This window comes from Pogona vitticeps, chromosome 5 (genome assembly GCF_051106095.1).
Source record: "Pogona vitticeps strain Pit_001003342236 chromosome 5, PviZW2.1, whole genome shotgun sequence".
NCBI classification, from domain to species: domain Eukaryota; kingdom Metazoa; phylum Chordata; class Lepidosauria; order Squamata; family Agamidae; genus Pogona; species Pogona vitticeps.
In genome coordinates, this window is record NC_135787.1 from 94,180,741 (window position 1) to 94,324,919 (window position 144,179).

The 144,179-nt window shown below is 41.5% G+C and overlaps 3 protein-coding genes across 16 annotated transcripts in view; 2 read left to right on the top strand and 1 right to left on the bottom strand.

The window, feature by feature from the left end:
- Positions 1-232: 232 nt before the first annotated feature.
- ACOX3 (acyl-CoA oxidase 3, pristanoyl) lies at positions 233-41,476 on the bottom strand. Of its 6 annotated transcripts, none has more exons than XM_020805769.3 (19): positions 41,358-41,466; positions 39,908-40,013; positions 39,566-39,803; positions 38,267-38,500; positions 36,495-36,569; positions 31,357-31,446; positions 30,894-31,037; positions 28,793-28,881; positions 23,104-23,200; positions 22,663-22,845; positions 21,578-21,700; positions 20,067-20,187; positions 18,570-18,692; positions 12,292-12,405; positions 9,458-9,573; positions 6,709-6,883; positions 5,430-5,497; positions 2,664-2,750; positions 233-1,555 (listed from the first exon to the last, which is right to left on the bottom strand). In XM_020805769.3, exons 3-19 carry the CDS (start codon positions 39,722-39,724, stop codon positions 1,436-1,438), a joined length of 2,118 nt encoding a protein of 705 aa, XP_020661428.2. In that variant the 5' UTR covers positions 39,725-39,803; positions 39,908-40,013; positions 41,358-41,466; the 3' UTR covers positions 233-1,435. The 6 variants fall into 6 exon arrangements, with proteins under 6 accessions (XP_020661428.2, XP_072857118.2, XP_020661425.2 ...); XM_073001017.2 differs by lacking the exon at positions 41,358-41,466 and adding an exon at positions 40,478-40,697; XM_020805766.3 differs by lacking the exon at positions 39,908-40,013 and having other exon boundaries at positions 41,358-41,476.
- Positions 41,477-42,016: 540 nt separating this feature from the next.
- Positions 42,017-71,835, top strand: TRMT44 (tRNA methyltransferase 44 homolog). 8 transcript variants are annotated; one of them, XM_020805773.3, is made up of 11 exons: positions 42,017-42,166; positions 46,313-46,430; positions 48,244-48,463; positions 50,148-50,216; positions 51,765-51,872; positions 52,299-52,370; positions 58,843-58,943; positions 62,105-62,288; positions 62,991-63,369; positions 67,010-67,126; positions 71,578-71,835. In XM_020805773.3, the coding sequence occupies exons 1-11, from the start codon at positions 42,145-42,147 to the stop codon at positions 71,817-71,819; spliced, it is 1,632 nt and encodes a 543-aa protein (XP_020661432.2). In that variant the 5' UTR covers positions 42,017-42,144; the 3' UTR covers positions 71,820-71,835. The 8 variants fall into 8 exon arrangements, with proteins under 8 accessions (XP_020661432.2, XP_078250222.1, XP_020661430.2 ...); XM_078394096.1 differs by having other exon boundaries at positions 42,027-42,166; positions 48,273-48,463; XM_020805771.3 differs by lacking the exon at positions 42,017-42,166 and adding an exon at positions 42,964-43,372.
- A 15,871-nt stretch (positions 71,836-87,706) lies between these two features.
- CPZ (carboxypeptidase Z) overlaps positions 87,707-144,179 on the top strand; it is a 69,289-nt gene continuing 12,816 nt past the window's right edge. The window contains exons 1-8 of one of the 2 annotated variants that reach the window (XM_020805774.3): positions 87,707-91,784; positions 92,194-92,463; positions 100,123-100,152; positions 115,521-115,895; positions 127,534-127,743; positions 131,400-131,596; positions 133,270-133,431; positions 133,769-133,927. In XM_020805774.3, the coding sequence (XP_020661433.3) occupies positions 91,742-91,784; positions 92,194-92,463; positions 100,123-100,152; positions 115,521-115,895; positions 127,534-127,743; positions 131,400-131,596; positions 133,270-133,431; positions 133,769-133,927 (1,446 nt within the window). In that variant the 5' untranslated portion in view covers positions 87,707-91,741. The remainder of the gene's footprint in view (positions 91,785-92,193; positions 92,464-100,122; positions 100,153-115,520; positions 115,896-127,533; positions 127,744-131,399; positions 131,597-133,269; positions 133,432-133,768; positions 133,928-144,179) is intronic. The other variant, XM_073001014.2, reaches the window with a different exon arrangement.

Here is a 144,179-nt window from a genome sequence, read left to right on the forward strand (position 1 = left end):
ATCCAGTGTGTTGACTGGTTGCCGTAATTGGGTATGGTGGAAACATGCTATACATGCTATACTATCATTGGCCAATAACACACAAAAGCCTTGGCTCTATGTTAAAACAAACACTCAGGACTGATACTCCACTTTATGCACACACAGGCGCATAATTGCATCAAACTCCTTAGCAGTCATTTTCTTTTACTTAAGGATGTTTTTATATATAAATGACAACAAAGAAAATATGTAGGATGCCTGAATGCCTTTTATTTTGGTCCACAATTCACATAAAAATTAGCCATTCTAATTTTTTTAATGGATGTTACAGATCTAGCCTATAATTTGCTCACTGCCACTGACTGCACTCCTGACATCTCCTGTTGATCCACCAAGAATACTTTGGACAGGGGAATGAGAAATTAAGTCAGAGAAGTCCTAAACCCTATTTAAATTACTTGGTTTGCTGAACATGCATAGAAGATCTATGCCCTCTTCCACCCATTGCTTTATTCACACAAAGGCCAAGAAGAGAGGTTCCTTCTTGCATGTAGGCTAGGTGCTGCCTTCTAATATTTTTATCTCACCTTCTTACAGAAAAGAAACAATGTCATGCTAAGTTAATTATACATATAAGCATTTTACAGATTTTAAAAACTATACTTAAAATGAACCTTTTTCGAATCAGTATCAATATTTATTCCATCATGTATGTCAGTAAACACATTTCCCAAATATGCCTAACACATGAACAAACATATATTACTATCTTCACATTTAAGATATATTAAGATAAAGGGCTGAAATCAGCCACCTTAGGCATCTGCTTCTAAAAACAGTTCTAAAAAGCACATTCATTAATATAAATTAAAATATAAATTAGATAATATTTGCATCAGAGATTTTTAAAAAATACAACAAAGTCAGAAACGTCTCACCTGCTATATACTGGAAGAATAGTAGAATTATATTAACAGTGACCCAGATATATTTGTCCAGCATTTTAACAGGAATCTGCAGTGACTTCATTTGAGCCAGGCACAACCATTTAAGTTTAAATCAACAGAATATCCAATTGACTTTGTACCAAAATAATTTTCTTTCAGTTTGTTGTACATTATTTCAGATTTGGAGTAACTGTTGCAAAAACTAAATAGCTTATCTTTAATTGACCCAGAATTCTAACTACCATTTCAAGCTTTAAGGAATTTCCCATTTAATTTGACTTCATTTGTATATGTCCTGACTCTATGATACAAGGTAATTGTGGACTGCACTGTCCTTGATTGTGCTAACATTCTTGAAAATTGGCTTAAATGCTATTGAAAGCCTTGTGTTTGTTAGCATTTCCTTCACAAAATTACATTTACCTAACATGATTGTTTATCTCATAAAGGAAGATTAGGATTAACTATCCAGGGCCTTCCTAGACTATTCCAAAATACTCTCCTATCTACATTCTTGACCTCAGTCGACCTACCACAGGTTTATTATTACAGAATTCTGACCACCAGGATGGCCTCTCCAACACCTTCTCCCCTTGAAGAACAGAGCTCCACAGATTTTTATACAGCTGGGGGGAAAATCAACAAAAGAGAATTAACAAAAATGGTCTCAGGACAATAGTTTTCAGCATTTTCAGACTCAGAGCCTATCTTTAACCCTAAAAACTAGGAGTCTCTTTTTTCCCTCTTTCTAATAACAATAACCATGTGCCGTCAAAGTCAATTTTGACTTATGGCAATATTTTTTTTGGGGGGGGGGTTCAGGTAGCAAATATTCAGAAATAGTTTACCATTCCCTTCTTTTAGGATCACCTTGGGACCGTTCAACTTGCCCAAGACCAGACAGGCTGGCTTTACTTGCAGGGGGCACAGTGGGGAAGTGAATGCTCAATCCTTGGTTCCACAGCCAATACCTAAACCACTGAGCTATCCAGCCAGCCTGTCCTCTTTTTAGGATAACCATACACATCAAAGACATAGGTCTGGCTGGTGCAACTGGTCATGCAAGAGGCTAAAATGCCAATCAAATTCCAAGTACAAGCTTTTGTGTGCTCTCACACACACTTGCATTTTGGGGCTTCTTATGCTTACCTTTCTTTCTTTCCTCGAAAAAACAAAAATTAAAAACTTATTAAAAAATAAAATGGTGACATTACTTGTGCAAACCTTGTCTCTGTTTACAATGTGACCAAAGTGGGTGAGAGCAAATACGTAGGCATGCATTCTCTTCAAAAGGACATTACAATAGCCAAGTTGCATTAGAAGTGCAGGAAGAAACCCTTTAAGAGTCTGATATTCTTTGAACTCATCTGTACGTTGCTTTCATCTGTAACCTTTGCCTACAGCTGAAGTGCTTCCATTTACTGTTTAAACAAGATAATTCTATTTATTAACGATTGGTGCAAATTTGAGACAAGATCTCTAAAAATCAAGTTTCTAGTTGTCTTCTCCAATCTGATCTAATCAGAAACAGCCATACACACTGCCAATCGGAAGTAACTGGAATTATTCCCACCAACAGAACAAGAAAAAATACGTTTACACTTGGACTGCTGCTAGAATGCAATTCTTCTGCCATCCCAGAGTAGCTAGCTGTGACATATAATGCTTGAAACATAGCATTCAAAAAGGAAATAGTAAACATATAACAGAGTTTTGCCAAAAAAAGTGCTTTACCTCTCCATCAGCCCTGCCAATTGGTGAGTTGAGAATGAAGTCAGGAGGAGCAATAACATCCACCAAAGCCACAGCCTCTTGCTTTAGCTGTGCAAAGAAATGAATACAAAGCAACCATTGTATCAACCCTTTGTACTACACAGCAGTAGCACGAATGTTATGAGAAAATCATCTAGTGACAAACAAGGAGTTCAGGTTTCTAATTTGGAAAGCTCAATGACCATATGAAATTTTGTTTTTATTTCAGGACAAGTGATATAAAATATCAAATTTATCACAATTTCACATGAAGCTCACATAGCCATCATGCATTCAAAATCTGGATAGGGTAAAAGTGGCTTTCTTTCAGGCAATTAGCACCCCAGGCCTTGGTAATTCACTGAGCATCTTAACAATATCAAAGGTTTTCAACTGTGAACAAAAGAATGCTGATGAGCAGTGTAGCTTCAGTGAAAGTCAGAAGTCAATTTGGCTAGGAAGAAGGTGTTTACTTAGGGTGCAGACAGAAGGGCAATGGAGCTTAACTGAACATAGGTCTGGGAGTTGGGCAGAAGTTGGACATGTAGAGGGCAGGTAAAGGCACAACGAAGCCATCTAACACAAAAAGGACTGAAAGACGACAAGAGGCAGCAAGTTGCGTGAAGGAGAATCCAAGGGGAATGTGAAAGAGAAATACAAAGCTGTTGAGAAGGGAAGCAGCACTGACAGACTGACGACTCAGAAGAGTAAGGGCAGAATGTTAAAATCTGATCTGCATAAGGTTTTTCATTGTAGATCTTTCAGTTTTCAGCTGTACTAAATAAACTGAACTCTCCTTTGATTCACCCTCTTCTTACTCAGTTGTTATTCAGGTGATATTGGCAATTAGATGTGAGTTTTATCTGCTTCATTTGGTTCATTGGTGTGGGTTTACTTGGAGAAAAGAAGACTTAGATTTTTATACTCATGTTGTATCCATACTAAACTATTTTAACACTATCTACCGTGTTTCCCGGAAAATAAGACAGGATCTTATATGAATTTTTGGTCCAAAAAACACATTAGGGCTTATTTTCAGGGGATGTGTTATTTTTTTCATGTACAACGATCTACATTTATTCAAATGCAGTCATGTCATCTTCTGGTTGCTTCACAATGGTGGAAGGCGGGGTTTCACTTAACTGGGGCTTATTTTTGGCGTAGGGCTTACATTACAAGCATCCTGAAAAATCATACTAGGGCTTATTTTCAGGTTAGCTCTTATTTTCAGTGAGACAGGGTATGTGGAGCTTTTCTTTAAAGATAGTTAAAAACTGAAACTGCTGGAAACAAGACAGGGAAAATGCATTTCTTGGAGCTACACATTTTGGATGCCGACCAACAGAGGAACCGACAACCACTCTCTCCTTTGCAACTCTTAGAAGATCTTTGAAAATGATTTTATTAAGGCACATGCTTGATGACCAGTCTTCTGCATCTTTACTCATTTCTAGGCCAGTTTCATCCTTTCGTTACTCTTTGATTACACAATTTTTTTGCGTAAGTATATATATGACTACTGAACTTAGTATTGTACCTCTCCTTTGCATACACTTTAGATGAAAAGCAGGACATAAATGGGGGAAAAACAAAGAATGAGAACATTTCTAGTGCTGTTTCTCTCTTCTAAAGATTCTGCAATTTCTTTTCTGCTCTGAAAGATGCATGTTAGATCACTATTCATTTTAGAAGCTGGACTGAATCCAAACTCAGACAGTTAGATTGACAACCCACTCAAGGACAGCACTAAAACATTTCTTCAAGTATCTTTAAGATGTTCATTTACACTGCAAACAACAAAATGTCCAAACCAGAGAACTAAGATAATTTCAACACAACAATCTGCCCAAGATGTTCACATGTAGGAATGCCATTCTGACTAATCTGGATCCGGTACTAAATGTGCAATAATATATGAGGGTTTCAGAACTGCAGGAATATTTTAAAATCTGTGTCTTTTTAGTGTCTTCATAGTCTCATGAAAATGGAAGTACGTGCTCATAGCAATGCTCTTAGTGTAGAGTATGAACATATCATCTTAAGTCCATAAATCAGAACATATTTTCATGTCCCTAAAAACAATTTTACACACAAAATGGAACCAGATGATAAAATGTGACACTGTTCCATTGGTGACCATGTCATTATTTCAAATACTCCAATATATATTTTAAAAACTACTTTGCATGTAATTAAACTAATGCATTACTAATATTTCAGAGACAAGCATTTAGAGTGGCTCTTTTCCTTTTGCACCAGTTTCTCTGTAGATAGGAACATATTTGTGAAGTCTAAAACCTTAAAAAAATTATTGCAATAGTATTATTGCATGTTAAGGACTTCAGGATGAAGTGGCACTTCATTAGAAATACATGGGTGTCATACTTTATATCATACTATACAAAATAAAATAGGTGCCTGGACATTTCTGAGCTGCAATATTGTTCTTCCAGTTGTTGGCCCCAGACACACATATACAGCCCCCACACCTCTTAAGTCTTCATCAGGTCAACAGCCTACTGCCTTTCAACAGGACGAAACTGGCTGTGGTCCCAAGATTTCCGAAAGTGGGACAGACAGCACAGGCAACCCTCTCTACCCAACCCTACTGTTTGCAATGAAGGAATGAGAACTATGTTCTGAGCTGCAGAAATATTCTAAACAGAGTCAAGTTGACCACACCAGAACATTTCCTTATAAAGATGTTGCGGCAAGTTTCTTAGCATCATGTTTAACTTCAGAACGTACCTTTGAACAGAGTTCTAGAATTGAATCTTGTACAAGTCTACCAGCATTGTCTCCTGAAATGTAGCCACCTGGAAGACATTCAGAGCGATAATGAAGCTAAAGAGCACAGTTTTACTCTATATGTTTGTTAAATATATGCAAAATTAGTTTCTGGATTAAATTAAAGGTATTGATTATTGAAAGTCAGAAGTAGCTTAGAGCTCAGATATTTCAGATTGCTACCTTTTTTGCAATTAACATGGGAGTGAGTCTCATTGATTCTGGGTCAGACACAAGTAGAGTTGCACTGTTGGAGACAAACTTTCTTGTGCATTAAGGACAAAATGGTAAAGATGAAGAAGTTATTATTTATATCATGTAGAGCAGTGGTTCCCAACCTTGGGTAACCTAGGTCACTGGTTCTTAACCTTGGGTTACTCAGGAGTTTTGGACTGCAACTCCCAGAAGCCTTCACCACCAGCTGTCCTGACTGGGGTTTCCTTGAGTTGCAGTTCAAAAGCATCCGAGTAACAAAGGTTAAGAACCACTGACCTAGGTGATCTTGGATTGCAACTCCCAGAAACCCCAGGCAGCACAGCTGGTAGTGAAGGCTTCTGTAAATTGCAGTCCAAGAACACCTGGGTTACCAAAGATTGGGAACGACTGGTATAGAGAATAGGATGGGTGGCACTGCTTAACCTTTATGGAGCATAAATCTGTAAAAGTTTTTAAAAGTTCTTGTAAAGCTGGGGTGGGCAAGAATATGCAATCTCTGGATTCCAGAAGTTATCCCCCAGATCACAATGAGATTTTCAGTCAAACAAATTGAGGGTGCATGTGGGTGTGTTGGTACTGAGAGGACTACATTAGTGGTCCCCAACCTTTTCTAAACCATGGACCAGTCGGGGGTGGGGTCCATGTGAGAGTAGGGGGCAGCCCCTGCTTGCGGGTGGGTGTGGTGAGCTTGTGTGCATGTGCGGGTGAGCGTAGCATGCTCGCGAGGTGCACTTGTGCAGGTGAGTGTGGTGCATTCACAGATGGGTATAGTGCACTTGCGTGCATGCACGGATGGGTGTGGAGAGCTCGTGGGGTGCGATCGCACACACATGCGGATGGGCATGCATGTGGGTGTGGGGGGACAGGAGATATGTCTCCATGGTCCAGTACTGCAAAGGCCACAGACCAGTAGCAGGCTATGGACCGGAGGTTGGGGACCCCTGGACTACAATGATGTCCACCTGTCTTCAAAAAAGGCTTACCAATTATACATTTTACTGTACAGGAAGAATGTCAATCTCACCTTGGTAGAGTACCACCATGTGCTTACTTAAAGACCATAGCCCATACAGTGAACAAATCGCTTTCAGCACTGGTTGAAGACTAGCTGGTGTGTTGGAACTGTGAACGTAGTCAAAGTACCTTTGCAACACAGTGTGTTCAATAAATGCTATAGCTAGAGAACGACAATAGTACACCTTGAAAAAAAGGAGAGTTCAAATCACAGAGTTAGAAAAACATTAATGTTGTCGTATTTAAATATTTCATTTATTTACCATTTGAAACTGTCTTTCAGCCTTCCAGATACGAAGATGCTGTACATGAATACAGTCAGTACCATCACACATTGCATCCAAAAATTACTGTTTTTAATACAATACTTTATATTTTTTTAATTTAAAAACATCCTCATAATAATAAAGCTAAAAAGGACAGATTAAAATGCTAAGCAAGCAAGCAAGCAAAACGTGTTGGTGGTAAATCACAGAATAATTGAGTTGGAGAGAGCCTATAAGGCCTTTAAGTCCAACCCCCTGCTTGACAGACGGCCATGTTGTCACAAGGGGAGTCTTCACGGGGAAGGTACTACACAACTGAGATGCAATGGCAAGGCTCTCTTCTTCTCTCTGGTGCTCAGGATACCTGAAGAAGGGCCTTACTGGGTGATTCTGACACACAAGCTGTCTAGATGGGGTGCTCTTCCAAATATTTAGGGATGTAAAGATAAGCACTAGCACCTCAGATTGGGCTCAGAAGTAAAAAGAAAGCCAGTGGATCTACTTCAGCACGTTTCATCTATCTTTATATGTTAACTATTTTAGCTACTGCATTTGGCCATAGCTGAAACTTAACAGAAGCAGAAGACATCAAGAAGAGGTGGCAAGAATACACAGAGGAATTATATCAGAAAGATTTGGATATCCCAGACAACCCAGACAATGTAGTTGCTGACCTTGAGCCAGACATCCTGGAGTGAAGTCAAATGGGCCTTAGAAAGCCTGGCTAACAACAAGGCCAGTGGAGGGGATGGCACTCCAGTTGAACTATTTAAAATCTTAAAAGATGATGCTGTTAAGGTGCTACATTCAATATGCCAGCAAGTTTGGAAAACTCAACAGTGGCCAGAGGACTGGAAAAGGTCAGTCTACATCCCAATCCTAAAGAAGGGCAGTGCCAAAGAATGCTCCAACTACCGTACAATTGCACTCATTTCACACGCCAGCAAGGTTATGCTCAAAATCCTACAAGGTAGGCTTCAGCAGTATGTGGACCGAGAACTCCCAGAAGTACAAGCTGGATTCCGAAGGGGCAGAGGAACTAGAGACCAAATTGCTAACATGCGCTGGATTATGGAGAAAGCCAGAGAGTTCCAGAAAAATATCTACTTCTGCTTCATTGACTATGCAAAAGCCTTTGACTGTGTGGGCCACAGCAAACTATGGCAAATCCTTAAAGAAATGGGAGTGCCTGACCACCTTATCTATCTACTGAGAAACCTATATGTGGGACAGGAAGCAACAGTTAGAACTGGATATGGAACAACTGATTGGTTCAAAATTGGGAAAGGAGTACGACAAGGCTGTATATTGTCCTCCGGCTTATTCAACTTATATGCAGAATACATCATGCGGAAGGCTGGAGTGGAGGAATCCCAAGCCGGAATTAAGACTGCCAGGAGAAATATCAACAACCTCCGATATGCAGATGATACCACTCTGATGACAGAAAGTGAGGAGGAATTAAAGAACCTTGCAATGAGGGTGAAAGAGGAGAGTGCAAAAAACGGCCTGAGACTCAACATCAAAAAAACTAAGATCATGGCCACTGGTCCCATCACCTCCTGGGAAATAGAAGGGGAAGATATGGAGGCAGTGACAGATTTTACTTTCTTGGGCTCCATGATCACTGCAGATGGAGACAGCAGCCACGAAATTAAAAGACGCCTGCTTCTTGGGAGGAAAGCGATGACAAACCTTGACAGCATCTTAAAAAGCAGAGACATAACATTGCCAACAAAAGTCCGAATAGTCAAAGCTATGGTTTTTCCTGTAGTGATATATGGAAGTGAGAGCTGGACCATAAAGAAAGCTGACCACCGAAGAATTGATGCCTTTGAATTGTGGTGCTGGAGGAGGCTCTTGAGAGTCCCTTGGACTGCAAGGAGAACAAACCTATCTATTCTAAAGGAAATCAAACCTGAGTGCTCGCTGGAAGGACAGATCCTGAATCTGAGGCTCTAGTACTTTGGCCATCTCATGAAAAGAGAAGACTCCCTGGAAAAGATCTTGATGTTAGGAAAGTGTGAAGGCAAGAGGAGAAGGGGACGACAGAGGATGAGATGGTTGGACAGTGTCTGCGAAGCAATCAACATGAAATTGACACGAATACGGGAGGCAGTGGAAGATAGGAAGGCCTGGCGTGCTCTGGTTCATGGGGTCACAAAGAGTCAGACACAACTAAACGATGACTAAACTTGTTTTGAAGGGCGACCTTGACATACAGTGTATTACTGTAATTCAACAGGGAGAATCCCCTGTGCAGCAAGCAAGGAGGACCCTTTCTGTAAAGTTGAGGTAAAATCGGGAGGGTTGCATCTTGTGGTTCTCAGCCATGAGATTTTCTTGGGAGAAAGTACTCTGTTGGCTCCAACCAGCCATCTTCCTCATATTGTACTTTTGTCACTTCTCCTTATACAGGGGTTACAGCAGAGCACTGAGTCTCCAATACATTTCAAATGCTTAGAACTGTCACTATAACCATGATGTGTTTACCTGGCTGTTGTTCTTTGCCTCAAATTCAGTACAACCACATTCCTTCAGGCTTCTTAGCTTTTCAATACTCTCTCCTAGCAGGTAACAAACCAGCCATTTGTATGCTTTTAATGATACTGAAAAATAAAAAATAAAAATAAAAAAGTTTGATATTTACAGTATATCCAAAGTAATGCAATTTGTAATAAAACAAACAGGAAAATATATTAATAGTTTCCAGGTGTGCTGTATGCATTCTACAGAAATAAGAATGAATCCTGCTGCATCTTGAAAGCTTGACAAAGTTAATTAGTGTAAACTTTCGTAAACTGCATCCAAAGAGATGCATTTGAAGAAGCAGGCTGCAGTCCACATCCATTTATGCCAAACAAAACTTGTCAGTCTAAAAGGTGCCTTAGGACTCTTGGTTAATTTTGCAACAAAATATTAATAAAGCCAACTTTTTGAATTTTCTTTTTCCTGCAGATGTAAGTTTTATATGTAGTCACAAAACTGCATAAAACCTTTTCTTGCAGAAGCTACCTGGTGCTTCCTCTCAGCAGCTCAGAGATTTGTTACTGAAAAACAGGATAGATAGGTTGCCATCATGCCAAATAGTATTGTGGCGACAGGTGCTGTGTTTTTTGACCTACAAACAAGATTCTCTCTAAGGTGCACTGCTGCGTGAGCACGTAGTGCTGCACCCCCCACCGCACTGCATCTCTCCTCCTCCACACATCTACAACAAGTATTTCCAGCCCCTTTGGTTCCAATGATGGCGGAACTCCATATAGGAGGGTGGAATCACGCACGCAAGAGGCACAGCACCATCCACAGGACTGAAAATTAGAGGAAACATTGCCTACAAGTGTCTTTTAAGGTGGATAAATGGAACAGCCAGAAGGCACAAAGTTGGGTCCACTCATCTGGTGAATTAATACAAGAGAATCTCAAAACTGTCATCATGCTACATGGAATACAGTGGACCCTTGACTTACAGACGGCTTGACTTACAGACTTTTTGAGTTACAGACTTCTCTGGCCGCAAAATTTAGGTTTGACTTGCAGCGTGAGAATTGACTTACAGACCAGAAAAAAACCAAAATGGAACAAAAACGGCCTGTTACGGGATTAATCAGTTTTCAATGCACTGTAGGTCAATGGAGACTTGACCTACAGACTTTTTGACTTGAGAACCACCTTCCAATACGGATTAAGTTCTCAAGTCAAGACCCCACTGTATGATATTTCACAGCCTTCCTTTCCTACTCAATGCATTCACTCTGCACACTACTCACAAATACTTCTTCCCATCAGTCCTTTTGGGGGCTAAGGACAGTGATTTAAGGATCATCAGAATGGCATTTGAGCCCTGAAATCGTTTAGGATTTATGTGCCAGAGCTTTCCTGCTGCCATGCTGCCTGCTGATTTCATTACTTAAAACCAGAAGTCAATGTTCTAGACCAGTGACTCCCAACCTTGGGTCCCCGACTGTTCGTGGACTGCAACTCCCAGAAATCCTGGCCAGCACAGTTGGTGGTAAAGGTTTCTGGGAGTTGTTGTCCAAGAACATCGGAGGACCCAAGGTTGGGAACTACTGGTCTAGAGGCAGCATACCTGGTGGAATGCCTCCTCCCACCCAAATCTACTCGTATCACTCGGTCTAGCCAGGAGGTGAGGCTGAGGAGCCTAACGCCGAGGGAGGCCTGGAAGGAAAAAAACAAGAAACCAGGCCTTCTCGGCAGTGGCTCCTCGCCTTTGGAATGGCCTCCCTTCTGAGATTCGTATGGCCCCTTCACTGGGCATTTTCAAATGCCAACTGACAACCTGGCTATTCAGGCAAGCCTTCCCTCCAGCCACCTCTTGATTTATTTTGTTCTCTCACCTTGAGTCTTTGTCTATTTGTACCATATTTTAAATGGTTTATTTTATATGCTGTTAGCCGCCCAGAGTAGTTGGTTGACTAAATGGGCGGGGTACAAATTCAATTAATAAAATAAATAATAAATATATGTGCATGTCACGTCTACTGAGGGAACATTGGGAGGGGAAAAACTGGGCCAGGCTTTAGAGGTTTTCACATATATTGACTGGTTGCCAAGACTGGTTGTTTTTATGGAATTTGAAACTAGAGATATAGCAGTGGCTTGGGCTAGAAAGAACCCACACCCTGCCTCCCATTTTTGTAGCATGCAAATCAGACAAATGGCCTGTTTGTGTCTGCCCCTCTCCCCACAAGAATGCCCCTCCTTGTCCTTCTCTCTAGCTATGAAGTGAAAGAAGACCATTCTGACTCTTGGACCATGTGAACGTGAAAAGTTAATGCAAAAAGCAAAAAGATCAAGTAAGGTCAGATGCAAGAAACACCACACCATCATGAGCGAGAGAGAGAGAGAGAACTCATGCCTCTGAAATGCTTTTTATGAACAGTAGCTAGAAACCAGATCTTTCTAAGTGAATATTAACTCAATTAACACCAATAACCTAAGCGTACCACAGGGTCTCAAACTGAGGCTTAATAACAATCTGCAAGAGGCTTCTGATTGCTACGTATGCTTTTGGAGGCTCACGTCTCCAGGGGAGCAAAGGATGGTACAGGAACAAACTGTAACTTCTTCAGAACTGCAGAGGAGGGTGGATACTTATACAGGGCCTAAGCCCCCACCTCTGAAAAGGTTAGAGTTGCCTTTTGCAGCTGTGTCAGCACTCCCTTTTGGCAGCACCACCTGAGAACTGAAGGAGAGAAAGCCCCCAGTTTGCACACTGCAAGCCCTGAAAGGAGACGGTTTGAGTGAAAAGAGACCACGTCTAAAACTAGTCAGTGGGAATAAATGAAATGTGATTACACACTTACCTGAAGAATCCGTGCAGTCTTGAACATTTGACACAGTGAATTTCTGACAAAGGATATGATCATAGTCTTCCAAAAAATTTACTGATCCCAGTGGTGACTTAATAGGACTTTTGTCTGAAATGCCAATGATATATCTAAATATCAAATCACAGTGCATTAAAATCTATGAACTAATGGCTGTGAAAGTCAGTCAAATGCAATCATCTCCTCATCTGTGCATTCACCGTAGCTAATCTTCTCTAAACTGTGGTCCTCCCTCCATTTTTCCTAGCCTCAACCATGCATTCTATGTATATATACATCAGTATTTGAGAATTTATCCTTTCGCCTCTGTAAACTTTTAATAAATCAATCTGCATTTTGTAAATTATGCACAACTGTGCTCTCTTTATTCTACCTGTGTTATGTTCTAGTTATGCTTTAGCAAGCATCCCAGAGATAACAAGAAAAACTACATCTCCCTCTCCACAACTGGAGAAAACTCACAGATTCTCTTTTTTGGTCCCAGCAATAAGATCCAAGATCATCACCCCTCTGAGTTCTCAGGTGTTCAACATGGGGAAAACTTTTACATCTGCTTTAGAGCTGGTGAGGCAAAGAACCTCCCTCCCACTAAAAGCAAACCATGACAGGAGAATAGTTTCAAAAATTAGGAGTGAATGCTACTCCCTCCTAACTTCTGGCCAAGTCACGGCAGCATCTTGGAGATGTTAATGCCTGGGTCTCAGCATGCCTAGTGAATGAATTCAATTAGTTAAGAGATTTCATTGCTTTCATTTGCTAGCCCAGAATAAAACCAACCATGTACTAGAGATTAAAAGAAGCCAGATGGCACCTCCTCCTGATAGTTGTAACTGTTCAATTAACACTCAGAATTTGTGTTAAAATCACATTTTTCATATGCAGAGACAACATACCTATTTTCAGTACTTAAGAGATGATGCTTTATTTAAGGGATGATTCACAGATTAAGCTGAGGGGGCAAGAGCATCCCTATTGCACATGTGGAAAAACTAACATCTAAAATGTAGGTGTGATGCAGCAGTATGAGTCAGGGAGCCCAGACACTCAGCTGTGAGAAAGCATCATTTGTGGACACTTTATCACAACCCTTACAGTGGTGCAGCAGCCACTGTATCAGGATGCAGGAAAAAGAAGGAGAAAGGAGAAGCAAACTTCTGGACCAGTTCTTTCGCAAAGCAATCAGGCTTTTTCAGTCCCTCAACTGCTATTTAGGAACACAGAGAAAGGGTCTATCATGCTTTCCCCTTTGTCAACTATTAGCCAGCGAAGGTAATTCTTTCAGGCAACTGTGAGGGAGAGAAAAGAAGCATGGTTACTCCATCACCGCTACTGAAAGACTCAATAGTATTTGGCTCTCCTTCTTGAACAGTTTCTATGCCAGCTGGTCATTATAATACATTTGCATTTGAGAACTGGTGCCTGCATTTCCTTCTCCTTCCATTTTCCAACCACTCCTCCCCCCCTGCTTTGTGTCTTCCTATCATAAGTTTAGTAAGACATTCTGGGAGCCTTCTTCAGATACAAAGCAGGAAAAAAGGCTTTAACAAAAAAAAAAAATCAAACAAATGAGCAAGAGTGAAATTCCTAGCCCGAAGCTGATTAACACTTCTGAACAACATTTCTTATGGGAAAAGACTGCAAAATGTCATTTCATAGAATCATAGAATCATGCAGTGGCCTATAAGGCCATAGAGTCCAACTCCCTGCTCAGTGCAGGAATACAAATCAAAGGATTCATCACCTCTTCACCATTGCTGTAGTGCTCTAACAGTTTGGAAGTTTTTCCTGATATTCAACTGAAATATGGTTTCCTGTAACTTGAGCTCATTGTTCCATGCCCTGCATTATGGGAAGATTGAGAACAGATCCTGCCCCTCCTCTGTATAAGAGCCTTTCAAGTATTTGAAAAGTGCTATCATACCTCAGCCTTCTTTTTTCAAGGCTAAACATGCCCAGTTCTTTCAGGCTTCCTTCCTAGGGCTTGGTTTCCAGCCTCCTAATCATCCTCGTTGCCCACCTTTAAACTTGTTCCAATTTATTGGCATCTTTCTTGAAGCGCTCAAGATTAGGCCTAACCAGTACCAAATACAGTGGTGCCTCGCAAGACGATTGCCTCGCGAGACGAAAAACCCGCAAGACAATGGGCTTTTGCGATCGCTGTGGTGCCTTGCAAGACGGTTTCTTCTATGGACAATTTTCGCAAGATGAATGGTTTTGACATTTGGGTCTATGACTCGCAAGACGATTGTTTTTAGGGATGCTTTTCGCAAGACGACTTTTTTGACATTTGGCTTGAGGGGTTTTTGTTGTAGTTGTTGTTTTGGTTCAAATCTCAACCATTAATACCCAGGATGCATTGTGTATTGTGCCGGGAAGGTTTAAAAAGCCTCCCCAATGCAGCCTGGGTTTACTTTTCCACGTGTAGTTCCAAGGTTGACTTCAAGAGGAGCAACTGTGGTCTGTGTTGTGGGGCATCCTGTGTTTGGTGTGGTCTGTGTTGTGGAGGTATCCTGTTTTTGGAGAAGTTGGTGTGGTCTTTGGTGAAATTAAAGGTTTTCAGAACTTTTGGGCCAGCAAAAGGTAGGTGTGCATTTGTTCTCCTTTGTTGGTGGTGGTGGGGTTTATGCCAAGTTTTTTAAAATTATTTTTGGTAAGTTGCAGAGGAAAGGTGGTGGGCTTAGCTTGTGCTGGGGGGGTGTTATGCCAAGTTTTATTTTTTTTTAAAAAAAAAATTAGTAAGTTGCAGAGGAAAGGGGATGGGCTTAGCTTGTGCTGGGGGGTGATATGCTACTTGTTTGTCCAGAGCAATTTTGGCCAGTGGCGGGAAGGTGTGTGGGAAGGAGAAGCGGATGTAAAGCACTGCCTTTTGTTTTAGTGAACGTAGCAGCTGCTGACATGGGTCCCAAGAAGCCTGCTTCTGCAGAGGCCGGGAAGATGATGAAGGAGAAGATTACACTTGAGATGAAGAAGGAGATTATCAGGAAGCATGACGGAGGCATGCGAATCGTAGACTCGCAAGGGAGTACGGAAAGGAATCCATCCACCATCAGGACCATTGTGAACATGAGGGAGAAGATCCTTGGCACAGATGTAGCCAAAGGAGTCACCAGGATTGTGAAGAACTGGCCAGCTGTTCTGGAGGAGGTGGAGAAGTTGCTGCTCATCTGGATGCAAGAGAAGCAGCGTGCAGGGGACACAGTGACTGAGGCTGTCATTTGTGAGAAGGCCAAGGCCTTGTATGCAGACCTCGTGCAGCAAGAGCTAGGAACCTCAGCCGAGCCAGAAGAATTCAAGGCAAGCAGAGGTTGGTTTGAATGCTTCAAAACCAGATCTGGAATCCACAGTGTGGTCAGGCATGGAGAGGCTGCCAGTTCCGATATTCCTGCAGCTGAGGACTTCGCCACAGAGTTCCTGGAGGTCGTGACAACACAGGGCTACCTTCCACAGCAGGTCTTCAACTGTGATGAGACAGGGCTATTTTGAAAGAGGATGCCCAAAAGGACCTTCCTCACTCAAGAGGAGAGCACGCTGCCTGGCCACAAGCCCATGAAGGACTGTCTGACCCTCCTCTTCTGTGCCAACGCCAGCGGGGACCTGAAGATAAAGCCCTTGCTGGTGTACCACTCGGAGAATCCATGGGCTTTCAAGAAGCACAAGGTGAACAAAGGCCAGCTGCGCATGCTGTGGTGATCCAATGCTAAGGCTTGGGTCACACACGTCCTGTTTGTGAACTGGGTCAATCTTGCTTTTGGCCCTGCTGTCAAGTGGTACCTGCTGGACAATGACCTGCCACTGAAGGCCCTGCACCTCATGGACAATGCTCCAGCTCATCCTCCAAGCCTTGAGGAAGATTTGTTGGAGGAGTTCAATTTCATTAAAATCATGTTTCTTCCAACTAACACCACCGTGGTACTCCAGCCAATGGATCAGTAGGTGATTGCAAATTTCAAGAGAAGGTACACCAAGGAGCTTTTCAGGCACTGCTTTGAGGTGACCGATTCCACCATCCTCACCCTGAGTGATTTCTGGGGGGAACATTTTGATATTGTAACCTTCTGAAGTTAATCACCATAGCCTGGGATGGGATCAGCCGGAGAAATCTTAATTCTGCTTGGCGCAACCTGTGGCCAGACTGTGTGGCAACAAGTGACTCTGGTGTTTCTGCGCCTCCACCAGAGTCAACAGTGATGGAGGACATTGTGGCCTTAGGGAGGAACATGGGCCTTGAGGTCACAGAGGAGGAGGACATCTGTGAACTAACTGGTGGAGGGCCATGACCAGGAGCTGTCCACCCAGGAGCTGGTTGAGCTGCAGGCAGAGGCTACGGAGGAGCAGGAAGAAGAGCCAGGGGAGGAACAGCTGCCCACCAGGGAACTGAAGGAGCTCTTAGATCAGTGGCAAAACGTGCAGACTGTAGCACAGCGATTCCATCCGGACAAGGATGTGGCACGTAACCTTGCTAACATGTTTGACGCAAGGGCCATATCCCCTTTCAGAGGGATGCTGAAAAGGCAGCAGAAGCAGCTGACTATAGAGAGGTTCCTCACAAAGAGGCCTAGACAGGAAGAGGAACCTGCTGCTTCTACCAACGGTTGCCTTCTTCCTCCTCCTCGTCCTCCTAGAAGACTGCTGCTGTGATGTGGGGACAGTTCTGTCTGCCTCCAGTTTCCTGAATTAAAACACTGGTCCTGGTGGTTTAGAGACTCACTTGTTCACTTTAAAATGTGAAATGTAAAAAGTTTCTGTAATGTTGGTTTCTGTATGTTTATGCACTTTCTGAAGAGTTTTGCACAATCCAATGACTGTTAGCGACTGTTTCTGTTCAGTTTCAATGAAAGCAGATGTGCCTGCCTCATGTTTGTTGATTTTTAAATGTTTTTCTATGATATTAATAAAATTAAAGTTTATTGATTGCAATTTTTGAAATCACCTGCACAGTATTTATGACTTTAAAGAGCACTTAATAAACCCTTTGTAACCCAAATTTGACTTTGTTCTGACTTTTTTTGCCCATAGGAACGCATTAATTAGATTTCAATGCATTCCTATGGGAAAATGCATTTTGCAAGACGATTTTTTTCGCAAGATGATGATTCTCGTGGAACGAAATTAAAATCGTCTTGCGAGCACCACTGTACAGTGGAACTAGTACCTCTCAGGATTTGGAAACTATACTTCTGTTACTGCGGCCTAAAATAGCTTTTTCTTTAAAGCCATATCACACTGTTGCCTCATTTTCAGCTTGTGATTTATGATGATTCCAAGATCCTTCTCACTTGCAGTATTGCTGAGCCAGGTATCCGTCATCTTTTTAACTGTGTGTTTGGTTTCTTTTTCCTAGGTGCAGTACTTTGTATTTATATCTGCTGAATTTCATTCTGTTTTCAGCTCACGCCCAAGCCTATCCAGATCATTCTGAATTTTGTTTCTGTCTTCCAGGGTACTAGCTATTCCACCCAATTTTGTGTCATTCGCAAATGTGATTAACATCTCATGTATCCCTTGATCCAGGTAATTAATAACAATGAACTGACTCCTAATGACACCCAACTCTATCTTTCGAGCTCAACAAATTTAAACAAAGAACTTAAGGAAAACCATTGTGACCCAAAACAACACCAAGAATTGTCAAAGACTTACAACTAAGCAACAGACAGCATCTTAGCAGAAACAATGACAAAGGAGAAACCTTGCAGCCTGGCCTGGTGTACCAATAATTTCTAGCATAATTAGGCTGTGACAGGGAGTTTGCTATAGCAAGATGCTACAGTTAAGACTGTTAAGTCCAGGACTGAATCACATAAGCCTTTATGAAGACATTTGTTTAGTCAAGAGTAGGGCAAAACTGGATCTAGAGATATGGGCAGGCATATAATGTGACTGCACAGCCATCACCACTCCAGACTGTTTTATGCTGAAAACAAAAGGTAGCACAAGGCTCCGAGAAACTCCCTTCATCAGAAACGGGACCTTACCAGGGTTGCAGATGACAGGAGCTCTATAAACATGTTCAACCAAACTATAGATTTACATGCATCTGAAGTGGTGCTGGCTGACATCTGGGGATGGAGCTTTTGTGTAATTCCCCACAAGTAGTTCTACCCTGCACATGGGGAAGTGAATGCCGCACAGGGTGAGAATTAACAGAAATTACAGAAAAGGATACACAGATGCTGAAAATCCAAACATATACCTTCTATCATGCCTAGTCCACCTTCCTTTAATCAGTGCAGACACAAGCTCCATACACTAACCTTGGTGTTTGCCATTCATCCATCCTAGTAAGTAGTTGCTTGTTTGCTGTAGCAGAACATTATTGTCTCCTTCGTAAGTACAGTTTGGGTCATTGTCATTACGGATATCACCCAGGCGATTCACTTAAAAAAAACACATACACATGTGGCAAAATGGTTTCATGCCAACAAGCTGTCCTTATGACTAAAGGATTTTATAAAATGTCTTAGGAAAATCTGTGAGAAGTAACCCTTTGACAGTATACAGTATACAATATACGATTTGCAAACAGTGGCCCTTAGTTTTGTGCTTGCATGTTATATAATCAATGCATCTCATATTACTAAACTGCTGCAGTAAGAATGTAAGAAACACAGAATCATAGACCTGTGAAGCTGCAATATCTCCAAGGATCACTGAGTCAGACATCAGTCCAGGCCAATACCAGGAATTTTCCTAGAGCAATTTATTAAAGGGTTGGTCTTTGAGCATGCAGAAAAGAATGGTGTGATTATTAAGAGCTAGCATGGGTACATTAGATGGATTTGTAGCTGACTGTTGGATTATATCCTGTGAGTGGTCACCAATGATTCTCATTGGCCTGAACAGGAATATAAAGTGGGTGCTACAGAGTTCTGTTCAATGTCATTGAGCATTTTTATAAATGACTTGGATGGAAGAGTAGAAGGGATGCTCATTACATCTATAAATACCAAACTGATAGGTGTAGGAAAATTTTTTCTGATGGAAAAAGCTGTTCAACAGTGGTAGTGGACCCTCTTCGGTTGACTTTTTAAAACAGAGGTTGGACTTTGGAATACTGTACCGGCAAGGAGTTGGTCTAGATGGCCACTGTGGTCCTCACCTCTACAGTTCTATGATATAGCTGGGATGGGCAATCTCTGCAATTTTTCTATTAAGACTGGTACTAATTGCATCTCACTGGGGATAAAGTTGCATAAACAGAGTGCTGTAACTGAGGAGACATTTTCATCAGACACAGCCTAGCTAATTTCTGCTTGTTAAGGTCACTCCCAAGCAAACTTTCTAATTATAATCTTAGCAGCTGGACAAGTTTCTCAATGGAACTTAGGAAAGAAAGACGGGCCTAATCATTAGTTGGATGAAAGCAACTGTCTCAGATGGCAGAGAACTGGCATGACAACAGAACTGATTTTCACTGTCTCCGCTCTCTTACTTGCCCTGACTACCTGCATGACTCAGCTGTTCTTCAGTTGATATGTGAACAATGCCTTGTCTCCAAGGGGCCTCAGGGCCACGGCATTATGGGAAGAAAGGACTCAAAAAGTCAAAACCATCCTCCTCCTCACTTCCTGTGAGCAGCAACATTTCCTTTTCCTGCCACAGGAGGTGGTGGAGTAGGCGCTGGCAGAGTAGGAATAAACAAAAAAGTCAAAGGCAAATAGGAAAGTCACCAGAATCAAAACACTTTCAGCTTTGATAGAACTAGACAAAGAGTTAATTTAGGCACACAGATGACTAAGTAATAAACTTACTGGCTAGATAGCCATGTCCCCCACAAGCTTCTCGACATTCTTGAGTTCCTTGTTGTGCAAGCCAAGAGGCCAGCGGCTTTCCTGAAGTAGATAAGGCATGTATCTCACGGCCAAGTTCAGCCTTGTGGGAAAGGAGGGATCAATGAGTAAAGAACACAACATTCAATAATCAGTAACATGCATTTTTTTAAAAAAAAAATCTGTCAAACCAGTAATCCCACACTGAAGGGAGAGTTCAGCATAAAGGAGTTCAGTTGCTATGAGTCAGCTGTGATTTGATGGCACATAACAACCACAACAGAAACCCCAGGCACACAGGAGCAAAGGAAATGAAATGTTTAGCACATTTGGAAGACATGCTTCCACAAGTGGCTGAAAAGTATCTTTTTTCATAGCAGACTCAGCAACTTGCACTCAATGTGCTTTATAGTCAGAGGAAGCTAATACCAGCTCAATTTGCAAATCTAATTACAAAGATACACATCACTGAAGAGATTCATGAGTTAATTGTAAGGATTACACATTCCTCCTAACATCCAGTTTGATTTGCAGTAGTTATATTTGCATAATTTAGTGTTTCACATTCTTAAAAAAGCTCTTCTGAAGTTGACTGTGAAACTAATATAAATGCAAAATTATATTTCTAGGTGCTGTAAATAATTTTTTTTAAATAACTGTTTTTAATGCTTATAATCTAAACATCTTTATGAAGAAAGAGAAGGCATATGGAAAAAGGAAGAAAAAAGAGGGGGTATCAGAATGTGCTAGGGCAGACAGGTGTACTTCAAGAGGATGCTCTACTATAAACTGAAACGGAAACACTCAAGTCTTGGGGTGGAAAGGCACTCCTGGGACAGGTATCTGCACGCCAATGTGGTGTAGTGCTCAGAGTATTGGACTAGAACCTGGGAGACCTGGTCTGAAATCCCCACACGGCCATGAAATTCACTGGCTGGCCTTCATCCAGTCACATGCTCCCAGTCTCACTTACCCCACAGACTTGTTGGTGCAAAGAGATGAGGAGAGTCCAGAGCACTGCCTTGAGCTCACAGGAGAAAAGGCAGAATAGAGGTACAGCAAAGAAATAAATAAAACAGATGCAGACAGGAAAGACAAAACAAAGCTTAGGACAAGCAAACGCTTGGTGCTGACAGACAAGCATACAGAGAAAGAGGGTCAGATGGCTATAGAAGGCCATGGAGATATTTGAACATAACAAGAAGAAGCTTATATATGAAGGGGGAAAATGAAGGGAAGTCAGTTAAAAGTTTTCCAAAAAATGTGGGGGGCAGAGCACCTGGGAAGATAGCCAATGCTTTCCTCTTTTGAAATTAGGAGCATGACCATTCCATATTCTGGGCTATGAAGGAGTTTAGGGGAATCCCATAAGTAAGAGCAGAATATGGGCACTTTTACATACAGCTACTCTTGGATCTTGCCAGTCCAAGGAGGAGGCCCACTCAAGCATCGTGCAATGGCTTATTACAGTGAGTTAGTGACGGGCTTCTCACCTGCTGTGGACTTTTGTCCTTCATGAGGACACCGATGTAGAACTCCATAGAGTTAATGAACAATGTCCTGGAGAAATGGTCTAATACATATGTGGCTGCTAAATAAGGAAGCAAGCGCCATTGCTGGAATTAAAAGAAAATGTGTATCAGCAAGAATTGATCCAGCTCAACTATATGTTCATTTTCTTAGAACATGAAAAGAGATGTTTCCTCATTCTTCAAAAAAGGGTAATTTTCAGAACCCTTCTTCCATGACGGCTCAAATTCTATATACAGTGGTGCCTCGTAAGACGAAAATAATTAGTTTCGTGAGTCCTGTCGTCTTGTGAAATTTTCGTTGTGTGAGGCGTGTTTTCCCATAAAAATGCACTGAAATTTAATTAATGCATTCCTATGGGAAAATGTACCTCGCAAGACTAAAATATCGTCTTGCAGGGCACCTAAAAACTTGCAAGACGCTTTCGTCTTGTGAGTTTTTTGTTGCCTGAGGCATTCGTCTTGCAAGGTACCACTGTAGTTGTTTTTCATTCTGGCCTCATCATTCCAAAACATGTATATTACCTTGCATATTTTAACCAACGTTAGCATAAGTCCCTGGTAACAAGTTACACAACAAAGGAGAAAGCAGGACAATAGTCTCCTGCTCATATCTATTTTAAACTTTTTAAAAGTGCTAAAACAAACAAACAAACAAAAACAACAATGTAGACATTCGCAATACAATTTCTGAGGGGGGAAAAGTCATCCCTCACTCTGATACTGGGAACTGTGTTCAGCTAAAACTCTTCCGCTCCTGCAATCCTGCCAGTTGTTGCTCTCACTTGTGCCATCCAGTTTCAGTAAATTGTTATATTTGCTCCTGAATGGGTTCAAAGATATTTCAAGAAATATTTCTAAAGTTTAGTTTACTAAAACAGCAATTAATATAGATAAATTTAATGGCATTTGAAATTAAACCACCATGAAAAGGAGTATTAAAAATGGAACAGCAACACAGGTCTGTAGTTCCAAATTAGATGCTACATTACATGTTTGACAAGTTATAATTTATTACTTTATAGCTTAACAGAGATCCACATTTTCACCTGCATTTGGTATTCCAGAACTGGTATTTCTTCATCATCTATTGGTCCAAATTGACGCCGGGTAGCTGAGAAACGAACAGCTATTGATATGGCAAGCTTCAAATTTACTACAGACATGGAAATAATCATAACTCTTCCATTGGACAAAGCACCAAGGGATGCTCCTAACCGCTGCTTGCGATCCTGGAGAAGTGAGACAGTAGAAATAAAACAGCTTTCATTTAACGCCTTTTAACAATATTTTATATGAAGAAGTTCTTGCTTGTACACCCAACTGTTTCATTCAGAGGATTTTGTTTCAGGTTTTTAATCTTCCTATACCACAATAACTGCTACTGAAAATTATCTGAAGGGAATGTGTGGAAGTGCTAAAAGGATTAATGACTCAAAGGAATCACGATTAAGCTTGTGTACAACACACACTACGCATGCAGCCAATACCTTGAATGTACTTGTGTAGGTCCCCGCAGCTGTGACATCTCCAGTTTGGTTCAGCAAGTTCTCCTTGGGGATCCTGACATGGTGAAACATGGCAAACCTGCCAAGTCAAAAGAATTGAACTCAAACATCTGCCATCTGCTGTACTGTTTAAAGCAAAGACTGCATCCATACACACAGTCATTCACTTCTCAGAGCCAGAAGAGCTATAATATTAAAGACATGAAGGTATGCCTGTTTTTCCTTTCCAAATAGTGACAGCAGTGCTCCACAATTACAACACATCATAATCAAAACACAGTTTTGATGAAAATCCCCCTCCCAGCTGCTCTTAACTCTCAGCGGGACGGGTACCAAAAGAAGTTTCCCTAGCAATGCTAACAGGAGTTTTAGAAATGGAACTACAGCACGGACAGAAAGGATTAGACATTTTGGTGTCAACAAAGGACTCAGGTGTTCCAAAAGCATTTAATCTTATTTGATTGTTATGTCTCCTCAGTAAAACTGTATTGAGCCACTTTTGCTATTGGGCAAAACCTTGCAGCTAAGCTCTTATTATGCAGTTCAGATCTAAATCCTGAAGTGCTTTTTGAAAAAAAAATGAATATACATAATTTTGCCACCTAAACTACTGAGCTATCCAGCAGTTCTACTATTGCAACAATTGATAAATGAAGATGTTATGGAGAGAATACATTGAATATATACTTTATCTTCCTATTACATAATCTTCACCTTACATGGAAACACACACTGTTGTACTGAAAGTATGTGCCTGCATATGCTGGGTAACAAATTCTCCCATGTTCCATTATCTTTTACGGGTTTTAGAAATTTTTAGAAGATCGATATTGACAGAACTAGAGATAAGGGTATTCATATTCGTGCACAAATACCCCCATGTCTAGATAGAACATTTACAGAAACTTTGTTCCTTATTAATGATGGGATTTATGATATCTTTGTATATTCTAAAACAATTCATGAGTTGTTGGAGGTCTTCAGCAAAGTGGGCAACAATGGCTGCATCATCGGCAAAGAGGAAGTCCCGCATGCATTTCAGTTGGACTTTAGTCCTCGCTTTCAATCTAGAGAGATTAAAGAGCTTTCTGTCTGATCTAGTCCAGAGATAGACACCTTCTGTTGCAGTTCCAAAGGCGTGCTTCAGCATGAAAGCAAAAAAGATCCCAATCAGAGTCAGCATGAGGACACAGCCCTGTTTCACTCCGCTTCGGATGTCAAAGGGATCTGATGTTGAGCCATCAAAAACTACAGTGCCCTTCATTTCCTCATGAAAGGACCTGATGATGTTAAGGAGTCGAGGTGGACATCCAATCTTGGAAAGTATTTTTAAAGGCCATCCCTGCTAACCAAATTGAAGGCCTTTGTGAGATCTATGAAGGCCACAAAGAGTGGCTGTTGTTGTTCCCTGCATTTCTCCTGCAACTGTCTGAGGGAGAATACCATGTCAGTGGTGGATCTATTACCTCAAAATCCACACTGTGATTCTGGATAGACTCTTTCTGCAATCACCTGGAGCATCTTCAGCACGACATGGGCAAGCAGCTTCCCTACAACACTGAGAAGAGAGATGCCATGGTATTTATTAAAGTTGCCCCTGTCTCCTTTGTTCTTCTACAATGTGACAATGTTTGCATCCTTCATGTCCTTTGGTACTCCGCCTTCCCTCCAGCAAAGACAAAAGACTTCATACAGTTCAGTGGTGATGATCTCTTTACAGCACTTCATTAGGGATGCTATCCTTTCCAGGTGCCTTGCTGGAGGCAAGGGAATGCAAAGCCGCTTTTATTTTTGCTAAGGTTGGTTCGCTGTCCAACTCTTCCAAGACAGGCAGGCACTCAATATTATTTAATGCTTCTTTGGTTACTACATTCTCTCTGGAATATAGCTCAGAGTAGTGCTGCACCCAGCGGTCCATCTGCTGTGCTTGGTCCTGGATGATCACGCCCCGTAGCAGATTTCAAGGGAGCATATTTCTTCTGTATTGGACTTAAAGCCTGCTTGATATCGTCATACATTCCTTTGATGTTACCTGTGTCCGCTGCTATCTGTATTTGAAAGCAGAGCTAAAGCCAATAATCGTTGGAACATCTCCTGGCAGCCTGTTGGACTTGGCTATGAGCAGCTCGAAGAGCTTGCAAGTTGTACTCACTAGGACAGGCTTTTTATGCTTCTAGAGCTCTCCTCTTGTCCTCGATGGTTGGCATCAACTCCTCTGAATGGGCTTCAAACCAGTCAGCCGTCTTTTTGGTCTTCTTGCCAAATGTGGACAAGGCGGTATTATACACAGCGTTCTTGAAATGTTCCCATCGTTCAGGTGCACTTGCATCAGCTGGGCCTGGAAGGGTTTCCTCAAGTGCTTAGGCAAATTCCTCCACTTTTCTTTGATCGTGAGTCTTGCTGATGTCAATACGTGGTCTTCCTTCCTTTTTCATGTGATACAATCTCTTTGTTCGCAGTTTTACTCTACTACACACCAGGGAGTGATCAATATCGCAATCAGCACTCTGATAACTGTGTGTGATTATAATACGAGGAAGGCTAGAACGTCTAGTGACGCCAATGTTTGGATCTTGGATGTCTCCAAGAAACTCTGTGTTGAAGCTTCATATTAAAAAACATGTTGCTGACACTAAGACTATAATAACAGCAAATCTCCAGCATGCATTGGCCATTTTTGATCATCTTTCCAATGCCAAAAGAGCCTAGACAAGTGGGCCAAGAATTGTGATCAGCACCAACTCTAGCATTAAAGTCTCCAAGAATGAACAGTGGCTGTCTTTCAAGGACTTTTTTGATAGTAGCTGCCAGATCGTCATAGAATTTCTCTTTCACTTCTGTAGTGGATGACAGTGTTGATGCATATGCAGTAATGAGGGTGACCAGTCCCACTGATGAGTGGAGCTGCAGAGACAGGATTCTTTCACTTCCCACAGTAGGTGGAACAATGGATCTCAGAAGAGTATTTCTGACTGCAAAGCCAACACCATATTCCCTGGACTCACCTCCCTCTATTACCATCTCCACACAAGAATTGGAGGTTGCTCATGACTTTGTGTACCTTGGCCCAATGATTTCTGACACTCTCTCCCTAGATGACGAGCTGGATAAACACATTGGCAAAGCAACTACCATGTTCTCTAGACTGACTAAGAGAGTATGGCTCAATAAGAAGCTGAGGACATATACCAAGATCCAGGTCTATAGAGCCTGTGTTCTGAGCACACTCCTGTACTGCTCTGAGTCCTGGACCCTTCATGCACGACAGGAGAGGAAGCTGAACACCTTCCATATGTGTTGCCTCCAACGCATTTTTGTTATCACCTGACAGGACAAAGTTACAAATAGAGTAGTCCTAGAACGAGCTGGAATTTTTAGCATGTATACATTACTGAAACAGCGAGGTCTACGTTGGCTTGGGCATGTCATGAGAATGGCTGATGGTTGGATTCCAAAAGATCTCCTGTATGGAGAATTAGTGCAGGGAAATCACCCCAGAGGAAGACCACAGCTGTGATACAAGGACATCTGCAAGCAGGATCTGAAGGCCTTAGGAATGGACCTCAACAGATGGGAAACCCTGACATCTGAGCATTCAGCCTGGAGGCAGGCGTTGCATCACGGCCTCTCCCAATTTGAAGAGACCCTTGTCCAGCAGGCCGAGGCAAAGAGGCAGTCCCAAAACCAGCAAAACCAGGGAGCTGGACAAGGGACAGATTGTGTTTGTTTTCAGTGCGGAAGGGATTGTCACTCTTGAATTGGCCTTCTCAGCCACACTAGATGCTTTTCCAAGTCCTCCATACAGAGCACGTTACCATAGTCTTTCAAGAGTGAAGGATGCCTAACTAACTGTATATTAAGGAATTCTTTACCCAGAAAGCGCTACCATTTTGAATATTATGTAACAAGTGAAAAATATTATTCAGACTATATATCAACATCAGTTTTAGATTTCTCTGCACTGCTTGTCATTTTCAAGATTTAATGCATTCATTTCAATGGAGTGTACCTGCTGTAAAACATGATTTCATTCAGGTTTATTCATGTTATGCAGAACTTACTATTATTGAGAGGCAGTGTGGTTTTGTGTATAGAGTGCCAGAGTAGGATTCAGAAAACCTGGGTTCAAATCCATGCTCAGCCATGGAAACATACTGGGGAATGTGGCAATTGACAGGTTTTGGGCAACCCGAGGAAATTATTGAATGCAATTCTATAAGTATTTAACAGGATCGGAGCAGCAGACACATGTATAATCAGAGCTAATACAGCTGGGCTGATTAGAACAGCTGAGAGAAGAATCTCTGGATTGGTAGATCTAGGAATAAAGCTGGCAGAGCCAGCACACACAATCTGTTGGTTGGTGGTGTGGGATGAAACGAACTCTAGCCAGATTTATATGGACCTTGACTGTGATTTGTGAACTGAATCCTGTAGAACTGCAGTGTATGACGTGTGTGTGTGTGTGTGTGTGTGTGTGTGTGTGTGTGTGTGTGTGTGTGTGTGTGTGTGTGTGTGTGTGTGTGTGTGTGTGTGTGTGTGTGTGTGTGTGTGTGTGTGTGTGTGTGTGTGTGTGTGTGTGTGTGTGTGTGAGAGAGAGAGAGAGTGAGATGTGATTTCATAGCACAAAACTTAGAACTAATCCTCTCATCACTTTCTGACTGATATTTTCCTTTATAGTGACACTTCCCCCCTCTACCCACAGGTTTGCATCTTTCTACGTCTTGAACTCTGCCATAATTCTTCTCCTCATATACAGACTGCCACTAACTGTATGAGCCACTCTCTCTCAGTGTACAATGAGGTAGCTGCTTCTCACCACAGTTGTCTTTGACTGTAGCATTTACTCTTCTAGACTGCAGGCTAGAAAAGCTGAAAAGACAGAGAGCTTATATTAACCTTTACCATTAAGGTAAGTAGCTTAATTTGCCAGTTCCCTGCTTGTTGGTTCTAAGTGAATTTGTAAAAGCTTTAAATGTCCTATTAACTTTTAACCCTAGGATTGTATTTATCCTACGATTTGCTCTTAGTCTTTCCATATGCAGAAGAATGAAACAGAGTTATTGACCTAATTGTGTTATTTTGAACATCTGTGCCCATTATTCTCCTTTTCTTCACAGTCCCATGCTATGCTTTTTTAACTTACTAATATGATGCAATAACTTCCTCTTATCCATACAGAAACAAAATATTTTAAAATAGAATATCCTCATTCATTTTTGTTGTATTTGCAAAACGAAAATAAAAGAAGTACTACTTTGAAGCTATCTCTAAGAGGGATGCAGTAGAAAAACAACAATCACACAGCTTTCTAAACAGTTCTCCCTACAGTGACTATGTACCAGGGAGGACAGCTGATTTCATAGTAATGGGGCCTTGAGGTGAGAAGAGAGACACACAATGTATATACATGGGTTTTATAATAATTCCTTGATAAAGAAAAGGGAGTGTGGTATCCTAAAAGTTTTTCTGCTCTTTCATGTAGTAGCAAATCATTTTCTAGCACTGCTGTTGAATCACTTTAGACTGGACTAGATTTGCCCCAAATGATCTTCTATTTTAATGTATGCAAACCAAGGATTTTTATTCTAGCAGCTGACAGAAGTGACCTATAACATCTAAACATTACTTTATGGGCTCCAGATCAGATGAGGCATTTTGGTGTACTCACCCATTATCCAGACCATTCTGTCCAAGTTTCCTGCCTATATCACCAACCAGCACTCCTGGCATTGGAAGAAGTGTTTTTTTATCTCGAATCTGTAATAAAAATTTTGAGGATTGCTTTAAAGAAATGTGGAATATGGCTATCAATGACAAATTAACATGTGAGTTCAAAGTTAGGAATATTGGAAGCAAATTATTTTGAAGATACAGTGGTGCCTCGACTTACGAAATTAATCCGTATTGGAACAGTGGCCGTAACGCAAAACTTTCATTAAGTCAAAGCACCATTTCCCATAAGAATGCATTCAAAACCATTTAATCTGTTCTGGCTGTTTTTCGTTCTTATGTAGAGGCACCATTCTTAAGTAAGTTGAAACATTAGTTCCCATAAGAACTAATGCAAAGCCAGTTAACCCATACTCGACCACTAGGGGCAGAATTTTTCTTCTGTTGACCTAAGATGAACTTAGGTCAAAAAAAGGGCAGGAAAGGAGGGAGGGGGAGAGGGAACACCTTCTAAACTAGGGGTCTCAAACACACGGCTCCCCGGCCAACTGTGGCCCGCCGGATGATAGTTTGTGTCCCCCACCTTGATATGCAAGTTTAAGGAGCGGTAGCAGCAGCGCAAAAAAAAAAAAAAGCGGCGTATGTGGGGGAGGGGAGGAGGAGTGCTGCTGCTTTGGCTCTGGCAACTCCCATTGTGGCCGCTACTGCAGCGGCACCCACGCCGGGCCCCTCGGCTGCCCAGGTGAAAGTTACAGTGGCAGGGCTGCCGTCAGCGAGGAAAGAGGCGAGCCCTGCCCGGAGGTGGCAGGAGGTCATGGCAGAGAGGCCAAGAGGCCCGCCCTCCCCTTCACGAGTGACAGGAGGGAAAGGGGCAACTTGGGGAGTTGGCGGGAGCCCTGCGCGCAGAGCCATACAAACACCCCCACAACACGACTTGTCCTGGCACCGGCCCCTGCCCTGCCACTGGCCAAGCGCCATAGCTCAAGCTGTTCCTTCCCCCTCACCCCAAGACACAGCCGCCGCCAGCGAGAGGCTCCAGCTTCCACTCCCCCATCTTGCAAGGTGCCTCTCAGTCCCTCCATGACTGTGTCTGACTTTTGTATCTCCACCCCCACCCCCTGCAGCCGAACAAGCCACCTCTCCCTGTTACTTCCCTGGCTGCGGCAGGGCACTTCATTATTTCAGAGATCAGAGATAAGCCAGCTCGATTGTTTAGGGCTTTAGAACAGCCCTGGGCAATCAATCTGGCTTGTGAATGATTGCTTCCGCTGGACCGAATAAGGCAGGACGGAAGGTGCAAGAGAGGAACCTGGAGGAAACGGAAATGAGTGGTCTGGAGTTAGTGCACTTGCTTGCTTGCCTCCACTGGAGGGGAGGCTGGTCCCGGGTTCTGGGGGCAGCGGTTCAGAGCCAGGGAAATGGGGCCGGGCCAGTCCCTCTTTCCTCCTAAAGCCGGGGAAGAGGAGGCACTTTTATTCCCCCCTTCTGCCCCGACCCCACAAAAACTGACTCTTACTATGACATGCTGTTATCAGGGATACACAACTCAATTACAGTGGTGCCTCGCATAACGAGCGCACCGTTTAACGACGAATCCGCATAGCGATGCGTTTTTGTGATCGCTAATGCGATCACACTGCGATGTTTTGAATGGGCAAAAATCGCATTGCGATGATCGGTAAGCGTTTCGCTTACCGATCTTCACATTGCAATGTCCAGAAAACAGCTGATCGACAGTTCCAAAATGGCCACCGGATCAGCAAAATGGCCACCTGCAGCGTTTTCGCGCCCTGCCCTCGCTTACCGGGCAGCGAAAATGGCGGCCAGATGGGGGAATCTTCACTTACCGGTGAGTTTTTCCCCCACAGGAATGCATTAAACAAAGTTTAATGCGTTCCTATGGGGTTTCCCCCTCCACATAGCGACGAATCCGGATAGCGACGTTAATCCTGGAACGGATTAACGTCGCTATGTGGGGCACCACTGTATATGGCATTTAACTACAATATTATGATATGCAATCACGTTAGAAATTTAATTTTAAAGGCATCTGCTTATCCTTGAATTCTAGCAAGTCAATAACACTGATCCATGCTCACCTGTACAATGAAAGAATGTAATCCATGGCACTGCCCATCTGGAGTGTACAACTGTGCATAGACAACTGCGTGTGTTGCCATTTTCCCCATGTTGCCAACCCAAAACTTGGCAGCTTCAAAATCAGGTGAGTGAATAACAAATTCCTACAACATTTGTAAGAGAAACACATAAGTCTTGTATAACACTACACATGCACTTTCAACATTCATGTTGATCATTTCTATGTTATACTGTCAACAAAACAGAATGAAAGAAAACAAATATATTCATAGAAGAATCTTCACAAATAATTCGCACATATTTTGAGAACCATTAAAGCCTGCCTGACTGTTAAGAACCAAAGGAACTGAACATTTCTGCAGGTGGGTGATACAAAAAAGATCAGAGTGTCTGGGACTCAAACTGCTATTTTAATAAAATGTGAACAAAATTATTAAACACCACATCTAGTTGAACATATACCTGTGTAGTTGGATCATATGTAGCAGTTGTCCGCATATTCTTGGTATTGCTGCCATGGCTTACTTCAGTCAGAGCAAAACATCCAAAGTTCTATGGGCAAAACACACAAAATGAAGTTTAGGATGAAGAAATCAAATTGCAGTGAGAAGTTTCTATTTTAAAACAGCTGTATAGTAGTGTGGCTCCAAATTATAACCTTCTAGCTGCTAATTTCTGAGCTCTGAATTCTAATGATACAAGACTTAAGAGTCCACTGATCATTCTGTAACTGGACAGAGGTAACTCACTGTCTATAGCTCCACTCTGTAGAAGTGGGTCCTGGAGAAGCATTTCTACACTGGCACCACAAACAAAGGCTGAGCATAGCTATGGCTGAAGTGACACCACTGAGCCCCGCAGATATATTGTGCAGCAGAGGCAGGTGATCTCGATGGGGCTGAGGGCCATCTCTCAGGTTTTCAGCAGCGTACACACCAGGCACACAAGAAGGTGAGGTGCATGGAACTACAGTGGTGCCCCGCATAGCGATGTTAATCCGTTCCGGATTAATCGTCGCTATGCAGAAACATCGCTAAACGGAATGGAAAAAGTCATAGGAACGCATTAAACTTTGTTTAATGCATTCCTATGGCTCCCAAACTCACCGTTCAGCGAAGTTCCTCTATAGCGCTGCCATTTTCGTGCCCTCGGTAAGCGAGGGCAGGGCGCGAAAACACTTGTGGTGGCCATTTTGGGCACCCGGCGGTCATTTTGGAACCGCCGATCAGCTGTTTAAAAAAACATCGCAATGCGAAGATCAGAACATCGCAATGTGATCACATTAGTGATCTAATTCAGAACATCGCAATGTGATCACATTAGCAATCTAAAAAAATAGATCGCTATGCAGATTCATCGTTAAACGGTGCGCTCGTTAAGTGAGGCACCACTGTAATTTGCATTCTTATCATTACTGTTACTATAATTACTATAATGCAGTGATCATGTACTCTAACAGTTACCACAATGGAGTTTTGTTAAGTGAAAAATGGGTTTAACATACAAAACAAATTAAACTGAAGGCCCCCCGTCATGCCCTTTGGTTGTTACTTGCCAATATGTCAAGCAGCATCTGACTTCTGTTAACGCTATGAATCAATGGCTTCCAAAAGATCCTACCATTGATGACTCTGCTTATAAACTCAAGGCCACAGCTTTCTTTACTGAAGCAATCTATTTCATATCCTTTTTCCCTGGTGCTTTCAACTTCTCCCAATATTACTGTGTTTTCCTGTGAGCTAGGTCTTATCAAGGTATGCTCAAAGTATGACAGCATCTGTTTATGCATTTTTGCTAGAGTTCACACTTGATTTACCACACACTTTTTTCTGGCAGTCCATTGTATATGTAAATCTCTCCACCAACACATTTCAATTGAATTCTTTTTATTTCTTTTGTCAGCTTTCTTCACTGTCCAGCTTTCATATCTGCACACAGCGATTGAGAACACTGGGCTTAGTCTCTAGTGACATATCACTACCCTTAAGCATTTTTTTCTAGCTGCCCCTCCCAGTCTCAGTCTTCTTCTGATTTTCTAGCTGCACTCTCTGTTTGGACTGATGATTGAACCAAGATATAGAAAATCTTTAGTGTGACTGGGTTCATTAGAAATTTGAAGCAGCTCCTCTCTTTTGGCAGGAAATGACAGCTGAGCCTCTTTTAAAATATTAACAGATGTATTTGGTTTAACATTTGGTGGTTCCACAACGATTTCTATAGGTTCATAAGAAGTGAGATCTGGCAACTGTCCAAAGTATGAAGACGAGGACTCCGTCTGTAAACTGGCAAGGTTCATTGAGGGGCTGGTCCCGAATTGTCCCAGTCGGTGGGTTTCCTCATTGGAGCACCCCAAGCCCTGCAAATTGTCCCGTAACAAGGGTGTCTGGCCCAATCTCCCTCCAGTGGTGGTTGGCTGAAAGATTGGTCTGGTCAGATTACCTTCCTCAAGTGACCTGGTCCCCACGGAAAAACGACAACTGTCCATTCTAGTGCCGCTGTCACTATTCCCTTTCCCTTTGACAAGTCAGGATCAGATAGTAATCCTCCTACCTTCAAATTAGGGAAATCTTCTAATAACCCACATACTCTTTCATATCTCTGTTCACCTTTTTCTCTCTCTCTGCTTTTTCCCCTCTTTCCCCTGAATATACTGAACTCTCCCCCTCTTCCCTGATCTTTTATATCCTCCCCCCACATTGGTAGAGTTAACTCCTCCTCCTTTTCCCCTCTTCCTTCCTCCACTAAACAGACTTCTACAGTGGACCCTCAACTTACAGACGGCTCGACTTACAGACTTTTCGAGTTACAGACTTCTCTGGATGCAAAATTTAGATTCGAATTGCAGCCGGAGAATCGACATACAGACCAGAAAAAAAACCAAAATGGAACAAAAATAGAATAAAAACCGCCGGTTATGGGATTAATCGGTTTTCAATGCATTGTAGGTCAATGGAGATTCGACCTACAGACTTTTCGACTTGCAGCCACCATTCCAATACGGATTAATTCCGTAAGTAGAAGGTCCACTGTATTTGAGGAGATGGCTCACTCTCATCTTTCTCTCTTTCTTATTTCACTTTCACATTTAGTAATTTTGATTTCTTCATAGCCAGCATTTAATTTATGTTATTCTTCTGTAGTTAACCACAGTAGTCTTCTCAAAGTTCTATTGCAGTCTTGCTTTGACACTTTCTTCTTTTACTTTCACCAGAGGTCATTTCAAGCATTGCCCTTTTCTGCTTGTATATCACCCTCTAGTGGCCAATATTTTTTTTAAAAAACCCATTTTACATTGGGGTCTCTAAGGATTCAGAATTGCTGAGAGCCTTCGAAAACATGGTGAAATTGCTCTGAAGGTTCCCTAGATGGCACAAGGCAATCCCCCCCTTTTTAAACAGATAAAAACAACTGAATTCTATGGGGACTTGATAGTGTGTCACTGTGATACCCACCCCTGTTGCAAAGCAATTAGGCCCCCTCCCATGCCTTTCTACATTCTCCTGGAAGTTGAAAAGAAAGATAAGAGCTGAGGTGACTTTTCAAAACAAATCCAAACTAACTGTTCACTATAGATTACTTGAATAAGAAACAAAGCCTTTGCCCTTCTTAATTAAGAGAAATAAGTAACTTAAGGTTAATAATGAAGGAAAAAAGGAGACAAATGTAGTAGTTATTCCTTAAGAACATAGACGTATATTGTCCAGAATCCTCTTTGTTGTTTTATGCTACTATCAATATAGGTAGCAAAGCATTAACCTAGTATCATAAAATGCCACTGCACTTACACTGGAGAAAATAACCCAAGAGGATTCTCCAAATGATTATGCACAGAACTCTTGAAAAACCCAGGATAATATTGCTCCAATCCCACTACTCAAAAGGTGACTCAATCCAGACTGCAGCTCCTGTATATGGATGCCTGAGTTATTTCACAATTTCTGAAAGGGAGCAGCCCACCCTTTTCACAGTGACCAGCATTTTATATGCTAAAAAATTCACTCTGGAAACACTTTAAGTGGAAAAAATGGTATCTTTACTTATAGTTCCTGTTTATAGTTAAAGTCAGTAGAAAAATAAGAAAAATGGAAGTCTCCACACATTGGAGCGACCCCTCCATGCTTCCTACATGTTCGGAGGTCAGGAAAGGGGAAGGAGAGAGACAAACAAACAAAGAGAGGAGGGACAAGCCAGAGGCGGGAAAATGAACTTTATCAATAGGTGAATCCCTTTAGGTCATAAAAGTCTCCCTGTCACTGATACCCAGTGTTGGAAAGCATGCAAGATTGTTATTATCTCAACAGTTAAGTGTTGACACACACTATGTTAAAGAAAAACTCCATCTCTGTGGAGATGTGAAGAACTGTAAACTTTTTTGAAGCACTGCCTTTTATCTCTCATATGACATCTATATGTTGATCCTCGCATCTGGAACAATCTACCTCCTGAGATTTGCGGGGCTCCCTCGCTGGGTATCTTTAAGAAACAATTAAAGACATGGATGTTGCGGCAGGCCTTCCCGTCAAATAATTCCTGACGCCTTTTCTTTCTTCTTTTCTTTTTACTTTTATTGTCTCTCTCACTCTGTGTATCGTTTTTTTTTTATTTAAATTGTTTATATACTTGCACTGTATTTTTATGACTGTTAGCCGCCTAGAGTGGTCCTGACCCAACCAGATAGGCGGGATATAAATGAAATAAATAAATAAATAAATATTGTTGTACAGTGGTGCCTCGCATAGCGACGATAATCCGTGCAGCAAAAATCGCTGCAAAGCGATTTTGTCGCTATGCGATTTTTAAAAGCCCATAGGAATGCATTGAAACCCCTTCAATGCGTTCCTATGGGCTTCAGACTCACCTTAAAGCGAAAATCCTCCATACGGCGGCCATTTTCGCTGCCCAGTATGCGAGGAATCCATCCCAAAACACAGCGGGTGGCCATTTTTTTTACCCGGTGGCCATTTTGGAACCGCCGATCAACTGTTCTAAAAACATCGCTATGCGATAATTGGTAACTGAAACAGGGTACCGATCATCGCAAAGCGATTTTTCCCTATAGGGAACATCGCAAAGCGATCACAAAAGCGATCGCAAATTCTTAATCGCTATGCAATTTCATTGTTAAACGGGGCGCCCGTTAAGCGAGGCACCACTGTATAATGTATTGTGTGCTGTTAAGCTGATTCCTACTTATGGCGACCCTTTCCAGTGTTTTCAAGGTAGAGAATACACATTCCTTTCTTCTAGAGGCATCCCCAGATTGTGCAGCTTATCCATGACTACACGGGCTGGCCCTTACTGCAAGAGGCAGTGGGGAATTGACCACCTAATCTCTGGCTCCATAGCCAGATACCTAAACCACTGAGCTTCTGTAATAGTCTATAATAATTTCTTAACAAATAAATATGAAAACTGAGTGCAAAAGAACATTAAATTAGAAATAATATATGTTTTTCAATAACATAGAACAGACCCAGGAAGTAAGAAAAAACTACTTCTGCATTCAACAAGAACTTTAAGTTACAGCAACAGCATTAATTTAAATTAGAGCTAAATTAATTATTTTAAATAAAATTAATAAAACCTTTTTTTATAAGTACCTCCATATTTTCATTCTGTTTAATAAATTCAGCATGCTTGTCAGAGCCTGCACTCTCAATTGCACCTTTGAATACCTGCAATCAAGAGAAGGAACTGATATGAATAAGTGACAAGAAAAAATGGACAGAGAAACAGAAAGGAGAGAAAAAAAGATTCAAAAGGAATGCACAATAATAAAAACCTCCAGACTAGTTCCTTATTCTCTGGACTGCTTTCAATCAATACCTGATTTCTTCTGTCAGCAGTATGTCAAGAGGGCAAGTAAACAATATATATAAAGGCAAAAAGCTCCCTCCTCCATGCAGAATATGTACTACATAACATATAAATATGACTTATATAATAAGAATCAAAAATAGAGCAACACAATAAAGTAATAAGTTACTTTTTAAAAGTAAAATTCATAGTTCTGGCCATACAGAATTCTACGTTATTTCTTTAGAATTACAGATGTGCACAAACCGTGGTTCTGCGGGCACTGCACACTTCCCTCCCCCACCTCCTCCACACCATCATCCACTCACTGGCAGCAGCAGGTTCCCTCCTCTGCACAATCATCCACTCACCAGCTGCACCATGGGCTTCCCTGCCCCCCCCCACTCATCTGAGTGGCCGGACACCAGAGGAGGTGGAGGAGGGAAGCATGTGCTGCTGTCAGTGAATGGGTGATCACATGGAGAAAGCGGTGGAGGAAAACATGGTTTGTGCTCATCTCTATTTAGAATATTTGCAGGTTATCTTTAATGGCAACCTCACCACCAGGTATATTACATTTTTTAAAAATTCAATAATAAAACAGAAATACCAACAAACACAAGCAGTAAAAACATTCAGTCCAGGATGCAACTGCAGTGAAAAACTAAGGCAAGCCAATAAAAATCTAATCAGACAAAAAAAGAAAAGAAGAAAAAAAGAAGATAAAAAACAAAAGATCCTCAAAACTTCCCAATAAGCTTGCATTGACAGGCCTGAAAGTAGAAGACCATTGTGTTATGGCAGAGTCATGGGGAAAGCCCTGTTTCTTATGCTCAAGCAAATACAGTGGTGCCTCGCTTAACGATTTTAATTGGTTCCAAAAAAAAAAACCACGCTATGGGAAAACATCGTTAAGGGAAACGCGTTTTCCCATAGAGATGCATTGAAAACCGGATAATCCGTTCCAATAGGAAGGGATTGCCGTCCTTAAGCGAAAATTGCCATAGGAAACATCTTTAAGTGAAACGCGGTTCCCCAATTGAAATGCATTGAAACCTATTCAATGCATTTCAATGGTGAAAAAAATTCACAAAAAATTTAAAAAGACTCAGAACAAAGCCAAATTAATTTAACGAAGGTTTTATTAGGTGCACTAACGATTCCAAGCATTTTAAACACTTTTTAAACATTTTAGAACATTTTAAAAATAGCAAAAAACGGGGCTGTCAAAAAAAAACGTTAAGCGAAACGGGGGACCTAAAACCAAAAACGTTAAGCGAAAATCGCTCATAGGGAAAATCGTTAAATGGAGCGCAAGATCACTCCGAAAAAGCCATTGTTAAGCGAATTTTTTGTTAAATGAAGCAATCGTTAAGCGAGGCACCACTGTAATATGGGTTTCCATTACTAATCTGAAACTGAAGCAGGCTGATATGGATAAAGTCATCCAAACCACATAGAGCTTTAAAATTTAAAACAACACTTAATTCTTACAATAAAACAAATTGACCCACTTTTGGTAGTGGTTTAAGGCTACAAAAATAGTTATAGCAAGGGTTACACCTTTATTTCATACCTGGGAATTGAGCAAATATTTGGCTCCAAGAGACCAATCATACATCCCAAGGCAAGTAATCAGCACCACGAGTTTTAATGGTTTCTCTATTATTTCTTCTAGCCTTAGAAAATCATATTCAAAGAGCCTTCTACAGCGAAGGAAGGTTAATTCACGATATTTCTCGAGTGATAATTCTTCTCCAGCAACACGAGCAAAAAGAGGATCATTTTCAAGAGCTGAGAATATTTTATTCTTTAAGGAAGACAAATATAAGAATTCGTGAACAAGTCAGGTCTGAGGCATACTTATTCTTCTTCTTCACATTTAAGAATTTGTAAACATTTCCCCCATGTGGCAAGCAAAGTACACGAACAAAATATTTAAAAATCAATTGTTAGAATCCTGTTGCACAGTTGCATAAATGGCACGACGTTTAGAGGCATATTGCCATAGTTTAAGAAACTGAAGCAGCTCTTATGAGCTGCATGCTGAGTACAGTATGTTTTGTGGCATTGTGAACTAATAACATGGTTTTAAGGAATAAAAACACTCAGTTTAAGAGAGAAGTGATCTAGCAAGGGTACTATGTAAGTCTCATCTCTAATACCAGGATAGTAAATTCCAACTTTGCCCATTCCATCTGAGACACCTGTACCTCACCTGTCACATAAATTTGATAATACCTAATACATGAGAGGACATGGTGGCGCTGCGGGCTAAACTGCAGAAGCCTGTGCTGCAGGGTCAGAAGACCAAGCAGTCGTAAGATCGAATCCACACGATGGAGTGAGCTCCCGTCGCTTGTCCCAGCTCCCGCCAACCTAGCGGTTCGAAAGCATGCAAATGCAAGTAGATAAATAGGGACCACCTCGGTGGGAAGGTAACAGCGTTCCGTGTCTAAGTCGCACTGGCCATGTGACCACGGAAGATTGTCTTCGGACAAAACGCTGGCTCTATGGCTTGGAAACGGGGATGAGCACCGTCCCCTAGAGTCGAACACGACTGGACAAAAATCGTCAAGGGGAACCTTTACCTTTAATACATGAGAGTCAACTTGTCCAGCCAGATGTATCTTTATCAAAACCGAAACGGCCAACATTTCCTGCTTCCTACTTAGCAGGCCTTCAACAACTGGCTGTTTGCTAAAAGAGGGATGGTGTTTCACCAGGTTGTTGCCGTATTTTCTTCACTAGTGTGTTTTCAAATTGAGCTTTAATTTGTTATACCCTTTTATATTTTTAATTGTACTTGGGTTATTAAACTGTAAGCCCCCTTAAGTTCTATTAGTGAGATAAATAAATAATAAATAAGTTGTACCTTAAATCTGATGAGATCATCCTCTTCTATAAACAGGGCCATCTCCTTCCAATTAAAAGATGCTTTTTTCCGGTAGGCACAGAGTGGTCCATTAGGTAGGTCTGGAAGCAATGATGTGTTCAGAGGGCAGGGCTTTTTCAGGTCAGAGGAAGAGGCCATTGTGACACACAATAATTGTTTTGGATCTCCAAACTATTACACTTGAATACACCAGTTTTGAAAGATTTAACAAACACTTCTGGAGAACAGAGGACAAAAACAATGGATGATTGCTTCAGCTGGCAAGAACCAGAGGTTAGAAGTATGTACATGTTAATAAAAAATACATTTCCTATACTGGACCTGCTATAGTGACAGTCCTTATTTAATGTTCATAAACTGGCTTCTGATCCAGTCCTTATGATACAAGAGCAAAGAAACACAGGTGCACCACAGTGTTATATGAGTCCTAGAAGAGACCAAGGTATCATGCGTTACTGTGGATCAAACACTACTGAAGATCAAGCAACTACAGCTCTTCTTTGTATCTAGTCCTTGCAGTTATCATCCGTTACCCCACATCTTTGGAGGATCCAATAATACTGTATGAGAATAACAGTTACCCATCACACACATGCTCAGGTGAAAGAAAGAAAAACAGTACCCTCTCCCTCTTCTGCTACACTACAAGAACTAGGAAGTGTTATTGGGAAACCTGAACTGAAACAAGTTGAAACTTCTACAAAAGTTCTACAAAAGTTCCAGGAGGTGTCAATAAACAATACAGAAGCGCAATGCTCTCTGAAGAGCTCTTATTAATTTCACCTTCTTCTCAGAATTAAACCAGCAATGTGAACACCATGAGACCCAAGATGCCACAGCACAGACTGGAGGAAGCTGACCACAAATAATAACAAGTATCATGGAACTAACCAAGCTAACTTATTATCCACACTGAAAGAAATCTCCAGCATATCAAGTACTGTAGATGTCTTCTTATCTCTTTAGTTGGAAATCCTTAATTTGAAGATCCTAATAATTAAACTTGAGATATCTGCATATAAATTATTTATAGGACCACTGTGATCAAGGAATCAGTATCTGCGGTTTCACTTATCCACATCCTGAAAATATTAAATGAAAAAATAAAAAACAGGAAATACATATGTCTAGAACTGGCCACTAGAGGGAACCAGAGATTATGCCATATACAGTATAGAAACAAAATTCTAATTAAGAGATTTAATACTGTACTACACACACTGTAGTCAGAATCTGGCAATCTGCTCCTTGCCCCCAGAAAGCTACAAAGGATGGTTAAGCAGAACAAAGTGCAGCCTCATGTTTACTCCCCAGACCGATTTTTCGACCTCCCTCCATCATCCTGATAACACCGACGGGCAGGAAACTCCAAAGTCGAGGTTCCTTATCTATTCTGAGTGACAACGCAATCAAGAACGTATTTGCTTAAAAGCAAACCCAGCTACATCCCACGTCTTCCTTCCAGGAAAGGGTTCCCAGAACTGCAAAATACGGCACCATATTGTTGCCTTCTAGTTCTGAGAGAAGGACACCCCCCCGTTGTCCCTGACTGACCCCGTCATACTTTGCCCGCCGAGACACAGATGACCCCAAGGAGCCCCGGGATTCTCCCGCCCCCCTGTGATCGGGGCAGGACACAGAAGGGAAGAAGCCTCCCCTCGCTCCCTCCTGGCAAAGGAGCAGCTCCCCCTCTCCCCCCCCCGCCCCCCCACCCCGCGCCCCCTTCGCAAGCCGCGCGCAGATTCCCGCCTCATTCCCGGCGCCCCGTCACCTGAGTCCTTCAGCGCGCGCCCTCCGCGTCTGCGCCGCCTCGCTTCCCCGCGCGAGCTCCTCGCGAGCGCCTCCCAGCTTCCGGGTCGGCCTCCGACTTCCCCGCTTCGACTCTCGAGCGGGGCCAAAGGGCGAGAGCGCGGCGGAGCCCTCTCCCGTGGCCGTTAAGTCGCGTGCAGGGCAGCCCCGGCTCGGAGAAGGCGAGGGCCGCGCCGGGGAGGGTTTCGGGTTCTCTCCGCCCCCGCTTCGTTTCACAGAGGTCCCGAAAGAAAGCCTGACGACGCAGGCGGCAGCTGGAGGCCGCGGGGTTGAAGGAGAAGCGTCCGCGCAAGCTTCCCTGGGCTCTTCGCGCGTCTCCAAACAGCTTGGGCCCCCGAGGTGGATCGGGAAGGGAAAGAGCCCTCCCCGCCTGCTCCCAGGGCGGAGGCGGCGAGGGATTGCCGTCCGCCCGGCCGTGCGGAATGAAGCAGCCCATTCCCAAGGAAGCACTGTTGAAAGAACACGACCAAGAATCATGGATGGTGCTTGAAAGGCTAACAAATGGCGCGCCCTTTCACAGGCTAGAGTCCCCCTCGCTCAGAGGCGTCCAGGAGCGCCCCGAGCTAGCGCCCTGGGGTTGGCCCAAGACATTGGAGGAGAGCCTGAAAGGGGAGGGGGTGAAAACGACGCAGAAAATCCTATAACCACCTCAACAGGAAAAATATAATAACAAAGTAAATAATTGAGAATTTTCTGCCCTGTTAGAACACCCAAAACCCTAGAGCCTTAAGGCGACGGACGACCTCGCTATGTCCAATGCCCCGTTGGCAGGTTTGTATCTACGGGGACATGAGGTGGGGTACAAGAGGAAGGCAATGCGATGCAAAAGGTGCTCGCTGTGGCAGTAGTACTATATGAACTCTGAAATGCACATAAATGGCCGTTCACCAAGCCATGCTGATAATGTGAATATCCTGGCATAGTTACATATCCATCAAGTGTGAGATGCTGGCTGAATAGAGAGCTTCAGAAGAGGCTAGTAAACCACCTGCGAGAAGTGTGACAATCGATTTGATGGCGTGTCATCAACAGTGTAAGAGAAGGCCCAGGTCCCTTGGTGAAGTTGACTCAAATCCACCAAAGTTTAAGCCATAATTGATTTTATTGATCTTTAAGACAGTCGGAAAATCTTTGGTGATTTTGCTCCATGCTACTGTTTGAGCAACTTATTTCAGTCGCGGTTTCTCACATAAATGTATGTCGTAGCAATCATTACCTGCTTGTTGAATATCCCCATTAGTTAGTTTGAATAAAACTTGCTTCAGAGCATCGTGGCTCTAGCAACTTGCCATCGAATTTGAATGACTCTGGAAGTAACAGCAAAGATCACTTCCAGGAAATATCTCGTTAAAAAGCAGAATAAGCGTCCTTCTTTCTTGCTTTGGACTTAAAAAGCTGTTACTCAGTCTAGTTACGTTAACGTATCCGCTTTTCCCTGTGAATTTCCGCAAGGGAAATAAATCGGTTTTCGACCGGAATCCCGGAAACACTGTACTGTATAGAGACAGTGAGATGCCTTTCTACTCTTTTTCGTAACTCTGGAAATTCTCGCGCTCCGAGTGTGACGTCATCCTTTCCCCGCCCGGTAGTCTGGGCTGCCCTCCATCATGGAGGTCTTAGGGAAAGCGGTTCTTAAAGACCCGCACCAGCTCCTTCCTGAGGGTTTCTGGGCGGCCGTCAGCGTGTGGCTGGAGAAGCCCCAGGTGGCAAACAAGCGGTTGTCCGGCGCTCGCTTGGAGGACTCCCGAGGAGTAGCCCGGCCTCGGCCTGGAGCCGGCGGAGAAGGGACTCCCGGACTCTCCCGGCAATCGGTGCTGGAGGCTGCTTGGGAAGCTTTCTGCTCCTCGGAGGGCTATAATGAGGTCCTCGGTCTCGAAGGTCCCGAGGAGCAGCAGCACCAGCAGCTGGAGGTGGTGCTCAGGACCCTTGTCCCCAAAGGCAGCCCCATCGCGCCTGAGGAGGAGTTGGTGATAAAAGGTGACTTCGCGAGGGGAAGCGTGGCAGGGCCGCCTCCTGCGAGGGAGTTCCCCAGACCTTGCCCTTTTGTGTGCCCGGAAGTGGAACTATGCCAGAGGTCCCTTTTTTGTTACATATTGTGGCTGGTAGCTTTCTATGACAGAACTGATTGTGGCAATCAGCAGCATGAGAGGATTATACAGTATTCACAGAGGTCAGTGCATGGATTGAAGCATGCTGATGTAGATAGAAAGTGCTACTGCCCCCTGTAGATGAAAGCTTCACCATCAGAATTTTAACTTCAGATTGTAAATCCCATATTCCAGTTTTTATGTAAGAAAAGGGTTTGAGCATCACGTGGCAAACACTATATTCCTGTTTTATGTAAATTGTTGCCATGTGTGAAGATAAGCCTATACAAAAATAGTTTGTAAGAACTGGTACTAAATTTCCCAGTCAGGTCCCAATGCAGAAGAAATAAGTGTATGTGTGTGACTGAAATACTGGAAACCTGTCTGGGGAGCCTGGTTATTTAGCGCTTAGAGAAATGTGGCCTTTTCCATGTTTCCTGAATTATTTTCAGAGCATGTCTGTGTAAATCAGTTATAGAAGACATACTCACTGTCATAGGATGAGTCCAACTTGCAGTGCTCTCCCTGATGCTTTCCTCAGCATGCAGTACTGCTTGTCTGGTGTCAGGAGTCCATGATGTTCAAGAACTCACAGTGTTTTTCAGTTGATGCCCTAGCTGGCCATTCTATGGTGTCTTACACAATTCAGAAAAAATCAGGAAAAGATTGTGTGGTCTCCAAAACAATACATATGCATTTGTTTTGTTCTCCTTAATGACATTTAATATTCCTTAATAATCAGGGCTTGAAAAATGCACTCGTTCACTCATCTGTGATGAGTGAAAAATGCTGCTGGATGATGACTCACAGCTCCCTCCCTCCCTGCCTCCTTCCCCTCCACCTGTCTCTCTCTCTAATCCTGCAGTCCTCCCCTCGCCTCTCCCATTGCAAAAGGAAAACAGCCCTCTTCTCACAAGAAGAGAGTTTGAGGCGCACATAGAGATTTAACTCTGCAGGAGAATGTAGAGTAGTCCCATGCTGGAGAATATGGAGATTCCCTGCTCCCAATTTCAACCGAACGAGGACACGTCCTGGGGTGGAAGGGAACCGTGGCTCCTCAAGACACTTTTGCTTTCAGTTTTATTTTTGCTGGAGACATTCAAAAGAAAGGCATTCAAAATACAGTGGTGCCTTGCAAGACGAATGCCTTGCGGCATGAAAAACCCGCTACATGCGCCTCGTGGCGCAGTGGTTAAAACGCTGTACTGCAGCTAAAACTGTGCTCACGACCTGGGGTTCGAATCCCAGGTAGCCGGCTCAAGGTTGACTCAGCCTTCCATCCTTCCGAGGTCGGTAAAATGAGTACCCAGCTTGCTGGGGGGGCAATGTGTAGCCTGTATAATTAAAAATTGTAAACCGCCCGGAGAGTGCTTGTAGCGCTATGGGGCGGTATATAAGTCCAATAAATAAATAAATAAATAAATAAATAAATAGGGTTTTGGTACCTCACAAGACTAATGTTCCTATGGCCCTGCTTCGCAAGATGGGCAGGGGAGAAAGCACAATTATTTATTTCCAGCTCTTTTTCGGTGCTGGGCAGGCCCAGGGGAGCTTCTAAGACCCAGCGCCGATCAGCTGTGAGGCGGGGAGGGAGCGGAGAAGAGCACAAAATGGCTGCTGCCTGCCTGCTGGGTCCAGGCTCTCAGTTGTTGGCACTCTTTTTCCGGCTTTTCGGGGGCTACCAAGGCACTGTGAGGAGCCGGGCTCAGTCTGTAGTACCTAGTAAGTGACTTTATTTTAATTTTTTGTTTGTTTCTGACTTTTCCCCCCATAGGAATGCATTAATTAAATTTCAGTGCATTCCTATTGGAAAACTCGCTTCACAAGACGAAATTTTCGCTAGACGGCATTAACCATGGAACAGATTAATTTCATATTGCGAGGCACCACTGTACAAGCTTCATGACCCTACAGGCATGCAGGTAATAAAGCAACCCAAGTCTGAGAGTATAAATCAGTGAGTCCCAATAAATTGCAAGGCCATAGTCCAGGCATGCTGACTGGTGAAATTTTTGACTGACTGGTGAGGCATTCTAAAATTTTTCAAGCCCTGTTAATAATATTTAATAAAAGCATATAATTTTGGACCTACCCACAAGAACGTGGTGCACAGCTGAAGAAGATGGGTTTTCACCCAAAACCAGCTGTTTGTTTTTGACACAAATCAGGCAGTTTGCTGTTGAACTGGTTTTCTTTCTTGTCCTGTCTTGTCTTCTTTAAATACGTTAGTTAAATGCCATTTTCCTCTTTCAACTTTAAAAACCAATAATAAGGAACATTACTGTCTTTCTTTATCTCAACATAATCTTAAATTGTCTCATTGGTATGATGTATATACACCTTATTGGAAGCCGCCCAGAGTGGTCGACCAGACCAGATGGGCGGGATATAAATCAAATAAATAAATAAATAAAAATATATGTTCAAAAGATTTTTGTTAGAATTATAGTACTAGGACAAAACTGTGAACCCCAGCTTTTGACATTTCTTTTTCCCTAATAATATAATGGTTTATAGGTGTCTCTCATGCTGTTTTTCAAATCAGTTTGCCACTATCTGTAAAGCTAGTAGCACATACTGTGAGACTGTGATCATTCAGTCTGTGGTATTACCATTGCTGTAAATTAATTTTGAGGGCTTCACTTCCTGTTGGTCTTGATTGTCATGTACAGTTGGGGTGGTGATACTAGCCTCCCCTGAAACGTTATTTTTATGGAGTACCAAAAGGACACAGTAATTAAAAGGATAAAAAAATCATAAGTATTATTTACTTTACTTTTCAACTATTGTTTGAGTAAATCAAATTATTACAGTTTATACATATTTACAGATATTGATAATGGGATTGTAACCTTTTTGCCATTGGAGCAAACCCATGAAGGCAAATACAAAGTCAAGATCTGTAATGTTTACCAAATTCGACTTCAGCATATACAAGACAAGGAATGGTGAGTGCTACAAACATTATTTTGTGTCTTGTTTAATTAGCAAATCTTGTGGAATTATTTCACTGTGTTTTCAGATCAGAAGAATTACGTAAACTATATGAGTAAAACTTTTTTTTTACATTTGTTGGATTTTACAGTTTGTGATTCAGTTATCCTGTGGTTCTCTGAAGCTTAAAACATATTTAAATACAAATTAGGAAGGTTGAAGTGGACATGGTGACACATATCTTAGTTATGTCTAGACTGTATTATTGCATTAATGTATTAATGTCTCTGGGAACTTCAGCTGCTGATAAGTGTGGCAGCAAGGCTTCTGGTGAGGGCTTGACCCCAGAGGATATATAGCCCATACAGCTATACTGGCTTCTAATTTGTTCCCCCCCCCCATTAACTAACACAGTGGTGAGGGCTTGTTATTAATTTTTAAAGCTCTTTATTGGGATGAGCAACTTGTAGCTTCTGTATGTGGTTGAACTGCATCCTTCTACTTTGGTCAGGTTCTTTTCGATAACACAACAGTGGTGAAGGCATGAATAATTGCAATGCCTGACAGTACTTTCTATGGCTCCATCCAAACTGTGCAATGTCCTTCCCCAAGTAATTTACTTATGCAAACCCAGCCTTCTCTCAAACATTTTTATTCCAACAGAAATTTTATTTGTCATGTTGAATAATTTTAACTAGAGATGGGAACAGACCTCTGGTTCCATAGTTTGTGCTGGTTCATCCATCGGTCCAACAGGTGTTTTGCAGTTCTCGGCCCTGCTTCCTCCAGCAGGCGCAGACTCAGAGGCAGCACTTGGAGGCGGCAGGGCAGAGAAGCCATGGCACTGCCTCGGAGTGCATGTCCGCTGCAGGAAGTGGAGCTTGGAACCTCAGAATACCTATTCAACTGACAGACAAACCAGCAAGAACTACTGAACTGGTGATTCATGCCCATCTTTGGTTTTAACAAATTATTTATTGCTACTACTCTGTTGTATTTAAAATGTAATTACTAGGGGTTTGTGCCTATTTTTAAGTTACTGTAAACTTCCTTCCATGTTGTGACTGCAGTGAAAGGGCAGAATGTACTTTATTTTTTAATCTTTTTTAGTATGAATAACAAATGTTGTGAGACAAAGTTATAACTGTCTGCAGCCAGAACAGACCCATCTGTCTCTTCTGAGAGGAACAAGTACTGTTCTGATTGAGGTAACTATGTCAAAATAAACTAGGCAATTTTCTAAATCAGTGGTTCCAGTCATATGTGGACCCCATTTTCTTAAACTGTACTCTTCATATCAGCAAATTTTTGTAATTTATATGTCTACTGGACTTAGGACTGACTGAGATGTCCACTTGTATATATATTAGTACTGGCATGATAGCACTCACATGTTCAAAAAGTGGAGAAGAATGAAAGCTGAGCCTGTGAGGGGCATGCTACTGAACGTGCACACAGTAGTGGCATGTTCACAACACATTTTTTAGGAAGGAACTCCCCATCATTTGCCAAAATAACAAAGTGAGGGAATGGGGCTGTCAGTCAAATAGGTTAAATAAGAAAGAAAAACCTGCTCTATGATTCATCATAACATTCAATTAATTTCACGACTTTTGACTTGTATTTTGTCTTACACTCTTGATGTATGTCCCTTTCCCACCATTATTCAGTTTTTTCGCATACCTCTAAATGTCCTGCTTCATAACCCATGTTGGGAATCCCTCTTCTAAATCCTTAAATTACACCAAATTGGTCTGCAGCATGAGACAAGAAAGAATGTTTTATCATCAAATTGTTCTGATATATATACTTTTTTTCTGGATGAAGGTCCATATCAATTTTACTGTCATCTCCAGAGAACTACATTTCAGATGGAATTTTATATCCTAAGACAACATGGCTTGGAAGTGAGCTGCTATCTAAATTAGCTAAATGGTCCACAGAGATTATGAAGCGCGAATTCAAGAGTACACTTTCTTTAATTTCTGTGGCAAGATACAGCAAAATTTATCAAGATCTAAAGGAAAAATACAAAAGGATTGTAAAGGTAAATAGCAAAGCAGTCAGACTTTCTTTCTAATACAGTGGTGCCCCGCAAGACGATGTTAATTTCTTCCGTGAAAATCGCTGTTTTGCAAAAGCATCGTCTTGCGAAATGCGGTTCCCCATTGGAATGCATTGAAATCCATTTAATGTGTTCCAATGGGGACAAATCGTCGTCATTTTGCGAAAATCGCCCATAGAGAAACCGTTTTGTAAAGCGCCGATCAGCTGTTGAAATTGCTGTCTTGCGAAAAACGGTCCTGAAAACACCTGTTTTGCGAGTTGCGGACTCAGCTGTCAAAATCATTGTCTTGCGAAAATCGGTACCAAAAAAAAACCCATCTTGCAAAGCACGGTCCGAAACATCGTATAGCAAAAATCGCCCATAGGAAACACTGTTTTGCGAAGCGCTATAGCGATCTCAAAAACTCATCGTCATGTGGATTCATCGATTTGTGAGGTAATCGTCTAGTGGGGCACCACTATATCTGTTTTGTTTTTAATTTAAGAGGAATGTGCGTCATGGAAACTACTTCCCTTTACCACCCCTAAAGTTAATTTAACTGGAACTTACTGTTTTTAATAGACCTCTGCTGCTGACCACATATACAAAATACTGGCCCAGCTCTGTTCTTATCAATGTAAAAGATGGATGCTTTGTAATTGCTGTATGTGTCTGATATAGCTAGTTTGTATAGCTGTCATAAGATTTATATGATCCGAGTAGACACCAGAATATTGTTTCTTGGCCTTTTGGCTAAGATTAAATGTAGTAATGTAACTTTCATACAGGTATAGAGTACATTGTGTAGTAGAGTAGTTGGTCATGAAGCACAGTAGAGAGTATGTGGCTCTGCATTTCTTAAGTGAAGCTGTCAGATCTGTTGTCGAACTGATTGGAAACAGTGGCCAGTCAGATTTGTAAGGAAGTAGACAATTCCCAAGAAAGATGAACACAACAACCTTTGACTGCAAAAATAGAAAGTTCTCAGCAACAGAAAAGTAAAAAGAAGTTGAAAAGGAAGGTGAAGAGGGCAGATCACTCCAGGATACTGAGGATTACAAAACCATAAGAACAGAATATATACTGTGGGATCAGGTGGTACCAGAGGGTCTGAGAGGGTTATCAGGATAGGTGACAAGCAGTTTAAAGGAAAACACTACAGAAAAGAAATCTTCCTTTGGAAAATGGAGTTCTTGGTCAAGCAAAAAGGAAATCAAGCTTGAAAAATAGAAATATAACCAGGTGCTGCTGGACATAAAAGGGAGTTCTTGAAGGGCATATGTCTAGAAACAAGGATTTTTAGTATTGTGGTAGACAGCTCAGTATAAATGTCAATTTAGTGTGTAGCAGTTGAGAAAATTGGCAGAAACTGCAGATGCAAACTGTCCTTAAAGGAAAGGTTAGGAATAATGCTCTCATACAAAATCCGCAAACCCCTGATTCTCAGTCATTTTTCTTCTCTTTACACTGTTATGTGATGGGCCAGTCTGAGTTCCATTAATAAAGAGATGGTAGACAACTCTGTAAGATTTGTGTGTTTGTTTTTGTAGAAACAAATCATGTATCTGTTTTCATGTGCATGTTTATTTTTTACACATTGATGTGTGTACTGGTTATTTAGAACAGTATATGGTGGTGAGGCTTTGCAGTTAGCTGCCTGGTCACTTTGTTTCTTTGTTTGCAGGTCTGGCCTGAAGTAACAAATCCTGAGAAGTTTGTATATGAAGATGTTGCTATAGCTGCATATTTGCTGGTATGTAGTGTTTAACAACCTGGTTGTCAAAATATATGCATGAGTTAATGTATCTTAAAAAATTTAAAAAATGCTTGTAAATGACTACATTGTTGAGGTCTTTGAGGGAGGCCTTAACTTATTTGTGACTCATGTGTGACTCATGGGTGACAGAGGAGGAAGAAAAAAAGTACTTTGAGCCCCCTGATAAGTAATTCTGTGCAGCTCATTCTGGGGAATGGACAGTAGTGGTTGCTAGTACAGTGGTGCCTCGCAAGACGATTATAATTCGTTCCGCGAAAATAAAAAAAAGTCTTGCGAAGCACGGTCATAGAAAAAATGTCATGCGAGGCACCATAGTGATCGCAAAAACCAGTCATCTTCCATGTTTTTCATCCCACGAGGCAATCATCTAGTGAGGCACCACTGTATAGAAAGCTGATCTGGATCTGAAGTAGAATTGATAGCATCTTCTGAGCCCCTTGTTGCAAAGTCTTCTGTGAGAGTGAGTCCCACTACGTCTCTCCTGGACCTCTTACCCTTCAGTCTAGACCTGATCTAGGCTACTACGCTTTTGGGGAGTGGCTAGATGGGACCATTACTCTTCCTTGTCTTTTGGGGCTGGTAGTCATATAGTGTGCTGGAGCTGGAGCCCTGGGATTCTTTACTCTTAATCCTAGAGCTTTAAGATCTCTCCTTCCCTTCCTATTTCTGGACAAGCTTTTAAAAAAGCAAGTGAAATACCCGAGCCTAAGCAGCACTGGGATACCCAATGTGGTATAGGGGATAGAGTAACAAACTAAGACTCAGGAAACCTGGGTTCAAATCCCTGCTCTGCCATGGAAACTCACTGGGGAAGTGGAACTGGTGAAACCACTCCTTCAATATCTCATTTACCTTGAAAAACCCTATCAGAGTCACTATACGTCAGTTCTGACTTCATGGCACATAACATAAGCAGCTTTTTCTAGTGTATTGTACCAGTGCCCCTAGATGTGATTAGGCAACAACTTCCAACAACCCAATCCAGTACTATGCAGCTAACTGTGAGGCATCATGGGAGTTGTAGTCCAACAACTATAGAGCTACAAGTAGCCTTCCACTTTACATTTTATGAAATACTATGGATTTTATGAAATTCTTCTTTGCTTCCTTCACCTCTACCTTGCATGAAACAGGAAAGTTCAATCACAAAGACCTTCAAGGTCATGCTTTGGGTGCTATCTTGAGATCATGTGGCTTCTTCCATTAGAATGGACATGTAAAGCAGGAAAGCCTTTGTCCGTAGACCTCTGTACATAGAGTCTTTCTCAGGTCTTGGGACCCCACCTGTGCAGAATTCCAGGATCCAGGCAGGCCCCAGGAGCAGGAAGTTCCCCTGCCTCTGGATGTCCATATCAATGCATTAGTAAGGCCATGAGGTGCTGCTCAGGGATGAAAAGGGATTCTGCCAAAGAAGAATGCAACCATAAATCTCAGTTGTAAATTCTATAGTATAATTTCTGATATCTGTAAATAGATACTAATATTTCTTGTAGGTTTTAAAACTTGTGTTTTGCCTGTTCTTAGATACTTTGGGAAGATGAGAGAGCTGAGAGAGGACTGTCCGAGAAACAATCTTTCATGGATCTTGGCTGTGGAAATGGCCTCCTAGTTCACATATTGAGCAATGAAGGGGTAAATAACTTGAACAGAGAAACTGTGCCAGGTTTCCATTGTTTCCTGCTCTGCTAAATGCAGTAGAATACACATCAATAAAAGATTAAGTGCCATTTTATTGATAGCATGTGGATGTGATTATTTTTAAAAGTATATGTTTTTTGTAATAGTGCAATATTCTGTATTGATATGCTTCTTTGGAAGCCACATGGCATAAATCAATTTACAAGTATCACTGCTTAATCCCTAATAATTTATGGTATCCCTGGAAAAAATATTTTTAAAACAGGCATGAATCTTATCACCACGTCTCAGTTTCAAAATCATGCACTGTGTGTTCACAGGGACTTCAGAAGGCACAGTGTTTCCATTGTTACTTTGAGGAAGAAGAATGTGTTTGCTAATATGAACATTTAACTAATAATTCATATATTACATTTCCAGCATTCAGGTAAAGGAATTGATGTAAGAAGAAGGAAAATATGGGACATGTATGGTCCACAAACATACTTAGAGGTATTGTGAAATTGTATGTTAAAATGTGTTTTCTTTACCATCAGTTTCTTCTTGAGATCTTCTTTAAAACACCCATTAGCCGCCTAGAGTGGTCCTCACCGACCAGATAGGCGGGGTATAAATTAAATAAATAAATAAATCATGAGATGTAGAATTTTAACCAAATGCAGTATGTTATGTTTACATCTACATCTTTGTACACAATTAGTTGTTGTTGCTTATCCTTCCCGAAAATTTATGACTCATATATGATGAGCTATGGGCCAGAATTCCTTTAGGAATTTACCTTGGTATAGGTGTAGTTGCATAAATTGCAGTGGCAAATTGCTGCTAATTTATGTGTTGCTTCTCATATTCCATGCTGTGTGCCAGTCATGCAGCTTGGCACACTACCAACAATGCAAATGGCAACTCGTTAATTAGCTGTTATTTGCCATTGCAGTTACACTCATGCCAGCATAAATCCTCTATATGTTTCTGATACGGTGTTGGATTCACTGCTGGGGTTGGATCCAAATTTGGTTTTCCTTAAACAGAAGAATTTAGACTATTGGGAGGAGGCAACTGTGACAAACCCAGACCTACTGGGACCTGTCACACAGTTACACTAAGCTGCCACCAACCATTCCCTATAATAAGTCACACAGACCAGGGATGGATTTTCAAACAATAAAAGAATAAGGTTTATTTTAAATACAAACAGGGTAAATAAAACAATTAGGTGAATAACATAAAGGAACGTGGCTTATTCTCACTCATACAAGCATACAGTTTGGTTCACCCAGAACCCTTAACTTAAAGCACAGACCCTGAACCTATCAGTTCTGGCTAACCAACAGACACCTGAACCTATCAGGTTGGTACTCTGACACACAGTAGTACCCTGTCTGACACACAGACTCCCACACCAACTCCTTCTTCCCAGCTGCTGCTTCGTCTGCTTAGCTTCTCCACACACGCATCACATATTTATACAGTACAGCCCCTCCTCCTGATGTCCCGCCTTCCACTCCCCATAGGATGGAACTTTCCCTCCAAACCCATGACAGACAGGTAACATCAGTGCTGTATGTAACACCTCCCCTCTTTAAAAGTTGTTTTGTAGGGGGAAAGCTAAGGTGCTTTTCACCAAAAAACAACCTGTATAAAATACACAAAAACAGTTATACATACCATATTATACTTACTCATACTTACACTCCAAGTTAACCATAGCAAATATGCATTTAAACATTTTACCATATACAGTACATCAATTTACCTTTATTCATACAAACCAGATTCAAAACCAGGTACATTTAACTTTTTATCAGCATTATATACACATAGTCCATGTTCTTTCGCCGTCTTCATTCTTCAGGTCTTCTTGATAAGGCGTCAGCAACACAGTTCACTGACCCTCTGACCACCTTCACTTCAAAGTCATAGTCCTGTAGGTTTAAAGCCCACCTCATAAGTTTGCTATTGTGGGTTTTCATTGTCTTTAACCATTGCAATGGTGAATGGTCAGTACACAGAATAAAATGTCTTCCCCAGATGTAAGGCTTGGCCTTCCGGATCGCGTAGACTATGGCCAAACACTCCTTCTCCACGGTTGCCAAATGTCTCTCACCTTTTTGAAGTTTCCTACTCAGGTAGGACACTGGATGCTGGTCACCATTCTCATCCTCCTGGCACAGAACTGCTCCTACCCCGCTGTTAGACGCATCGGTGTAGATGATGAACTCCCGGTCGAAGTCTGGAGCACGCAGGACAGGATAGTTGATTAACGCCTCCTTCAACCTCTGGAACGCCGCCTCACAGTCGCTGGTCCACGGGATGCGGTCATCAGCCTTCTTCCTCGTCAGATCGGTCAGCGGAGCCGCAATCTCGCTAAACCTCGGGATGAACTTTCTGTAGTAGCCCACCAACCCAAGAAATGATTTGACTTTTTTCTTGGTGTTGGGTCTAGGCCAATCACGAACAGCTTCTATTTTGGCCTCCAGGGGTTTTATCACTCCTCCCCCTACCATTTGACCCAAGTATTTTATTTCTGGGCTACCCAGCTGACACTTGCTGGCCTTTACTGTTAGCCCTGCTGCACTTAACCTCTGCAGCACTAACTCCAGGTGTAACAGGTGATCTTCCCAGGTATTACTGAAGATCCCTATGTCGTCAATGTAGGCCACTGTAAAGTCACTGAGCCCTGCCAAGGTCTGGTCCATCAGCCTTTGGAATGTGGCTGGTGCATTTCTGAGACCAAAGCTCAGGACTCGAAACTCATAGAGACCAAAAGGGCTGCAAAAGGCAGTCTTTTCTTGATCCCTGGGATCAATTCTTAATTGCCAATATCCCTTTACCAGGTCCAATGATGAGATGAACCGACAACCCCCTATGGTTTCAATCAGGTTGTCTAGCCTGGGCATTGGGTAGGCATCAGGAGTGGTTACACGGTTTAATTTCCTGTAATCAACACAAAACCTAATGCTCCCATCAGGCTTGTCCACAAGGACTATCGGAGAGGACCAAGGACTAGAAGAGGGGACGATTATGTTCTCCCTCAGCATTTCGTCCAGCTCCTTCCGCACCTTGTCCCTATAGGGTCCCGTTACTCGGTATGGGGATACTGCCTGCGGGGGTGCATCCCCTGTGTGGATCCGATGCATCACTCCCTTCACTATCCCCGGCTTGTTGGAAAACACCTGTTGATATTTACTAAGCAGCATCTTTAGTTCTTGCTGCTGGTCTTGGGTGAGTGCAGGACTGATCTTTACCTCCTCTGGGTTGTATTTTACTTCCCCTCTACCCTCCCAGAAGGGTAATTCAGCTTCCTCACTCTCAGCTGATTTTATCGCGAATAAAACCCTCTGTTCCCCTCGGTAGTAGGGTTTTAGGGCATTCACATGAACCACCCTCCTTGCTTGGTTCTCCTCCTGCTCTATTAGGTAGTTCAGGTCTGACATCTTGGAAATGACCCTATATGGTCCTGCCCATTTGAGCTGCAGTTTATTCTCTCTGCAGGGCCTAAGCCAAAGCACTTCCTCCCCTGGGTCAAAGTGCCTCTCTCTAGCTTTGTGGTCATACCATGTTTTCTGTCTGACCTTCTGAGCTTGCAGGTTTTCTGCTGCCAGCTCTAGATTTCTCCTTAGGTCATTCATCAAGGTGTCTATGTATGTCACAACGTCTTGTGGGTCATCCTGGGTGACCTGCTCCCAAATTTGTTTGATCAAATCAAGGGGCTCTTTCACCCCTAAGTGTGCAGCAAACATGTCAGAGTGACCCCTTTGTAAGATCATGGGGCGATACTTTTCAGGTACCACCAGCTGACTTCTGATCCCATCTCCCCCTTTTGAGATATTCCTCAGGGTTTCTCTGTATAAAATCCCCTTTTTCTCCAGAAATCTCACTGGGGTTTCAGGTGTTAGCTGGGCGTCAGTCACCTGTTCAAAACACTTTTGGAGAGTGGCGTCTGCCTTTTGCTCCTGTCCAAATCTGCTGTCTGTGGTTAAGGTTTCCACCACAGCTTCTGAACTCCCCTCTGCTTCCGTCTCTGGCTCATCATTACCCCCCTGAACTGTCCCTGTGGTGGCTTGTGAGCGTGTAATCACTAGCACCCGTTTCACATGTTCAGCCAGGTCATTTCCCACGAGCACGGCTGCTGGCAGAGTCGATGAAATCGCTAGCCTCCAAACTCCCCTCCAGTCTTGAAAGTTGACAGGTACCTCTGCTACTGGCAGAGAGATTACCTGCCCCTCAATCCCTGCCACCTTCATGCTCTCATTTGGGATTATAAATTCCCGAGGAATGATATCTGGATGGCACAGGGTTACCTGGGAACAAGTGTCCCGCAGCCCCCTATACTGATGGTCAAGTATTCCTACGTCCACCCCAGCTGTCTCAAACAACTGAGAATCTGTTTTTATCAGCAAGCAGCGCTTTACCTCCACAAGAGGACCCTTTTCCTCAGCCTGTTCGGCAGAGGTAGCTGTTCCAGACTGAGTAGCCATGGCAACAGGCTCCCTCTGTGACACTGAGCCTTGCTCTTTCTGGACACAGAACACAGCTTTTGGCTTGGTCCCACTAGAATTCTGAGGCACCATTCCTTTTAGCTGCTTCAATTTCTCACACTCTGAGATTAGATGACCCTTTCCCTGACAAAAATAGCATTTTCTGGTGTATTTTGATTCTCTCTCATCTTGTTTTGGTTTTCCCTCCAAAATCTGAGGTCTTTGTTTCATGTCTGAGGGCTTCCCTTCACCATGGGCCCCTCCCCCTTGCTGGCTTTTCCCTGGTCCCTGAGAGTACTTGCTGTAGGTTTCTTTGGGTTTACCTACAGATTTCCCCTCACCCAAGGGCTTCCTTATTTGGGAAATAAAATCTGCGATCTCAGCGGCTGCTGCCACAGATTTCGGTTTCCTTTCCCTCACCTGGAATTTCAATTCCCCATGCAGGACTGAATAGAACTGCTCCAGCGCTATCAAATCTTTAAGCTGCTCATAGGTCTCTGTTCCCTCCTGCGATAGCCATTTCTCAAGCAGCCTCACCAATTGGGCCCCCACTTGGGTAAAAGTCTGTTCTGGTTTTTTTGTGAGGGACCTGAATCTTTGTCTCAGCTGCTCTGCATTTATCCCATGTCTGGCAAACACCAGTTTTTTAAACTCTGCAAAATCTTTCATCAGTTCCTCAGGCATCTCGGCATAAACCTCAGCCAGGCTACCACTGATTAAAGATCGCATGATGGTCATCTTCTCAGTTTCCCTCACTGAGAAGTCCACAAACGCTCTTTCCACTAAGGAAAAGAACACCTCAGGACAATCTCCCTTGTGGTACACAGGGAATTTCTTCAGGTCAGCTTTAGACAGTTGGCCTCCCTCAGAATCCCTATTATTATTATTGTTCTGGTTCATCAGTTCCAGTTTCCTTAATTCAAACGCCATCCTTTCTTTTTCCAGAGCAATTTTCCCTCTCTCTCTCTCTAGTTCAAATTGCCGTTGTTTCTCCCTTTCCCTTTCTTCTCTTTCCCTTTCCTCCATTTCAAATTGCCTCATCCTCAGTTCATGCTGTTGGGCTATGAGCAATTTTCTAAGTTCTGGGTTCTGCTCTCCTGTGCTGTCACCCTGCACTGAGCCAAATTCATCCTCAGAACCTTGGTCAATCTGGGGGTCTTTCACTTCACTCATTTCGGCCATCTGGCTTCGAGTCAAGGGCATAATCCCCCCTCAGAACAGGCTGCTTTAAAAAGTCAAGCCTCAAAATAAAACGACCACTTTTTTCCTTCTTGCCTCAGAACCAGCTCTCCCTAGAGATTGCTGCTGTTCTTCAGCACTAACTTGCAACAGTATCGAGTCAGAGCCTACCCCCCTCTGCTGGGCCTCTCAGCTGGCAAGCTAGCTCACTGTTACTACGCAGTTTTGCCTCAGCTTTTTCCCGCCAAAACTAGGCTGCCTCGGAGCACCTTAATCTAAGTCTCCCCAGTTGGCACGTTCTTCTACTAGCGCACCTCCCCGTGAGGTACACCTAGAAGATTACCTACGCGCCTCAGACTGTCCCTGACTAGACCCCCCTTGCTCTGGGCACACTTGCCAAGGCTTTGCTGGACCGCTGGACAACTGGACCAGTCGTATCCCACACGCTGGACACCAATCAATGTGACAAACCCAGACCTACTGGGACCTGTCACACAGTTACACTAAGCTGCCACCAACCATTCCCTATAATAAGTCACACAGACCAGGGATGGATTTTCAAACAATAAAAGAATAAGGTTTATTTTAAATACAAACAGGGTAAATAAAACAATTAGGTGAATAACATAAAGGAACGTGGCTTATTCTCACTCATACAAGCATACAGTTTGGTTCACCCAGAACCCTTAACTTAAAGCACAGACCCTGAACCTATCAGTTCTGGCTAACCAACAGACACCTGAACCTATCAGGTTGGTACTCTGACACACAGTAGTACCCTGTCTGACACACAGACTCCCACACCAACTCCTTCTTCCCAGCTGCTGCTTCGTCTGCTTAGCTTCTCCACACACGCATCACATATTTATACAGTACAGCCCCTCCTCCTGATGTCCCGCCTTCCACTCCCCATAGGATGGAACTTTCCCTCCAAACCCATGACAGACAGGTAACATCAGTGCTGTATGTAACAGCAACTTCTGAGGTTGCTTAGCCTGATCACTGTGCTGTCTATGTGGGGCCTATGTGTGGAATTTTAAGCTTAAAGGGATCACCAACTGCTGTGTACTTTGTATGTGATCTCCCAAAGGGCCACTCATAATGTGAATGCTATAGCTAGTACTTTATATGCAGCATGATAAACCTCAGTATTGGTGTTCATTTTTAGTACAAAATGTTCCCCAAAAGCATGCCATGCCATTTCAGAGTGAAACTAACTGCAACATGAATTCTGATAGGTTACAACAGTAAATCATTTTTAGCCTTTTGAGGCATCCTGTGTAAACATTTCTGTTGTTTCCTTTTAGGAAAATGTAGTTAGTCCAAACAATCTGTATCCAGATGTTGACTGGTTAATTGGAAATCATTCTGATGAACTCACACCATGGATACCTGTAATTGCAGCCAGGTAACAAATTGCAATACTTCTGGCAAGAGGGGTGGAATTAGTTTGAAAATCGAGAGCTATCCTGGAGCTGTTTGTCTATGAATTGTCCTTCTAATATTGAACAAATAGCACTTAAAACAAAAGAACTAAGGATAATGTAAAAACCGATTGCACAAAAGTCTGGTGGTCAAAATCCTATTAGGAATTTACCCCAGCATAATGCAAACATAATAACTATTAGAGGCAAATCACTTCTAGTTAAGAAATAACCATAGACATTATCTGTTGTATGTTAAACCCTGTGACTGAGTACACAACAAATAATGTCTACAGTAGTTTCTAATTTGAGGTGATTTATCTCTAAAAGTTATGGCATATGTTCAAGGACATAACCAACAGGCTTCTGGCATATATACTTAAATGATACAGTGGGAAGCATACATCTGTGTTCATAAGCCTGGGTTGCCAAATGGGTGGCAAATAAATAAATAAATAAATAAATAAATAAATAAATAAATAAATAAATAAATAAATAAATAAATAAATAAATAAATAAATAAATAAATGTCTAGTAGAATGACAATAAATGCTTCAGTAAAACCAATAATTTGCAGAGGTTATCTCTGATTGGAATAAGCAAATGCTTGTGAAACCAAGAAAAGTTTTGGTTAATTAGAGTATAACCTAGAAAAAAAGAGTGGTGCTGTTTCTCAATTTGGACCTTGATTGGCTGGAATGCCCAAAGTGATTTTTTAAACTTGCTCTTGACCAAACATAAGCAGACATAAGGAGCAAACATATATTGTGGCGAGGAAAAACAGCTTGAGAAAGGAAAAATGGAGGAGGAAAATTAAAAGAGAATTGGTGTAAATCTGCCAGGTGGCCATCAGAGGACAGTAGCATTTTCCAGTGAAGTGCATCAGTTTAAGCACTAGTTTTCTTTCTGTGTTAGGTCTTGGTCACACAAGGGAAATCTTCTCTATTTCTTCAGATACTTTCCATTCCTCTATTGCAGTGGGTCCCAACCTTTTTGACACCAGGTACCGGTTTAGTTAAAGACCATTCTCCCAAGGACCGGGGATGGGTGGGTGGCGGGTGTCCGTGAGTGTGGGGGTGGGCGGGTGTGCGTGCAAGAAAGTGGGCGAGAGTGTGTGTGCTCCTTTAACCCTTGAAAATCTGTCTCGGTGGCCCAGTTTTTCCAAGTCTGTGGCCTGGGGGCTGGGGACCCCTGCTCTATTGTACTGAATCTTGGTCACGTGGTTTATATCCCAGGACAAATGTCCCAAGAACTTTTAGCGGTACTGACATATTTCTTCTTATTTGGATTGTTATGGCAAGCTAGACCTGCTATCAGTTTGTTTTCTCTCTTGCTTCAAGGGGTAATTTATCCCCTTGATTTATAGATATAGTATATTTTTAAAAAATAATATCGTGAGTGAGTTCAAGTTTGGGTGAGCTCCATCCTCCATTTTGTTCTCCAGAAACGGCAGAGGCTCATTTTACTGAATAACTTTTTTATTGTCTAACATTGGGGAACTGTGAACAATAACTTCTGTAGGACCAACAGGCCCTTCCATTTAACACAGCTATCTTTCAATTCTGGAGTAACAGAAGAATTCAGTATTGGGGGTTCACTCCAAACTGCTCTCGATCTGTTGGTTTTCTCATTGGGTTCCATATGTATAGGCATATGGTGCCGCAACAGGGATGCCAAGCCCACTCTCCTTCTGTAGGTGTCGTGGGTGGTGGATTGGTTGGATTCGATTGGGCTCCCCTCTTCCAGCGATCTCCTCCCTTTGGGGGGTTCTGCTTCTCCCAACTGAATTGCAAATCCTTCTGTCCCCTTTCTCTTATTTTCCCCTTTGCCTTTCTCTCTCTTTCCCTCAGGCAGGCTGACCCTCTGATACTGCTGTCTTCTCTTTATTTCTTCTATCAGCAACTTCATCTTAAGTCTCTCCCAACTCCAAGGATCTTCCATCCCCATCCTAAAGGAATAACCTCCTCTTTCTCTTCCCTCTTCTCCTTTTCCTCCCTTTCCACCACTGTCTGCTAATCCACCTCACCTCCTCCTTCCCCCTAACTCTCTACCACAGATCCTCCCTGTTTTCATACCCCCTCCTCTTTCCCGCTCTTGCCCCCCTGCTTCTAATTGGGCTATGGCTGGCAACAGTGTGTACACTGTCTCGTATCCCTCTGCGATTGGTGCTTGAGGGGACGGCTTGTCCTCCTCCTTCCTGGCTGGGACTTGTTCCTTTTCCCAAATATTAATACATTGATATATTGGAAGCAAGGTTTCCTCTGAGATGCATGACTGTGTGCAGCTCTGTCCCCTCCGTGCAGCTTTCCTCCTCCCGTGTGCACCCATAGCAATTGTTTCTGGCCCCTTCCATTCTGGTCAAATGAAACCCTGTGGGAGGGTGGGCTTGCATACGAGGGGATTGGTGCACCACCCAGTGGGGCTGAAAATTAGAGGGAACATTGATCAGGAAGGGGTTTCTATTTGGGAAAGTGTCCCTCAATGGCACTGGCTGCTCCTGCAGAAATACATTGCACACAATGGACATGGCATATCCACATAGCAGTACTACAAATCCCCCTCCCCCCTGGTAACTTTGGCATACCAACGGTTCAATGTATCTTCCCATAGATATATAAAAAATTATTACCCGCCAGTAATGTGATGGCAGCAGTAATGTATTGATGTATTGGGCACGAAAAATAAAAAAATATTAATATGCACACATCAATAATGGCGGCCACCTTCCTAGCTTCAATGCTAAAAAGAAGCAGAGCAAGTCATGCACAAAGGGAATCCTGGTAAGGATTGCACCAGTACATCAAAGGTATAAAATAACACAACTTGACGGGGAAAAAGAGATTTCTACATGTGTGAGTACCAGTGCCATTCCCCCATGAGCTTGCATAGTTGAGTGAGGATTCAGATCCAGGTCTCTTTGAGTTCTAGTCCATCATTCCATGACTTTTTGCTTATTTTATACATTAACATTAAAGACTGAATGGGGAGATAATTTGGAATAAATCAGATCTTGAGAAATCCTCATTTTCCATATTGCATAGATGAAATCAAAAGTGTGCAACCATTTATAGACTTACAGAAATGTATAGTGCCCATTTCAGTTCATACACCATCCTATATGTCTTGATCTATTGTCTTATTGCAGATCTTCCTATTCTTGTCGGTATTTTCTATTGCCCTGCTGCTTCTTTGATTTCCATGGAAAATATAACCGAAGGCAAAGTAAGAAAACCCAGTACAGAGAGTACATTGATTTTGTAACAGAAGTGGGACTTGTCTGTGGCTTTAAAGTGGAAGAAGATTGCCTGAGAATTCCTTCAACTAAAAGAGTAAATTTCATTTACCTTGTTCTTAAAACATCCCAAAATCTCATTGTCTTCCTTGTAAGACAGAGCTGCAGTCAATATTGTTTTTGAAAGCCAGGGTTGTGCCAGGGAATGCCACACTTCACATTCAAATCATTCAGATCAAATCAAATGTTTTCTCAGTAAAAATATTACTGATTGATATGTTTATCTGGAAATACTATGTTTCCCTTAAAATAAGACAGAGTCTTATATTAATTTTTGCTCCAAAAATGCATTAGGGCTTATTTTCAGGGGATGTTTTATTTTACTGTCATGTCATCTTCTGGTTGCTGCACAATGCTGCACAATGGTGGAAGGCGGGGTTTCACTTAACTAGGGCTTATTTTTGGGGTAGGGCTTATATGACGAGCATCCTGAAAAATCATACTAGGGCTTATTTTCAGGGAAGCAGGGTACAGAAATACAGGTGAGAATGCAAAGTTGTTCCAAATACAATAGGTCATGTAGTTTTAAACTATCCATGCTGTAGATCTGGCAGTTTACAATTGAGTAAAGATTGCCACTAGATTCAGGACAGAACAGACATCTGGTTGCTGCAAGCTCTGTAACTGCAATCACATGAAACTAAGACATCCTGCTGGAGAGGTAGAGTCTGTCTACATTCAGAGCAATTCATGTTGTGTTTCATTATTAGCATCTGAATAATAATCTTTTTGCTCATAGGTATGCTTAATTGGGAAATCTAGAACATATCCAGCAATACAAGATGCTGTACTTGATGACCAGCGAGCACACTATATCAACAGTCGCCAATCCTTCAACAAAACAGCATCAGATAAAAAGGACAGATTGTACCAAGTTGATAGCTTCTTGACAGCAGGTCACACCACAGCTCTTACAGGAGATGAAGAAGTGTTTCAAAATACCAATGTAGAAAATGTCTTAATGTCTGGTTTTCTGCCCAGGGGGAAAGAACAAATGAGAAACTGTACTGCTCTCCCTAAGGATTTTGTAGACAAAGTGGTTTTGAAGGTAGTACAGCTGTTGTTAAGTGAAAGCAAAGAAAGTCCACCTGGAAATACAACCACATGGAACAGAGGAGGTGAGATTTTTTACCCAGGATATATATATAAAAATGGGAATTTACAGGGATTCAAAATATTGCTTTAGCCATTATAATTCTTGAAGTCATCAGATCTCATCTGCTGCATGAGGTAAGAAAGCATTTAAAATTCATCTCCAAGCAGTGCCTTAAATTGCAGTTACAGTGGTGCCCCGCATAACGAGCGATTCATTTAACGACGAATCCGCATAGTGATGTGTTTTTGCGATCGCAAAAGCGATCGCATTGCGATGTTTTAAACAGTAAAATATCGCTTTGCGATGATGAGTAAGTGTTTCGCTTACCGATTTTCGCATAGCGAAGTTTTTAAAACAGCTGATCGGTGGTTCCAAAATGGCCGCTGGATAAACAAAATAGCCACCCGCTGTGTTTCATGCCCTTTCCTTGCTTACCGGGAAGCAAAAATGGCGGCCGGATGGAGGATTTTCACATAATGGTGAGTTTTAAGCCCATAGGAACGCATTAAACAGATTTTAATGCATTCCTATGGGCTTTTTGGTTCCGTATAGCGACGATTCCACATAGCGACAATTTTTCCGGAACGGATTATCGTCACTATGCGGGGCACCACTGTACATCCATAGTATCCTAATAACTCATATATAATGGAGTTGGTAAGAAACAACATTTATTGAATGGTCAAATCATAGTGAACACTTGCTGACCGTAAAAGTGAATGATCTCAAAAATGTCCTGTCCTCAACAGCCCTGCTCAGCTCTTGTAAACTCAACAATGTTATTTCCTTTGTAGAGTCGATCCATCTAATATTTGGTCTTCCTCTTTTTCTGCTGCCTTCCACCTTTCCCAGCATTATTGTCTTTTCTGGAGAAACTTGTCTTCTTATGGTGTGTCCAAAGTATGATAGTCTCAGTTTTGTCATTTTTGCCTCTAGAAATAGTTCAAGCTTGATTTGCAATAGGACTCAGAATAGTTTACCCAGGGATTCCCAGTGTGGTGGTGGTGGTAGAATGATGGACAAGGACTCTGGTGAACAGGGTTCAAATACCTGCTCAGCCATGGGAAGTCACTGGGGGAATAGAATTGGTGAAGCAACTTCTTAAATATCTCAGTTATGTTGAAGCCCTATTGGAGTCATTATAAGTTGGTTCCGACTTGACGGCACAGAACACACAGGTTTATCCAAAGAATTGAGAATGTGCTTGTTCAGTGAGTGTGAATCTGTCTGTCTGCAAACAAGAAAGAATAACTGGCAAACCAGGTTAGCATTTTGGTAAAGAAGGAATGGATTCTCTGTACATCATTCTGGCAAAGGTGCATTCTAGGAGGAGGGAAATTCTGGATAATATATACACATAGTCCTGGCCATTATGTCTCTAGTCCTGGATTGTTAATTGTAAATGTATGTAAATAGGCCATAGATTTCAGCAGTGAGAAAATACATTAGCCATGTGTTTATAGGCACTTACCCATTATGTATGCTAGTGTGTAGTTCTATTATCCAAAGCTTCAGGATTTGTCCCTGGTGGGCCCTCACACAAATAGGACTCTGATTAGGGTTCCAAACAACGGTTAAAAAGCAAAGTCGATAAAGGCAGCATTGTGTCACATCCCTTTCTAACAGAAATGGCTTAGACAGCATGCCTTGCTGAGCACACATGGTGGTGGTAGGGCATATAGAGCGTAATCATCCACTCCATAAATACAGATAGAACCGAAGAAGAGACATTTCCAGTATGCTTCAAGAATGGCTTTTCCACATCTAAAGAAAATACTATGCAAGACATTTCTTTTTTGTGCTACACTAAATCAGGTTTCCTTAGAGCCATGTATTTCCAGTGCCTTATTTGGTGTTGAATAAAGCTGACCTGTTTGGGATCCGTATTATCATAGAATCATGAAGTTGGAGGGGGCCTATAAGGCCTTTGTCCAACTCCCTGTTCAAAGCAGAAATATAAATCAAAGGATATCTGCCAGGTGGTTATCTAAATTTAAAACCCAATTAAAAACATGGCTGTTTATTCAGGCCTTCCCTCCAGCCAACTCTTGATTTTTTCTTACTTTTCCTTTTTATTTTTACTGCTGTTCTTGTTTGATTATTATGTATTTGTCTATGTTTTATTATTTGATTTTATATTTGGAAGCCGCCTAGAGTGGTCCGGTGGGCCAGATAGGCGGGATATAAATTAAATAAATAAATAAATAAATTTATTTTGAATGCCTTCAGTGTTGGAGCACTCACCACCTCTTGAGGTAATTGATTCCATTGCCATACTGCTCTAACAGTTAGGATGTTTTTCCTGATATTCAATCGAAATCTGGCTTCCAGTAACTTGAGCCCATAGCTGTGTGTCCTGCACTCTGGGATGATCAAGAACAGATCCTCCCCCTCCTCTGTATGACAGCCTTTCAAATATTTGAAAAGTGCTATTATATCTCCTCTCAGCCTTCTTTTCTCAAGGTTAAACATGCCTGGTTCTTTCAGTCTTTCCTCATAGGGCCTCCTCTGAACTTGTTCCAATTTGCTGGCATGCTTCTTGGAGTGCAGTGTCCAGAACTGGACGCAGGACTCAAGATGAAGCCTAACCAGTACTGAACAGAGGGGAGCTAGTACCTCATGGGATTTGGAGACTATACTTCTGTGAATGCATCCCAAAATAGCACATTATTCTTCAAATTTGTTTTAATCAATTTTTTCTGCAAGATGGAATCTTTTTGCCTACAAAAATTGATACATTTTGGTGACTATGTCACTAATGGGAAAAGTGACATCACATGGCTGGGCAAATGCTGCACCTTCTCTCTTTTTCATGGACATTACCTTTGCTCACATACAGTAAAAGGAGGAAATTGAGAGATAAGTTTGTAAGAGAATTTTTTTGTAGAAGAATTCATCTGGATACATGCTAGGCCTGTGTAATCTTAGTGGACCTGATTTCGCTGCATTTTTGCCAGCACTAGAGTATAGTCTCTTTCCAGACTGCCAAGTAGTTTTCCACAATAGCAAAATGCTATTGGTACATTGTACAAATGGGTACATTGTAATACCTTTTAGGGTTAGCACCCAAAGTGAGAACACTGAACATATCAGTTTTATCACGGAACTGTCCTTACTGCACACAGATTTTAAAATTTGTTTTAAAAAGTTGATCAGCCTTGATATCTATTATGATTAATGCCTAAAACATTCTGAAAAAATTAAAATTGTTATCCCTGACATTTGAAAAAGACATATTTTTCAGGAAATAGATTCCTTCAAGCTGCAGCCTCAGATATCATTGTTAATAACTATTTCTTATTTTCTCTTCAACTGTAACTTGATTCACAGATGGATAATATATAGTAAGACAAAACTTTTGTCAGAAGAGTAGAAGAGGAGCAGACATATTTATTAAGTGTGAAATATATCAGTTTTACACATCTCTTCTAGGTATCTTGCAAACCATTGTTTTGACATGGCTTCTTGTGGTGAGTGAAAAATAGTCATGTAGGGTATGTGTATATGTGTGTGTGTTTAGACAAATGGGTTATATGCAGTACAACAACAGAAAGGTTGTTCTACAGGACATTTAGAACAGCAGTTGACAGTTCTTAAAAACCCCAAGCTAGAAGTATTGCCAAGGGCTAAAGTTAATTCACAGAAATATATTATTTTTGTAGAGAGTCTTACATTGGGAGAAATTGCAGAACATTTAGACAAGAAGACTTTAAAAACTCTGAAAAATGAATATGGAGGCCTGCAGACCTTGCTGAGAAACAACCATCAAGTGTTTGAAGGTAAATACAAGTGATGCTTATTGGTTGTACGTTTTCTCTGTGTTAGTTTCAAAATCTGAGAGTTTAATGGTTCTGGAATTCTATCCAGTAGTATCCCTCTGCTCACAGGAGGTTCTTTGGTCCTGTGAAGGCTTCTGTGAGTGGCACTTGGGAGAGAGACAGTTTTCACACATTCCCCCATTCTTCTGCAGCCCCTTGCCCCATTTTCGATCCTGTCTCAAAGAGTCTCACAAAGCAAATAGTAGAAGGATGTTGAAGAATCCACATAAATGGTCTTCTCCCTTCCTCTATTTGTGGACGCCTCTGCTGGATTAAAGTGCTTTCTGTGATTATAATAGTTACTGTTTCTCTTTTGCAATAAGCAAACATGGATTGAAACTGCAGCTTTACCAAAGCTCAGTATAGCATATCAGAGCCAGTTGTAAATATCCTGTTTTATTAGATATTGGATTGTTAGAAACACTGCTGAACTGAAATCACTCTTTCACAAGCCCATGGAATAGGATTGCTTATTCAGTGCATGCACGAAAGAAATAGATAAAGTGTTGTGAAAATTTGGCTTTTTAATTCTAGTGTATCCTACTTAGCTTTGAGGTGGGGAACCAGGAGACTCCCACCCCACTCCATTCTTCCTAGGTTATCTTCTGGGGACAAATCATATCATGAGACAGGCATCTTCCTCGAAGCCCTGCTCCATGCCATCATTCACATCTATTTTTGATACATCAGTTGGAGGAGCCCTCTGTTGAGGAAACGGTTTCACTAAGGCTTTCCCTGGCCAAGTAGAAGTAGAAATGTAAAAGTTCTTGAAATTCTGAAGCCATGAGGGAAAAGATTTCCTCCATTTTATTTATTTTTTGTTTTTCTTGAAAAATAAAAACAAAACAAGTACAGACATTTAGGGGAAATAGCAACACTTATTTTCATATCAGAGTGCAAGTTATTTCACTCATAACTTTAGGTAGCGTTTAAAATTGAACTATTGCATATTTATGGAATTTTAAAATATAAAAACTTTAACAGCTTCTAAGTAAAATTATTTTTAATAAAGATAAAACTATGATCTACTGTACCTTTTGCTGCTTACTGTAAGTGTGCTTAATTTCAGCTATATGAAATGCAGGGGGAAAAGGCATGCAGAACCCACAAATATTTTTTTAAAAAGAAAGAAATGTACTATTTGGATGGAGGCAGTCTTGCTTCTACTGTGATTATTGCCATGTAACTAGAACAGAAGCCACCAGAAGAAAGAAAGCACTGATCTAGAAGTCTCTCTTGAGCTTCACATCTCCAGGCAGAGGGGACTAAGATGCCAGCTGGAGTTTTCATTGGTTAAAAATCCATTCCTGTCCTAAACAGCCCTGAGTTCTGAGGGATTCTTTTGTGTGCAGGACTGAGTGTTCACTTTTGAGAGCACAGGAGTTTTTCATCATTGATGCCTAAGAGCAAAATATTTTTCTAAATTGATGAATTGGTACAGTGGACCCTCTACTTAAGGAATTATTGGAATGGTGGCTGCAAGTCGAAAAGTCTGTAAGTCGAATCTCCATTGACCTACAATGCATTGAAAACCGATTAATCCCATAACCAGTGGTTTTTATTCTATTTTTATTCCATTTTGGTTTTTTTCTGGTCTGTAAGTCGATTCACTGGCTGCAAGTCGAATCTAAATTTTGCAGCCAGAGAAGTCTGTAACTCGAAAAGTCTGTAAGTCGAGCCGTCTGTAAGTCGAGGGTCCACTGTATGTGGATCATGATTAGGTCAAACCTCCCATCAGTCTGTAAGTCGAGGGTCCACTGTATGTGGGTTGATACCAAAAAATCATATAAAATGCATATGTATTTTTACCTTAAGGGCATCTCAAATTAGGTTGCAAACATTCCAAATATATTTTGGAATAATATCCCCTACCCTGAGAGAAAAGATCTTCATTTTAGAATTATGGAAGTCTTGTTAGCAGCACTACACTTTCCAAGTAATGATGAAGGGGTATTCTGTTTAAAATAAGACTTGTTGGTTCAGAAGACAGCTATTTATCCTGGGGAACAGTTGCTTCTAGCCGAGTTCTGCTGTTCTTGCTCTTTCTTCAGACCCATATACACTAGTTTCACATTTTTGCAAAGTTCTTTTCATGATACTGTACCTGGGCTGGATGGTGGACAGTCCTTTTTTACTTTCCTCAGCTTTTTTAAATCAATACATCAGGAAGCTGTTTACTATAATTAGAATTGGACAGAGAAAATGAAACAAAGAGAACCAAAGCTACGTTTATTTACAGTAGGACCCCCACTTCCACTGGGGATTGGTTCCATTTGTGTGTAGACAGATAGACAGCATGGTGAAGGGGGGGGGGGAATCAAATGCCTTACCAGAACAAGACACTAGAATGCGCCAGAGACCATGTTATGCATTCTTCACTAACATGTATTCATAGCCCAGTCTTTGCCTCCCTCTAGTGGTCCGTTCTGGCAATACAGGTGAAAATAGTTTTTCCTAGATTTTTTTCTTTTAATACAGTGGTGCCTCAACTTACGAAATTAATCCGTATTGGAACGGTGGCCGTAACTCAAACATTTCGTAACTCGAAGCACCATTTCCCATAGGAATGCACTGAAAACCATTCAGTCCGTTCCAGCCAAAGAAAAAATCACCAAAAAAAAAAAAAAAACACTGCAAGCCCCTGGGGCTGCTAAAAACAAAACAAATCCAAAAATTTGCTGTGGAGGCGTCCCAGGCTTCCAAAGCACCAACACCTGGTGTGGCAGTCGAGGCAGCTTTGGAAGCCCGGGAAGCCGGCACCCGGCACGGAGGTCGGGGCGGCTTTCGGCTTCCAAAGCCGCCCCCACCGCCCCCTGCCTCCCGTCCCCGCTCCCTCTGCTGCTACAGGAGACAGTGGGGATGGGAGGCAGAGGGCAGCAGGCATGGCTTTGGAAGCCCGAGAAGCCGGAAGCCACCCTGACCACCGCACCAGGTGCCAGCTTCCCAGGCTCCCAAAGCACCGGCACCCGGCATGGTGGTTGGGGCGGTGTTGGAAGCCCGGGAGGTTGAGCCTCCCTTTTCCTAACCATTGGGGTGAAGAAGCAGCTTCTTCACCATCAACGGTTTGAATTTCACGCCCTTTCCCCCTGCCTTTTTCTTTTCGTAAGTCGAAGCTCCGGCCACTAAAATTTTGCGGCCGGAGCTTTTCGTAACTCGAAATGTTCATAAGTAGGGATGTTCATAAGTTGAGGCCCCACTGTAATTTTAATATTTTCAGACCATATATCAGTTAAACTGCATATACTGATCCCACAGATACAGAGGATCTTATTGTACTTACTCTTGGTACTATTCTCAGAGTCTTGGACCCCTCCAATTTGCAATTCCCTCTTTTGGTCGCCATCAGACAAATACAATTAGTATGATTATCATTAAAATAGGAATAGATATTTGGGCAAAGTGCAACACACATATGCTATTCAGTATCCAGTGCTTGACTTATGTCAGTACCAGCAGTTTTGGTTCCAACGACCATTTTCTTCCTACCCATTCCACTGAACCACACTCCTTGGTAATCCAGGCAGCCATTGTTCATACCACTGAGACCAAGCCTTGAAGCAGTTTCCTCTTCATGAATGCTCTATTGCAGCTTGGGATTGATGTTCTAAATTGCTCCTGTAGTCTACCTGTAATTCTGCCAGTTGAGATCATCCTGTGAGTAACTTAACATGCAGCTTTTATCTTGGAAGATCTCATTCTTGTTTCCAATAACATCTACAAAATGACAAAAAAATTCTGTATACTTTTCAGTTTTCCACCATACTCAGAATGATGATTCTGAGACTGGTATCACCTTGTTTCTAATAGTAGTGTCCCTCACTCTCTCTCGGCCAAGGTGGTAGTCTTCTTGTGTTTTTTTTAATAATAATTTTTTATTTTCCAACATAGAATTTACAAATATACAAAGACATTATATATAAATAAAACAAACTATTTTTAGAGCTTAACCTACAAGCAATCTTATTCCCTATTAAATTTCTTCCATTTTGATCTTCTCCATATTGTTCATTTTAGTTCTATTTATTACATAACTTTTGCTTTCCACCAATCGTAAAAATGCATTCCAGCTTAAGTAATAAATTAATTTTTCTTGTCCTTTTAATCTCTTTGTTAATTTGTCCATTTCTGCACATTCTAATATTTTTTAATGATCATGTCATCCTTTGGTGGGTCTCCCTCCCTCCTGTGCCCATACTAATCTAGCTGATGTCAGAACATGTGGTGGTAGCCTTCTTGTGTTTGTCCCTAACCCTAGAGCTCTCATTAGGAGGTTGGACATTAATATGTATTTCATATGCAGATTTGACAAACACAATGAGATGAGATTCTTGTAGTTTTCATACTGCATTCTTATTCTAATATTCATATATGTAACATTGTATTAATATTTAGGTGTCTCTTTTTAATCTCAGTTCTAAATGGAAAAGTTCATATTCGTGACTGGAGAGAATGGAAGCCACCCAAGAAAAATAAGCGGAATGAGCATGTTAAACAAAGATTTCCTTCTAGAGCATTTAAAACTCGCCTGTGTTGGTTTTACATGCACCATCCTCAGGGCTGTCCTCTGACTTCAGAATTCTGTCATTATGCTCATGGGGCTGAGGAGCTGAAGCCTTCTCTGACTGTACCAAAGATGAATCATGTCAAACAATAAAGTGTTGCTACTTTGACTTACTCTACTCGGATGGATTTAATTTCATGAATAGAGCACATGTTGATTGTATGGTAATAAAATGTAATTTTTATTTCACTTCATGGAACAATGAGATACTGTGGTTTTATCATGTGTTTGAATAGGAGAGCAAAAAACCCTTGATGTGGCAATTCTCATTTTTTCAATGGTTGCTGTAATATCCAAGCACATTGTCCATGGTCGACTTATATATTTTCCTTTGTTTGCTCTAATGATGAGCTAGTGATAGCTGGTACATGTGGATCTAAACTCTGTTCCTTAAAATCTCCTTTCATATAAATGTTTCTCTGCATTATTCTAGTTTCTGTTTAAAACAAAAGCAGTAAAAAGTTGTAAAATCATTATCCTTCACACAGAGACTATAAAAGCACAGACTTGGTACACACAGTCATATCAAGACATCACAAATTGCACCTTTCACTTAGATTGTTGCATTTTTGGTGTAAATATATTTTTCCAAAATACTTGATGTACTTGTAGTCAGCTCTTAAAGCTTTCACATAATTCTGCATTGACATAATTAGCATTTTGCTTTGTGGCTTTTCAACTGTGTGCTAGGCTTTCTACCATGACTGCACAGTTATGTACAGAGGAAGACAGCAGTAGGAATGTTTGTCAGCATTCTTCAGACATAAACTCAAGCTTGATGTCTGACTATGTCCTAATATTGCATATACAGTTAGGTCCAAAAATAATTGTACACTGACACAAGTTTTATTATTTTGGTCATTTATCAAAATCGAACTTAAAATTACATAATGAATATGGGCTTAAAGTGCAGTCTCTCAGCTTTAATTTGAGGATATTCACATCCACATTGGAGCTTTTTAATCTGTAGCCCACTCTTTTTCAAGGAACCAAAAGAAATTGGACAATTGGCTCAAAAGTTGTTTCATGGACAGGTATGGATGATTCCTTTGTTATTTCGCATCAGTTAAGCAGGTAAAAGGTCCGGTATTAATTCCAGGTGTGTGGCATTTGCATTTGGAATGTGTTGTTGTGAACCCACATATGTTTAACGGAGCTCTCTATGCAAGTGAAACAGGCTGTCCTTAAACTGCAAAAGAAAAGAAAAAAGAAATCCATCAGAGAGGTAGCAGGAACTTTAGGAGCGGACAAATCAATAGTTTGGTACATTCTGAGGGAAAAAAAGAATGCACTGGTGAGCTCCTCAACACAAAAAGGCCTGGACGTCCACCAAAGACAACAGTAGAGGGTAATTGTAGGATCCTTTCCAAGATATAGAAAAATCCCTTCACAACTTCCAGCCAAGTAAAGAACATGCTCCAGAATGGAGACATATTATCAAAGTCTACCATAAACAGAAGACTTCACGAAAGCAAATACAAAGGATTCACAACAAGGTGCAAAACATTCATAAGCTTCAAGAATAGAAAGGCCATATTAGACTTTGCAAAAACAAAAAACAAAAAAAGTCTTAAAAAGCCAGCACGATTCTGGAACAGCATTCTTTGGACAGATGAAACTAAGATCAACCTGTACCAGAATGATGGGAAGAAGTAAGTACGGAGGAGGCTTGGAACAGCTCATGATCTAAAGCATACCACATCATCTGGAGTGGAGGCAGTGTGATGGCATAGGCATGCATGGCTTTCAGTAGCACTGATGGGTCAGAAGACAGAAGCAGTCAGATGAACTCTGAAGTGTACAGGGATATATTGTCTGCTCAAATTCAGCCAAACTCAATAAAGTCTACTCAGATTCAGCCAAACTCAGAGCACAGACAAGAGTTCTGATTCCTGTCCTCTGAAGATGCCGGCCACAGAGACTGGCGAAATGTTAGGAAGAACAACCTTCAGAACACGGCCAAAGAGCCCAAAAAAACCACAACAACCATTAGATCCCCGCCGTGAAAGCCTTCGAGAATACATTCAGTGAAGTTGTTTGGAAGGCACTGCACTTTACAGATGGACAATGACCTAAAACATAATGTGAAAGCAACCCAGGAGTCTTTTAAGGTAAAGAAATGGAATATTCTGCAATGGCTGAGACAATCGCCTGATCTCAACCCAGTCGAGCATGCATTTCACTTGCTGAAGACAAAACTAAAGGCAGAAAGACCCACTAACAAACAACAGTTGAAGAGAGCTGCAGTAAAGGCCTGGCAAAGCATCACAAAGGAGGAAACCCAGCATTTGATGATGTCTGTGTGTTCCAGACTTCAAACGGCCATTGCCTACAAAGGATTCTTGTTGGAGTCCGGCTCTGGCAATCCGTGGTGAAGGGAGAGATCTCTGAAAGGATCTGGGGTGGAGGGAGAGATCTCTGAAATGAAGGAGACTGCAGTCGAATTGTCAGGTTCAAAGAATACTCAGGGTAGTCAGCTGAAGTAAAGGAACACTGCCTCAGCGATGCCCGGCACCTCCTTTTATTGTACTGTAGGTTACATAACTAATGGCCTGAACCAATAGGGTGTCGAGTGTATTCTGCCCAGCAATAAACCACACAAGCGCATTAATGTGGTACATAAAGCAACATGAGTACATGATAACAAGCATATAAGTCATGGCGCATATACCCACATTCCCTCCGTTTTTAGTTTATAAGAAACTGGTAAAAAGAACATCAAACTACGTGTAAACATCTTCCAAGTATATATCAATATACAGTATTTGCCATCAATGGATGCCAGGTCCTAGGGATGAAGACCATCATAAGCGTCTACAAGGTTTTTTGTATCTGTCCGGGTCATTTTGACGACGATACTGTACATGTTAAAGCTTTTTAGGGATGAGCCCTGTACGAGGAGTGGAAGAGCTACGGCAGCACGAGGCAAAAGTATGCATAAGGGAAGGGATGCATTGAATACAAAAGCAGATTAAAATCAAACATGCAATAACAATAATTACATATTTTAATACATTGTAAAGCCAAGAGAGATTGGGCAGCCAAGACCATAGGCTATCCCAAAGGCCAATTGCTTCTGAGTCAAAAGGAGTCAAAGGGTCAGCCTTAAGAGAGTCTTCCATATGTGATATAGTAGCAGTAATATTTGGTGCATAATCAGAGATAAACATGCAACAATGAGTGAACAACAACACAAACCCCTCCTTCGGAGGCCAGCAACAAATCAACAGCGTAGCGTGTTTGTAGGACAAAGTCACGTATAGCGCTTTGTTCCTGTTTTAAGAAGGAGAGAGCCATGATCGTATCATTAAACATACTGATAGTCCAGTTGTTTAAGGCATGCAAGTCATAGTGATTCATCATAACACCCATAGGTGGAATAATTCCACGAGAGGTACCTGCCCACCAGGACCGAGAAAGAGGTGAAGACTGAGAAAAGGCATCCCTGGCATTGCGAATATGAGTAGGTAAAGAATCAGAAACAATGAGAGAAGGAGACAAAAGCCCAAACATACAAGTACTGGACCATCTCGGAAGAAGGCGACTATAAGCTTTTCTGCCACATAAAAGCCATAGATCATTACCAAGGATGTTATATGTGTCATTAGTAGAGGAAACACTCAGCTGGGCAAAAATGGCAATCATACTACATAGATAATTAGAGCCACCAGTCGCAGCTGAGGTATGGCAATCACCTTGCAAATGGGGGCAGGTACCATTTAAAAGAGCAGCACACCAGTGTTGCGCATTAACGTGGTACATAAAGCAACACAACATGAGTACGTGATAACAAGCATATAAGTCATGGTGCATATACCCACACATTTTATTTATGATTGTGTTAATTTGTCCAGTTACATTTAAGCCCCTGAAATAAGGGAACTGTGTATAAAAATGGTGGCAATTCCTAAGCATTTCATGCAATATTTTTGTTCAAACCCTTCAGTTAGAGATTAAAGTCTGCACTTCTATTCTCAGCTGTTTCCTTTAAGATCTGTTGTGGTGGCGTACAGAGCCAGAATTATGAAAATTGTCAGTGCCCAATTATTTCCGGACCTAACTATAGGAAAAAGTCCAGTTGAATGAGATATAAAGTATGTGCTTATGGCAGAGAGTGACATGATACATCTACTTCACAGATAAAAATACTATGTTGTCAAAATGCAGCCAAGTCCAAAAGGACCAGTACACTGAAGTAAGGTGATGGTTTCCCTGCTTTGGAAAGTAGACTGTAGCACCTATTTTGGATGGTGCCACAGTCCTCATCAAGATCTCTTTTAGACTTTAGGAATATTCCATCTGCCTTACTACTGGCAGCTCAGTTGGCTTCCGTGCCATAACACACATACCATATTTTTCTGTTTATAAAACTCCCCCATTTATAAGACACCCCACCACCACCACTTCTTTAACCCAAAAATTAAGAAAACTTAGCTTTGAGTATTCAGCCTCTGGGCTCAGAACGCTTGGACATTAGGAGTCCTTGTTGAATCTGAGTCTACAGGCTCCACCTCCAACAAGGTGCGTTCCAATTAGTTTGTTCAGCATCAGCTGACGTCAGTTCCGTAAGGCTTCTGATAGGAGGCAGCTAAGCCTCATGATTGAAGGAAGCCTGTGTCAGCAAACATGGGTTCCAAAACACACGTGTAAGCCTGGACAGAGAGCAATCAGGAGTTTGCACACGCTAAAGTGGGCTGAGTGAGTCCAAACTCAGCTAGCCATGCTACAACACTTCCTCTTACAAGTCTGCCCACATAAGATGCCCTTGTGCCCTTTCTCTATTACTGAAATAAAACCATGTGGGCTTTGTAGTCCTGAGACTTATCTTGCACCACAGGCAGGACTCTAAGTAAGCTAGGCCGAGGCAGCACTCTCAGATGACCCTATGACAAGTGTACTGTTCAGAAAACCAATTGAGTTTTATAATCTTTATTTTATTAAAGAATAAGCATGTTTCTAAGTATCAAAGCCAAATTAAACCAAAGCAAATAAACTAGCATTGTGCTGGTTATTTACAATTCTGTAGTGAGGCAAAGAAAACATGAAAAATAGAAAAGTGTTCAAAAACCTTACATGAATACAAAAAGCCATTAAAAAGAATAAAAACAGTTCCAGTCCAGTAATTCATTAGTAAAACAAAATAATCCAAGTAGGTTATAAAAGGCTATAGTCCTCAGTGATCCTGTAGAACAAAAATCCTATACTAAAAAGAAAAATTCAGTAAAAGTCCCATTATCCTTAGAAAAGTCCAAGAGTATAGTCCATATGAAGTATTTCAAGAAAAGAAGTTCATAAAGGATATTCCATAGGTAACAGTCCATAGGAAATAGTCCATGCATAGTCCTTAGGAAAAAGCCCATAAGTCCAAGGGTAATCCAGTATAGTAAAGGTTAGTCCCATGTGTCACGAATGAATGAAGAGTCAGTCTTGAATGACAATGTCCATAGGCAAAAAGTTCCTTTTTCAAGAGTAACTGGCAAGGGCTTATCGCACCTTCCCACGATGTCATCCAATCAGAGTTCGTTACTAGGCAAACAGTCCTGTCACACCACATGACTTCTTTCCCATACACACCAGATGTTATTTGGGTTTACTGTGGTTTCGCAAAGAGTCACAACAATTCCCATCTAATCACACCGAGTCCTTTTCTCAGGCTATCAGAATAACATTCTCTCTGCTCGCCTAGAAAACAATATGTTAGCATAGCAAAGATACTTTATACAAAGAAACAAGATGGAACCTCTCTTGCTCATTTCTTAATTACAAACCCCATATTCCTTACAAGACTTTAACTCAAAAACCCATCTCATCACAAGCCCCTGGAAGATTAACAAAGTTCTCAAACAATTTAAGTTTTAATTTTGATAACTGAATAAGATGAGATGCCATAATTAAACATCAACAAAATAGAGGAAGATATTAACTTGAACATAAAGTAATACATTTCAAATAAGCTTCTACAATAGCAAAACAATTGATACTTGAGAACTATTATAATTACAGTATTTACCATACATGAGAGAAAATTGCGTTAGACACTTCTACTAGTCTGAAAAACAGAAGAATAAACAAGTTAGCATAATTAATCAAATACATCACTCTGCATATGCTCAGATAACACTGCAGTCATTAAACAGTAAAATAGTGAAACAATGGTTAACATAACAATATCTTGGTAGACTAAAATACTGACATGAAATGATAATGGGTAAAACACTCTATGTATGCTCAGGAACATTGTCGTACAAAATATCAAGAAAATTAAACATCAGAGCTTTAACAATTCTAGCCATTTTCTCCCCTTGCATCTGCACTGAACATTCTAGATAAACAGTGAGCAATTAAGGCCTTCTTTCCAGGTAGATGTTCAATGTCAAAATCATATTTTTGCAATCTGAAATGCCACTGCATTAATATTGGACTTTGATGCCTCTGTTTCTCTAAGAATGTCAAAGTATTTTTGTCTGCTTGAATAACCACTTTTCGTGTACATCCATATATTCTGAAAACATGAAGAGCCCACAAAATTGAATAAGCATTTCCCTCCTGACAATTATACTTTCTCTCTCTCTCTTTTAATTTTCTGGCCACATGAGCTAAGGGGTGTAAAAACTTATTGTTATCTTCTTGCAATAAGGTAGCGCTCAGACCTCTTTCTGAAAAAGCAGTTTGAATTATCATGGGTTTAGCAAAATTAGCTGATTGCAAGATCGGTTCTGTTATAAGTAACATCTTTAAACACTCAAAAGATTGGTTGCATTCTTGTGTCCACTCCATTGCAACAGATCTTGCTTTTCTTATTAATTTCTTTAGAGGTGACACCAAATCACTGTAACCATTAATGCATCCTTGGAAACGGTCAACTCATCTTAAAAATACCAATATCTGTTCTCTTTCTGTAGGAACAGGCCAATCATTAATAGCTTTCACTCTGAAATACTCAGGTAGAGAACAATTATTTCCAATCCAATATTTTAGGTAAGACACCTTCCCATCAAACCAAACACAATGATCCATTTGCACTTTCAATCCTGCGCTCCTCAACTTGCGAAGTACCGTTTCTATATGTTTTACATGTAACATTGGATCAGGGCTGTGAATTACAATGTTGTCTACATAGCCAATCAGGTAGTATAAATCACCAAGCAACTCATCAACCAATTTCTGAAAAGTAACATAGGTATTTTTCATTCCAGGTGCTAATTTTCTGAGTTGGTAAATTCCCTTAGAGCAAGTAAATGACGTGTAAGGGCGATGTTCCTCTTTAATTAAAATCTGATAAAGACCTCCTTTTATTCCAACCACAGAAATTCATTCAGCGTTTGCAACAATTTCTACCAACGTGTCAACATTGATTGTAGGAATAGTCTCTGTCTCAGTGAACTTATTTAACTGGCTAAAATCTAATTCCACCTTGAGATCATCCTGTTCGCCTTGACACACTGAAATAGTATTGAATACAGCTGTTCTACATGGTTCAATCACTCCTTGTGAAATAAGACTTTCAACAGTTCCAGACACTAAATTGCCCTTAGTCCCTTCTAGGTCCATAGGAACCGAAACAGCAGTCAAACCATCTTTAACTATAATGGAATGTTTCACCACATTAGACTCTCCTGGTGAATTAGAGAAAACGTTTTGGTGATTAGCTAACACAGACTCCAATACCTGTTCTGGGCTAAATTGATCAATATCAAGAATTCCACTATCTTCCTCATCACCTTCTCCATCTTGCCCATCATTTTCTTGGTCTACCTCTGTTACCACAGGTACAATATTAGGAACATCTTGGTCCAGAAATGCCACACCCCTGAAAACCTGTATTGGTGAATTAGCTGTGCTATCAGGTTTGGTCACAAGAGGCTGCTGTTGCATCAAAGTTCCCTCGGGAGTACTCTGTATAGCCTCAGAAACAGTATCAGCATTCTCACCACTTCCTTGGAAAATAGGCTGTTGAAAATCAGTATGGTCCCAAACCTCTGCTTTTCTTTCTAAAGATCTTTCTGAGAAGATTAACTGTGGTACTGGGCCAAAGTTTCCAGATATGATTTCAGTCTCTGGAGAAACATCAGTACTTTGTAATCCCAAAAAGTTAGCGCTTCCCCCTTCATTGGTTGTGTTAGAAACAGTTCCATAACCCGACAGGTTTAAATGCAGTTTCTTATCTTAAACCAAGCTTACAGAATTAGCATCACATTCTCTTGTGCCATTAAAACTGTGTAAAAGTTCGTGCTGCAAGGTTTCTGTACAATTAACTCCTCCTGTAGCATTACTCAACGTCTCTGGTAAAGGTACTTTATCTCCTTCGGTCTGCTTTGATGTGTTCTCTCCTGCTCCAATTAGTTCCCCCTTATGGAGCATTGCTTCCCTGCTAAATTGCCAGGAAGTCCAAGGAATGCCCGCCAATCTCACAGTATCCAATTTCACTGTTCTCTCTGGGCTGAGAGAAGGGGGGTTGTTTGAGATCTGACATGCATCAAGATCTGCTGACACAAGTCCTAGCAAAGAATTAAGCTGAGTCTCCATTACATCATCCTGCTGGTATCTTTCCCCCACACAAGTTCCTTCAGATCTTACAGTTCCCAGTTGCTCAGGCAATTGAGGAACAGTAAGCTGTCTCTCCTGTTCTGACATAGTCACTAATGCTGGGCATTCTCTCAAGTCCGGGAGTGAACGAGATTCTGCCAATGCTTCGAAGCAAAGGCCTTCTGGCAGTACTTCCTCCCTCTTAGCAAGCAAACCCATAGTTCCAGAGTTTCTCACCTGTCCTGGGCTTTGAAGAAGGACTGAAGGGTGAGCCGAGCTGCATTCCAATGCACTGAAGTTCTCTGGAGCACTGCAGTTTTCCCTTGCGTCGTCCAATGCTAGTTCCTCCACAGAAACAGCTCGGTGAAGCGATGTCTCTTTCTCCTGCATTCCTTCCTCTGCACGCGACTCCGGGGCCTGTAAATCCTCTGTTTGGACGGATGATAAATCGCTGTCTCCTCTGGAATGCTCATTAGAATTCCACTGGGCCTCGTTAACTCTTTCGACGCAAGCATTTTGCATCTCAGGATCGCTCCCAATTGTCTGGAGCGTCCCGTTGCAGTAATCCTCAAATGAACCCTGCTGAGCTTGGAAAAACCTTTGCATCAAGCCAGGTTCTGTGCTTAAAAGACGATTTAAAAGTAAGTTTTAAATCTTTTTCCTCAATTTTCTGCTTGGCTTGTGTGAAAAATCCCGAAGCCACTTCCAAGATTCTGTCCACGGCTGCCGACTGTTCTTGCTCCCCCATGTTCTGCTGGCAATCTAACCTAAGCTAGGTCAGCAATAAAAACAAAACAAAACTCCAAGGAAAAAAAATTAAAAATCTCCTCTGCACCTTCGACCAACTGCTGTCACTCTGTGATCCTAAGATCAGCAAAGAGGACAGACAGCTACCAAAACCAAAATAAAATTAAAAATCTCTTCTGCACCTTTGACCAACTGCTGTCACTCTGCTATCCTAAGATATGTGAGAGGACAGACAGCTGCAAAACCAAAATACTGAAAAATCCAAAAGGAAGAGAAAAGAAAAACTGTGATCAACCTGTGAACCCTAAAGTTACAGAGATGATCAATGACTGAGCTGGGTGCAGATAGATACCACTAGGGCCAGGTCATCCCGACAGATGCTGAGATCATAGGGCATGACTCTAGGCCAGCTAGATGCAGCTAGGTACTCCTGACAGATCCTAAGATCGTAGTGGGAGATCCAGATCTAGGCTGGATACAAACAGGACCAGGTCCTCCGACAAATCCTAAGATTATAGGAGTACGCTGAGGCCAAAACAAGCTGGATGCAAGTCCCAAAACAAAGTAGCCAGAGTCATTCATGCAATCCTAAGATTATGAAATGACACTGCTCCACCTGGGTGCTATTAAAGACTGCAAAGGCAGGGTCATCCCTAACAGTTCCTAAAATCCTGGGCATGACCTGAGCCAGCACTCAATGCAAGCACTCCAAAAATAAAGGACATGCATCTTAGAATTACTTCACTACAACGTTGTAACAACCTGCACATGCCTATTGATTAAATCCAATTGTTTCCTAACAGTTTGCTTGTCCCACTGGGAATCTCTTTCTTAAAAAGAGCACCCCAGATTCTAACACACAATACCACAGCCTGAAGATTTAACACCTCTCACCACAGCCTTTAGATCTAATTGCTGGCAAACAGTGTTTCCTAGGAAGCTACTGTTCACACTCAGGGATGCACCTAGCTCCTTAAAGCATCAGTGTCCCACTGCAATCAAAACTTAGCTTGTGGATCAGAGTCACTCAAGCTGCCAGATAGAACAAAGATTGGTCATCCTGAGGTACTACAAAAACCAGCACGTGGTCCATCGCGCAGCTGCCACCATGTCAGCAAACACGGGTTCAAAAACACACGTGTAAGCCTGGACAGAGAGCAATCAGGAGTTTGCACACGCTAAAGTGGGCTGAGTGAGTCCAAACTCAGCTAGCCATGCTACAACACTCCCTCTTACAAGTCTGCCCACATAAGATGCCCTTGTGCCCTTTCTCTATTACTGAAATAAAACCATGTGGGCTTTGTAGTCCTAAGACTTATCTTGCACCACAGGCAGGACTCTAAGTAAGCTAGGCCGAGGCAGCACTCTCAGATGACCCTATGACAAGTGTACTGTTCAGAAAACCAATTGAGTTTTATAATCTTTATTTTATTAAAGAATAAGCATGTTTCTAAGTATCAAAGCCAAATTAAACCAAAGCAAATAAACTAGCATTGTGCTGGTTATTTACAACTCTGTAGTGAGGCAAAGAAAACATGAAAAATAGAAAAGTGTTCAAAAACCTTACAAGAATACAAAAAGCCATTAAAAAGAATAAAAACAGTTCCAGTCCAGTAATTCATTAGTAAAACAAAATAATCCAAGTAGGTTATAAAAGGCTATAGTCCTCAGTGATCCTGTAGAACAAAAATCCTACACTAAAAAGAAAAATTCAGTAAAAGTCCCATTATCCTTAGAAAAGTCCAAGAGTATAGTCCATATGAAGTATTTCAAGAAAAGAAGTTCATAAAGGATATTCCATAGGTAACAGTCCATAGGAAATAGTCCATGCATAGTCCTTAGGAAAAAGCCCATAAGTCCAAGGGTAATCCAGTATAGTAAAGGTTAGTCCCATGTGTCACGAATGAATGAAGAGTCAGTCTTGAATGACAATGTCCATAGGCAAAAAGTTCCTTTTTCAAGAGTAACTGGCAAGGGCTTATCGCACCTTCCCACGATGTCATCCAATCAGAGTTCGTTACTAGGCAAACAGTCCTGTCACACCACATGACTTCTTTCCCATACACACCAGATGTTATTTGGGTTTACTGTGGTTTCGCAAAGAGTCACAACAATTCCCATCTAATCACACCGAGTCCTTTTCTCAGGCTATCAGAATAACATTCTCTCTGCTCGCCTAGAAAACAATATGTTAGCATAGCAAAGATACTTTATACAAAGAAACAAGATGGAACCTCTCTCGCTCATTTCTTAATTACAAACCCCATATTCCTTACAAGACTTTAACTCAAAAACCCATCTCATCACTGTCGGGATCTGCAAGATGAGAGGAAGTAGGGATCTTGCAGATGAAGCCTCAGGGCAGGGATCTTTCTCCTCAACCAGCAAGGAGAAAGGAAAAGAGACACGAGACACTGAGAGTGTGGTTTTCAAGATGGGATCCGGATGAATACAGAACAGCCTGCCGTGAGGCACCTGTTCAGTGGGAGTTCTCTCTCCTTCTTTGCCGTGCCCCCTTTATTATTGTACTCTACTACCTTTGCACTAGTTAATCAATACAGAGGTAACTAATTTCTTGAATACACAACAGAATAACCAGAGTGCTGGTAAACAGAGACAGCTAATTTCCTTGAATACAAAGGCATCAGTAAACAGAGTGGTTGGTAAACAGACAGGCTGGTAAACAGACAGTTAATAGTAAACAGACACAGATAACTCCAAATATACAGACAATGTAAACATTCCTGAGGCAGACACTTTAACTACATTACGCAGAGACAATAGACAGCAGGTTAATGATCATCCTTACTGGAAACTGACCTGTGCCCAAAACAATGTCTTTCTATATACATTGTATAAGCATACAATTTCCCCACATCCCAACCGTTTTTTATTTATTTTGTTGAAGACAAAGGCTGTTGTAGACTCTTGAAAATTCTTAATCCAGGGGGTTCCGGTGCTGGTATGATTGCATGAAGACAGGCTCATCTTCAGCAGAGGGCGGAATAGTATCAAGAACATGATTTTACATGAAACAATTGCTTAGTGGTTAAAGATAGTTGAGGTACAGATTTACAGAAAAATGCGGAACACAGTAACTACATTTGAAATACACTGAATTGAATAGATACAACTTTAAAACATTGTTAAGATGAAATTAAACCTGGAATCTTGGCAAGAGAATTAGATGGCATATTCTGATGACATCAACATTACAGATATATAAGCACACTATACTGCTAAGAGGCAAAAGCAAAACATTTTAAGGTATACAGATTTTTTGCATAGAAATATGTGACACAGACAACTTCCCCACTGAAGACACACACACCATGAATTTCTTGTATGACACTTGACTGGAGAGATACATATAGAGCTTGGCAACAGAACAGAAACTTATTTTGAGGGATGAGTAGTAAAGAATGGTGCTTGTATGCATCTGCCTGGCTCTGGGGCAAAGTTCTTCTACTGTACAACTGACTGAATTAAAAAGTTGCCTGCTAGTGCCCTTGAATTTCCCCTGGACTGAAAATATGTTTCTACAGGCAAGCATGCCAGATGTATCAGCATCACAGTGTACAAAATTGCCTACTGTGGGGCCTACTTGTAGGGAATAATATGTTTCTCTGTCTCAGGGATAAACAGACAAAGTTTTCATATTACATTAGAAAATAATTTTCAAGGAAAACTGTGACATGTAAAAGAATAAACATGCAGTGTCTACAACAAAATTAGATTCATATTAGGAAAAACTCAAAGGCTAAAACTGCAGTTAATTCTGAGCATAAAACTAAGAATTGCTTCTCTAAAATTCGATATCTTTTATCCTTTAAGATCTGGCTAACAGAGGAAACACATGTCATGCACTCTTATCCTGCAGAAAGAAAAACAAACATTTTTGACAATTTACAGCATTTGGAACAAACATTTTCTCAGGGATGTGACACTGTTACTCCTGGAAGGCAGAGACAGGAATGCAGGCTTGTATGAAATCCCATATGCTCAGCTGCTCAGGAAACTCAGCAATGTAAGGTGTGATAGGATTTGTAGTTCTAAGAACATGGAACCTAGAGTGTGCAGGACATCATTTGGATCCTTACAAGTGGCTTGAGTGTAAACAATGCTTTCTCCAGATTGGAAGGTGATGGGGGAAAACTTTCTGGTTCGCCTCCTCCCGCCCCAATATGCAGCATTAGTCTCTCTACTGGCCAGGTGGAATGCATTCTTTGGTGATCTGTATAACTGCCATGTCCAGCTGAGTAGGATTTTTCACTCAAACAGGATGGAAAAAGCAGTTCAAAACAAGCTTCATGTTGGTGTGTAACAGTTACCCCCCTTAGATTCTCTTCTTCCTCCCCTTCTTTATATGATCCATCAAATGCTTGTAGAGCTGCTTTTGTACCCCAGTCCATGATATCAAAGAAATCTGGGCCTGGGTCCCAATTCGCTGGGACATAATGCAACTTTGGCTGAACCGGCGGAGATACTGAGGTAGCTGCTGATTCTTTCAGACCAGCAAGGAAGGGAGTCAGGCATGCAGTTTGATTTGCTGATTGGAATGCGTTTATAGATACTTCTGCTGCTTGAGTTAAAGCTGTTGTCATGAAGCTTTGCTGAACAGCAGTAGCAAATGCAGCTCCTCCCATAAACATTAGAGGACTATCAGGGGATGCACCAGCATTAATTTCCACTTGCTTAGGGCAAATGAGTCCTTCTGCTGGTGGAAAAAAATCTTCTATCAAGGCCTTGCAGTTGTTAGAGACAAGCCATTGGATGGATGAGAAGTCTGGGAGAGCCTCTGTCTCTATGTCTTTAAGACTGAGTTGCAGTTTGCAAATGCCTTGAGATGGGGGCATTTCAGATCCAACAGGAACTGCTATGGCAGATTCTTGCATGACAGCAGAAATTGCACAGCTAGTTGCTGGACAAGTTTCTGTTGTATCCATTGAAGGATGGTTATCAATCTCAGTTGCCTGAGATGGCAGTGCTTCATCCTGGGTTTCCCAGGAGATGTTCTCATGCTGCTCCAGGCAAGCCAAAGAGGCTGAAGGGAGCGGAGGCAGAATTTGAGGGAGTTGTTTGATTAGATTAGCCTCGAATTCTGGATCGAAAAAGATGTTTCGTGTGTCTAGAAGGCAAGTACACACTACAAATTGTTCCTGAAGATTTGATAAAGAAGTTTCCATGTTGCTAAAGGTGTAGGTTCTACGTGTCTTACTTGACAAATTCCACTCACCCGAGGGATCCTTGCGGATGATTGATGCGTCTTGGGGCCTGTGCCAGGCGAGATGAGTGCGAATTGTCGAAATTTGACCTCAGTCCTACTCATCAGGATCCAGAGGATGCGTGCGCGCGCCGTAGCCCTTCCACACCGGGCGTGATGAGTAGGTGGTCTTCAAGAGTGGACCTCAGAGAGGGCACCATTTTGTCGGGATCTGCAAGATGAGAGGAAGTAGGGATCTTGCAGATGAAGCCTCAGGGCAGGGATCTTTCTCCTCAACCAGCAAGGAGAAAGGAAAAGAGACACGAGACACTGAGAGTGTGGTTTTCAAGATGGGATCCGGATGAATACAGAACAGCCTGCCGTGAGGCACCTGTTCAGTGGGAGTTCTCTCTCCTTCTTTGCCGCGCCCCCTTTATTATTGTACTCTACTACCTTTGCACTAGTTAATCAATACAGAGGTAACTAATTTCTTGAATACACAACAGAATAACCAGAGTGCTGGTAAACAGAGACAGCTAATTTCCTTGAATACAAAGGCATCAGTAAACAGAGTGGTTGGTAAACAGACAGGCTGGTAAACAGACAGTTAATAGTAAACAGACACAGATAACTCCAAATATACAGACAATGTAAACATTCCTGAGGCAGACACTTTAACTACATTACGCAGAGACAATAGACAGCAGGTTAATGATCATCCTTACTGGAAACTGACCTGTGCCCAAAACAATGTCTTTCTATATACATTGTATAAGCATACAATTTCCCCACAATCACAGCCTGTTTACGGAGGCAAGGTACAGGCCATTCTCTCCGTGTTCTCAGCTTCCGTATATAAGATGCCCCTCAATTTTTAGTGTAATAATTTTAGGAAAAAGTAGTTTCTTATACACAGAAAAGTACGATAGCTAAGTCTGTGGTACCCAAAAATCGTAAACAGAAGGCTGGTTGCAGTTACCCATGCTCTGGTCATGTGTGGTTTAGACTACTGTATTATGTCTAGGCTGTCTTTGAGGGCAAGGCAGAAACTTCATTAAATACAAAATATAACAATTAGATTACTGCCTAGGGCTTGTTTAATGGGGCATACCATATTTTTCTGTTTATAAGATGACCCAATGTATAAGATGACCCCCCCCTTTTTCTAACCCCAAATTAGAAAAAGCATGGATCAAACGGCTCCCTTTTTGCTAAGCCCCGTGCCTTGGCAAAAGGCAAGGCAAGCAGCTGTCAAAGTGACTGCAGCTTTTCCTTGCCTTTTGAGAAGGCACTTGCCTTTTGAAAAGGCACGGAGCTTAGCAAAAAGGAAGGCAGCAACGACTTCCTTTTCTTTTTGCTAAGCCCAGCGCCCCATGCCTTTTGAGAAGACATGGAGCTAAGCAAAAAGGAAGAGAGCAACGCTTCCCCTTCCTTTTTATTAAGCCTCAGAATTCTGGCTGGCACAGCTAGTGGTGAAGGCTTCTAAGAGTTTTTGTCTAAGAACATCTGGGGCCCAATGTTGCAAACCACTGCTCTAAACTGTTGAAAATTATTACTGTTCTTGATAAATTTTGGCCTGATTGTTTTTATGGACTGAAAAGGAATTCTTCCCCACTTATCCTCTACTTATTCCACTTACCAGTTATGAACTATGTCACAGATTTCTTTATTCTAAGTGCAGGGATGAGCAACATATGACCATCCAGATGTTGTTTGACTGTAACTACCAGTCTGGTACATTGGCTATGCTGCTTAAGGATGATGGGAGTTGAAGACCAAAAACATCTGGAGGGCTACCTCCAGAGATATTACTAGTAATTTTGCATCCCTGGGCAAGCAGCACAAAATGAGCCATGATATCAACTTTTGTTCATTCATGATGTGACGATAATACAGTTAGTAACTATGGCACTTAACATCTTGCACACATCTTCCCTCCTCCAGAGAATGAATAGCACTATCAGCTAGAAAAACAAAAGCAAATCCACATCAATATATTGATTATATACTGTACTGTTGAACATACCAAATATGTTAATAAGCTGACTTTTTGTACTGATGGGAGGTTTGACCTAATCATGATCCACATACAGTGGACCCTCGACTTACAGACGGCTCGACTTACAGACTTTTCGAGTTACAGACTCCTCTGGCTGCAAAATTTAGATTCGACTTGCAGCCGGAGAATCGACTTAACAGATCAGAAAAAACCCAAAATGGAACAAAAATAGAATAAAAACCGCTGGTTATGGGATTAATCGGTTTTCAATGCATTGTAGGTCAATGGAGATTCGACCTACAGACTTTTCGACTTGCAGCCACCATTCCAATACAGATTAATTCCTTAAGTAGAGGGTCCACTGTAGATCAGCCATCCATAAGAACTGCTTTCTCCGCTTCTACCCATGGATTTTTGTAAAAATGTCCACTCTCTCAACAAGATCTGGTTTATTGGCTGCCTTTCTTCTGTTCCCTGCCAAACATCCAGCAGAAAATGAGCAGCCCTGGAAGCGTAGTCTACCATTGTCTCGTCCTAGTTCCCTCTGCATACACTTCAATTAAGGAAAGAGGCAAAACACAACTCTGCCTTATTATCACTTTTAAACCTACATGTGGGGTCTACAGGGGCTAGACATGTGCACTTAAATTGAGTATACACAGCCTCAACTGGGACTAGGACATTTGGGAATGTCTATTGGGAGGCAGTAATTTTTGTTGTTTTTGAGGTGCGAGTAAAGGCTTGCTTTCAAGAATGTGGAAGAAAGTTTGAAAATGAGCCCCTTACGTGTTAGTGTAATGATTTGATGGGCAATGTGGATGTTTGTTTTTGGTGCGATACTTGGAATTTCAGCTGGCTAAGTTTAGAGTTCAAAATCTGTTTCTACAATATCAAATACAATATTTTAATAAATGTTCGTTGTATATGTAGCATGTTGAAATGATTTGCCTATACATTATATTTCTTTAGGAAAAATGCCTTCCCATCAAAGCTAGAACAAAAATATGTGGCACCATTTAAACATACCAGTTGCTATTTAGGTTAACTAGTAGTAAACATCATTTGGGGGCTTCATTTTAAATGGACAAACATTTACCATTTAAAATGGATAAAATATAGCACAGATGATACAAACATAACAATTTTAAATCATATAAATTAACAGTTCTCAAACTAGCCCATAAGCTCCATTTATGGTTATGATTTGGGGGGAAAGTTGCAGAACAGTAATCAGTATCAGCTTAACCCTATGCTTGATTGCTTTTGTTTGTTCTAAATGTAATGATAACAGACCTGGGCTATTTCAAGATACATATAAAGATGGGAGGGATGGTGACTGATTGTTGATTGGAGCAATACTTAGAATACTTTCTTAAGCTGCTTCTGGAAAACAACATAAACAACAAGCCTGTGACATACTGAAGCTATGTGGCATGGTCCATCATGTAAACAAACAGGCAGAGCCAGTGAGAGAAAGTGTACAAAAGGTCTTCAAAAGTGAGAACAGTAATAGTTTTTCTGGAAATCTTAGGGTTCGGCTGTTTCACATAACAGAGGAAAAATAGTGTTCCAGAATTTAGCTCCTCCAAATAGTAAACACAGGTTGACTAGACCAGGAGTTTAATACTTCTGCTTGCTATTCAACATAGGTTTCTGGGTAAAGGAAAGAAATAACATGTTTTCTCATTCCCGTTTTCCAAAAATTTTCCCAACAGCTGCAGTATGAGAAGGAATGGTGGGGTCATGCAGTTAGAAACATGTTGATCTTTAAGGCACTACACAACTTAGTATAATACTTTAATATAATGATTTCTCACAAGGCTCTCTTGTGTGTATTTCTCCCTCTAAAAGTAAGTCCGGCTGTGCATTGTTTTCAGGTGAGTGTGCAAAAGTGAATGAAGTCAGTGGTATTTGTGTATTTCCAGCATGAGGCAAAAAGCCAGGAAGAATTAGTGGAGCAGAGTGGCACATTCACAGATCCCATGTTAAACACAGCATTCATGCATTGTGATTAGAAGTGGGGATAAAAAGGTAAAGGTAAAGGTTCCCCTTGACAATTTTTGCCCAATCGTGTTCGACTCTAGGGGGCGGTGCTCATCCCCGTTTCCAAGCCATAGAGCCAGCGTTTGTCCGAAGACAATCTTCCATGGTCACATGGCCAGTGAGACTTAGACACGGAACGCTGTTACCTTCCCGCCAAAGTGGTCCCTATTTATCTACTTGCATTTGCATGCTTTCGAACTGCTAGGTTGGCGGGAGCTGGGACAAGCGACGGGAGCTCACTCTGTTGCGTGGATTCGATCTTACAACTGCTTGGTCTTCTGACCCTGTAGCACAGGCTTCTGCGGTTTAGCCCGCAGCGCCACCATGTCCCTCTAGAAGTGGGGATAGAGAAGGAAAAACTCAGGAGGATGCTGAGTTTACAGCATAAGTGAAGAGTATGCTCATTGTCTTAGAAATGAATTTTCCATGACTTTACTGCTGTAAAATCATTGATTAAAGCATTTGGAGTTCTAGAGAGTTGAAAGTGCACAAATACTGGCATGGGTGGGCCCTGACAAGTATTGGGTTGGAGAGGTTTCGAAAGAGCAAAGGGAAGGGCAGGCATCAATCTGGGTGTCCCTATTTGGGCACAGAACAGTTCAGGTGGCCAATGTTTATTGCTACATATAACACTTGGCTCACAAGTCTCCTAAATTAGTACTGTAGAACTGGACTAACTGTTTAAACCATTCTTTCTTGGTTTTACCCTTTCCCAATCTTCGTTTTTATGCTTTGAGTTGGAGCGGATTACCTTTTCATCTTGCTTTCATTACTAAACGTGACTAATGGAATCATTCTTTGTATGTATTGCTTCAGGATTAAATACAATTTTGCTAAGATTTTGTATTATCAGCACTGTTTTACTAACAGGTGCTTTTTAAAAATACATAATAACTTTTTAAAAATTTTTTTTGAGAATAACATCAAATAAATAGTGAATGTTTTGTAAACATGAATGTTAAAAAATCCAAGTCTGTGATAATCAGTAAAAAGCAAGCAACTCAAGAAATGCAGTTAAATATCTAAAATAAAGATATGGGTCCTGTTGCCATAAAATTCAAATTTGGCTGAATTAATAGTGACGTAATAACCACATCAGTAAAATTAAGAGTAGCTTCCTTGAGATGAGGACTGTAATATGCAACAGAACCGTTGACTTTGCAAATGTAAATTGTTGCTTTGTATTGTAAGTTCTCATATAAACTGTGGATTCTAAAACAGGCAAGAATAACGAAGAGTGCTTGAAAATGTGGATTTATTGTGGGAAGCAAAGCATTTCTTGAATCAGTAGGGTGACCAAGAAAGAAGCATGAATGAATGAATAAAAACCAAGAAATCATAAAATCCATACATCGCTGAACGCTAGAATACGGGCCAGTCACGCAAGGAGTACAAAAAGTATGGGGCGTCACACCTGATCATGCAGGTAAAATAAACGAGGGGGTGGAGAGTTCTGGGAGGAAGCTTTAAAAAAAAACCCGGGGGAAGCTGGTTTGGATGCCGCCTGGCATCGTTGTTCAGAGCCTGCTGCCTTTTCAAGGTTCGTGGGGCCACGTGGGCGTCCCGCCGTCGGGTGGGAAAGGAAGAAGGGGGGGTCCGCCGCCCGGAGAGGAGCCGCGGTGGCCTTGGGCTGCGGGGGCGCCCTGCTAGCCTCCTGCAGGAAACCCAACACGGGTGTCCTTTTTTTGTGGTGCCTGAAGCGAGCCCGCCAAGCGTTTCTGGCCGCCTTCGAATTCAGCGCCCGCTCCTTCCCGGAGCTCTTCTAGGCCGCCTCTTCCCCGGCCGCGGCGGCCACGGTGCTTTGCTGGTGGGCCGGGGAGACCCGAGCGGGCGAGAGAGAGAGCGCGGGGCTGGCAGACGAAGGGAGCCGGCAAGGCGCCGCCGCCGCGCCTTGCAACCGGCAGGAAAGCTTCCTCGCCCAGGCTCTTAAAAGCCGTTTTTCTACCCAGGAATACCAGCAGTTGTAACACGATCTCCGAGCCGTATATCCCATAATATGCGAGCATGCACTTGCAGCGCCCTTCCGTTCCTTTCCCAAAGCGGAGGAGCCGCCGGCCGGGGGATGCCACATCACGGCGCCGGCCGCACACCCAGGGGCCCCGCGAGCATGGCCCGCCGGCAGCGCCCGCCGGTCCTGGTGGTGCTGGTGGCTCTGCTCAGCCTCCTGGATCCCGCCGCCGCCGCCCCCGCCGCCTGCCCGCCGGGCCCGGGAACCCAAGGTAAGCCGCGAAGAGCACCTAAGCGCGAGGTTGCGGGAGGGGAAGGGGAAGGGAGGGAGCCCTGGCCCCCAGCCCGCCCCGGCCGGTGGCCAAGAAGGGGAGAGGGCGGCGGGAGTCCTTCTAGGAAAACAACGAGAACGGTATCCGGTGGTGGTCGCTTACACTAAAGAAGACCGCGATCTCTCAAGATTCTAGGCGGAAGAGCTGAGCGCTTCCTTCGCAGGGTGTGCTTGATTTAGACAGCCTTCATAACGTTTTGAGCTGGAGGTACGTGAAGAGACAAAAGATCTTTGTCCTTGTCTTCCTTCCAAGAATAGAGCAGCCGGACAGTAAACAAAGGAAAATATCTCCTCTGTAATTCAGTGCCTGTACCCTATGATCTTCTCCGTATCTGCTGGCAGCTTATGATAGCCGGGAAGGGCGGCTGTCTCCAAGAGCAACACGTGTCATTCATTCCCCAGGTTCTTGAGAGGCACCAATAAAGGATGGGGTTAACTGGGTCTGGACCAAAATGTCTACATGGCAGCAAAGAGGGAGCCCTATCTGGAACTGGCATTACCTTTCAAGAAGAGAAGAAGGTCAGCTGCCCCAGCCGAAGGTTTTCAGCCACTCTGGACTGAAATGCAAACTCTTCTGTGGGTTTTCTTACACCTTTGCCTCTGTTACTCTACAGTTGGGAGAGGGTTATGGTTAATTAAAAATATTAGATGCCCCCTCCACTTGTCATTCAGTGGTCTTCGTCTTTCAATCCACTTCTGGAACCTGGGATCTTTTTAAAGGGTGCCAACTACAGTGCCAGGCGAACAGATGCCGGCTCTCTACACCAGATCTTGGGACAGGACTGCTGCAGAAGGCAGTACCAACAGGTGGAGACCAAAGTCCCTTTCATGGGATTCTGTGAATCTCTTGGAGCCATGGAGTCTTCTGAAAAGTGAGGTTGGCTTCCCTGGGCAGCCTGAAATAGTAGCAAGGGTTTGCCCCGGAGAAGGAGTCAAGTAAGAAGAGAGAGATGCACTGGATGCTGTGTTTGCTACAGCACTGACTTGGGTTTTCACTGCAAACTTTACAGGCATTTTATAAGGCATCAAACTACTGGCTCATAAAGCAGGCAAATGATAATACAGATTAAAAACCACAGGATACAGGATGTCCTGTATTTCAGGATCTCACAACAAGAAACAGAACAATTAAAACGTTAATGGAGAATAAAAAGACCTTCAAGTTACAACATACTGTAATACCTAGAAAATTAAAATACTTTGAATAATATCAAATGAAGCAACAGGTGAGCTTCTCAGAGGAGGTAATTCTATAGCCAGGGTGTCCTCACTGGAAAAGTGATTTCATGTGGCTACTGACCACATCTCACTCAGTGGAGGCTGTCAAAGAAAAGTCTCTGAAGTCCATCTCAAGATCCAGGTATATGCATGTAAAGAGAGAGAATTCTTGGTGTATAGGGCAGAGGCCCTCTACAGAAATTAATAATGGAGTGTTATCCATTCTGATGTATGGTGATTCATCCCAGGGTTCCCTAGATATTAAGTATGCAGAAACAGTTTATCATACCTCCTTTTGGGGTATTCTTGTACAGTGGTGCCTCGCAAGATGATGTTAATTCGTTCCACGAAAAACGTCGTCTTGTGAAAACATCGTCTTGCGAAACGCGGTTCCCCATTAGAATGCATTTAAATCTACTTAATGCGTTCCAATGGGAAAATTGTTGTCTTGCAAAAATTGTCCATAGAAAACATTGCTTTGTAAAATTAATTGTTTTAAATTGAAATATGTAATTTTATGATTTTATATATTTTTATACTGTTTTGTTTTATTTTGTAAGCCGCCCCGAGTAGACATGGTCTAGAGGGGCGGGGTAAAAATCAAATAAATAAATAAATAAATAAATAAATAAAATGTGGTTCCCCATTGGAATGCATTGAAATCTACTTAATTCGTTCCAATGGGGAAAAATTGTCGTCTTGCAAAAATCGTCCATAGAAAACATCGTCTTGCGAAGCGCAACAGTGATCGCAAAAACTAATCATCTTGCGGATTAATCGTCTTGTGAGGCAATCGTCTTGCGAGGCATCACTGTACTTGGCAATTTGCCCAAGGCTTGGCAAATGGGCTTTTCTTATGTAAGCCACACAAGAATTGAACTCCCAATCTGTGGCTCAGCAGTTCTCCAGACCACTGGGCTATTAAGCCCGATGCCATGCAGGAGCTTAAAGGTCAAAAACTACATCTTGAATTGGACCTGGAAATGGACTGAGAACCACTACAGGTGGTGAAGTACTAGCACTGCAATTGCATTCTACATGGTGCTTAGCAGCTAAGAATGGGATGTTACTAGGTCATGAGTAACTGAAGCAAAACTAGTCCAGTCTAGGCTATGGTCTTGGCTGAAGTAGCAGCCAAACAGGCTAAAAAGTGCTCTGGTCACAGAGGCCTCTTGTGACTAAGTGAAGATTGTCCTGTTGGAGATTCTAGCATGTGGGAAGAAAAATGTTGGTTCCTCTTATTAGCCTCCAAGTCTCTCTCTCTAATGTACCAGCACAAGGTAATGCAACATGTTTTAGGATCACATTTCCAAGCATTACGAGAGGAAACAAACATTGTTTAATGTATTCTTTTCCAGTTTGGTTTTGTAGCAGCCTTTATGAGAAATTTCTACCGCAGGGTAGGAGTGGGGAATTTCAGGGCAGAAAGAACTGCCAATAGCTGGCTGATCGAGGAATTTCCACAGTAGCACTCCAACACACAGACATTCACAAAATGATGCCATAGTGCCCTTACTGTACCTTTGTCAGTGGAATGATTCCAGTAGTATATGAGGAATGGTGCTAGCAAAGCAGTCGTGAAGCAAACTGTCCTACTTTTCCAAATTCTGAAGTGCCTCACTTGCCATATCTGGACTACATCCTAAAAGGCATAAAATAACATAAAAACTCAGTTTCTTCCTTGCATTGTTTTTCTTTTCTTTCTGCATGAATATAGCACTTAACTTTAAAGTATAGGTTACATTTTGAAGCCATCACTGGTTACTTAACAATTAAAGCTGTCCACAAATGGCTGTTTGAAATTCTCCATGTGTGTACAGAAACAAGGGGAGGGGGGGCAATTTTATCAAAGGTCTCCAGGGGAAAGAGGAATTCCCCAACAACCTCTCAGGGGTGGAGCTCAATATCTTTGTTTTTTGTTCCCAGGATTTTTCCTCATATTGTTTTTGCAAGTGGCAGCAACAGCAACTGTGTTGGCAGTCCGGCCTCCATTTTGCTTACTTTCCCCCCTTTAATTAATCAAAATACACAAAACATTTATTACAATTACATTAACACAATAAAAAAGAAAAGGAAAACAAAACAAAAGCTATGCAGACTGATATACTCTACTGCTCCCGTCACCACTGGAGACAGTTTCTCTGTTCTCCATTTTGCTTCCTCCATCATGCCTTCCACCTAGTGTCATTCTCAAATGCAGCATGCCAAAATATCCCAACGAGCTATTTTCTCCTATATAATCCCGCCTACTAACTTTTGAGATGAACGTTGCTTTCAAATCTTATTCCTCCCCTTCCCTGTTCCTCCTAAATAGCACTGGTGCAGATGGGGAGCAACAAGGGCAACCATCTTGCAAAGCCTGCCCCACTACCTGTTGAGCCATTTACAGTTTGATAGACCCATTCTTGTTTTAACAGTTCACTCTTGCTTTGTCTATTACCTGTCTCCTTACCTGATTATGGGGATCTATAAAAATATACCAGTCACTCATTTAAACTTCAGAGTTTGAGGAAGTGGGCTTTGATCCATGAAAGCTCATACTGAAATAAAATTATTAGTCTCTAATATGCCACAATATTTCACACACCCCTTTCCCCCTTTTGTCACCACACTCATTGGTTAATGGTCTTGTCTATCATCTACGTAAAGCAGATTTCCCCCATTGGAAGCATTATCAAGCGATTTCGACATCATGCGGGGTAAGCGTCTACCGGGGCACCACTGTATTTAAGGAGTAGTTTCACCACTTCCAACCACCAGCAGCGAGTTTCTATGACAGAATCAGGGTATCAAACCCAGGTCTCCTGAATCCTAATTCATTAGTCTATCCATTGCACCACACTAGGTACCCAAAGGAGTATCAGTAGCCAAAGGGAATCTGAATTTTGAGCCCCAGTTTTGTGCTCTCTCTACAATACCATCCTGGCCTTAGTGCTGTCAACTGGATTCTGACTTATGGCAACCATAATAGTACTTTTGGAATTTGTGAGGTGTTCAATAAGCAGTTTACCATTATGATGTTCAGGTAACTTTCCAGAGCAGAATGGGGTATGAATCTAGGGCTCCTGAGTCTTAGTTTGACACTCTATCCACTGTGCCACACTGGCTCTCAGTATCCAAAAGTAGAAATTAAAAGGAAACATCCAGCAATAGTTGAACCCTGTACCCAGTGGCAGTCATTTCTTCTTTAAAAGAGGACTGCTTGTCTGCAATCTAACATGTTAGCTTTCACCAATATATGAGATGCATGGATTTCATAAAATTATGCAAGTGTTACTTTCAGCAAGAAATCACATGACTTCTGTTAAAGCAGATGGTTTCTTCTCGGTGCTGGACCAGTTGCAAGACAAAACACACACACACAGAGTAAGCAGACAAAACTTTTCAAGTAAGATTTTCAAAAGCACCCAGCTCGAGATTCCCACTGATTTACTGTTATAAATCAGCCTCCACTTCTGGTCCCCAACTGGACTAATCCTGCAGAGTTGCAGATTGCCTAGAAATCTTGTTCTAAAGATTTATATTTTCAGGGTTTGACAAATTTGTATAAGCACCAACACACAATTTTGCATTAAAATATGTCCTCCACTACTGTGAGAGGAGAAGAATTAAAATTATTCCCAGCCTGCAGTGATGTGCAAATCTGTCCTCCGCTGCATGTGCAATGCATCAAGGACATGAGACGTTGGGGAACAGCTCAGCTCCCTGCATCTGCTGTGTAGTGCAACCTAGTGACAAAGAGTGGGTATTACGGTACTTACACTGCTACATTAGTATTGAACCCCTAATGCTGGATGGAAAGCTGTATAAACTAATCGAAATTCATGTCGTCATGATACCTTTGTTAGGCCAACTAAAAGCTCACAACAACTTCTGTGTGGGGTTTTGAGCTAAAAACAAACAAACAAAAAACAAACCCAAAACTTCCAATCAAGTATAATGTTACAAAGTATAATTTGTAACAAATTACAAGTATAATGTTTTATCTTTGAAAGCATAGACTGAATAGGTTTTGACCCTCTCTGTTTCCGCCTGTCCTCTGTGAAGACATGAATTGTTGGTGCTATTCAGGATTTGGCAGCCAATCACTGAGCTTTATTTTAGTTTTCTAGTCATGTCTACATCTTATAGAATCATGAAGTTGAAAGGGACCTATAAGACCATCAAGTCCAGGTGGTTGTTTAAATTTCTCTTGAATGTCCCTTGAAAGGGATGTGGTGGCGCTGTCGGTTAAACTGCAGAAGTCTCTGTGCTGCAAGGTCAGAAGACCAAGCAGTTGTAAGATCGAATCCACGTGATGGAGTGAGCTCTCATCGCTTGTCCCAGCTCCTGCTCACCTAGCAGTTCGAAAGCATGTAAAAACAAGCAGATAAATAGGTACCACCTCAGTGGGAAGGTAATGGTGTTCTGTGTCTAGTCGTGCTGGCCACGTGACCACAGAAACTGTCTTCGGACAAAACACTCTCTCTATGGCTTGGAGACAGAGATGAGCACCACACCCTAGAGTCGCACACGACTGGACTAAATGTCAAGGGCAACCTTTACCTTTACCTTGAATGTCTCCAGTGTTGGAACATTCACCACCTCTCAAGGCAATTGGTTCCATTGCTGTACTGCTCTAACAGGAAGTTTTTCCTGATATTCCACCGAAATATGGTTTCTTGTAACTTGAGCCCATTGTTGCATGTCATGCACTCTGGGATGATCAAGAACCTTCCTCTGTATGACAGCCTTTCAAGTATTTGAAAAGTGCTATCATATCTCCCTTCAGTCTTCTTTTCTCAAGGCTAAACATGCCCAGTTCTTTCAATCTTTCCTTGGTTTCCAGCCCCCTGATCATCCTTGTTGCCCTCCTCTTAACTCGTTCCAATTTGTTAGCATCCTTCTTGAAGTGCAGTGTTCAGAACTGCACACAGTATTCAAGATGAGGCCTAACCAGTGCCAAATAAAGGGGGACTAGTATCTCATGGGATTTGGAAACTATACTTCTCTTAATGCAACCGTGATCTACAAGGACTCCAGAATCCTTCTTACTTGTAGTATTGCTGAGCAGCCAGATATCCTCCATCTTGTAACTGTGTGTTTGGTTTCTTGTTCCTAAGTGCAGCACTTTGCATTTCTCCCTGTCAAATTTCATTCTGTTCTTTTCAGCCCAGTTTTCAAGCCTATCTACATTGTTTTGAATTTTATTTCTGTCTTGCAGGGTGTTAGCTATTCCACCCAATTTTGTATTATCCTCAAATTTGATTTGCATTTCCTGGATCTCCTGATCCAGGTCATTAATCAAAATGTTGAAGAGCACAGGGCCAAAGACTGAGCCCTGGGGTACCCCACTTGTTACTTCCACCCTTATTGTACTGTGAGTAAGACTAAACAATCAAATTAGTAGTTGTTGCAAATCTTTCTTTGCCCAGAAGTGTTATGTGATGTTAAATTATCATACCTTTTCTTAACAGAAATTCACATAGCACAAAACCTTGGGATTTAATGTCTTGCATTATGGACATTCCATATTTACTAAAGCTACAAAATACAGAAAAGCTGTCGTTTATACATTATAATTATGTGCCATCAAGTCAATTTCAACTCACAGCGACCCTTCCCAGGATATTCTAGTTATACAGAAGTCAGAAGTGGTTTACCATTCCCTTCTTTTGGGGTACTCTGGGACTGTGAATCTTGCTCAAGACCACACAGGCTGGCTGTTCTATAGTTTGATTCATTTTGTAAAAGAGTGAATCAAACTCCTGAGTCCAGATGCTCCATCTCTTTAAACTATGCACGTTTCAGCTGTTAAGGACCATATAAATCTCTCTCATTAGCACAATATACAGTATATCAACCATTGTGAGGAAAAGGGGGGAGACCCCCAGATCAGGATGCCAGAGACACAAAATGAAGCATCAAATTTACACTTGCCAAACAGCTTTCAGGCAAATGGTTATTAGGAATTTCAAAGTGCTCTTTGAAGATGGACTGTAAACCTCATTTGGTTTAAGGAGACCAGGGCAGCACTGCCTGCCTGGAATCTCTTGATATGCAGACTTATTGTTCGTATTGGAGCCCAACTGGTTCATGGTAAGGCACTGCAATTAATGGGAGCAATTCAATGTATTCAGGCACACTTCATACATTGATTAGATAGTCTTTGTATGTTGATAGAGTGGTAAGTATTCCATGATTACCCAGCAGGTAAGTACAGATACAGCAGATGTAACAATATGAAGGAAGCTTTATAAGGTGATCATTTGATCACCTTACAAAGGGAGGCTGAAATGAAATAGTATAATAGTTTTAAAATTCTACCCAACACACTGCGGTTTGAAGCAGTCACTTTTTCTCTCATTTCATAATGATCTGGTTCTTTTTTTCTTTCTTCCAGCCCAGTGTCAAAATCCAGCAGACAATAAAGGTAAACTATTCATGATTCCCCCCCTTTTGAAGTGAAAAGGTGCTTCTACATTAAGCTTTTATTGTTCAATTTTTCTACATTATTGACAGAATTTTTCAGGGTGTGTGGAAGGTAGTGCCAGCTTGTAGCCATATTCTCCCAATGTTTAAACAAATAAAAATATCACAAGGAGGGAAAGACAGACTAGCCGCATAATGGTGCTTTAAAAGAACAATGAAAAACCCTCCTTGAAGTGCTGGGAGCCATCTATCTGGAAATACTGTAAGAATTCTGCCAAGCTTAGAAAATAGGCTAATAGCTTGGCAGCTATTAGCCTATTTTCCAAATAGTACACCCCATTACCTGATTTTTTCTCCTTATCACACACATTGGTTATATTTATGCAACCTTCAGGATGATTGCAATGACTTCTTTCTACTGGGTGACTAAATTCTGTTCAGATGTTCTGTAACCTGAATTAATACATGAAGTAGGGAGCACATTAGTCTTGCCCCTGAGATGTTGCTCTTCTCACATGTAATCTTGATCAGAATCAACGAGGCTTCAGCTGATACAGAAGGTTAACTTGGCATAATACCTGTACACCACTTCTTGTTTTATATGAATGCATTGCAATATTTCTGTTCTCCTTCCAAAAGAATAACATCTAGACACTGTGAATACTAGTACGTGAGCTGAGAGCCTGATTATTTCAGACTTCAAAGGAAAAATTCAGGAATATCCTTTCAAATTAAGCATGTTGTGCACTCCAGCATAGAGATAAAGACTTCTGAGAATGGGGGAGAGTTTTCTGACAATAAGACAGAGGAAAAGGCAGAAGGGCAGCCACAGGCAGATACAGGCAGCAGCAAACTTGAGTGGATCATTGTAGAGGTCATTGGATCGGGGAGTGGAAGAGGGAGGCCTCATCCCCATCACAGGAAAGGCAAAAATGTTCCCTCTCATTTAGTGCATCCCTGAAGAGTGGAAAATATACCGTCATATCAGGGGCAAAAGAAGAAGCGAGGTCTTGAGAGTCGAACCCAGAATAAAGGTACTACAAAGCTGAGCATTCAGCCAGAACAGCAACTAGGGAATTAGCCACATCATGGCCTGTCTTCATCTTGCCCTTTCCCCACCCCCAAACTCAGTCACAGATGCCAAGAACATGGGGCCTGCAGGACCTGTAAAGAGCCATGAACAACAGTTGCAATACATGGATCCTGGGTGTCTCGTAGGTGTTTATGAGGAAGTCCAACTGTGGCATTATGAACAGTGAAATAACTACCTTAGGGAGCAGACACTGTAGATGGCTGAGCAGTAGTTGTGAGGAGGAGTAGTAAGGTGTTAGAGCTCAGAACAGTGTATGCTATCAAGCCTGTCCTGAATCCTCTACCAGGGGTCTTAAACTTGCAGCCCACGGGTCAATAGTTTGTGGCCCCTGCCTTATTATGAAAGTTTAATGTTAGTGCGGCCCACGACTTTGATATGTATGGCACTTCACAGTGTTGTGTGCAGAGCTGAACAAACCTACCAATCACGGTGAGTTATATGACTCTCGGGGCGGGACATAAGCCAGGCTTGATGCAAGCAGAGATGCATTTCTCAATGAGTGGAAGTTACAGCAGCGTTGCCATAGAGTGTTTTCTTCCGTGCCGGCCTGGCTGCCTCGTTTCTGTTGGGCACACAGAGACATTCGTCCCAACGCCCTGCGTTCACAACACTTCAAAAAAGTTTTTTTGAAGTCGCTGCCCAGTGGAACATTATACGTATATATACAGTTAGAATTGTTGCTGCCCATCAATCTGGGAAGGGTTATAAGGCCATTTCCAAACAATTTAAAGTGCATCTTTCTACAGTGAAGATTATTCAGAAGTAGAAAACATTCAAGACAGTTACCAGTCTTCCTAGGAGTGGACGTCAAAGCAAATTCATCCCAAGGTTAGGGTGTGCAATGCTCAGAGAAACTACAAAAAACAAACACAAACAAACAAACAAAGAGTTACATCTCCGACTCAACTGGCCTCAGTTATTATCATGTGAAATGTTAAAATTAATGACAGTACAATTAGAAAGAGATTGAACAGTTATGGTTCATTTGGAAGGGTTGCCAGGAAAAAGCCTCTTCTCTTTAAAAAGAACATGGCAGCCTGACTTAGGTTTGCAAAGTTGCATCTGGACAAACTACAAGACTTCAAGAACAATGTCCTTTGGACAGTCCAAAGTAGAGAAGTTTGGAGATAATGCAAAGTGCTATGCAAAAACCAAACACAGCATATTTACACAAACACCTCGTATCAACTGTCAAACAAAGTAGTGGAGGGGTGATGATCTGGGTTTGTTTTGCAGCCACAGGAGCTGCAAAACAATATTGCAGTTATTGAGTTGACTATTGAATCTACTGTATATACCAAAGTAATCTAGAGTCAAATGTAGGAACATCTGTCCAACAGCTAAAGCTTGGCCAAAATTGGATCATGCAACAGGACAATAATCCCATGCACTTCAGCAAATCTATAACAAAAAATCTGAAAAAAACAAAAAGAATCAAGGTGCTGCAGTGGCTCAGTCAAAGTCCAGACCTCAACACAATTGAAATGCTGTGGTGGGGCCTTAAACAAATGCCCACAGTGAAGTGATGCAATTTAGTAAAGAAGAGTGGGACAAAACTCCTCCACAGTGATGTGAGAGATCAATAAAGTCAGACGATGTTTACTTCAAGTTATTGCTGCTTAAGGTGGTTCTACAAGCTATTGAATCATAAAATGTACTTAGTTATTCACACATGGCTTCTACACCATGACTTCATTTTTGTAAAATAAATCATGGCACAGTGGCATATGTCATGTGTGGCTATTCATCTGAGGTTGTATTTAATTGATTTTCAGACCTGCTGAGGACCAGATGATTTTTATTATGTCCTCATACATAGAACCATAGAATTCAAAAAAGGTATACTTTCTTTTTCATATGACTATAGACAAAACTAAGCTGCAAGTCTCTTGTGTACGTTCTGAGCAACAATATCCCTTTTGGGTTTTTTTCTCATCAAAGGCACATTTCCCTTTTTACTGCTCACTTTAACCACATTATTACAATATCTATTTCTGGACTGCTTAGCAAGTCAGATAATCTGAACATAATTAAATATTGCTTCATATCTTGCCAGTTGGAAAGCATACTTTGGACTGGAAGGGACAAGGAGTAATAGAAACAAAACAATTGCATGCATTCCATGAATGATAGTGTTCACCTTTTCTGCCATCTCACTAGTTATCCAATCACCTCATACTTACCAGCATTTGACAAATGATAATTTAGATACTTTGGGGAATAAATGGGATGCAGCAGAGGGAACCTTTGGTCCACAAAGTGGACCATTCAAGAAGTGGTACTAGGGTCCAAGGCCAGGGATCTGAGAAGAAACCCCAGTACTTATTTATTAAAACTGTGGTTCCTAATTCTGGTTGGGAGGTGAGTTGTGGATTCATTAAAACACAGCTTGTTTTTAACTGTAATGGTTCACCCAATTTATGCTTGCCTAGTATGTGTACAGTGGTGCCTCGCTTAACGAGCGCCCCGTTTAATGACAAATCTGGATAGCGATTAGGTTTTTGCAATCGCAAAAGCAATCACATAATGATGTTTTGAATGGTAAAAAATCACTTTGTGATGATCGGTAAGCTATTTTTCTTACCGATTTTTGCATAGCGATTTTTTTCCAACAGCTGATCAGCGGTTCCAAAATGGCCACCGGAAAAAAATGGCCACCCGCTCTGTTTTGGGATGGATTCCTCGCTTACTGGGCAGCGAAAATGGCTGCCGTATGGAGGATTTTCGCTTAAAGGTAAGTTTTCCCCGCATTGGAACGCATTGAAGGGGTTTCAATGCGTTTCAATGGGGTTTTTAAAATCACATAGCGATGTTTTTGGTTAGTGGTGATTTTTGCCGCACCGATTAACATCACTATGCGAGGCACCACTGTATATAGAGGAAGAAGCCAATACAAAGCTCTTCTGTCAGTTTGCTGTTTTGCTCAAACCAGGCCACTGAGTCCTCATCATTTCCCCCCTAAATTACTTATTCAATGGATGAGGAGAATTTTATTGACCAGGGCTGGAAAATAAGTAATAGTGCATCTTAAACACACAACATCTGGAATGGAATGTGATCATGACAACACCACTTTCCAATAAAGGCAATACAAGTTTCTACTTCATACCATACTAATGATATCATTTCTGGATAAATCAACCAAGTCAGAAAAACAGTTCAGATGAGATGATTCAAGTGGTTAAGGCAAATCCGGGGGGGGGAGGGGACGTAATGTTTCTGAGGTATGTAAAAATGCTTTTATGGCCCCCAAGAGTAGCAAAGACAGGGAACTGATTAAGGCCAAGGATGTTTATGGATTCAAATGCTTTCCTTATGGTTCTTGGTGAGTCCTTTCACCTTGGCAGGTGGTCCTATTAATGTCCTGTTTGATATCTGGGATGGGGTAACAGTGACCATGGCTGTGGCTATTATCCTTCTCTCTTGCCTCTGCATCTGAACAGAGCCTTTCAATGAAGCTGTTTTGAATAATCAAGGGCCTGTTATATGATTGCCCTCAAGAACAGGATGCAGACCATTCAACTATTCATTGTGAAGAACTTCACAATGCTGTGCAGATGAAATATTCCCTAACATGGACGCTTAGTTTATGCAAGTGCTATGGATGTAACAATGGTATCTTATTGTCCTATGATAATGGATACATGTCACTTTATGTAGCCCAAAGATGTGAATAGACTCCTTGGGCAGCTGAAACCACACGTGTGTTGAACCTTTGCCTTTCCTAACTTACAAAAGTTGCTGGCAGGATGAACTGACTGAGTGGATAAGGGGAATGGCAAATATATCCCTACAGTAAGGCAAGGTTGCAGCATGCCTAAAAGAGATAATAGTAAGACCATTGGCTGAAAAAACCTCTTTGAAACCTACCATACTGGAGCAATGTATTGAAGCATGTGGTGGCTTCTCAGTTATAAGGGTTTTTTGGGGGGGAGATGGGATATTCAAATCAATTTCAGACTTCAGGGTTGATTGTGAGTAAGATATGACTTTGATCATCGTGGTGGATAACCTAGACCATTAACTGGACAAAAGTAGTGTGTCCCTGTTGAGCTGTCTTTCTAGGATGCTTGTTGGAGGCATTGTTTTCAACAGTTCTAATCCTTATTGAAATGTTGAGCTCAGAAGGTGGTGCGGAGGGACTCCTGTTTCACTCGTAGCCACCAGCCTGTGCAGTCCCTCAGGGTCCCGTTCTGTTTCTGTTTCCCATCCTATGTAACATAGACATGGAACTACTGGGAAAAACTGTCTGGAGTTTGAGGCTTCAGTGCCTCCAGTATGCTGATGACACTCAACTCTATTTCTCCTTTCCATTCAAATTGAAGGATATTGTTTCAGTTTTAAAGTGGCATCTGGTATCAGTGAAGGGCAATAATTTAAGGTCAATGCAGACAAAGCAGAAGTACTTGTGGTTAAGTGAAAGACAAATCGGGGAATAGGGATTTAACCCATAATGGATGGAGAAAATCCTCATGAGTTTAGGTTTGCAACTTTGATTACTCCTGGATTCATCCCTGGCCCTGGATATCTAGGTTTCTCTTTGTCATCTCTGTGAATGCACACAGTTGGGTTTTAGTGCACCTGTGCAGAGACTCTCAGAAACTTCTAGAGCTTTTGTGCATGTTCACTTGGGCCTCCCCTTGTTGTATGTGCCCTGCCTATGTCAGTTCCTTTTTTGTTGCCGCTGCAGCAGCATCTCAGCAACAAAGCTCTGTTCATTAAAAAGAAGAAAGTATTAGGATTCCTCCTTTTACTTGGACCTTCCTTAAAGTAGTGAGTGAGTAATGAATGAATGAATGAATGAATGAATGAATAAATAAATAAATAAATAAATAAATAAATAAAACAAGAGAAGGGGCAGGATTCCAGGACTTTATTCCCCCTATTCCCCCCTTCTTGGTTCTAGGCCCCCATTTTTATGACCTCTTCGCGCCCCTTCAAACTGTTCGTGCCTTGCCTGAACAAAATTATTTCATCAGATGGGCATTCTCAGTGCCTCTTCTGTTTAGGAGAAGCACATCAAACTAATTCCTGCTAGGCCTGCAAAAATTAACAAAGCCAGCACTTTGTGGTTCTGAAAAAAGATGGTGGACTATGATCCGTCTTAGAACTCTGCTGCCTCAACTCTTACATTACTCCATGACACTTTCAGATGGTGACTTTGGACGGTACCATCCAATTACCCCAATAAGGCAATTGGTTTGTGGTCATAGATTTGAAGGACACTTACTTTCACATACATGTACAACCAGTTCACTGCAGATACCTCAGATTTGCTCTCCAAGGATCTGTGTACTAGTTCAGAACCCTCCCATTTGGCTTGTTCATGGCACCAAGAGTCTTTACAAAATGTCTCGCTCTGGTCTCAGCATACCTCCATCTTGAAGGAATCAGTGTCTTCCCATATTTAGACAACTGGCTTCTATTATCCCTGTCTCACACCAAAGCACACTGGGATGTCGAGCTAACTCTATCCCTTCTGACAGATCTGGGGCTGCAGATCAACCTCTCCAAGTCAATCCTCAAGCCCTCTCAATGAGTCACATACACAGGAGCAGTCCTCAGCTCCACACAAGGCTGGGCTTTTCTATTGAAGGAGAGACAAACAAGCCTTCATTCTCTCCTCTGTTTTTTCCTACCCAGCACAGTTGTTACAGTACATCTAATCCAGCATCTCTTAGACCTCATGGCCTCCACCACCATAGATATCCAACACGCCCATCTAAAGATGTGATCTCTCCGGGTGTGGTATCTTGCCCTTTTTGACCCCATGGTGGATCATCCCTCCAAACCTCTCACAGTTATGAAATAGCTAGCATTCCAGCTTACTTGGTGGGACAAGATTCACAACCTCCATGTAGGCAGACCATTCAAAACCCTCCATCTTTCTGTTCAAGCTACCACAGATGCCAGCCCTACAGGCTGGGGAGCCCACTGCAAAGACACAACCATACACGGCCTGTGGTCCCATGCAGAGGCACGGCTTCACATTAATTATTTGGAACTTCTTGCTGTCATCAAAGCTTTCTGTGCTTTTGAAAGCCTTCTCACAGGACATAGGCTTCAAGTAGCTGCCAACAACACTATGGTCTTATTTTATATCAACAAACAGGGAGGAACACACTCTCTCTCCTCTACCTAGCAGTGGCACTGTGGGAATAGTGCTATGCCCACCACATTTACCCAATTGCAGTCCACATTTCTACAGAGGACAATGCTCTCGCAGGTCATCTCAGCAGACTACACGTATGCAGCCATGAATGGTTGCTGGACAGTGATGTGTTTCACTTTCTATGCCGCTGTTGGGGCACCCCACTGGTAGATGTATTTGCTTTCCCTGTGAATGCAAAATGCTCACACTACTGTTCCAGGACAGGAATAGGACCAGTGTCAATAGGCGATGCCTTCATGAACACTCGGCATTCGAGTCTCCTGTACCTCTTCCCTCCCATCCCACTCCTCCAACTCACAATCATCAAAATCTGGCAAGATAATTCCAATGCCATCCTCACCATCCCATGGCTCTTGATTTTTTTTCCTGCCTTCTGCAGCTCCTACACCTGTTGACTCTCAAACAGGCCAAGACTTTTCACCCAGACCGCCAGACACTACACCTCACTGCATGGAGGATACTCCCTCAATAGTGCAGGTTTTGGACTATGCCCGCAAGCCTTCTACCAAGATTTAATATGCTTACAAGTGGAACATCTTCTCTAAATTTGTGTCACTTACCTGTCACTCCAACAACTGTAGACACTGTTCTTAGTTTCCTTTCTCACCTTTTCCAGCAAGATCGCTCACACTCTACACTGAGGTCTGTATTGTGGTGATAGAGGCTCATCAACCTCAAAATACAGACTCTGAATCGTTGTTCAGACATCCCACACTCAAAAGATTTTTACGTAGCCTATGGAATATTTGTCCTTCATGCAAGCCACCTACTTGTCAATTGTCTCTCCAGCTTGTCCTTAATTGCCTAACATGATCAGTGTTTGAACCCTTGGCAATGGCACCAGAAAGACTCTTGATTTTGAAAATGACCTCCCTGGTTGCCATCATTTGGCCCATAGGCCCAGTGAACTCTCCACTCTCCACATCAAGCCACCTTTTCTACAATTCCATCTTAAGAAGGTCACGCTCTACCCTGACCTGACATTCCTTCCAAAGGTGGCATCTGACTTTCATTTACAGCAGCCCATTGTTCTGCCTATATTCTTCCCTTCACCTACTAACAACCTGGAGTTCTGGAGGTCCAAGAGGCTCACGGTGCCACAGTCCTTCTAAAGGTTCTCCAGTCACCACACAAACCATTTTCAAGTGGATTATCTCTACAATTTGTCTAGCATATGGCCTTGCCTGTGAACCCTTGCAAGGTCTGATTCGGGCACACTCTACCACAGCTGTAGTGACATCCATGGCATTTCTTAGCGGAGTCAACTTTCTTGATGTCTGTGAAGTGGCCACCTGGGCTACACCCTCCACTTTTGCTGCCCATTATCAGCTGGATGTCTGAGCCAAGGTGGATGCCTCATTTGGTCACACTGCCCTTGCCTCTACTTTATCATGACGTCCCACCTCCTGGTAAGTCAGCTTGCTAGTCACCCAGTTGTGTGCATTCACAGCCAGGCTGCTCACTGGTCCCAGAAATAAGGGGCTTACAACTCTCCTGTTACAGTAGCTTCACTGGCTGCTACTCTGTTTCTGTCCCCAATTTAAAGTGTGGTTATGGTTTATAAAGTTCTATGTGGTTTGGGTCCAGGCTATATGAAGTTTATATCTTTCCATATAAACTTTCTCAACTCTTAAGATCTTCAGGGGAGACCCTTCTCTAAGTCCTATTGCCTTCGCAGATATGCCTGGTGGGAACACAAGAGAGGCTTTCTCTGTGGCTGGCCCTAGGTTGTGGAATTCACTCTTTTGGAAGGTCAAGTTGGCTCTGTCTCTGTTGTCCTTCCAGCAAAAAATAAATAACTCCTTCAGTGCCTTGCTCAAACTGCTTAATCATCTTGAAAAATTGAAACTTCCTTCCCTGAGGAGGGGAAAGGAGACAAAGATTTCCATTTCTTTTTAATTGTTTCCAACTGACACAACACATCAGCAATGAATTGTATTAGCAGCTATTAAAAAGAAATGCACAACTTCTCTTTTGCAGTGGACTAGGAAGAAAACTTTCAGTTTCTCAAGATTGATAAGTGGCTTAAGCAGAGCACAAGCTTCAGCCATCTGCTTTGGTTTGATCCCAGCAATCACACATGTTGGAACCAAGCCAAAATGGAGTGATCCTACCTGCATAAAAAAGAGGAGGGTGGAGAAAGAAAAAACAAAAACACCAAGTACTCCCTGACAAGGACCCAAAAATTCAGGCAACATGGGATGGACTGGTTTGCAATGGCATGTATGTTGTGTGGTCAGCAGGAAAAGGAACAAACCAGTCTATCCCCAACCTGGACCAAGCTATGGGACAAATGACCATGAAGTTCTGCAGTGCCAGTCAATGTCTTCCCTACTATAACAGCGGTCTGTCTTTAACATAAGAATATGGAACCTCCACTTGTGGGCCAGATCCTCAGAGGTTTGCCATTCAGCTTGCAAGCTTCTTCTGCTGGCCCCATTCTTCCTCCCTCCAGGGCTCTCTTTCTCCAATACAGGGAATCCCATTCTGACATCTGATCACTGACTGGAGATAATAGGAATTCTTCATTTAGCACTTGCCACTTCATGAAACCCTAAAATATATGACCTGAGATGTTTGTAGGTACTAACAGGTATAAGACACCTTGAGGATTAGTAGTATAGTAATACATTATATATAATGTATTAATTTGTGACCTGAAGAACGTCACAAATTAATACACAAGCCAAAAAAAAAGGGCTCTTTTAATGAATAAAACCTTTAAAAAACATCCTGAGATTCCATCTCTCCCTGTACATTGGATCTGGTTGGATGTTTTCAGTTTCTTTAGTTTTAACATGCTTGGACAGAAAACTTTTACTTTGTATCCATTTCCCTGTTGATGCGTAAACTGGGTCAGTGACTAGGAAACAGCTGGAGAAATAATTTGAGTGGATGCACATATATGCTGGTATGCAAAACCTCCTCTCCCTGCAGGATGAAGAGTACCCTTCTTTAGTCTTTTCCCTGATGACTGCACTGCGGCAACAAAAACATCAAAATCAAAGTTCTTGTTGGCAGTGGTAAATTATCAGCAACAAAGTTCTATCAAATGCAATACCCTTTGCTACATCCCCCCAAACCTTTATAACTTAATCTAAGCAAGTTAAATGCAGCTGGACTGGCTGAGAATTGTGTACAGAGGATTGCAGACTTGTGATGCAATTCTTGATATGTCTACTTAGAAGCTGATATATAAATTCAATGGAGCTATCCCCCAGGTGTTTGTCATGTGCTGGCTTGTTGCATCTAATTTATGGCAATCCCAGTAGGGTTTTCATGGTTTGTGATGGTGACCAGACAAGCATTTGTCCTGGTTTTGGTCCACTTTGGGGGCAGGGTAATTTCCTCTTTTTACCAAAGAATGGATGGCATAAGTGCCAGTGCGAGCCAGGCCATCCCCAGAGCATTTCTACCCACAACTTTCTGCCTCCCTGTCAGGGATTATTCTTTTTTTTGGGGGGGGGGTAGGATCAATCTATTTTGGTTCATTTCCAACACACACAATCAATGGGATTAAACCAAAATGGAACCTGCTGCTTCCAATTTCCCATTTGCTTTCAATTTCCCAATATCATTAAGTGACTTAAGCAGGCAGCTTAATCACTTAAAAATATAGGGAAATTAAAAACTTCTTCTAGGCAGAGAGGGAGGAGGCAAAGGTGTTTTTTTAAAAAGCCTATTAGTGTAGTGCTTGTAGGGTTTCTACCTTGTAGGAAAAAACTTGAAAGCTTCCTCCTCAAAAGAAGAAGGAGAGGGCAAAGAGGGGATTTGTCTTTGCTTTCTTTCTTTCTTTCTTTTAAAGAGAGGAAGACCAAATGGGGTTGAGATGTGTATACCATGTGGCTGCAAGGATCACACCAAATGGCATGCTGGACATCTGCATGACCTTGAGAGACCCTATTTAGCATGATCCAGCCTGTTCCAATTGAGCTGTCCAACCAAGCCCTCAGATATTTAAGCATTGATTTTACCAGTGCCATCCTGCTAAAGTGTCCTACAGTTTGGGACCACATTACTTGTTGGAGCATTTGACCCCAATATCATCTGCCTGACTCACCAGATCTTCCCAGACGAGGTTCCACCAAGGTGTCCATCCTGAGGGAGGCCCCAAAAGTCTTCCACTAGAAGCAAGGCCTTCTCTGTGGTGACCTCAGCCTTATGGAATCAGCTCCCAGAGGAGCTATACCTGTTTCTCTCCCTCTAGACAGGAGGCCTTTCATACTGGCCCAGGTTGATAGTTGGTTCATCTCCTAGTCTGCCAGTTCTGTAAATGATTTTGTTCCCATTTGGTATTTATAGTGTGAGTGTTTATTCAGTTTTTGTATTGGTTTTAACATGTTGTTAAACCACCCAAAATAGTGCTTTTGCACTAATGGAGTGGTATGAAAATATAAGAAACAAACAAGCAAACAAACAAACAAATCTTCCAGTGACTGAGTGGGATCTGAACCCATGTCTACTAAGTCCTAGTTCATGACTCTGTCTATTACACCACATTAGCTCAACTTTCAGGTAAAGAGTTATAATGCTGTAGCCTTTGACTCCTTATTAGACAATAAAGTGCTCCATGACCCAGGAAAACTGGAAGGAGTTGTGGTTCCTCTTGAGCACAGACTTGCATCCTTCAATGCAGCAATCTTCATCTTCCCCAGCAATTCAGATGCAAAATTAAAAGTAGTGCTGCATTCCTATCAATATGATGGGGAAAAAAATTTAAAAACAGAACTTCAGGTTCTTTTCCTAGTGATAAGCAGAAAATTTGATCTGTAGCCAAGGCGAAAAACAGAAGATGGGTTTGTTGAGCAGAACTGCAGAAAACATCTATAGGTATCTGTGATGATTTGTGTTTTTATGTGTATTAGAATGGGATATGTAGTCCTAAGATTGTCCCAATAGCATCCATTTTGATTTAAAGTCTGTTCTGTAGTAGGAAAGTTTTACATGCTGTTTCAGAGAAGCTTCGCTCTCTGGTTATCTCGTTGCTAAGGTGAGTAGAGAGCAGAGACTTTCGTAGTCAAAATAATTCTGCTACAAAGAATGATAACAACTGAAGCTCCATGAGAAAGTTAGGCGGGACAACAAGACCCAGGAGGCATTCTGGGAAGAAGAAGAGAGAGTAAAGAGAAGAAAGATGGAGTTTGCCTGAGAAAGGGGCAGACACGTGCTTTTCCCTAAATGGACTATTTTTCCTACCATGGACTGGTTTTCATCTAGCATCAGCCTTTGAAGACCCAAGACACGTGAGATGGACTATGTTATCCTTTATATTAGTTAGCATAGTTTCATTTCTTTATTTTTTCAGCTGGAGTAGGGGGAGTGGAGTGTTCCGTTGGTCTTGAATGAAAATGTACCTACTAAACTATTTTACTATCAACTGAAATCTTTTCTAAAGCAAATCTTTTCAATAAAGCAGTAATGTTTAAAACTGCAGGTGTTAGTTCTTGCACAGACAGGCTGAATGTCTAACTGGCCACGTGTGTTTGCTACCCTAAGTTCTAGAGCCAGATTGTTCTGAGTATAGCTCAAGGATGTGTCTGTGTGTGTTGCTTTCTTAATAAGGAGATTGGCTTCTGAGAAAGAAAATTTAGACAGAACCCGGCTGAGTTCCAAGTGGCTCTGCTCAGCAGTTAGAGGTTTGTCTGGTTTTCGTACTCGTCCCAATTTCCGGCACCCCCATAAATCTTCTTGGAGATAAGTTGCCAGGCTGCTTTTGCCCAGGTTTGCCCGTTATTTATTTATTTATTTATTTATTTATTTATTTATTTATTTATTTATTTATTTATTTATTTATTTATTTATTTATTTATTTATTTATTTATTTAACTTATATGCCGCCCACTCTACCCAAAAGTCTCATTTCTGTTCCCCTGTTCAGAAGTCTGATCACAGGGATCCCTCCTTCTCATTTAGATTGTTGCTATGTGCTGTGCATGCAGCTGTCTTTGAACAGTGTTCAGAAATTACACCAAGTGCAAAATGTGGCAGGCAGCCCTTTAACCTGACATATGTCCTATAGAGCCTATAAAACCAGTCTCATGACAGTCACACTGACTTCTAATTAATTGGTGCTGACTTTTACCTCTACAGTCATAGAGAACCAGAACCTGAAGTAGCTCTTCTCAAATTTTGTAATTGTCATCAGATAGGTTAAGTTGGTGGATCCATGCCAAAGCCATTTCTGTAGGAGTGCCCCTACATTTCAGAAGAGGGAGGAATAGCTGCATCTTAGTGTTATCATTGGGACCTGTAGTTTATCAGTTGCCAGAAAGACAGCAGAGACAGGACCAACCTGGCCTTCCAAAAGGGGGCATCCCACAACTGGAGCACCCACTGAAAATAATCTCTTGTATTCTCTCCAAGAGAAGACCTTTGCTCAGATCTTAAAAACTAACTGGGTTCACATGGGGAGATACTGTCCTTCAGATAGACTGTCACCAACTGAAATAAGACTACAATGGTGCCTCGCATAACGAGCGCTTCGTTTAACGATGAATCCGCATAGCGATGAAGATTGTGATGTTTTAAATGGGTAAAAATCGCTTTGCAATGATCGGTAAGCTGTTTTGCTTACCGATTATTGCAAAGCGATCTTTTCCCAACAGCTGATTGGCGGTTCCAAACTGGCGGCCGGGTAAAATAAATGGCTGCCTGCTGTGTTTTCGCACCCATTCCTCGCTTACCAGGTAGCAAAAATAGCAGCCGTATGGAGGATTTTCACATAACAGTGAGTTTTTTGCCCATAGGAACGCATTAAACGGGTTTTAATGCATTCCTATGGGCTTTTTATTTTCGTATAATGACAAATCCACATAGTGACGATTTTTCCGGAACAGATTATCGTCACTATGCAGGGCTCCACTGTATATAGGTCACAACCAGTGTAGAAATGGACCAGGAGTCAAAGGAGTTGCTGCAGTAGGGGAATTATATACTGCAGTGTTTTGTTTGTTTGTTTGTTGATTGATTGATTTACATTTCTCTGCCACTTTTCTCCCAGTAAAGGGGTCCAAAGTGGCTCACAAATTATTTTTAAAAAGGTTGACTAAAACCACAATAAATTATGACACCAAAGAACAAATAAATAGACAGTATTAAAACAATTATTTAAATGAATTCAAAACACCTTTAAAACCCATTAAAACACACATTAAATAATAATAATGTCCAGCACACAAGATCAAAAACTTCCAAATTAGTTGCTAAAAGCCTGTCTAAACAAAGATGGTATTTACATGTCTCCAGAAGGACAGGAAGGGGGCCAACCTAGCTAAACAGGGTTGCTTGAGGTATGATGGGACCACTCCTTGCATGCGGATGTAAGGATTGTCCCAAATGATAGACCACATCTCAAAATGACCATGTTTAGCATGATCTAGGTCAGAGGTTTCCAATCTTTTCAGTGGGAGGACCACATCATATATGCTCCATATTTTTGAGGGCAGAAGGAACACACACACATGCATGTGCATGTGTACACGTATGCCCACCCACCCACATGCCCTCTGACCTGCCTGCCCACCTGTATGCACACACTCACGCACACATGCATGCCAGGCCGGACAAAAAGGAAAGGTGGGCTGGATGTGGCTGTAGTTTGGAGACCCCTGATGTAGACCAATCCAGGCCAGGATAATTGGGCCATCTAGTCACACCTTCAGAGACAATTCGTTATTCTTTTCCCATGACATTTTTGTGATGTAAATTTCCCTCTTCTGTCCTAAAGTTGGGTTTGTATTTGATGGTTTTTTTTTTCTTTTAAGCAATATGAAATATGCCCATAAATTTCCAACTTATTTTCTAGCTTGGCTCTTGATCACAAGAATGATGCTATAATCCTGGAATATGTTCCAACAGGAGCACAGAAGTGTACATGCTTAGACTTAAGACTTAAATAAGTGAATGTGTGTTTCTCTAAAAAGCTGGGCTGTGTCTATTTGATTACGATGTTTGTTTGGGTTAACAGGCAACAAAGAATGGGTCTTTCCTTGGACAGTTATTAATGAAAATACGTAGGACCAAATGTGGAAACCTGCAAACAGATAGTTTTACATTGATTACTGAACAAGAACCACTAAAGTGCCTATCTTTTAATTTCCCACAGTGACATGTGTGGACACCACCTTGACTTCCTGCAATGATGTGTCTTACTCAAAAACTATTTACCCTAATTTGCTGGACCAGAAATCCAGAGAAGTAATTGAGTACAGCTCTGAATATATCTTGATGAGTGTGCTCCATAACTTGCTGCAGGGAGAATGCAACCCTGATCTGCGGCTTCTAAGTTGTTCTATTATGGCTCCAAAATGTGAAGAGGGCAACATCATTAAGCCTTGTCGTAAGGTCTGTGAAGCCCTGAGAAAAAACTGCCTTCCTGCCTTTGATGCAATTGACATGGCTTGGCCATACTTCCTAGACTGTGATCGGTTCTTTGTGGATGAAGTAGAAGGATGCTTTGATCCATTAGCAAAGCTGCGAGGTAAGAATCAAAGCTGTGACTGCATGCTTTAACAGAATCAACAGAATTCAAGCATACAAGTAAGTTTTTCAGAGTCCCAGCTCTGTCAGTTATTTTGATGGAAATGAATTGCAGTTGCTGACACCAGTTTGGGTTGACTATATAGCTGAATCACACAATGAACTGACACCTGGTTTGCCACTGAGCCAGTCTTTTAAGAGGCAAAGCTGAGAAGTCAAGCCATTTAATCAGGGACTAAGCTGGTGATCTATGTATGTACAAGTAAACTAACCAGATTACAGGTTTAGCCTGTGCAAAATCAGCTTGACTGACATTAGCTCAGGATCACATACAAAAATCTTGAATGAGAAGAAGTATTTGGTGGGAAACAAAGACTGGAACCCTACACATAGTCTTTCTGATTAAGCCCAAGAGTAATACCCCAAAGAGAAGGTTGGGGCCAAATGGAGCCAGTGCTCAAAAGAGAAGCAGATGGTATATAGTTTTTTGTCTTCAGTGGAAATTTAGGAAAGTGAAAAATGAAATGCAGGAAACTATTTTTACTGTAATTCTTATGGTATCCTTCAAAGTGTTAGAGATAAATGAATTACAATTCTTAAAATTAAAAAACAACAACAGAATAAGCATTATGTCTATAGTCTTTACAAAACTATTGTACTGTGCTGAATTAATGAAAACAGATGAAAATATATTTGTGATTTAGTTCAATACTGTTTTATGTCAACTGTGGTTTGTATAATCATCATCACTTTAATCTTCTCTAGTTTCTCAACCCATTCCAGAAAATCTGCTAGTATATATCTAATCAGTGCCCAAGCTGGTACAGGCCCATCCTAAGAAGCATGAATTTGGCAGAGGAGATAGCCAACCTCTAGAGACTATTCAGAACTCTGATAAATTCTGGCAAAATAGATACTGAAAAATTCTGCCCAGGCTGAGAATGCCTACTTAGATAAGCAAAGTTACTTGTTAAAGAAAGTTGGGTTTGAAGCCCAAATATCAAACTGCATATTTGTTCCTTCATAACAACACCAAATACCCTTTCACACAAGGAAAACAGGCAATATTGTAAGAACAACCAATATATTGTTCCTGAGCAAGCTAGTGGAGAGGGTAATGGTTGATCAACTTCAGGCACTCCTGGATGAGACCAATGTTGTTGATCCATTCCAGTTTGGGTTCAGGCGACATCGTGGCATGGAGTCAGCATTGGTTGTGTTGCACAATGACCTTCTGAGGGAGGCCAATGGGCAAAATGTCCCTGCTGGTCCTCCTTCTCCTCTTAGCAGCCTTTGATACCGTCAACCTTGGTATCCTCCTGGGGAGGCTCTCAGGATTGGGGATTGCTTGCCTGGCATCGTCCTGACTCCAGTCCTTTCTCAAGGACCAGCCCCGGAAACTGCAGCTTGGGGAGATGGTCTCTGATCCCTGGACTCTAAACTGCAGAGTCCTGTAGGAGTCAATCATCTCCCCTTTGCTTTTTAACATCTACGATTGATTGCTAGGGGAGGTCACCCAGAAATTTGGAGTATTGTGTCATCAGTACACTGATGATGCCCAGCACTATCTCTCCTTCTACCCTTCTGCAGTGGATGCCCTCCCATCCCTTGAGCACTGGATTGCTGCAGTACTGGAGGGGATGGGGTCAAACAGGCTAAGATTGAACCCGGACAAGACAGAGGTCCTCTGCAGTCTGTGGATTGGGTGACTCCCTTTCTTTTGGAGGGGAACTTTCTCCACCAGTGATCATGTTTACAATCTGGGCATTGTTCTGGATCCAGCACTATTGATGGAATCTCAGATAGCGCTTGTGACCCAGTCAGTCTATTTCCATCCCAGGTGGATTGCTCAGCTGTGATAAGACCTGACTGCAGGTCTCTTATCACATTGGTCCATGCTTTGGTAATTTCAAGGATAGATTACTGCAATGTGCTCTACGTGGGGCTGCCTTTGAGACTGATACAAAAACTTCAGCAGGTCCAGATCTTGGCAGCCAGACTAGTAACGGGATCGTTTAAACATCAGCATGTCACTCCATTGGTGGCTGCCCTGCACTGGCTACCAGTTTGTTTCCATATCAGGTTCAAGGTGCTGATTTTGGCCTATAAAGGTTTTGGACCTTTAATCTTAATGGTTCGGGACCTCAGTGCTTGGATGACCACCTCCTTCCAAGTGGAACCAACCATCCTATCCATTTTTCCAAGGATGGACATTTGAGATTGCCAACCTCTAGAGAAGCCTAGAAAGAAAGAACAAGAACCAGGCCTTTTCTGTGGTTGCTCCCCCTGACGTTCACCTCCTGGAGGCACCTACGTTTTGTGCCCTCATGAAGGCTCCAGTTGTGTTTTCCTTTCACTGCCACCAGTGGATTACCTCAATCCACAATATAATGTTTGATCAGACACTTGTATTGTGATTGCAAATAAAACTTATTAAAGTGAAGACAATTTACAGTGGGGTCTTGACTTGAGAACTTAATCCGTATTGGAAGGTGGTTCTCAAGTCAAAAAGTTCTCAGGTCAAATCTGCATTTCCCATTGGAATGCATTGAAAACCATTTGATCCGTATCTGCTCTTTTCCGTCCGTAGAAATTAATGGGAAGCTGCTATTCCGCCTTCGACCACTAGAGGGGGATATTTTGTTTCTTTTTTTCTTAGGTCAAGAAAGGTTCAGGGAAGGCAGGGAAAATACAGTCCAGGCAGGACAGTACCAGGCAGTCTGAAGACTGTCTCCCAATCCACTCTCTAAATGCTGGGAGGAGTGAGGAAGCAGACAGGCACCCTTTTCACTGCCCAACAGTTAACTGAAAGTTCAAAATTTGCACTTTCCCTGCCTCCCACGTGTTTTTTTTTTCAGTTCTTAACTCAAATCTAAGTATGTAAGTCAAGTCAGTATTTTCCTATGAGAGCGGTTCTTAAGTCAAAATGTTCTTAAGTCGTTCTTAAGTCAAGACCCCACTGTATTAATTACAGAAGTTCCTCAGATGTACATGCTATTCTCTTGCCATAGAATTTCCACCTTCTCTATCTATTCATCTTAACCAGTCTCTAACTCCATCTCTACTGTCTCTGACTAATTCACTGACTCTCTTTCTCCTGACTAACTCTTGACTGACTCAGGCTCCGCCTTTTAACATCTCTGTTCGGCTCTGCCTCTCAAACACATTAGCACAGAACCTGAATAATAGATAACTTATTTTGCATATCAGGGGGTGAACGCTACATACCTCCCCCCTTAAATATGTTTGTTTGGAAGGGGAAACATGTTTTTTCATCCCAAACAAACATGCATCATTACATGAAACTCTACTTACCTTCTGGCAAGATTGTGCAAGCAATAATAATAGGCTATATAACAATCACAATAATACACTAAACATTCCAATACAATTCAGTAATATACTTTACCTTATCATTCATACTTACTACATTTAACATTTCAACCTTACAGAAACATACCAGAATCAGGAAACTTTTACATAGATAATTAACCAGTTAATCAATAGTCAATTCAGGTTTATTTTAAAAGTCCTCCATGTTTCTGTCCATCAATTTTCAATTTTTCATCACTGTTTACAAACAGAACCTTTATTATACATTGCAACTTTTGTTTATCCCCCTCCCATCAGTCATTTGGCTTTCAAGGCAAGGTACCAGCATCCACATGCTGAATCCCTCTGATGCTGTGGATTACAAAGTCCAAGACTTGCATGATCCCACTGTCATCGGCTTGGCACTGCACCTCTTCAACGTTCAATGCATCTGTGAAGATGATGAGCTCCCAGCTGTAGTCAGGTGTGCTGAGGGCTGGTCTGGTCATTAACACCTCCTTCAGCTGGTCAAATGACTGCTGGCACTCAGGGATCCATCTGATGATCTCTGGCTCCTTCCGTGTTCTCGTCAGTCGACTAGCAGTCACTGGACCCTCTGATGTCCACTGGATGTCCTCTGTTTGCTGTTTCTTAGTGAAGCCTGCTTTCTTTCTGGCTCAGAGCTTCACCTTCTCAGCTGGGGAAAGGGTTGGCAGTTCCATCTCCTCCTCATCTCTGGATGGGTCTCTCTTTAAGAAGCCAGGGCTTACGCCTTTCTCCTCACTCACACAGTCACCCACAGGTACTTTCATTGAAACGTTTTCCCTATGTGGGGGACCACTATCATGGGTCACTTTAATATTCTCATGCAAGTTTCTCTTAAGTACAATCAATTATTGGTTTGTTTTAGATGCATTGAGTATGTTAGATGATTCTATTTCTTTATTCAGTGATACACTAGATAGGGGTTTTCCTTGCAAGGATTTAAGGGCTACTTATTCTACCCCTGCCAAAAACAATTTTCTCCCCTCTATAGTTCTCAGTTCTACTACTTGGTCCTCAGGACAGAATACTCTTTCCTGGGCCTCATACAAGCCTTTCTCTTTTTCAGGAGTACTTCCCAAGCTTGGCTTTGCCACTTCTAAGGACTTTTTTCTATATAAAAGCTCCTTATCCAGGCAAGACCTTTCAGGGCATTCAGGAGATAATAAAGTAGGTGTATTGGGGGCTGGTTCAAAGCAACCTACCAAACTAATTTCCTCCTTCTGCTCCTGAGCCAAACTATTTTTATTTGGATTCTTTAGAAACATAAGATCAGCTTCTGGATGATAATTAGGCTGACTTCCAAAGAGATTTTTCCTTCCAGGCTTCCCTCTGCTACTGTATCCATTTCTGCTGCAATGGGTGATTCCTGGCCCCTTTGTGAGGGTGTAAGTGCAAAAGCACTCTTAACATGCTCTGTATGTCAGGTCTTTATCAGTCCTAGACCTCTCTGGGTGTTCAGGGGTCAGTGGAATGGGATTATCTCTAACTTTTGTACTACAATCATTCAAAGTACTATCTTCCATCTGTTCCTCAACACAGGAAGGATCCTTAGGGGTTTTCAAAATAACCTCATCAGCCATTTTGGTTACCTCATGGTTCTTTTCTAACTTGGGGCATCCCTGATTTGATTCAGAGGTTTGGGATTCCCGTTTTTCCCTCAGGGATTGTTAACTGCTGTCTCAGGGAACCTGTTACTTCACAAGCACTCTGCACATGCTTAGTGAGATCTAGCCCAATTAAACAAGGTGCAGGAATTTGATCAGAAATTGCCACATCCAATTTCCGATCCAATCCCTATAGTTTATTTTCACTTTAGCCATGGGTAAAATCACTGGAGTAGAGCTTAGTCCCTTGATGGTAACAGTTTGGTTTGGGAGAATTTGTTCTTTAGGAATCACCTCAGGATGACACAGGGTTATGTTAGAACAAGTATCAATCACTCCTACATAAGACTTTCCATTAATAAGAATCCTCTCACCAGGGTTATGTATTAAATTATCTTCTGCCTTTACTAGAAACCAATGAATGACCTGGACTAGTGGCAGATCAGAATTTTCTGTCATGCCAGTTGCCATGTAGACAGAACCTTGGTTACTACTTCTCTCAGTGGCTTCAGCTGGTTTTAAACAGTAAACTTTCTTGGAAGGATAATCATCCTTCTTATTCCTAAATTTATTTTTCATACAATTGAATTGTAAATGACCGAACTCTCCGCAGTTATAGCACTGTCTTCTTCGCTCACTCTGAGGAGATCTGTTCAACTTTAACTTTTCCTTAGGGTTCACTTGGGTCTGAGAACTAGGCTGTGCTAATTTAGATGAGGCACCACTCTGGCCTTCTTTTCCTGTTGTTTTGCTGAGGAAATTTTTATTAAAGGATTTCTTATGGTTGTCCCAGTTTTGCCTGTTAAAATTTACCTCAAGGAACCTGTGGTTTCGAATCTCCCCAATGTAATCAGCTGTTTCACCTGCTTCTAATAGATTTTAGGATTTTTGTCCTTGACTAAATAACGCCGTTCCCCAGGCAAAATAGAATAAAATTGTTCCAACCCAATCACATTTTCATCTGCTCAAGGGAAGTGACATCTTCATTTCCCATCCATTTCTACAAACATTGCAGCAGTTTAGCCCCTAGCTGAGAATAAGATTCGTCAGGCTTTTTGACCAGGGAATGAAATTTTTGCCTCAGGTGTTCTGCATTGATACCAAATCTAGAATAAACCATTTTCTATAGGCCTCAAAATCTCTGGCCTACTCTAGAGGCATCTGAGAATACAACTCAGCTAAATCTCCACCTATTTGGGATCTCAAAACCATCATCCTTCCATCATCCTAAACATTAAAGTCCCAGCATGCCCTTTCAAATGATATGAGGAAAGATTTAGAGCAGTCTTCTTTTCTATATTGGGGGAATTTCTTTAAGTTGCTTTTTGAGGGATTTCCCTCACTAGAGATAGTTATTACTATTATTGTTTTGAGCAGCCAATTCTAACCTTTTTATTTCCATTTGAAATTCCATTTGTTTTAACTCCAACTCCATTTGTCTGTTTTCTTGCTCATTTTTTTCCTCATCTCTAATTGTCTTTTTTTTCCTGCTCAAATGCCATTTCTCTCTCTTAATTCTATTTGTCTGGTCTTTGCTCTCTCCTTTTCCCTGGCTTTGATTTCTAGTTTCTTCAATTTAAATTCTGTTCCAGCTTCCATTTTTCAAAATCTGGGGAGCTTAGAACACTTTTTTTCCCTGAGGCACCTTCATGAGTCTCCTCCTGTTCCACAGCTAGAGGAACTCCATTTCCCTCCACTTCCTACATTGTCATCTGGATTATTTATTGACTGGTTGGATAGAAAGGTCAGGTGTTAAAACTAAGAAAGATATGAGACAGCTAATGGGACTAGAATAATTTTATAATACTGTGCCCCAGGAATATACAGTAGGTGGTATGTACAACAAAAGCAACCAAAAACAGTTGCTGAGGCAGCTAAATGTACTTGACAGATTAGTAATTTTGAGAGAGGTAACAAGACCTCATTACAGTGAGATGAGAAATGATGTAAGTGGCACGTTGGTGGAAACAAAGTGTGTAAAGACTTGAAGATACAAACAGAGCAGTCTGGAAAAGAAAAATCTCCTCAGCAGAATGAAGGCACGGCCAGGGACAAACAGTTTACTAAGGGGAAGATAGGAAATAAAGTCTGTTTTCTATGTGGTAAAGAAGGACATTTTTGAGATTCCTGCACAGAGACAGTTATTAGAATGAAAGTGCATAAAGAGACACCAGTCTTCTGTGTTTCAAAAATTGGGACCCCAGAGTTAAACCACTCATGAGATGGAGAAAATAGCAGGCAAGCTGTTATGAAGACAGGCATGTTGGAATTGAATGGGCCAAGTCAGGAGATAAAACACTGTTTATTTATTACAATAAATATAGAGTTAGTGGAAGAATATGGAGAGAGCATTTGAGTTCAAGATAAACTTTTGTGGGGTGTGAGAGATACATGTTCACAACTGTGTGTGTGTGTCACCCTGATGTGATACCTAAGGAAAATATTTTACCTCATGAAAGTGTTCTGGTAAAAGGATTAGGAGCACCAAAATTTCTGTATCTGTGGCCAATGCAAATACAGTGGTGCCCCGCGTAGCGAGGTTAATCCGTTCCGGATTAACCATCGCTATTTGGAAACATCGCTAAACGGAATAGAAAAACCCATTGGAACACATTAAACTTTGTTTAATGCGTTCCAATGGGCCCCAAACTCACCATTCAGCAATGTTCCTCCATAGCGCAGGTATTTTTGCGCCCTTGGTAAGCGAGGGCAGGGCACGAAAACGCTGCGTGTGGCCATTTTGGGTCTTCTGGCAGCCATTTTGGAACCGCCGATCAGCTGTTCCCCTGACATCGCAATGTGAAGATCAGTAAGCGAAACGCTTACCAATCGTCGCAAAGCGAATTTTGCCCATTGAAACCATCGGTATGCGATCGCATTAGCGATCCCAAAAAATGGATCGCTATGCGAATTCGTCGTTAAACGGTGCGCTCATTATGCGAGGCACCATTGTATTCAGTCTAAGATCTGGGAAGGAAGGGCAATGGAAGGTTGATGTTTATAATGATAACCCAGCTTAATGATTTGGAAATGATTTGGCTAGGCATCTAAAGAATGTTTGTGTAATGACCTGATCTCGGGACAAATCCAGCCCTTGGCAAATCCAATCTTCATGTCTGGAATTGAGGAGGAACCATCTGATAAAAATGCTCCTCTTTCAGATTATTATCTTGAACCTTCTAGGTCAACTAGGCAGAGAGAGGGAGGTCATATGTATGCTTTTAAGGAGGACATTTCCTCAGAATCAACCACAGAACAAAAGTTGGATGAGAGTTTGAAACCTTTATTTCACTTTATAAAGTCAAAGGAAAATGAAGCTAGTTTCCTCACACATGACAGTTATAAGAAAGGCAGAAAACAAAAGTTATGAGGATGTTTCTGCTGTGGTAAAATTACTCATATTTTGAAAGACTGGTATGTTCACAACTATAAGTTGAACAAGGAACTAAAAGGCCATGTATGAACAAAGATAGAAAAAAAGAAAAAAAAAGAAAAGCCAAACTTACAAGCTGTTTAAAAGTATACAGCAATAGTCAGTAAAACATTTGAGAGAAAATGTAAGTCAATATTAATAGACAATAGTGGTGAATATAATTCACATGAAATGAAAGAGTTTCATAATTAATGAAATTAATAAGCAAGGAATCTTACATAAAAAATGGTTGCTTACACTCATGAACAAAATGGAGAAGCAGAAAGAAAAATAAGATATATTTTAGAAATGACAAGGTACCTGTTAGCAAATGCTGAATTGCCAAATAAATTTTGGGATAAAGCTGTGATGGCAACAACTTATATTTAAAATGGACTTCCAAGTAAGCCTAATAACAAAGCAGCTTATGAAATTTGGCATGGTAAAATTCCCTTAGTGCATCATTTAAGAGTTTGTGGATACAAAAACAGAAAAGGCAGAAGTTAGTTTCCAGAGCTGTCCAAACTAGATTAATTGATTATGAGCAAAACAGTAAAGGCTATGGAATAAAGAATTTGGAAACTAGAGAAATCAATATTAACATGTAATTTATTTTGATGAGCGAAATAAAACAGATAGAAGAAGAACTATAGTGGAAAATGCTGATGAGAGAGATCAGTACAATACATCACTTGTAGATACCACCATATTGGTGGTAAAGTTCCCTCCAAGAGCTTCTATGACAGACATTATTCTTGAAAGACGGTGCAAGCAATTCACATGCAAAAGGTTATGTGAAAAACATAAAAGAAATAAGACAGGAGAAGCAGTGGTTAAATCAAAAGCAGGAGATAAAACTTCAGGAAAAACAAATGACTGTGCCACTTGCAATGGTAAAATGGCAGAGTTAGCAGCTCCAGAGACTTCAAATCTTAAAACCCTATTGACATCTGGGAAAACATGCCAAATGGTGTCCAAGAACGTGAGATCAGAGGAGGGAGGAGATTCATCTCAGCCTAAGACACAAAAAGTTCAAGATCCTTTTTTACTTGTCCTACCTGGAAAGATAGTCATTCCACAGTAAACCACCCTGGAAAGATAAAAGAGCTGTTTATAGAAGAAGTGCCAGATTTCTTCAACTTAGAGATTGGTTGGAGAACTTCAAGATGAACTTCAATGAAGTTCTACTGATGAAGGATTCTTCAAAAGGAGAAGAAGAGATGGACATTGTGTAGATATTGTTTCATATAGAAAATGATCTAGTAATGACTAATGGTAATAAAAGTGATATAATTAAATGTTAGAAATATTAAGTGATTGTCAAATGGTTTGGAATTTAAATATGTACCTGAATCTGCTATACTGATACAAACTGATTTTATTGAAGGTGAAAATGTGAAAGTGGAAAAGTATGATAAATAATCTTACTGTATTTTTCCATGTATAAAATGACACATTTTCCTAAAATACTCAGAGGAAAAATTGAGGGTTGTTTTATACACGGTAGTAAGGAGGGGGGAGGGATCAAAGGGGGGAGGGATCAAAGCACTTTTTGCAAAGAAAGTGGAGGGGAAAAGGAATTCCTTCTTTTCCCCTCCACTTTCTTGAGAGGAAAGTGCTTTCCCCCTCCACTTCCTTTGCAAAAAGCGGCTTTCCCCCTCTACATTTGTGATTCTGATTAAATTTAATACACTTAAATAGATATGTTCTGTTGCCAGTAACCAGACAAGTGTCTGTCTAAAGTTCTTTATATATTGTGGATAAAGGAAATCCATTGGTGGCGGTGAGGAAAAGAGAGAACACCACAATTGGTATCTGCTGGTGGGAGGACATAACGTGAGCCCTTTGGGGGAAACAAGCAGGGGCCACGTGGTAAACCTCACAGGTTCTAATAGTGGACAATAGAGCACTACATGTGCCAAATTCTCCACTGATTTTTGGTCACAAGAGCAAACTCTCTCATGATACGGAATTTGTGTATAGCGTCCTAATAAACTGGCTAGTGGTAACATCAAAATATGCCCAAGTAAAAGCTTTTCTATAATCAAAACTGATTAAATCAGTAAAATAAGATGGAAGATTTAAAGGCAAGGGTAAAATATTCTTATATAAAGGGGACGTTTTTAGGGTGCCTAACAAACCTAAATCAGTTTGAACCCAGTGGTCGTACAATCTCTGTTTCAGTAAATGCTTTCCAGCGGGTAGACCAAGATGTCTCACATACTCTTCAGAGAATCCAAGTTTAGCAACTAGTTTAGGGAACGCTCTGCCTACAACTAACAGAGAAGGTAATGTAAGCACGTAGTACTCCCAGAGACATTTAATAGTCTTCTAACTATATGGCCATCATGTTTCATATAGCTATATAATTTCATTCCCTTGACTCAGTCATTTGTGAAATTCTGCTTCTTTATATGATCCAGTAAGATACACAATTAGCAAACTAACTTAGGGATTGTCCAAACAGATTGGTTGCTGTTCTATGGTTTTGTTGTTTTTTTTTGTGTGTGTTTTTTGTGTATGTGTGTGTTTTGCAGATTTGAATAGCTCATCCTAGGATTTATATCCACACATGGGGAGGGTATTTGTTGCTGGCTGATTGAGATATACTGGGTTTATGAGTACTGCCTGTCTACACACATTTGGAATTGCTCCCAGCTGGCTTGCCCCAACATTAATTAACTTCCCCTTGTGCCTGCCACTCTCTTTCCACACCTACATTAATCTCTCCTCCCTTCCCTCCTTACCTATCGATGGGGTGTGAAAGGGTGAAGATTGACTGACAGAAAAGCGCCCGTAAGGAAATGTTATGAAATAACACTTCTGCACAAAGCACATGGATCAGCAAGGAACAATACAATACAGGGGTCCACATGATCATAATTTCCACTGGAGCAGAGGAAAACAGAACAAAAATATACTACTACACAGCAGTTGTGTAAAAAAGAACCCTGGAAAGCAGAGTCTTCTCTTGTGAAAGAGGATAACTCAGGCGGGATAACTCAGTGATTTAGGAATCTCACTGTGGTACCAGAGGTTGGGCGTTTTATTCACTGCCATGCCTCCTTGACAGGGGCTGGACTCAATTATTCATAGGGTCCCTTGCAGCTCTGCAGTCCTAAGATTATGATGATGATCGTGAATCTGTTGACTCTGGTTTCAGCCCTGCATCATGTGGACACCAGATTGTGGTTCTGGTATATTTAAGGAAAGTTGAAGCTCAAAGTAGAAGGGCTCTTGGTTAAACTAAATCTGTTATCTTGCAGGTGAAACAGAATTTTCTGAAGATGTGCTCAATGAGACACCAAATTTTATTCAGTTCATCCATCACTCATTTCCCCAAATGGTGAGAGTATTGAAAAAGGTAGAATCCAGATGTTCCCATATTGCCAAACTGTACAGCATTGGTCGCAGCTTTGATGGAAAAGATATTTTTGTGATTGAATTTTCTACTAATCCAGGACACCATGGACTTCGTGAGTAAATATATCTATGGGCTTCAGAAGTATAAGAAGCTCAGAACCGGGACTGGACAAAAACATTTTGCTACTTAATGCTCCACAGTTTCCCCTGAATAAACCTGTTCTTTCTGTCTTTGGCCTCAGACTACATCTGCTTTTTCCTCCTCCTCTTCCTCCTCTATTGCACATCTGCTGACTGGTTTCTTGTGCTGCTGTTGCCCTCAGGAAGCTTTAGGAGCATAATTCAAAATTTTCTCAAATCTCATGTTTGAATGCTTCACTGTGACACTGTAAGCAAGCTCCTTCATAGAGCAAGATATTAGGAAAATCAGACTTGGTTTAGGAACACAGGTGGAGTTATTTTGCCACAGTGTTGGGAGACATGGACTAAGTCGTGTGGGAGGCCATCTCAGAGCTTGGTAAGCTAGATGTGCATAAAGCCCTGGAACGTAATGCAGAAATAAATGAAAATCAGTCACACAATAAGATGAAACTAAAAAGTTATTTCATTCTTAAAGAACTTTTCCCATTCAAATTTCTATTTGAGTTGCTCTCTCAGCAAAATTTCAAATGTGTAGCTGTTGTTGAAAGCAAGCATCTGGAATCTTAAAAAGACCATAGAATCATAGAAAAGTGAAGTTGGAAGGGGCCTATAAGGCCATCAAGTCCAACCACCTGCTCAACGCAGGAATACAATCAAAGCACATCTGCCAGGTGCTTATCTATGTTTTTCTTGAATGCCTCCAGTGTTGGAGCACTCATCAACTCCCGAGGTAACTGGTTCCACTGTCATACTACTCTAACAGTTAGGACATTTTTCCTGATATTGAATCAAAATCAGGCTTCCTTTAACTTGAACCCATTGTTGTGTTTCCTGCACTCTGGGATAATCGAGAACAGATCCTGCCCCTCCTCTGTATGACAGCCCTTCAAATATTTGAAAAGTGCTATCATATCACCCCTCAGTATTCTTTTCTCAAGGCTGAACATGCCCTATTCTTTCAGCCTTTCCTCATAAGGCTTGGTTTCCAGCCCCCTGAACTTGTTCCAGTTTGTTAGCATCCTTCTTGAAGTGTGGTGTCCAGAATTGGACACAATCCTCAAGATGAGGCCTAACCAGTGCTGAATAGATGGGATTTAGCACCATGCGGGATTTGGAAACTATACTTCTATTAATGCAGCCAAAAATAGCATTTGCCTTTTTTGTAGCCTCATCGCACTGTTGGCTCATATTTAGATTGTGATCTACAACAATTCCAAGATCCTTCTCGCTAATAGTTTTGCTGGAGGTATCCCCCCTTAGTTACAGGTATCCCTTGTAACTGTGCAATTGGTTTCTTTTTCTGAGGTGCAGTACTTTGCACTTCTCCCTGTTGAATTTCATTCTGTTGTTTTCAGCCCAGTGCTCCATCCTATCAAGGTCATTTTGAATTTTGTTACTGTCTTCAAGGGTTTTAGCTATTCAGCCCACTTTGATAACATCTGCAAATTTGACAAGCATTCCCTGCACAAGCAGTCCCTCCATGAAGTCATGAATAAAAATATTGAAGAGCACTGGGCCAGGGACTAAGCCTTGGAGTACCTCACTTGTTACCTCCTTCCAGTTAGAGAAGGACCCATTAATCATCACTCTCTGAGTATGATTCTGTAGCCAATTGTGTATCCATCGGACACTTGATCTATCCAGCCCACACCTAGTTAGCTAGCTAATAAAGATATCATGGGGCACTTTGTCAAAAGCTTTGCTGATGTCAAGATACACTACATCTACAGCATCCCCTCTGTGTATCAGGGAGGTTACCTGATCAAAAAACGAGATCAAATTTGTTCTTGACAAAACTATGTTGGCTTCTAGTTATTACTGCATTGTTTTTTAGGTGCTTGCACAATTACTGCTATATGATCTGTTCCAGAATTTTGCCTGGGATTGATGTCAGGCTGGCCGGCCTGTATTTCCTAGATTCCTCTTTTTTGCCCTTTTTGAAGATAGGGACAACAGTGACCCTCCTCCAATCCTCTGGCACATCCTCCATTTCCCATGATTTCAAGAAAATAATGGATAGCGGTTCCAAGAGTCATTCAGCCAGTTTCTTCAGTACTCTCAGATGCAGTTCATCTGGCCCTGGAAATCTGAACTCGTTCAAGGTGGTCAGGTATTCCTTGACTATTTGTTTATCAATCTCCAGCTGCAATCCTGTCCCACCACCCCCACTTCCACTTTGTTTGGAAGTTCATAGTCTGACTTATGGGAAAAGACTGAACTAAAATAGGAATTGTGCTCTTCTGCCTTTTCTTTGTCCTCTGTTATCATTTTTCCATCTCCATTTTGTAGCTGTGCAACCATGTCTTTTGTTTGTCTTTTGCTACAACCATACGTGAAGAATGCTTTTTATTGCTTTTAGTGTCTCTAGCTAACCTCAGCTCATTCTCAGCTTTTATCCTCCTAATGCCATCCCTGCATTTCCTTTATACTTGTCCGTATTCAACCTTGGTGGCCTGGCCTTCTTTCCACTTCCTGTACATGCCTTTTATGGTTTTTAGGTCCTCCCTGAGCTTTTTGTGAAGCCACATTGGCCTTTTCTGCCACTTCCCCCCCCTTTTTTTTCATGTTGGAATTGTTTGTAGTTGTTTCTTTAGAATTTCTTTTTAAAGACGCTCCCACCCTTCTTGGACTCCTTTTCTTGTTAGAATCTCCTGCCATGGGATCTAGCAAAAGTGTGCGGCTACACTCTTTATTTGTCAGCTGTGCTTTGCCTGGAGTCAGGAATCAAAAGGATGCAGTCTGGTGAAGATGAGCTTTTACTAGGGAAGGATATAGCAGGGAAAAGGTGATGCATGCCACCACTTCTATTTCTCAGCTCAAAATTAGTTTGTTGTGGCTGCTCTTCATTCACATTTGTTTTTAAAGGCAAACAAAACAATTTACTACAGTTTGTTACAAATATAGCATGCAAGATCTAGTTGACTGGTTCCCAAACTCAGGAATGTGCCCGCAGGGTTAAGGGAGACATGAAAAGAAAATGATGAGGGTGGTGAGCAACTGTAAGATCAGCAAAATCCTTCACGATACATTTGTTTTATTTCTGCTATTTTTGTAAGGCCAATTCTGTTTTTTTTTAAACTCATGTAAAGAAAAAGTGCTGGGACAGATTTCTAATTTACATTTTTTTTACCAAGTTTAAATTACAAGTGGATTTTTTGTTAAAAAGTATTGGATGGTATTAAAGAAGTGGAGAATTGTGGAGGTTTCTCAAAAATAATAATAAAAATGGAGGGTATGATGCCAAAATTTGGTAACCACTAATCAAATTTATCCCTTATTGTGAACTGTAGTAAGTATTGTGAACATTCATTAATGAATGAGGACTAAATCACAGGTTTTAATTTTCAGTGGGAACAATGGTCTGTGCTGTATTATAATATTTACTGAAATCCTGATGCCAGATGACTATAAATGAAACTATAGGCATGTGGCATGTTCTTCCTTACTTCCATTACCATGCTTAAGGTTCTAATTTCAGTGATAAACTCACCTCTTCACCTGGAAACCAAACCTTGAGGTGGAACAAGGTTACAATGGGTAGAACAAGTCACAATGGCCAAGGATAGTAATCTCTATTAATCTAGAAAATCAATTCAAATAAAACATATTCTGGCTTGTCTTTTCACAGTTAAGCCAGAGTTCAAATACATTGGCAACATGCATGGAAATGAAGTTGTGGGGAAGGAATTACTGATCTACCTTGCCCAATATCTATGCTCTGAGTATCTTCTTGGGAATCCCAGGATCCAGGCTTTGATCAACAACACTAGAATTCACCTTCTTCCTTCCATGAATCCAGATGGATACGAACTTGCAGCACAAGAGGTATATATGGAACAGAACTGTGGTTAGGGCTGAACTTTCCTGAAGAGGAGAGGGGGTCACTTTGAAAACTGAGAAAGTTTCCAAAAGCAAATCTGGTATAGAAGGGTAGGATCTAGCTTCCAAAAGAAAAGGCCAATAATCCCACTCTGTATACCTTAAATTGTACCTCCTTAGAGCCTGTTTTTATTTTTGATTTTTGTTTTTGTTTTTTTGGTCCTGTAAAGAACCCCCAAAAGAAAGAATGTTGTTATTTATGCGATGGGTCTTTATTTTATTGTTTTATTTCTTTACCTTTCTTTTTGCAAATCCATAGTTGCTATACTTAAATGAGAAAATATATATGGTGCTCAAAGTGGTTAACAATGAGTTCATCATGCAAACTTCAGAAGTACAATAAAATGATGATAGAAAGCATAAAAGAAATAAAGAGACAAACTGACAGAAAACTGAAGCTGTTTTCCTTGGCTGGGGAGAACTATGCTTTGATCTCGGGTTTTTGAGCCAATAGAGGAGCAGCTGCAAGACCATCTAACTATCCAGTCTTGACAATGGGCTGCATCAGTTCCACTTCAATAAAAATGAAATAAGATGTTCCAAGGCAAACCCAAACATGGTGCCAAGAGAAGCAAAACAAGCATATGAGTTGCAAACCAATTTGTAAGGTTATGTAAAGCAAACTCACATCTGTTCTGAGCATCCAAGTGATAAATCTTCTGTGCCACCTGAGAGCTGCTTGCCATTTTGTGCCAGGGATGATAGGATGATGATCACTATTACTACCATTACTATTACTACTATTACTACCATTGTTGCTGCTGCTGCTACTCCTGGCATTACTACTACATCTTTTTGTAAAACAGCCAGAGAGGTGAGCTGTCGAATAGAGCAATCAGTAAACAGCAATAAAATAAAAATAAACAATAAAACTGGTCATAGTCATTAACAAGTTAAAATTCATACAATTATAAAGGGATTGTAAAGAACAGGAAGTACTGTAAGAGAACCTAGTATACTTTGTTGGTGTCAGCCTTTATTTCTTTTGTACCTAAACAAGTTGCTTACGATATACCTAAACTAGCTCTAGTCTGACTTTCAAAATCCCAGGCTGAAGAATGCTGCATGTCTCTTTGTCAGATTTCGGAGAAGGCAGTGGAAGACCCACTGTTGGGACATCTGTTTGCTTCGATTTGGGTTCCTGCATTGAGCAGGGGGTTGGCCTTATAGGCCCCTTCCAACTCCATTTTTTTCATGAGTCTATACTACCATCTGCTACTCTTTTTCTGGCTCCCAAGGTAAGTGTTTTGCCCTTAGGAACCAGAACAAGCTAGGGAATGGGCCCAATGTTTGGCTGCACCACCCGAGTAGACTAAATTCATTTTTAAGGCAAGTATTCTTACTTTGCACATCCCTAGTTGTGGCTACTTAGCTTAGCTAAGTTTTATATTCATGTCGCCTACTCTGGCAATGACTAAAATTCTTAAAATGAACTGTTTTATATAACTAAAACAGTAATTTTATTTCTCTCTGTAGACCCTTTAAAAGATTGTGCTCATTGCACCATTGAGAAGTTACATCTGCTTATCACAGCTCCTCTTTTATTGCCACTAAATGCATGTGTGAATTTACCAGAGTATTGGAGCTGGTCACTTTTTCTCGCCCCCAATGCTGTGTAGGGAGCTGGCTACAATGGATGGATCAATGGGAGGCAAACTGCTCAGAACCTTGATCTTAACAGGAACTTTCCAGATCTGACATCTGAAGTTTACAGAATAGCTAAGATCAGAGGAGCACGCATTGACCACCTTCCGATTCCACAGTCTTATTGGTGGGGTAAGGTATGGAATACAAAAATTTATCAAACATGATCTATTCTCTATGTCATTAACATGAAATCTGATTGAATTTAGATTTGGAGGGCTAAAACACATAAATGGCTTGAAGTATATATTTGTAAAATGTGACATATCATGGTTTGATATTATCTTTGCTAGCACATCCTGATTTTCATTAGAGCATATCAAAATTACTTTGATCTGTAATGTTATGAGCTACTACAATGTCTTATGTTACAGGCACTTGATTAAAGCACTCCATGCTTTACTTACGTTTATGTGGCTTAATGAGATATTCAATGTGTCTCTCAATGTGATTACTTTTTAAAATGTCATCCAGGTAGCCCCTGAAACAAAAGCTGTCATGAAGTGGATCAGGTCCATTCCATTTGTCCTGTCAGCCAGTCTTCATGGGGGTGATTTGGTCGTTTCTTATCCTTATGATTACTCAGTACATCCCTTGGAAGAGAAAATGTTCTCTCCTACCCCTGATGAGAAGGTAATATTCGAGTTAATCTGTAATTTTTAAAAAAATGTTTAACTAAAATAGCCACTGAAATTATGTGATGAGGAAAATGTAATAACACAACAAATCTCATAATGTCTCAGTAGTTCACTAGATGCACTTCTGTGGCATTTTAGAACAGGGGACATAGTATTTAAGAGAGTCATTTCAGCTTACTATCCACTGTTGGAAACAATCCCCGAAAAAACTGAAATTATTGTCACTAGAAGCAGCAAATGGAAGAGCAATTTTGAGTAAAACAACGTCAGAAGGGGCAGTGATGTCATTTTTTTCATTCTGTCAGAAGGAGGAACTTTATTTACTTTCTTTGGATATCAAAGTTAAATGCCTTTATTTTGAAATCAATGGAAGTTTCCTTCCAAGTAAATCTGTCTATGATTAGACTACATTATTTCCCTTTGGGGAATTTTAAAATGCATTGCCCTTTTCTCACTTTCCTCACATTCAATTGCCCTGAGTCACTAAATTATAAACGAAGGAGGAATAATGCCTCTTTATCGCCTAAAAATGCTATTTTCCCTTGCTGTAAATGTCCCATATAATTGAGCATGTCACATTGTATGTGGTAGTGTACTCACGATGGAAAACATGTAAGATGCTTGCAAGATGAAGTGCATAGCTTAACAAGGAAACTAATTTTTTGATGCTGCACTGTTGAATTCTGTTGTTTCACGTGAACCTGTATAGCAGGATATTTAGAAAGTATTTAGAAGGGGAAGTCATATAAATCTCCATTTAAAAAGAAAGCTTAGCTAATATATCACCACATTGTTGCACATCATGAAGGAAAAATGTATTTCATTTATGCAACACATAATTGCTAGACTAGTAAGAAGCACACATATAGTACAAGAATAAGTTCTTCACAGTAGAATATCATCAGTCTGTGTGCTTCCATACATCATCATCATCATCATCATCAATTCCTCAATGAGCTCCAAGCAACATATGTAGGTTTCTATTTTCTCACTTTATGCTCACGACAACCCTGAGGCTGACAGTGTGTGACTGGCCCAAGGTCACTCAGTGAATTAATAGCTAAGTGGAGACTAGAAACTGAATCTCCCAAGTTGCAGTTGAACACTCTGGCCACTCTTCCACAATAGCGGTCTACTCCCCCGATGCTGAGCCATCACACGCAGGATCAGGGGGGCAAACATTATACATCCTTGGAGGTCTGGGTCTGCCATCTCACCTTGCCATCTTTTATACCCAAAATATTTGAATGTGAGATAATGCCAAAACTTTAGCATTTTTTTTCCTGAAGGCAAAAGTAGTACTTCTCCTATGGTGATGGGCCCAGGGAACATCTAAGACTTTTATCACCAGTTCCTCTAAATATTCTTCTGTCCCACTTGGTGAATCGTGATCCTTATTTATTTATTTATTTACAATATTTTTTAGCCACACCATTGCCAGTGGCAATGGGAACAACTAAAAAGTTTCTCCCACTTAAGAACCCATCTGTTCCTTATCAAACCTTTGCTGTAAAATGTATGCTACCTTTCAAACAGAAACCCTAGTGGTTTTTTTCCCCTAGCCCTGGGTTTGTGATACTATCATCTGTAAGGGCTTCTGCATGTTGATTATGTTATAAATATACTTTGCAATGCCCTATTTCCAATGCATATCAGTTTCTCTCCTCAATTTTCCATTTTTCCAAACTGAATATTTGATTTGAAAAACCTGCCTCCTTTTCCAGCTTTCCCTTCAGCTATGCCCCAAGGATCAGCTAAAATGAAAGGCATTGTTTTGGACTTTCCCATCTGATGCAAAAGCTCCAGGTTCCCTTCAGAGCCTAATTTCTATCTGATACTCATTTTTGGCAGATTCACCCTGGCAGTTGACAAGGCCAATTGACTTCTAGGAAATGTTGGCAGTTCCTGTACTGGAGGTTGCCATGCAGAGCAGCAGCTTCCTTAAGAGAAATGGTAGCCCATTTCCCAGCCCCAAGGTTTAGTTGTTTTGGGACACTACAAAGGGCCTAGGCTCTCTGGAATAGGTGAGCTGAGACTGCTTGGCTCACCTGCACACTCTCTCAGAGTTGCCAGCTCTAACTGATGTGTGAAGGGTTGGTTTCTCAAAATATAAACAAGGATCAGTTTGACAGAGTTTTGCATATGTCTTTCAGCCTCTTTTGTCACATGTTCTGGGTTGATACAGAACTCTGTTCCAAGTGTTTCATTCCAGTTGAGGGAAATGTGATATAGCTTTAGGTTTGCTTCCTTTACAACCTGCCTGCTATGCCAGAGGGTCTTTCTCAGCTGTAATGCCTCTGCTGACTGCTCAGTCATAAATAGTCTGGGTGTTCCTGGGTGTTCTTCCTCTCTTAATATTGATGGCACACATCCAGAGTCCTTTGTGCTTCTGCAGCACTTGCTGACTTTTCTGTTGCGAAATATGTTATACCAGAATACTTCAGCTAGCCACATGCACAGCTGAATGTCTTTCTAGAAGGTTTTTCACCTATTGTTAGCAGAATTGGCCGTCTAGCATGATTTACATTAAGGCTGAGATAAACTGTTTTACTTTGTGCCAGGAAAGAGGACTTACTCTGGAATGGGCATTCATTAGTTCAGCTTGTGTGCTCTGTGCAATGAGCCTCAAAGCATTTAACACCTTCGGAAGAGAGCAAAGGAGGTCACTAGCCAGAGGCTTTTGCATTTAGTCAACATTTATGGTTCAGACAGAAGAATACAATGTCTGGATTATACATTTCCAGTTGGTTTAAAATCTTTTAACTATGCACTTTAAGGCCAACTAAATAATGAAAGCTGTAGAGGTTTCATTTGAAGTTCTGCATTTTGCAGAGGCAACAAGGCACCACCTTCAGTACTTACTTACAGCAAAAGAATTCATAGGACTGCAGTTGGCTTAAAAGTCAGACTAATGTAGATTTACTGAGGAATAAATCCTAGCATATTCATACTCTTACACATAGGTGTATTTGTTTATTAGTTACATATGTAGTCTGCCCTTTCTCCAAGCATTTTATTTTTCTGTAAAACACATATTTCTGAGGGTGTTTTTTACAGGGGGTGGGCTGTGATTAAGCTGCAACCCTACACGCAGCACAGAACCTCAAAAGAAAACCAATTGGCTTTAATGGGGCTTTCTTCTGAGTAGACGTAACTAGGATTGCTCCGTTAGATATCTTTTAGCCATAGAAACTAATTCTGCTAGGTAAACTGCTGCATTAGACTGCACTACAATTCTGCTCTAACATTGTTAAGTAATGATAATTTATCACAGGAAATGTTACAGGTTTGGGTTGAGTTGATTCATTTTTTTCTGTTTGTTGACACAAAGGAAAATGTAAATTGACCCAGAGTCTCCCCTACAATCCATAGTTTTTCTTCTCCACTGTTGGGGCTTCTGATTTTTTTTAAATGGATCATTTCCCGTTGGTTCAGGCATGTGATTACTTGAACCAATGCAGAAAGGGAGGACTGTGTGTGTGCATGCGTGCACACACACAGTGCATCAGCACTCTCTCTTTCCAGCAAAGCCTTTCTCCCAATACATTTTTTAAACAGCTTCTCCACGGGCACCACTCCTGGTTGTGTGTGTCTTTTAAAACAGCTTAAGAGCAGAAAGCTCAAGGGGCAAGTATTTTTTTTTAAGCTAACAGTCTAATAATTGACAGGAAGGGAAGCCTTACAGAGCTTTAGAAGAGACAGTGCTTGTTAGTGCAGTTCTTTGTAATGGGGCCACCTGCAGGGCTATAAATAGAACGGAAAACAAACTGCAAGCAAGGCTTTTCTCGTGTCTTCCTGTGCAGCCACTTAACTCAAACAGATCCACATTCCCCAGTGAGATTTCATGGCAAGTGGATGAAAGTGAATTCATATTTCCCTCACTGTGTATTCACACCCTTACTTGGGAAAAATCTTTTGAACTCAGTGGAGCTTAATTCTGAACATACATATGAAGGATTGTCCTGTTACTGTATATACTTCACTCTACACCTTATCCACAAGCATGTTCTTTTAAAAATGAGGGAACATCACCCCCTTCTTCTATTACCCGCATATAAGCACAATTGCTAAATCTGTATCTGCACATATTCTCTTCTCAAACAGAAGAATGGCAAGATTTCTAGTGAAAAGAGAAAAACGCCCAAACCCCACCAGTCCCCTAAACCAGTGGTTCTTAACCTTTGTTACCCTGGTGTTTTTGAACTGCAACTCCCAGAAACCCCAGCCAGCAGAGCTGATGGTGAAGGCTTCTGGGAGTTACAGTCCCAAAACATCTGAGTAACAAAGGTTAAGAACCAGTGCCCTAAACCATGGAATCAAGTGAACAAGTTGAAGAGGACTAATGGTGGAAAGAGATTTTGCTGCACAGAGAGATGGCAAAAGCATTGTATGAAAAGGAATGACTCATGCTTGAATGGGTTCAAAGGCAGAATCTTCAAGCAGCTCAGATATATCTTTTGGGGTTATCTCCCCAACATGGGCTGTAAGCCTTTAATCGACACAGCTCTGATCCAGCAACAAATTCTGAACCACTAGGCAAGAACACAAATGACATCCTCTGTGGGGGGTACCATCCCCAAGGTTGCTAAGCCACATGGGTATTCTAGTGAGGGAAAACTCGCCTAGCATCCTGTGGCTGCTTCTGAGGGGAGGAGCTGCCACCGTTCCTCCTCTTTCTCGTTATCGTAGAGAGCTTGGCATAGAGGCCTTTCCTTAGGCCAATCAGAGGGCTTGATTAATTGCCTTTTTCCATACCAACCCTAATAACATGATGTAACCTTTGTCCTATCTGAATTCTGTCTACTATCTGTAATGCTGTCACTACCTGTGACCTTGTAATGTGAATAAAAGGGCAGTCTCCTGGGGGCAGGCAAGCAGAACATCGCAGAAGGCAGAACATCACAGATGGAGAAGACTTCTCATTCTGCTTCCTTGCTGAGTCGCCCACCAGGAGTACTGCTGGCAGACATCCATCTGTGTGTGTGTGTGTGGCTGACTTCTTTAATCTATTGCTAAGAGACTCTTTGCTATCCTATTATCTGGTGATCACCACAAAGCCCATCAGCCTGCTCATTGCCTGAGCTCCAACAATCCTCCTCTTCTGTGGCTTGAACTCCTTAGAAAGAAAAGGGAAGGGAGTCTCTCTGCAATCTTGGCTTCTCCTTCTCTAGCACCTTCAGCTGAGGGAGAAGTTCTGGTGGCATGGAGAGCCTGCGGAGAGTGAAGTAGGGAGAAGATTGCAGTCACGTGTGCTGCCTTTCAGGTCTTTCTTCAGTGTGAGGCAACATAAGCCAGTTTCAGTTCCAATTTATTTCAAGCTGTTAATGTTTCATTTAAGTTTACCTAAAATTTGAATTGAGTTATTTACACAAATTAATTTGGGAGCAGGATAACTCAGCTGGCTAGCTCCATTTGCTTGTAACTATTGCTGTTGATCTCGGCTCGAGCCACTGTATAGTACTGAAAAAATAAGAACATGTTTTGTAAGCCGCCCAGAGACCTTTGGGTAAAGTGGGCAGCATATAAGTTAAATGAATGAATGAATGAATAAACAAACAAACAAACAAACAAATAAAATAAATAAAGGCCATATGGTCCCCAAAGCAAAACAAATGTAAGATCAGGTGATACATTTATTTGACTACTTTTTATGATAATTCATCTTTCTCAGGCTGTGCACCAAAATCTTTTAGGTCATTTTATATTTTCCCCAAGTTTCATGGCTGCTGTTTGTACCAGGTTTGATTCTTAAAGTGATTTCAGAGTCAGTCTGCAAAGATTTATGGGGCGTTTGTGGTTTCAAACTCCCCCCCCCCCAGGGAACAGTGGTTGGGAATTTATCTCCCAACTCTTCAAACAAAGAACTGGCAAGTAGTCTACACTCCCCTCCCTCTGCCAATTGCCTTCTTTTGAAACTCAATATTTCTATTTGGTTGGTGAAATGTTCCCTCTGTATCTTCCATATGGAAATAAATGGTGAAGATTGCATCTTTATTGGAGGGGGGGGAAACACACTTTTTTATGACTATTATAATTTACTAAAGATCCCCCCCCCAAATATCTGAAGTTTCTACTTTTGCCTTTTCTTCAAATTGACAATTTAGAATGGCAATTATAGGTTAAATAGCGTTTTTCTAATTTTTCCACTAAAGTAGGAGTTTTAAAATTTCATTAAAATCATACAATCATAAAAACATCCAATAACACATGCATTTTTGGTATCACTTAGCAGGACAAAGCTCCAAATAAAGTAGTCCTAGAACAAGCTGGAGTTTTTAGCATGTATACACTACTGAAATAGGGATGTCTGCATTGGCTTGGGCATGTTATGAGAATGGCAGATGGTCGGATTCCAAAAGATTTCCTGTATGGAGAATTAGTGCAGGGAAATCACCCCAGAGGGAGACCACAGCTGCGATACAAGGATATCTGCAAGCGGGATCTGAAGGCCTTAGGAATAGACCTCAACAGATGGGAAACCTTGACATCTGAGCATTCAGCCTGGAGTCAGGTGGTGCATCATGGCCTCTCCCATTTTGAAGAAACCCTTGTCCAGCAGGCTGACAAGGGTCCCAAAACCAGCAAAACCATGTAGATGGACAGGGGACAGATTGCATTTGTCTTCAATGTGGAAGGAATTGTCACTCTCGAATTGGCCTTTTCAGCCACACTAGACATTGTTCCAAGTCTTCTGTTCAGAGCATGTTACCATATATCTCGATGCCTAATCTCTAAGATAATGCCAACATCTACAAAGAGCAAATTTGTGAAAGTTAAAGATTCAAGAAAGACACATCAATGTGCCAATACAGTATGTTTTGAGTGAGAAGGGGTGGACTGATTAGTGGTCTGTATGTCTTTACATTTCTGGAGAGGGGTGTAGCCCAACTGGAACTTTTTTTTTTTTTTGCTTTAAACCAGCTCCCCCCCCCCCTTTGGGAATAATAGTTTGTCAAGGAGTTGGAATAGTTAGTTAGTCTACTGCTGTAGAGGACAATATCCTTCACTTGGTTCTCCTACAGTACTCATGAGCAAGGCCCGTTCAAATTGATTCCATGTGTAGTCTATGTGGATCCTCCTGTCCATTGTCTAGTCCTGCCTGCCTGAGAGCAGCAGGGCTTTTGTTGGCTCCAGTTATCAGCTTCACCTTTTGTATCTCACTGATTCAAATTCCTTTCATTTGACCCTGAGGTGATTAGCAACTTGTCAGAGACCATGGAGGCAAATAAAAGCTCCACTTTCTCCCTCAGCACTTCTGACAAACTCTCAGGGTTGTAAAGATAATAAAAAGACAATAACAATTCCATCTGAATGGTTGTAAACAGGGCCAGCAGTATGCGCCCAAAAATCTGGTGGATTTCCATCAGCTCAAAAAGAAGAAACCTGGTGCAAAGAGATTCTTGAATGCAAAAGAGAGCTGGCAGTCACTTACAGCAGTGGTTCTTAACCTTGGTTACTCAGGTGTTTTTGAACTGCAACTCCCAGAAACCCTAGCCACCACAGCTGGTGGTGAAGTCTTCTGGGAGTTGCAGTCCAAAAACACCTGAGTAACCCAAGGTTAAGAACCACTGACTTAGAGCACTCAGCCTTTGCCACTGAAGTTGTGAGTGATGCAGGAATTGCTCCCTCCCCTCTTCCTTTCATTACTAATGGGTATTCTTTTCCTCCTGACTTGTGTAAATTCTTTTCCTCTTGACTTGTACATTGCTAACCACTCAGATGATAGACTCTTCTGTGGCTAAAAACTTTCTGGAAGCTTAGGGAGCATAGGAAAGGTTGTCAGTTCCAGATTTGTGCACTCAATCCATAGTAGCTGGCTCCTGTGAAGGACAGAGAAGGCAGGAAAGAAGCATGCCTTTCCCCACAGCTGTTTACCAGTCAGAGGCTGTTTTGATCTCTAGAGGTCACATTCCAGCATTAAACATCATAGGTCCTCAGGTATTTGTCCAGAGATTTTGGGTGTCTCAACTGGCTATTTGTGACTATGATGAAGGCCTAAACCTAAATAGAATATAAAAATCAAAATGAACAACTTTGTATGAGGAAGAGAGTTTGGGGAGGTACTTTCTCCCAGGAGGATAAAGCCTTGCAGTGTGTCTGTGATGCACACAGCCTATGTGAGCCTCATAAATACATTGAAGTGTGCCCTTCCAGTGCTAGATTTCTAGCTCCAGGCACAACCTGATTCTGAGATGGCTTCAAAACTAAAGAAGCCTGAGTTGCAGTCTTTGGCTCGGCATTTCCCTGATGTGTTTTTGGAAACTGTTGAGAGGCTGTGGGCTTCCCCAGGTATACCTCCCCAGACCACTTCTTTGTTCCCAATCTGTTATTATACTTTTATTTAGCAGACCAGAAACAAACTCAGATTTCCAGTGGCTGACACCCTTGGGACTGTGCTGGTCTCAGAGGCTATATATTTTAAAGATGGAGATAATATGTTCAAGAGGATATGATAATGTTACCAGACAATTAAAAATGTATCAGACAATTAAAAATGCTTTATCCTCTGCTTCTTTTTTCTCCAGAGTGTCTCGCTGTCGGTGGAAAGCAGATACACATTAGCAAAGCCTGCTGACTTTGGGGGAAATACCGTATTTTTCACTCCATAAGACGCACCTTTCCATAAGATGCACCAATTTTTTAGGAGAAGAAAACAGGAAAATATAATCTGTTTTCTTCGCTCCATAAGACGCACAGACTTTCCACCCCCCTGTTTTGTGGGGAAAAAGTGTGTCTTATGGTGCGAAAAATACGGTACTTGTTTCTATCCAGTGCAGTTTTCAGTGAGGGCCAGGGCCTCAGACGTGGCCACTGGGCACTGCCCTGCCAATGGTTGAAAAACGGGAATGTCAATTCATTGTTAGTGTAGAATGGGCCTCACCCCCAGCCTTTATAGCAACAGACACAGAACTTTAGGGGGAACAGCCCTTGTGCCACTTTCCCAACAGCACTGTTTCCTACATGATATAATTTCTAGTGCTAAAGTGAAGTGGCTAGTGGACAGACATCTTGGGCTTAGAATAAGTCATTTGGTCTGTCTGCAGGAGGACATTCTGTATAAAAACCTAAAAATGATCCATTGGATCATGTCGTAGAATCTGACTAAACTGTTACAGTGCAACACTAAACTGTTACAGTGAAACCATTATGCAGGATCATTAGTGGCTACCTGAAATCTACCCCCATTGAAAAAGTCTATTATTTGGCTGGCTTTGCTCATCCTGATGTACGTTGAGAGGTGCTGGCAAATAATGAACAAAATAAGGGAGTGCAGCACCAAACTATCCCATTTCATGAAGACTAATTGCCTAGATAACGCCTAACATCTAGGAAAAATTTTCTGCACACATCTCAAGCTCTATAAATTAAACTAGAAGAGGCTAGACTAAACCTATGGAGAATAAAAACAGCACACCTTGCTGAATGGATAAAGGCTAAAGAGTGTTTCCCACCAGGACAAGACTAGCTGGACCATCTGGAAGTAATTTAATAGACTTTGAAATGAAGTAGGAAGATCAAAGAATAATCAAATAAAATGGAACTTCTTGGATATAACACAAATTTTCTGTGGCTGTGGAGAAATCCAATCAATGCATCACTTATGTGCATGTAATTTATGCCCCAGCAAATGTACGAAAGAAGATCTAACAAATGGCCAAGATAATTCTATTGTAGCCCACGTCTGATCAAATATAGTCTAATTATCTTAACATTTTAATTTGTTTTAATTGTACCTATATTTCATAAATGTCCACAATTTTATATTTTGCAACATTCTGATAAAGAAGACCAAAATATCTCTAGCACAGGAGATTTCAACAGTTTACATATCAGGAATGCCACTTCCAATATGGGATAGGCCATTTGTACTGGCTGCCTCCCAATAGGTATTCATGAAGGTCTTAGTAACACACCTCAGAAGCAGAAACATACATATTTTTCCTTACTTGGATGACCTTCAGATCAATCAAACCAGCAGGGGGCAGTGGATGTCCAGGTGACAATGGAATATCTAACATTCCATGGACTTATAGTGGACAGGGAAAAGAGCCTCATTTCATTTCAATGTCTTGCTTTTCCTCCTGAGGACATGGGAGTGAAATTTCAACGAATGTTATGATGGACACTTTTGAAAACCATTGTGGATCTGATGCATCTGGCAGCCCTACTGGGAATTATGGTTGGTGCTGTAAACTGCATCCCTTGCAGCAGATTACATTTATGGACTTTACAGTGTTTTTTGTTCT

What these genes read in the sequence shown, in the direction of transcription:
- ACOX3 (XM_020805766.3), bottom strand. Translation starts at nt 39,724, where the DNA reads ATGGCCTCTTCCTCTGACCTGAAAAAGCCCTGCCCTCTGAACACATCA. An exon ending in TACATTCTTTCATTGTACAG is followed by an intron (nt 28,882 to 30,893) that starts GTGAGCATGGAT and finishes TTTTTATTACAG; the next exon opens with ATTCGAGATAAAAAAACACT. An exon ending in CAGAATGGTCTGGATAATGG is followed by an intron (nt 23,201 to 28,792) that starts GTGAGTACACCA and finishes TTGACTTGGCAG; the next exon opens with GTTTGCCATGTTTCACCATG.
- TRMT44 (XM_020805771.3), top strand. Translation starts at nt 43,003, where the DNA reads ATGGAGGTCTTAGGGAAAGCGGTTCTTAAAGACCCGCACCAGCTCCTT. An exon ending in AATACAAAAGGATTGTAAAG is followed by an intron (nt 48,464 to 50,147) that starts GTAAATAGCAAA and finishes CTTTGTTTGCAG; the next exon opens with GTCTGGCCTGAAGTAACAAA. An exon ending in GAATTCCTTCAACTAAAAGA is followed by an intron (nt 62,289 to 62,990) that starts GTAAATTTCATT and finishes TTTTGCTCATAG; the next exon opens with GTATGCTTAATTGGGAAATC.